The sequence below is a fragment of the Castanea sativa genome, chromosome 3, assembly GCF_040712315.1.
Source record: "Castanea sativa cultivar Marrone di Chiusa Pesio chromosome 3, ASM4071231v1".
NCBI classification, from domain to species: domain Eukaryota; kingdom Viridiplantae; phylum Streptophyta; class Magnoliopsida; order Fagales; family Fagaceae; genus Castanea; species Castanea sativa.
Genome location: NC_134015.1, coordinates 1,587,630 through 1,700,996, shown reverse-complemented (window position 1 = coordinate 1,700,996; position 113,367 = coordinate 1,587,630). Strand labels below are relative to the sequence as shown.

The following is a 113,367-nucleotide window of genomic DNA, read 5'->3' as shown; positions in this document are numbered from 1 at the left end:
ATTAAGAGTAGAAGTCTGATTTATTTGGGCCTATGGCTAACAATTAAAATGAAGATATTGCATAAACTGAAAATTTGCTTACTAGTTACATCAATTGTTTTATGTTATCCGCTCATATTCTCGTTCCTTTAATTTGTTTATTATTGCAGGTTTAACTCAAAACTTTGGTCCATGTGGTAAGCAGTAAGCACATCTTGCTTAAAAGGGAATTGTTATATTAATAACTGAAATTTTATTCTATGGCACCATTATTGGAAGAGCATGAGATGTTAGTGGTACCTTTGATACTGTCTGTAAGGTTGAAATTTATTAACCATTTTGTTGGCTTTATTTCGTGCCAATTTGCTTGTAATTCAGGACTTAGAAACCCTGTTTTTAGGTGAGATTCATGTAAGGGTAGTGTGTGAGAGAGTGTGAAGAAATGCTTAAAACTGTGCAGTGAAGCAGGAACTCGCGGCTGGATCTCGCGGGTGACTCGCGGCTTACAAGCTGCCAGTGATGCACACGTGTGAAGCATGCAGGGGGAGCTGAAGGGTCACACTAGCTGTTGTACTACAGGACAAAATCTCCAGCTGGCCAGACAGTTAGCTTGCGACTCAAACTCGCGACTCGTTCCAGTCACGAGCTTAAGTCGCTAGAATACCCTGTTTGGCAAAAACCGACTTTTCACATTCCAAACACACACCAGTATAAATACCCTTTATACCCACGATATGTAGAGAGCTTCTAGAGAGAATTTTAAGAGAGAAACCCTAGAGGAAAACAAGATTGATTCATCCACAATCTTCACATAGAAACTCTTCAAATTCCTCTACTCTCTTCCTCTCCATTGTTAAATTCTTGAGAGGCACATTACCAAAACCTTTTCTCACCGTACCCATATATATGAGAGAACTGTTTGGTACTTTGGGAAGTAATTAGGAAGAGACCAATTTCATATTGGTTAATGCTATGGGCTATAACGGGATCTGGTAAGCTAAAGAAGAAATAGGTTCGGTACAACCTCGTTGGAGTAGGAGCTTGGAGGGCTTAGGTACACTGGGTAGATTAGGCTTGGAGGGTCTTCTGTTGTCCATGTATCCCAATTACATTCTTTAGTGGATTATTGTCCGCTTGGAGGGCAGCGGAGGGGTTTTACGCCGAGGGCTTCGGTTCCTCTTTGATAACACATCGTTGTGTTGTTCTTGTGTTTGCATCTCTCTTCTCTTAATCTTTGCCATTTAATTTTTGCTGTGGATGTGATTTTATTTGGTTGAGATTGTTTATCAATTCTGTGTTAAGCTTATGTTCATATTCCGCACATTTGTTGTTTGATATTAAGCTTGAATTGGTAATTTGTAATTTGGGGGTCTAAACGTTCATAGTGTTTTATACGCTATTTGAACTTTCACTGTCTACAGCATTCAGGTTCCAGTAATCCACTAAAAAGACCTCCCTTGCCATTATTAACTTTAAGATTTAACTTTACATAGCTGCCTCTACCTTGGAAACTGCTCCAATATATCTGTTTGATTTAATCATTTTCACACAGTTCAAGAGTGGCTTTTGTGGTTTATGAGATATTGCAATTTGATTTACCATTTTTATTAGCTTTTTGTGTTATGGAGTTAAAATTGGAGTTTTTTTTAGTTCCCTAATTTTAAAAGGACTGGACTACGTAATATCAAGAAGTTGCTACAAAATTATAATTTATACATTTGAAATTTGTGTTAAAAAGAGTACTCTTCTCTGTAGGAAATTTGCAGTATACACAAAAGCTTTTGTGGCTGAACCTCCAAAAATCACTGACAATGTCATATCTAGCTCGTCTCCTAGTGTAATCTTCAATTTAATCTCAAAACAATCTTAATTTATTTATCACTTGTGATTCAGATCATAGACAAAGCCGTTTAGATTTAACATATACAGTACGGACAAATTATTTAGGTCAGAGGAGGAAGATCAATCCCAAAGAGAAAACCCCATCAGGAAGGTTGAGGATTTAGCTGCGGAACAAAATGAGCATGAGCTCTACGCGTTCACTCCCAAAGGAAAGTGAGGAAGATAAAGCCACTCAAAATATTATATATGGTATATTTTTCCCTTAACTTTTTTTTTTTGGTAAATATATTTTTCCCTTAACTTCTGTTTTGTTCGTTTGATTTCTAATTCCATAGTTATTGCTACTTCTCATTTATATAAAGTGTTTGGTAGCTCTGTTTTTAAAATGATATTTTCTGGGTTATTTTTATGCGCCAAATCTTGCTTAGGAATTAAATGTGTTGCAATGCGTAGTAGTAAAGTTTACTATATAATTGACACTCTACTGCAGGAAATAGTCTGTCCTACAATGTGAACCTAATTTTTAAAAATAATATTAAAAAAAAACCAAAAACTAAAGAGTCATTCTGATTACTTTTTAATTTCTCATGTGTTGCTCCTGATGCTCATCCCTTGTTTAATGCTTATACTTTGAAATTCCTCTTAACGTGTTATAGCTCCTCTCAATAGAGGTTAGACTACTATATATTTATTTTAGACCGTTAACATTGTTGTTCTTTGTGATTAAAAGTATTATAATTCTAATCATTTAAAAAAGTATGCTTTCTTTGCAAAGTTCTTGCTTCTAATGATGTTTGTTACCCTGAATAAGCCCTAAATCCCTGCCACTAGGAAAAAGTTAGTCACTTTACAAGAGACCTCGGAGGGCGGAGAAAATATTTTCAGCAAGCACTTGGGTATGCAAGCATGGATTTTCAACTGCCAAAGGAAGTAAGTTTTCCCTTTTTACTTAGTACTATTGCCAATGACCAATTCTCAGTTTTGTCCTTCAATTATTGCTCTATCTGGCATGCAAATCTTAGTTTCTTATATCTTTCTCTACATTAATTTGTGGGTATGGTTGTCATTCATGGTTCAGATCAAAGATGAAGCTCGTTAAGCTAGCAGCCAGCTAGTGTTTAGAGTTCTAAGCGTGGAGAATGGTGGTCTGCTACAGCCAATATTGTCCATTGTGGCCTCATTGTGGCTTATGTGGAAGGTTTGCATTTTTCCTTTCTGCCCCCACCCGCTCCCTCATATTGAAGGTGCTTTTCTGTAGCTTTTCTAAGAAGAAAGATTAGGGCACTGGTCATGTCCAGAACAAGGGTAAAAATAACAATTGGCGTAGTATTTGCACTTAAATTTTTTATTCTAAAACAGTTCAAAAGATTCATTATAATTTGCATAGAATTGATAATCAACATAGTGACATGATCATTTTTAAGTTGTTAGTTAATTTCTTGCTAGTGAAATGCTTGTTTGGAAGCTGCCGATGTGGTACCGTTTGTTTGACATTATTTTCTGATCCTGTGCAGTGCTGCATATTCAGGATGCTGTTTCTAGTTCCAACATGAATGTTGCTGGTTGAAAGGTGTTGGCCTCTTCGCAATCATTGCTGGTGTGAGTTTACTCAGTTGGTACAAGTAATCAATTTCAAGAAAAGCCAAGAAATCCCCCCCTTTTATTTTTGTGGAAATTAGGCTTTTTAATGTTCATTAGTGGGTAATCTGCACAACTTGTTGGTAATTGTACTAAAATACTCATGCCATCTCTCTCGAAGATGAGATAAATTACCCATGCTATCTCTCTCGAAGAGCTAGCAAGAATCCATAGTACGTCAAGTTTACAATGTTTGAGATTACTCATAATGCCCTGAAAGCAGCCAACCATAAATTCAATTAGTTCCAAAGAAAATTATAGCTGTGCAAGTGAATAAGCCCATGAAGAGTACGTACATCCCTGCTCTGTTGTAACATATGGTAGAACTGTTGAGCAGTTATTTATGCCCAAGAAGATCACGGCAACATACATTGAACAAATTCTGCTGGTTATTCCTAAAAGTTGAGTAACAAGAAGATCAATAAAGTTAATTACTCAAAGTAAACAGTATTACTAAAAGAAAATGAAAGTGGGTCTATGATTAATTTTATTGGGCACATGTACATGTACGTATGATTCAAGTCCATGTTGCAGATTGAAACGCAACGTTTTGGTTCAACTCAGCGCACCATTTTGTTAAAGGAACACGGTGTCTATTGGGCACATGTATGTACGTGTGTTAAAGAGCAAGCTTGTCACGTGTATCATTAAAATACTAGTTGTTAAATTGTAGTTGGTTAAGTTTGTTTGTTTGCTTGTTAGGGTAGTACCGGCTACTCTCTTTTTTTTTTTCTTTTTTTTTTTTGAACTGAGATAGTAACGGCTACTAAAAGTTAGTATGTTAGAAAAACAAATTGGTAGTTATAAAGAAAGGAGAATTTGAATCCTTGAAATACTCTTGACTGTTAGAGGATGGATTAAGTTATTTGCTTTTCTAGTCCTGTCAATGAAAGTTTCAGTTTTCTCTCTAATCGTTTCTCTAAGCATAGAATTTAATAGTTTAATTTGTAGATTAATTAATTGACACTTCTTTATGCACAAAATTTTTAGGGGTCTAAGGAGGAAAATGTTCAAGCGGACATTTTTTTTTTCTCATAACTCAATGTAAGTTAGCTTGATCCATCAGTACCTATACAGAGCAAAGTATTCTTTTAAAGATAGAATTTAGGCTCCTAAAAAAAAAAAAAAGAGAAGAAGAAGAAGAAGAAAAAATTTAGGTGCTATACCCTACTCCTATTAAATTTAAACACATGTCGGTTTTGATCAATGTGGTATGGATAATGTTATATTCTTTTAATAATAATAATAATAATTAAAAATTCAATGCAATTATGTGGTTGAATTTGATTGAGAGCCTAATATAAATGAATGAGAATAGGTTACTAGAGTGGGGCAATGTAGTGAGAGCTAGAGATGGTGCAAGCAGGCTTTGACTTGGATTTTCTTCTTGAGGCTAAGCTTGAAGCTTTGGAGGTTAGGATTGCTGACTTGAAGAAGCTGTTGGGGCTGCGTTTATGCATGAAGTGCTGGTCGTGTTTGTTATCATGTAAGGGGCCTTCAAAGCTTAAAAATGTTTTTTTTTTATTTATCAAATTTTTAAGTAAAGGGTTTGGTACTTGCTACTTATCAATTTATAAGGTAATATTGTATGTTTGTTTTTTGTCAGTCTTTGAAGTATTTCGTTACATGGAAATGTGTGAAGTACACATGGTGATCATCAGGCAAGAAGAAGAGAAAAACCCTTCTCAAAATGATGTTAACAAAGTATAGTTGATATAATATATTAGATTTTTTGTTTCTTAAAAATAATATATATATATATATATATATATATATATATATATAAATTAGACTTTTTAAATTAAACTATCTATATTTGTTATTTGAAAGTGTTTGAAATTTTGTAATTTTTTTTTAATAAACAGTGATTTTACATTCAATTATTATATAAAACGTAATATTTTGTAAATAACATAATGAGTAGTTGGAATTTGTTTCTAGTGCTTATTATAAATGGTTCATCATCTATACATCTTGAATGACCTAAAAAAAGGAGGTAAATATAAGCTAATCCATCACTTATATCAAAAAAACAAAATACATGACTTTAATAACATAAGAAAAATGTAATTTTATTAATAACCTATCAACATTACTCTAAGAATGTGACATAATTTTCAGTGAAACAAATCCTTTCTACACAAACCACTCTTCCTTAAGCATCATCGAAGTGGACCAAAATAGATTGAAGTGGACTTGAATGAACCGAAATGTTATGTTGATTTGTCTCAACATATTATATATATTTTCTCCATCCATAAAAAGCTCATGTTGAATAACAAATTCTCTTTTGGCCTCATTTAAACCAAACATCATATTTTCCAAAGTAAATTTTCTGATAAAGCTAATTGTCATTCATGGATACACATTTTAGAAAGCACCACAAAAGAAGCTCATTTATCAAATCATATGGCAACATTGAAGTAGTGTATCATGGCCATTTCCTGAGTAAGCCATAATCAGGAGGCTCTAGGAATAATTTTTAGGGAGTTCAGTTAAATTCATGTTGAAGAGGTTGACAATGGTCTCTTTGTAAATTATATTTTCTAATTTCATCTTGATTATTAGGATAATATAATAGCTAGGTGTTTTCTCATAAGTTGTAACCCATGATCTGAAGGAAAAATTTTCAAGTCAACACAAGTTCTTTTAGAAGATGAATCATAAATAGGAGATGAATCTTGTGGAAACATATGATTTCCTTATAAAAAATTTATTCATACTACTAGAAATAGAATAAAAGATAAACTTTAAGTTCATTGGACATATTGTTTCTTAGTATAATGAAATTAAATATTAATTATTGTTGCTAAGATTAAATCTTGAAAATCCTTACTATAATAAAGTACTAATACAGTTATTAGTTATTGTTGTTTAGTGAACTTTAATTATTTTTTCTTAGAATACTTTAATTTGTTATTTATTAGATTTTATCTTTACTTTTTTCAATTCTTTTATTTAACGATTCCATTCAACTACGAAAAATTATTATTGGTCTTTGTAATTCATAGAGAAGAATTTTTGTTTGTCTTTTACATTACTCTATTAAAAATTCAACACAACAATACAATCATTAAGGAAAAAAAAATTATTCACTCCCCAATCCCCATTGTCCCACACCACACCTCACTACCACAGCCACATACTTAATTAGCTTTTAGTGTTTACAAATTACTGCTCACTTAATTGTTTTTTTTTCTAAGAATTAAGATCAACAAATCACTAATTTTATTTTCCAAATTTTAGATCAAATTGTTTACACTTTTAGTGTGTGTGTTTGTTTCTCAAAAAAAAAAAAAAGAAGTCAAGATAAAGGTTGGTGTTGAATTGGTTTGCTATTGGGTTTCTCTTAGAGGGTTTAAATTTTTATTTTAGGGTCATCATAACTAAAATATTATAAAAGTATTATATATAATAATAAAATAAAAAAATTTGTCCCCAGTTAGGGTGTTCAATTGAACCCCTCAAACCAATGTGGCGCCGCCACAGAGCCATACTATATATATGGTGGCAGATGAAATGGGAGCTAAGTAGTTTAGTCTAGGTGTCTAGCTGAGATTTGTTAGAAGTTTTTTTTTTTTTTTTTTTTTTTTAAGAAGAAGAAGATGTATATCAAAATGTGATTATATTTTGATCAATGATGAATATCAAAATGTTTCTGTTCCAAGAACTGTTGTGATACATATCCTAAACTGCTGTACCTTCGCCATGTTTTTCATAAATTACTCTTTTTTGTTATTATTTACAATATTCCAACTTCTTCTTTATTTAATTATCGAATAATGTTATTGAGACATTACTTTATTTCATGATAGTGATCACTTGTCCGCATCTTTCATTGGCCTGATAATTTTTCTTTATTTACTTTATTTCAAAGAAATGAAATGGTGCAAAAGTTTATTTGGCATTTCATAAAAATTTTGTAACACATCTATTTCACAAAATAATTCAGGCCTAGTGATAAATTTTAACAAAGTCTAAGTTTTATTTCAATCCCAAAACCAAGTATTCTTCTAGAGCATAAGATTCCTTGTAAATGATTAAGCGAATTGGCAACCCTTGTAAGTAGTTGGACTAGGAAAAATATGTGGGCAAGTTACATGCATCTAAAATTCATAGAGACCGAGTCTTTGGTGAGTTTGAAAAAAAAAAAAAGCATTCAAGATTTTGTGCTAAAAGCTAACGAGAATGGGCACTCTTGGAACTATATATCTGATGAGTAGAGGAAATGGAATAATGGATTCAGTTTAATGGTGTATATAATCTTCGTTACAAGTTTTGAAAATCTATGATATGAGACAATAAGATAATAAATATAATTATATAATATGTATTTTGTAGGTATTATATTTAATTTATCTTTTTAAAAAAAAATTAATTAAGCTGTGGACTTTTTGTCCAAAAATTGAATTTGTTTGGGCTTTTAAATGAAGCCTGATTTTGCCTAAGTTAATCCATTCCTGGGTCAGGCCGTGGAATATAATCTAAGCTTTACATTTATCTGAATATATACTTGTCTTACAACAGACTTCAGAATATTGATAGTTAACAAATCCCAAAGTATAGTTTAGGCTAAAAGTGTGGGAGAATATTTTCATACTTGAATTTCGAATACCTCGTAATTGAGTAAGTGAGTAATACCTAGCTTGCTGATAAGGCTATGAAATGGATTCTTACCTAAAGGTTAAGTAAGGTTAGTGATTTGTTCAAAAAATCGAATATGAAAAAGAGAGATTTCAAATAGAAAAAGCAAAAGAATATGACAGAGAAACCAATCTGCAGTAAATGTTCTCTGGAATAAACTGGCTATCAAGCTAAATGTGTTTACCGTTTTGTCTTTTGTGTGTTCAAGAAGAACTAGAGTAGCCGACATCTTGCAAATTTCTTGGAAATTAAAACCCCATGTTTGACACTTTGTGCTCTGGATGCTGCCGCTAGGGTCTACACTATACCCCCTTCATCTTTGTCAATAGGGCACGTTAAAAAGATATCTAGGCCAAATCATTATTAATTAAAATTAACCAAGTCTAATCTTACATGGTGTGCTTGCAAAAGAATTGTGGTTCCACTTGTATTGTAAGCCCTGTATACACTTGTTTAATGTATGATTACTTTAGGATTTATCTCCTATCCATACCTATATTCATTGCAATACACTATTCATATTACAAACATGTAGCCATTATAAATTTTCTATTGTAACCGTACTTGTAGGCCATCAAGCCTAATATATGCATTGGAATACTTACAAGAAACAAAATACGTTTTTACTCACAAAAAAAAAAAAAAAAAACACGTTCGTTTCAAGAAAATAATCTCAAATTCATGAGGGTTTTCTTGAATTCACGAGATAATAGGATTTTGGAATCCACCATAGAGAAACAATAAATAGAAGTCTGAATTTTAGTTAACCTAATAATTGAATTGTCTAAGAGGCTACAATAAGCTCAAATAGTAAAAGAAAACCTATGGTGACTAGGAAAATGGCCACCAATACACTAATTAGTGTTAATTACGAAATTAGGTAGCAAAATAGTAAACTTTACCAAGAACAGAAATTTTGAGATAATTGCATAATTAAAAACTATTTTTTCTAAGAAAGGTCCCGAAACAAACGAAATGTTACTTTGACTTTTTAATTAAAAGTTATTAAATACTACTAAAAATAAAAAAAACGCAGATTTCACGCAATTCCATCTTTAAAAAAAAATTTAAATACTCTTAGCATTCTCTCACATCTTGTGTGGGTCCTACACATGTATCACATGTTGTGAGAGAAAGACCCATGAGATACCTACTCTCCTATCTATCGAGTTAGGAACAATATCAAGTTTTCCTTACCATTACCAACAAGGGTTGAACAATTTTCCATGGCCCTGTTTGGTTGGGAAGGTGAAAAAGTGAGAGAATAAAACTTGTTGAAAAAATAGAAAAAATGGAAGGATAAAAAATATATGTGTTTTCCATCATGTGTGTTTAGCAGAGAGGATCAAAAAGTGGAAGAATAGTGAATTAATTACCATTATGTTTTTATTATTAAAAGTAGAATTTAGAAGAAGCAGGGGCAATCTTGACATTTTGTCTTCCTCAAGTTTGGGCCCCAAGAGAAAACTTCCCATCACATGATTTTCTTCTACTCTATTTTCTCTCATCTTTTTCCTTCCCTATTTTCATTCTCACTAATCCAACCAAATACACTCTAAGTAAGCGTAAGTTGGGATAAAACTTCGTTTACTTAGAGTGTATTTGGTAATGTAGTGATTTGGGATTAAAGGCACATTAAGATAAAGGGCTACAAGTTGCAATTTTTCAATAGTAGGAAGACTCTACATTTCTCTTTCCTTTCCAACTATCATGATTGGAAAACTTTATCTCCACTATATTCAATCACTAATAAATTGGCTCATAACAAAATTAGATGAAAATCTTAAACAAAAAAGAAAGTAAATAAAAATAGTTTGTTATTTACAGAGAATACAAAATTTCACTAGTCACCAAAGAAAGCAATATGACCTCATTTATTTTAGTAAAAGATACAAAAAAATCCTTGCCCTTAGTTGGTTTTGCAAAGGGCAAGATAAGAAAGAGTTGTTTTTTTAATTAATAGTTTAATAAACCTAAAATTAAATATTCTAATGAGAAAAATACTTTGTTATATAATTTTGCGAATATTTCAATAAATATATTATTTATTTTTTCTCATTACAAAATAATTACACACATGACTAGTTATGTGAAACTTTGGTTATTTTCAATATGCCTTTTTCTTTTACTTTATAATTTATAGGTTAGGTAGGCCTCATTATTTTGAACAGCAAGTTCGGTTTTACTCGACCAAAAATAGAAAAGAAAAGAAAAGAAAGAACCCGCAGTCAAGTAAAGTATCACAGCCAATTAGGAGGAATAGGGAATATATTATAGCTTCATTGAGCTTTCAGTTTGGTACATTTGCTAGTTTGAGTTTCTCCAAATTTGAGAAATACTTTATTTCCTTCTATTTATTGTATTGTCAATCGCAATTTCACTCTCCAACTATGGCTGAGGGACTTGTTACCGATCTCATTAAGCAGTTCTTTTTAACCGTTGCTCAAGAGGCAGAACAAGAGATAAGGTTGGTCGTCGGCGTTGACGAAGAAGTTGAAAAGCTTAAAGGCTATCTACAAACAGTAACGGCAGTCCTCAATGATGCTGAGAAAAGACAAGTTACGGAAGAAGCTGTGAAGCTTTGGTTAGAAAAGCTCAACAACGCATGCTATGAGATGGAAGACGTGGTGGATGAGTGGAGCACTGCAATGATCAAATTAGCAATTCAGAAGCAAAAAGAAAATGCTGATAATACTCATATTGTTCCGAAGAAGAAGGTATGCTCCTTCATCCCCTCCTCTTCATGTTGTTTCCGTCAAGCAAATAAAGTTTTTTTGCGTCATGACATTGCTCACAAGATAAAAGAACTAAATGGAAGATTAGATGAGATTGTCAAATAGAAAGATAGGTACCAGTTTCATTTAACTAATGACCCTGTTGAGCGACCACAAACTACCTCATTTGTTGATGAGTCTGAAATATGTGGTCGTGATAGCATCAAGGATGATCTCGTGGGCATGCTATTGGGCAAGGGTAGTGAAGAAGAAAGAAGCCCCAATCTCATCTCATTAGTGGGCATGGGAGGTATTGGAAAAACGACCCTTGCTCAACTAGCCTACAATGATCCTAAGGTGCAAGCCCATTTTGAGATGAAAGTGTGGGTTTGTGTTTCCAATCCTTTTGATCAGTGCAAGGTGGCCAAAGAAATACTTGAATCTATGAAGGTTGAATCCTCTATGGCCAAAGGAATACTTAAATCTATTAATGTTCAATCCTCTGACTTGACTACATTGGATGGTCTATTGAAAATAATTTGAGATAGCATTAAGGAAAGGAAGTTCTTTCTTGTCTTAGATGATGTGTGGACGGAAGACTCTACAACATGGGAGCCATTCAGAATTGCACTCAAATGTGGTGCCCAAGGTAGCAAAATTCTAGTCACCACCCGTAAAAGTAGAGTTGTGGAGATCATGAGAAGTGCGAGCACAATTGATTTGAAGGCATTGTCTAAAGACGATTGTTGGTTGGTATTTAGTAAAATAGCATTTTTAATAGGGATCCTAGGGAATGTGAGCAACTAGAAGGCCTTGGTAGTCAAATAGTAGAAAAGTGCAAAGGCTTGCCACTTGCTGCAAAGACTCTAGGGAGTCCAATGCAGTTCAAGAGAAGCAAAGAAGAATGGAGGAGAATTTTGGATAGCAATTTGTGGGAATTAGAAGATAAGGAAATAAAAAGTCTTTATGCACCATTGTTACTGAGTTATTATGATTTATCCTCACCATTGAGACGATGTTTCTCATTTTGTGCTGTTTTCCCAAAAGACTATGTCTTTTCTAGGGATGAGTTGGTATTTATGTGGATGGCACAAGGATATATCAAGTCGAAGGCAAATATGGAGATAGAAATCACCGCTAGAGACTACTTTGAAAATTTAGTCATACACTCTTTCTTCCAAGATTTTGAGAAAGATGAAAATGATGACAAGATAATAAGGTGCAAAATGCATGACATAGTGCATGACTTTGCGCAGTTAATGTCAACAAATGAATGTTTCACAATCAATTCTAACATAGAATTGTCCCTAGATTATAAAACTGCCCGCCACTTGCATTTAAAAAATTCCCCAAAATGCCCAATTTCCTGAGTCCATTTATAGTGCAAATAATCTACGAACCTTCATTTATGTAGATCGATGTGATTATAACTTATCTACTTTATTCCAACAATTTAGATGTTTAAGGGCATTAACTTTGAATTGTAAATATGAATATGATTGTATGTTACGAGAACTTCCAGATGCAGTGGAAAATTTCATACATTTGAGGTATTTCAATTTAGTTGATTATTGTGGAGATGTATTGCCTGAAACCATTTGTAATCTATGCAATTTACAAATTTTGAGTATTAAATTTATTAGATTTACTCTTAGTATGGATCTCATAAAATTGCCACAAGCGATGGATAAACTAATTAGCCTAAGACATTTTAATTTGGATTTCGAACCTACTTGGATAAATGTAAAGTTTCCAAGACGGTTTGGGAGATTGACTTCTCTCAGAGAATTAAAGTATTTCATTGTAAATGGTAAGGATGATAGCGAAAGATGTAAATTGGGAGAATTAAGAAATTTGAACCACCTTCAAGGGACTCTTGAAATATTTGAGTTGGGGAGCGAGTTAGATGCATTTGAGGCCACAAATGCACAACTGAAGAAGAAGATAGGCGTTCGTACTTTGTCTCTATGGTTTGACAAATGTGAATGGGATGGCGATGAAATAATAAGGGAGATAGATGCATTAGTTCTAAATGCCTTAGAGCCACCTCCTAACTTGGAACATTTAAGTATTGGAAGTTACAAGGGACCGACAATGTTTCTAAATTGGATGATGTTCTTGACCAATTTGAAAAAACTTTATTTTTGCTAGTTATCTTTAGAGCATTTGCCTCCTCTAGGGAAACTTAGATTCCTCGAATCATTGGAAATACATACAATTAGAAGATTGAAAAAGTTAGGGGTTGAATTTATGGGAATAGAAGAATCCGAAAAGAAGGAGAAAGGAGATATAATAATAACACTATTCCCAAATTTGATATCTCTCACATTTGGGGGTTTCGATAACTGGGAAGAATGGAATGGGATTGGAGGAGGACAAGAAGAAGAAGTGTAACAGATTCACTATAATGCCACGTCTTCAACATTGGACAATTGAGTACTGCCCAAAGTTAAAGTCGTTGCCGAACTTCCTTCGTACAACTCCATTACAGAAATTGGAGATCAAGCAATGTGCAATTCTCTCAGAACGCTACAAAAGAGGGGCAGGAGAGGAGTGGCCCAAGATTTCCCAGATCCCTAACATCAAGATTTGAATTGATGAATTGGGTTTGAATTGAACTTCTTCTGATGCAGAGACAAAGGTAACTTCTTCTAACGTTTCTTCTTCTTTTCCTTGGGCTTCTTCTTTTATTTTACAATATATTAATATTAAATTAATAAACAATTTACTTGTCTGCCAAAATTTCCCACTGTAAAAAAAAAAAAAAAAAAGAAGCTAGTTGATGAATTTATCAGGTTCTCAATCATTTGCATTAGGGGATTTATATTATATATTGTTTAGATTGGGCTATTTTGTGATTTATCTAAAATTGCTTAATAAATATGCAAATGAATATCCTTAAAAAATCTCAATCATTTGCATATCATATTATATATAATAAAAGTTGGGCTTAAATGCCGTGGTTGCGCCAAGTGGTGACACTAGATGGCAGAAATTTTCTTAGATTTTTAGATTTTTAGAAAAAAATATATATAAGTTTTCTTCAACTATAATTTCTAAGTGGATAAAAATCTTAATTTGATTAAAATTGAATTACCTTTGCTGTATTTCTAAGTGGATAAAAATACAACAACATAGTGTTTAATTTGTTTTTTTTTTAGTTTATTTTGTCTAAGGTTGCAACGTGGTGTTTAGAATTTTTTTTTTTTATAAAATTCTATTCAATTAATTTTAGCTTTAGACCTTTTGTTCATATAAAACTCTTCAATGTAGATATATAATTATTTCTAAGTGGACAAAAATACAGCAACGTAGTGTTTAATTTGTTCTTTTCTTTAGTTTATTTTGTTTAAGGTTGCAACGTATTGTTTAGAATTTTAGTTTATAAAATTCTCTTCTTTTACGTACAACATCTATTATTCTCTTCTTCTACCTACAACCTTACAAGTACGTATTTGTTTACTCTACTTTTTTTTTCCATCAAATTGAATATATTTTGTGTATTTGTTTAAGTTGATTTCCTTAAATTTAATCCAATTTAGAGAATTGTCACGGATTGTCAATTGATTTTTTTTATAATGTTAGTTTGATTGTTTAGAAATTATATAAGATATGTAATTTCTAACCCGAATTATAGAGTCTTAGATATAAATCATATCTTTATTAGATTTTTCATAAAAATGTAAGAAAGATATGATTTATATAAAAAAAAATAGAAATCATATTTCACCTGCATATTACCTCAAATATTTATATGATTTATTTATTAATTTGTAAAAATTAACATATATTAATAAAAATTACAACGGATAATGAACTATCTTTTATTAACGTTAATTTTTATATAAATATATATTATGATTTATTTATTGTATATTAATTATATTAATAAGTACATTAATATATAATTATCATACATAATTTTTAGTAAATTAATATGCTTTATATTTTGATATGATTTATAAGTTGATAAATCTAATATTTCACGTGCATTGTACGTGAAATTTTTTATATAAATCACTTAGATTTTTAGGTTTAAATATATATATATATATATATATATATATAATTTTTCTTCTCCTATAATTTCTAAGTTGATAAAAATCTTAATTTAATTATAATCCAAATTCTTCATCTAATCCTTATTTTTTAATGCAGTGTGTTATAATCCAAATTCTTCATCAAATCTATCTAATCCTTTTTTATATATACGTATAGTGTATTATAAGAAAAAGTAGCAACTTTCTAATTTTTTTAGTTACTGCACTGCACGTAAAAAGAAAACATTTATATAAAATAAAAATAAAAAATGATTTTCATTGGGAGGATATACACATGAGGAGGAATTGCTAATAAATTTGTTTTTTTTTTTCAAATATATTTTGTTTTAATTTATTTTTTTGGATAAACATCAAATTTTTGGATTTAAAAAAAAAAGGCTAATAATAACAACATAATTTTCACGATAAAACAGAAAAAAAAAAATTTGTAATTAACGTTAACAACTTGATTTTTATGGTATTTGATTTTAAATAAATTTCTTTGTTTTTTGCTTATATCAACTTTATCACAACTTTCATTGGGAGGATATACACATGGGGAGTAATTGATAATAAATTTTTTATCTACTTTTTTCCAAATATATATTTTTTAATTTAATTTTTTGGATAAATATCAAATTTTTGGATATAAAAAGCTAATAACCTTAATTAACAACATGATTTTTATGGTATAACAGAAAATAAAAATTTGTAATTAATGTTAACAACTTGATTTTTAAGGTATTGGATTTTAATTTTGATTTTTTCTTTTTTTGCTTATATCAACTTTTTCACAACTTAAAATTATTATTTTAAATAGAAACAACTTCTTATCAACTTTTTTTTTTGGTTGAAGTTTGTGGTGGTTGAAATTTTGTTTGTTGGATAAATATAAGAATGATTATGGATAATAGTTTTATTATACCATGACTCTCATCTTTAGATTTTTAGGTAACTATAAATAATAAGGCCAGATTCATGATTTTTTTTTATTAATATTTTGAACGTCCAAGTATCTATCATTTTTAGGGTTATTTGATATTTGCTTAATTTTGTTTGTTTTTTCTATTATTCATGTTTTTTTTTTTTCAGGAAGTTTCATTGAGATTTCAAAGCACTCGATCAAACAATACTCTTGGTAATACTCTTGGTATTGAGTTTTCTCAAAAAAAAAATTCTTGAAGTTTATATTTACACATTTTGTTTTGATAGGGTAAAATTCGGTACCTCCTACCTCACTTTCAAAGACAAAAATTCAATTATTATGTTAGTTTATCTACTTTATTTTTTAATGTTTAGCAATTTGGATTGTTCATAATTCTTAACTATTACATTGAGATTACCACTTAAATATGCTTTAAATTATTATTTTTTAAATTATTGAATTCATGGTTTTTCATTTAAATGTGCACTTGAGCTTTAATTATGCAAACTCCCTTTATATTTTTTTAGGCATCTCCTTTTATATTAGTTGCATAGTTATCTACCATATTCCATTCAATTAATTTTGGACTTATATATGATTTTATTTATTTATAAAAACTTATTTTTTGAGGTGAATTTATTTATAAAAACTTAATCTTACATAATATGCATTCATTATATAACTTAAAGTAAAATGTTACTTTGTTTTAAAAAAAATAGAGTAAAAGATTACTTTATTTTTATTATCAATTTTATTTTATTTAAAATATTTGTTTTATTTTCATTAATTTACACATGATTCTTAATTAAGTTGTGTATCGCACAGACATAATACTAGTATATAGACATAAAACAGATCCAATGTCTACCTATATTTTTCTATTTCATTTACCGTTTCCTATTTATATGGGTTTTCCATTTTCTTGATTTTAGGCTATGGATATAACACTAATCTCAAATAACTCATATGGTTTTCTTTGGCTCATGTAGAAAGACGATGAACTAAAATGGTTCTTGTGATCTCTGTGTTTCTGGGTTCAGGAATTTTAGCTTCAACTAGAGATTTTTGGATGATGATGATGGTGAAAGATGATTTTTGTCTATACTGTGTGTGTTGGCAAAGTCCATTCTTGGCTTGGTTCAGTGTTTCAAGTCCAATCTATTCCTTGGGAATCTTCTTTTATTTTACTAAATATATCAATTAATATTCTAATTCACTGCCAAACAGCCCCATAGATTAAAAAATTAATAACAACTTTAATTAGATTCGTAGTAATTTGAATTAGGCGATTTGTATTTTGCCGTATTCACATAACTAGCAAAGCATGTGGTTGGTTAGATTCAGTTATCTTGTGATGTATCTAAAATTGTTTAGACTTTAGACTAATAAAAAATAATCACAGGGTTTTGGCCCTTTAGTGACCAGTCAAATGATGAAGACAAAGAAGAGGACACTGAAGAAGAGGACCTATGATTTCTGTGTTTCTAGGTTCATGATTTTAGCTTCGAGTAGAGATTTTTGGATGACGATGGTGAAAGATGATTTGTGTGTGTGGGTGAAGTTCCTTGGCATGATTCAGTAATGCAAGTTTGATCTAGTCATGGTAACTCTTCTTCTTCTTCTGCTTCATCTTCTTTTTTTATTAGAACTAAATATCAATTAATTTTCCTACTTGTCTATCAAAAGTTCCCCAAAAAACAAAGAAATACAATTGGTAATTAATTTTTATGAGATTTTGGCCAAAATCTCAGACACGGATGCCAACGGTTCAGTTCTTTTTTGTGCGTGCTTTTGATATATGTATTAAATAATAAGATCTGATCGCACTTCATAGTATAGATTTTAACATTTGCCTGTCGATTATAAGATCAATGACTGTTTATGTGGAAATAACTACAAATTTGTTAATGCTTTAATTGGATATCTTAATCTCCATAAATTTATTAAATGACTCTATAAACTGATTGAGGTTCTGTCCACATTGAACCTAATGTTTTGAAACATATACTTCTGTAATTGTTAATTCTTAGCTAATTTAAACTCTGACGCAGTACTGTCTTGGCCCACTGTCCGTGGATTTGAGTATAGAACAGTTCAAAATATTCACTATAGTTTGAATATAATTGATAATCAAGATATTGGAATGATCATTTTCATGATGTTTGTTAATTTCCTCTGCTTGTTAAATGCTCATTTGGAAGTGCTGATGTGGTACCATTTGTTTAACATTATTTACTGATCCTATACAATGCATTTTCAGGTTGCAGTTTTCTAGTTCCCCCATGTGTAACCGGTTGAAAGGTGCTGGTCTCTTCAAAATCATTGTTGTTGTAAGTAATCAATTGCAAGCAAAATATTATGATATAGATTTATAGATTTTTTTAAATATACTAGCCTCATCATACGCGCTTCGCGCGTGTGATGAGGCTTTTGTTTTTTTTAGTGGTAGTAGCAAAAAAAAAATATATATATATATATATATATATATATCATTTTTATTTTTGAGAATCTAATTTATAAGTAGATAAATAAATTTGAAAATCAATAGGAGAGTGACCCTATTTTTTAGACAATATTTTAGTGTTAGTTATGGTTGTATTTTTACCGAATTATCCTTTAGTTTTGTCTCTACTAAAACATAGGGACATAGGGGCATTTTAGAACAAAAAATCTGGTCCAAATAGGAGAAACCCTTTAAATAGTTGTATAGATATAATTTTTATTTTAAAAATCTAATTTATAAGTGAATAAATCGATTCAAAAATTAATAGGAGAGTGGTCCTATTTTTTAGGCAATATTTTAGTGGGAGTTAGAGTTGCATTTTTACCTGATTGCTCTTTAGTTTTGTCTCTACTTAAACATAGGAGTGTAAGGGCATTTTTGAACTAAAAAATGAGGAATCCAAACAAGGGAAACCCCTTAAATAGTAGAGTAGATATATAAGACAAGAAATTCCCCCTTTTCAGGGTTCATAAAGTTTGCTACAAGTTCGGATTTTTGGATGGTGATGGTGAAAATTATTTGCATTTGAGCGTGTGTTCGAAAGGTTCAGTGTTAGCTTGATTCGGCTTCACAACTCTGATTCAGTCATGGGCAATGCCTTCTTCTTCATCATCTTCCTTTATTTCACCAAAATTTCAATTAATTATCCTACTCATCCCTCAAAAACATAATAATTAGGACTTTGGTAGATTAATTTAAGATTTTGACCAAACTCACAAAGACACTGACACGAATGGTTCAATCTAGTGTGGAAGATCTCCATTTGTTAAAGGAAAAGAAAAAAGAAATAGTACCTAAGGAATGTTACTCAAATTTTAACTTGACATGTTGGCTTTCTTTTGTAGTCAATCTAAGTTGGTGACACATGAAAAGAAATTTATGTAACGTTAGTCTTAAGAAGAATGAGAGGGGTCATCAAGGCTTTAAAATGTTAATTATAAATTACCAAAGTTATAGTGTTAGGTAATTGCTATTTATCAAGTTATAAAGAAATATCATATGCTTGTTTCTTGTTTTTGAGTCTGAAGCATTTCGTTACATGAAAAAGTGTGAAGTACTAGAGGCCCATTACCACCAGGAAAGAAGAAGAAACTACACGTGCCTTGGCTTTGTTAGTTGGATCATTTACTCCTCCACTGTGAGGTATATCTCGATATTTTCTTCTTAATAATCTGTCTGTTTTTCCTTATCATTTTGTCCATCCTTGATTATCTCATGCTAAATATTTAATTCTTTTTGGCCTCATTTGAACCAAACATTTGATTCTAATATCTAGGAATGTACATTTTTTGATGAACCAAATTTTCCCACATGGATGCACATTTGAGAATGGACCACAGAAGCAGGTTCTCTATCATTTCATAATGGAAGCAACGAAGTGCATCATGGAACATATCATGTGTAATCCATATTATATGGTGACAAATGAATGGTGAGCTAGGTAATGGACCTGTTTTCGGCTTATGTAATTTCCAACGTTATGTTTTAGGTTTTGAATTTAGTTTGCTAATTTTCATGGTTTAGTGTTATACATTGAGGAGATTGATGAAAACAAAGGTGTGTGGATTTCTTGTCTTAGTGATTGAAGAGATTTGTGTCATGGAAGAGAGGGAAGAGTGTAATGGTAGCACCAGGAGTGGAGGGGAATGAGATGTGAAATGCTTGCTTTTCTTTCTATCATTGTTAGTCATCCAATTTGGAATGACATTCAAAACTGGAACCACCTGAAATAGTCACCAATATGTGCAAGGAAAGAAGAAGAAGACGAAGGAAATGAAGCCATTTTACTTTTGTTTGCTCTTGGCAGTTCAATTCTGATTCACCTATAGGTAGATTTATATTCCTCTTTTTTTCTTCCTCAGATGCCATTGCGTTTACCTTTTAATCCGTGTTCAATAACTTTTATTTTCAACACGTACGGGTCTAGGAATGTTTTGAATGCTTGAATCCTTTTTTCATTCAACAAGGTTAAGAAGAAATAGGGAAGACCCATGGCACAAACCAAGTAATCCTTTTTTTAATTCATCTAATCTTATTGTTATAGAGTTATGTACTTGCTTTGTATCAAATTCTCATGTCTATATTTTGTGCGCTTTCTGACTCCGAGGCAGAAGAGTTTCATGGCATGGAACAGTGCAAAGTAGGGGAAGCAATCACCACGAGATATGAAGATATTTAAAATACATTGGATCAAGTAACGATCACAGAACACCATTCTTGGTAGTGAATCAAATTTTTAATTGGTTTGTTGTGACTTCTTTTCTTTTTTATTTCCATCTGTCTCGCTCAAGGAGTTTCCTCCACAGTGTGGTTTATTTCCTTCAAGATGTAGGAAACCGCATCAAAAGTATGTCTGATTTTTTTAGGCCTACGGCTAAAAACTAAAATGAAGATATTGCATAAACCGAGAATATGCTTAGTTACATCAATGCAATGTATCTGACTTGAATATTATTAGTTGCTTAGCATTTGTCTAATTAGCCTTCAGAAGCACTTTTGCTTACCTTGGTATCTTCCTAACAATTGAAAAGAAAGTTCCTTAAAGGAGGGCTGTAATCTCATATTGATTATTTTCTAAGTAATTAATTATGGCTTAAAGCGTTGTATATTTTCTAAATAAAGAATAAAATTTAGTGAAAATAGAAATTGGCTTTCATTTTTTGTTATTACAGAATCTATTGAGGAAAATTGGGTAATGCGAAACAATCCATAGCCTATGAACACTGTTAGCTTTTTCTTTTTATTAATTTTTTTTTATGGAGGTAGTGATCCTAGAAGTTGCACTAGTGAATGTTTGGTGCTACAAAACAATCTTACCTGCAAATCTTTTCAAAATGGTTTTATGGTATCTGTTTGTACTCTCATTCCTTTAACCGGTTATATTGCAGGTTGAACTCAAAACCACGGTCCATAATTGGGAGAACAGTAGGTTTTAGTGGCATCTTTGAAACTGTCTACAGCATTAGTAACTTTAAGATTCAACTTTTCAATGCTGCCACGAACTTGCAAACTGCTCCAGTATATCTGTTTGATAATTTTTCATTTGAATCTCATCAGTTTTACTTCATGGGCGTAGACATAGCTCAAGAGCGGCTTTTGTGGTTTATGAGGTAATGTAAATTGATTTACCATTTTATTTGTTTTCTATTTTATGGAGCTAAAATTGGAGTTTTTTAAGTTCCCTGATTTTGAAAGGACTGGACCATGTGATATTAAGAAGTTGCTACAAAATTATAATCTATACATAAGAACTTGTGTTAAAGAGTACTCTTCTCAGTAGGAATTTGTGGATGAGGAATAAAAAAACCAGATTGATTTTGGGATTGGTTTGAGCTTAAAACTTAAATTGTTTGCTGATTAATGATTATTTTCAATTGATAGAATCATTTTGATGTCAAAATAAAAAATTTCCTTTGTATTTGCGGTAATAAATTTTGTTGAAATTTTTTATTTCCCACGCTTTGATACTGAAGCAACAACTTGTTTGTAAAACTTGTGCAGTCTAAACCTATTGGAGAAGTGTAGTTTATACTGGTCAAAGCTGTTAAGCAACAATGCACCTCAATATCCATGTCTTACATTCTGGTGGTCAAAGATAGCTAATTGAGAAAGCTCCATAGGCAGAGTGGCAAGTCTCTATATGGCAGAGCCCCAGAGCTCCCTTTCTCTTCTAGCTGAAGCTGTGTCCTTGTTTACAAAGCTCTATACTCAATTCATGCACACAAATGCTTCAAGATCAGGCTCTAATCAACAATGTAAATGTAACATGTCATGAATGTCAAGATGAAAAAATGTCGAGCAGTGACATATGAATAGGAAACCTGGCAACTGGCTTTACATATAACTGTAAATTTTTCTTTTCCTATCTTTTTGTTGTTTGAATATGAATGACTGGTTATCAAGTTTGGCATTTTAGGACGTGATTTCAAAAGTACTTAAATTTCTTGTGTTAAGAAGTAGAATTTATTTGTATACTCAGATGCTTCTTTTAAATTTCAATTTTTTGAACACTACTAAGAATATATATATATATATATATATATATATATATATATATATATATATATATATATGTATGTATGTATGTATGTATTATGTGTATTTCTGGGGAGAAGCCCAAGCAGTGGGATTCTGTTCTTGCTGTGGTTGACAGTGATTCCAAGATGTCTCACTTACAGATCCGTTTCCGGATTTAGGCCCTTGGAGCAAAATCTTCTTGTTTGCATATATTCTTACTCTTAAGGAAATTTGAGTGGCATTCATTTTTACAGCTGCAGATGAGAAAAACCAAGGAAAAAAAAATGTTTGTGGATATTTGCTTCTAGGAGGTAAGGTCTTACAATTTTGACTTCCCCTCTCTTTTGGTTCCTGCCAGGATTTTCTTCCCTTATTTAACACCGTTAATAAGTGCTTGTGTTTGTTCCACCATTCCCCCTCCTCTCTCTCTCTCTCATCCCCTTTTAGAATCTGCAGAAGAATTGCACCTGCTGCCAGAGTTACAGCCATGGAAACAGACTCAGAAGATCCCAAATTTCCTGATGCCGGAGCTGCAGAGACACCAGAATCTGCAAGTGTAGAGCACCTGGCTACAAGATCAACAGACCAAGGTGATTCATTTGCCTGATAGGCTTTGGAATGGTATCCTTATTTTTGTTTTTAAGTTTCAAATGCTAACGCCCTTGCTTCTCTTTTGCAGATAAGGGCAAGGCAGTACGCCTCACCAAGACTGTCTGGTTGTTGCTGCCGGAACCCAGGGCCTTGCTTCATCAGAGAGAGTTTTGAGCTTTGACTCCGACATGTTGACGCGAGTTGGTGATATGGCTGCATCTACCATGACAGAACTGGAAGCTTTCATGGAGAGGTTCGAACACAAGAAATACAGTGCCAGACTTGCCCCTCGGTTTTGGTCATTGGAGGGCCCCCAAGCTGACTTTCGTCAATTTAATGTTCAACAAGACTGTGTCATTCTGCTGGATCAATTAGTGGGACGTTATCGTGACTTTACTGCAGGCTTCAAGATTGGAGCAATCACTGACCATTTTATGATCAACCTGCTGTGTGAGGTCTTGATGGACATGCACCATTCAAGTTTGGACATCATCAATGAGACTAGGTTGCTAGAGTGGGGCAATGTAATGAGAGCTAGAGATGGTACAACCAGGCTTTGACTTGGATTTTCTTCTTGACCACTTACTGTTCAGTTAAGGACTAAACCAAAGTTGGCCCTTAGATTTAAAATAGTTGATTGTAGTAAATGAAAATGGGCTACCTTTGAAAATTTGTACTGGAATACAATTATGGTGTCTTTGCTTTCTCCAAGTTGATTGCGCTTTTTAGTCCAGTTAGAGATACTTCACAACAAATTTAAATTGTTATAGAAGCAACATAAAATAAGCTTCATTATTAATATCATTTTTATTATTTACTAATTACAACAAGCGACATTAATAGTTCAAAAAATATTGTAAGCCTAGACTAAGTTTTGGAAGATTAGGAGAGTTGGCACATCCACGTACACAAGGTACTTGGTGATAGGCCAAAAAAGTATTGACCTGTTGTAATGAATTAAGTTAATTAATTAGCTAAGTTATTTATTAATCAAGTTAACATGCAAAACGCGTGGCAGCACAAACAAATCACCAATTAAACTAAGTATGCAGCGGAAAATAAATGACACAGTGATTTGTTTACGAATGGGGAAAATCTACACGGCAAAAACTCCACCGGGTGATTTTAAGGTCACTACTCCCGAAGTTCCACTATTATTACAACAAGCGGTTACAAGTAAAGGAATCCCAAGTTATTAATTAATCAAGTTAACATGCAAAGCGCATGGTAGCACAAACAAATTACCAATTAAACTAAGTATGCAGCGGAAAGTAAATAACACGGTGATTTGTTTACGAATGGGAAAAATCTACACGGCAAAAACTCCACCAGGTGATTTTAAAGTCACCACTCCCGAAATTTCACTATTATTACAACAAGCGGTTACAAGTAAAGGAATCTCAAATACCTTACCAACCTACAGTTGAACCTTTGCCCCAATACCCAATTGGACTTGTTTTGTAGTGACAATTTCTCCTTTCAATGTACGGCTCCCAATACGTGACTAACTAATTTGATGCGCGAATCCCAGTACGCGGCTTACTCCTTTGCACGAATTCCAGTACGTGACTAACTCCACAACAATCCTTTGATTGTTGTAGTTGATTTGCAGCAGCTTCACATAGAAACACTAATAAAATCTTCAATGTTGGTGCAATAGACTTTGCTTAGTTACAAAACCCAAAGGCGTCCAAGAAACGCAGCAAGAACTCTTTCTTCTGTAGGAGGAGGCTAGGGTTTCAAAAAGAAAACCTTACCAACAAGCGGTTACAAGTAAAGGAATCACAACAAGCGGTTACAAGTAAAGGAATCCCAAGTACCTTACCAACCTATAGTTGAACCCTTACCTCAATATCCAATTGGACTTGTTCTGTAGTGACAATTTCTCCTTTCAATGCACGGCTCCCAATACGTGACTAACTAATTTGATGCGCGGATCCTAGTACGCAGCTTACTCTTTTGCACGAATCTCAATACGTGACTAACTTCACAGCAACCCTTTGATTGTTGTAGTTGATTTGCAGCAGTTTCACATAGAAACACCAATAAGATCTTCAATGTTGGTGCAAGAGACTTTGCTTGATTATAAAACTCAAAGGCGTATAAGAAATGCAGCAAGAACTCTTTTTTCTGCAGGAGGAGGCTAGGGTTTCAAAAAGAAAATCTTATGAAGCTCTCTAGGGTTAGGTTTTTCTTTTTCCACCTTTTTTAAATAGGAGCTTAATGGGCTCTCCTATTCCAAATAGGTTTACACAAATTTTGGGTTTTCCTAGTCCAATAAGAATTATATAAACCCATACATAAATAGCCTTTTTATAATAAAAACAATGTTGGCTATAATCTGAATTCCGTAAGCTCGATCGATACCTCGATAGATAGCAGGTATCGAGCCTCATTAAACCTCAATAGATAGCTATCTGTCGAGCAGCTGTCGAGCAGCTGTTCGCAGGTGTTAGGAGGTGTCCAACTTTAGTAAACACCTTTTCTTCACTTGTTTCTTGGTCCAATCTTCATGGCTTTAATACTAGACTTGAACAACATGTTCTTTAAAGTATTAAACACATCCTAGATCAATCCAAATACAAGTAAAATGCGTTTTGTCAAAAGATTAGCCAACTACATAAAATATGTCCTTAATACTTGGGAGTCTAAGGGGGAAACAATTTGACATACGGTGTTGTACTATATTGTATTTATCTAAAAAAAAGCGAATGATTAGGTTATTTATTTCTTTTACCAGCTTAATAAATAAATAAATTAATTAAAAACCCACTTTTTCTAGGTGCATTATTTTTTTGTTAACTTACAGTAAATAATCAAATAAAAGTTTCAGAAAAATTTTAAAAATGCATGTGAAACCTTTTAAACTTCTTCCAAGTGACAATTAATGCTCATTACATTGCAATATCAAGGAAGTTACTGTGTGAAACCTTGAAAGAAGAAGTCATTGAACTTTCTAAGAATCAAACCAGTCATTACGGTCAAACATTTCACGTTTGAGCTTTCCAAGCAAAATGGTCGACAATAAGTTTATAATCACAAAAATTTTCACAAAATATATTTTAAAAATGTTGAAATAACCAATTGTCAATATAAATAATAAAATAATATTAATAATAATCCGAAAAACAATAATAATGGAATAAATTTTAACCAAAACATCATTAAATGATATAAAATAAATAAGAAAAAAGTATAGAATAGTACAAAATAAAAAGGGTAAAATGCAAAACTGACCCTCTAAGTTTCTTTAAATTTCATTTCAGTCTTCTAACTTTACTTTTGTTCATTTCAGTCCTCTAACTTTACTTTTGTTCATTTCAGTCCTCTAACTTTACTTTTGTTCATTTCAGTCCTCCAACTTTTAAGTTTATTCAATTAAGGCTTTTCTACCAACTTTTGTTCTATGTTGTGGTTAATTTTTCAATTTTATAAATTTGTCTTCAAATTTTTTTAAGTTAAAAAAAATTCAATTAATGATTGAAACATATTTTCCAGATTTTTTTTTCTAAAATTTTAACGAAAGTTAACGAAAAGACTTTAATTGAATAAATCTGAAACTTATAGAACTAAAATGAAAGAAAGCAAAGGTAAAGGACTGAAATGAAATCTAAAGAAAGTTAGAGGATTAGTTTTGCATTTTAGCCTAATAAAAAAGATGAGGACTTTTTTAACCAAAAAAAAAAAAACCCCCCGAAAGCAAAGATATAATCTTAGAGCATCTCCAATAATCTTTTCAAATTTTTGTACTGTTTGAAGAATGAACAGTTACTTTTAGCTTTTGTCTACTTACTTTTTCAAATACACTTTCTATCAGACTCTCTATCCTTATTCTATCTTATTTAAATATTATTTTTCCATTCATTCTTTAATTCTCCTTTATTATTTTTTTAAGTTTCATTTATTCATTCCCAACACTATATTTTTGAAATCTCCCCGTGATAACATTTTTAAAAAAAATCAACATTTTTTTTTTACTAAAATCTAATTTTAATTTTCACACTTGCATTATTTATTTGTCAGTCTTTATCAAATCTATGTTAGTTTTGTACAAGTCATTCAAAAATTCCATATAATTTAAAATTGATTTAAAATTGATCAAATCTATGTAATTTAGAATGAATTTATTCATGAATTTTATCCTATAAAATTCATAATTGTTGTCTGGTTTTTATTTTTTAATTATTAATATTCATTAACTTTTCATTATCCTTTTTTAAACTATCTAATCTTAATCTAAGAGATGATTATTCTTAAATTATAATTAATTAAAAATATACATACTTATCAGTTTCCTTAATAAAAGTTTATCATTAAATTTTAATAAAAGAAAAACTTAATTTAAAGCCCAAACCACGTTTTAATAACTCTATAGTGTCAGTACTACTGCTTCCTCCACCGGTCATCAATGAGAGAGAAAGTATCTCCTTCCCTTAGGCCTTTCTTCTCCAGCTGATTCTTTTCTTCAACCATATACTCTTGTGTAAAAACTCTTCTATCTGTCAAAATCATTTAGAGCATCAAGGACCATTCGTCCAAAGTCTTTCAGATCGGTCTGGTAGTTTTGGAGCTCTGGTTTCATCGGGTTTTTCGGGTTCCAACGGTAGATAAAGAAGGTTTTCAAAGACATAGGTGCATGCTTTTGTTTCTTTCTGTTAAGACTCTGGCCGGATTGGGTTAAAATCGTTAGATGTTTCTGTCTCTATATATATTTTTTGTTCTAATTTTTGTTTGGGGTTGAAAGATTTGCCAGAAAGTTGCGTTGATTTTGATTTTGTGAAACAGAGTTGCTTCCCCTCTGTTTTCTAAAAAAAAAAAATTGAAGATGGAGAGGCGGTTGGAGGGGTTTTTTTGTGTGTTTGCTCTCCATATTTGACTTTAGAGAGCCTTTTGGAGATATATATTTTGGCTACGTCATTTTCTGACTAACTTTAATCTCCTCTTTGGTCACTTCTTTCTTCAACCAGTTGCCATTTGCTCTTTCAGTACTCTTGTCTAGTTTTGTTAACCAAACAAATTTCCATTTCCAACGTCTAACTATGGCTTGGGCTCTTGTTTCTGCTATCAAGGACCGGCTTAGTTCTTTCATTACTTCAGAGTTCACGTCGATTGCTAATGTCGAGGGAGAAGTCCAGAAGCTTGAAAGCAAATTCCACACCATCCAAGCAATGCTCAACGATGCAGAGAAACGGCAAGTGAAGGAGGAAGCTGTGAAGCTTTGGTTAGATAAGCTCAAAGACGTATCCTACCTGATGGACGACGTGTTGGATGAGTGGAACACTGCCATGATCAAAGCAGAGATTGAGAAACAACAAAAAGATGATGAAGAAAAAGCTGAAACTAGCAGTGCTGCTAAGAAGAGGAAGGTATGGCCCCTCATCTCAGTTCCTATTCTTTTGCAGCATCGTGATTTTGCTCATAAGATAAAAGAACTTAATGAAAAATTAGATGAGATTGACAAAGAGGGAGAGAAGTATGAGTTTGTATTGACTAGGGGCAATGAAGAAGTTGAGAGACCAAGAACAACTTCCTTTGTTGATGTGTCTGAAATTCTTGGTCGTGATAAAGTTAGGGATGATCTAGTGAGCATCCTATTGGGCAAGGGTAGTGAAGAAGTAAGAAACCCCCATGTCATCTCTTTAGTGGGCATGGGTGGTATTGGAAAAACTACTCTTGCCCAACTAGCCTATAATGATAATGAGGTGAATGCACATTTCGAGATAAAAGTGTGGGTTTGTGTTTCCGACCCTTTCGATCAGTGCAAGGTGGCCAAAGAAATCCTTGAATCTATTGAACATCAATCCCCCAATTTGACTGCATTGCAAAGTCTGTTGGATAGAATTTGCAATAAATTAGGGGAAAGAAGTTTCTTCTTGTCTTTGATGATGTGTGGACGGAAGATTCCACACTATTAGTCACCTTTTTATTACTAGTCTTTAGATTGCTTGTGTATAGCTCATGGTGCTCATCCCTTGCATAATGCATAAACTTTGAAATTCCTCTTAACGTGTTATAGCTCTTTCAATTTAAGGTTAAGCTACTTTATATTCACTTTAGATCATTGTCATTGATGTCCATTGTGATTAAAAGTATTATTATTCTAATTACTTCTAATGATGCCTGTTAACTTAAATAAGCCCTAAATCCCAGCCACTTGAAAACATTCCTTTCTTTACAATAGACCACTGAGGACAGAGAAAGGATATTCGGTGAGCACTTGGGGATGCGAGCATGGATTTTGAACTACCAAGGTAAGTAAGTTTTTCCTTTTTACATACTAATATTGCCAATGTTTAAATTTTCTTGAATTGGTGCTTCATTATTCCTCTGCTGGCTTTCTAGGTTCTCTATCTGACATGCTACTATCTAGTTTCATATATCTTTCTCCACATTAATCTGTTGGGTATGGTTGTCACTCATGATTCATATCACAAATGAAGCTCATTTTGTTTGTAGCCAAAGATCATTTGAAGTTACAAGCATGGAGATGGTGTTGTGTACTACAGTGTCGAGTTTTATAGCGATGAAGATTTGAGATTGACCTCAAATTTCATCAGTGGTGCCCTTAATGTCCTTTATACTCTCCTCATCATTAGGTTTAAATTGCAGGTCTGCGGTTTTATTTTCTTTTCTTTCTTTTTTTTTCCCTCATAATTAAGGTGCTTTTCTGTTAGCTTTAAATATATATATATATATATATATATATATATATATATATATATATATATATATATATATATATATATATTCTTTGTGTGATTAATCATCACTATGAATTTTTATATTATTCCAATAAAATTGCTCGACATCATTCCACCATGTAGTTATATAAGTTTTAAATATAGTCAATGAATTGCTAATTTATCTTGACCTTGCACAATTTGGAATTTTGGTAAATATTGTTGCTTTTCCTTTGGCTTCAGTTCAACATAATGCTACATTGCATTAATGGTCTTACATCCAGCACACAGAAAATTTTCTATGATATTCTGTATAGTGTATTCCTTTCTAAGAATTTTCTAGAATTTGTGGACGAGGAATCAAAAAACCAGATTGATCTTGGGATGAGTTTGAGCCTAAGACTTTTTATTGTTTGCTGATTAATGATTATTGATAGAATCATTTGATGTCAAAATAAAAAAATTTCCGTTTTATTTGCCAAAATAAATTTTGTTGAAATTTTTTTATTTCCCACGCTTTGATCATAAGTGTGTGTGTGTGTGTATATATATATATATTGGTATTTTGTCCCCTTCATCCTGAAGCAACAACTTGTTTGTAAAACTTGTGCAGTCAAAACCTATTGGAGAAGTGTAGTTTATACTGGTCAAAGCTGTTAAGCAACGATGCACCTCAATATCCATGTCTTACATTCTGGTGGTACAAGATAGCTAATTGAGAAAGCTCCATAGGTAGAATGGCAAGTCTCTATAACGCAGAGCGACAGAGCTCCCTCTCTCTTCTCACTAAAGCTCTGTCCTTGTTTACAAAGCTCTATACTCAATTCGTACACACAAATGCTTCAAGATCATGCTCTAATCAACAATGTAAATGTAACATGTCATGGATGTTAAGATGAAAAAATGTCGAGCAGTGACATATGAATAGGAAACCTAGCAACTGGCTTTATGTATAACTGTAAATTTTTCTTTTCCTATCTTTTTGTTGTTTGAATATGAATGACTGGTTATCAAGTTTGTCATTATAGGGATGTAATTTCGAAAGTACTTAAATTGCTTGTGTTAAGAAGTGGAATTTATTTGTATACTCGGTACTAATCTAAATATCAATTTTTTGAACACTACTAAGAATACACACACACACACATATTGGATGTATTTCTGGGGAGAAGCCCAAGCAGTGGGATTCTGTTTTTGCTGTGGTTGATAGTTATTCGAAGGTGTCTCACTTCATAGCCTATAGAAAGACCCCAGATGCCACTCTGGTAATGCTAGCTACAGATCCAATTCCGGATTTAGGCCCTTGGAGCAAAACCTTTTTGTTTGCATATAATGTTACTCTTAAGGAAACTTGAGTAGCAGTCATTTTTACAGCTGCAGATGAGAAAAACCAACAGAAAGACTGTTGGAATGGAGATTTGCTTCTAGGAGGTAAGATCTTACAATTATGACTTCCCCTCTCTTTTGGTTCTTGCCAGGATTTTCTTCTTCATGTGGTTAATGAGCATGCATCCCAGGGCCCTGCTTTATCAGAGAGAGTTTTGAGCTTTGACTCAGACATGTTGACGCGAGTTGGTAATATGGCTGCATCTACCACGACAGAATTGGAAGCTTTCATGGAGAGGATCAAACACAAGAAATACAGTGCTAGACTTGCCCCTCGGTTTTGGTCATTGGAAGGCCCTCAAGCTGACTTTTGTTGATTTAATGTTTGACAAGACTGTCATTCTGCTGGATCGATTAGTGGGACTGTTAGAAATACTGAATTGAATAGTATTGTATTTCTCAAGTAAAATAATATACATGAGTGCCTTTATATAGGAGGCATATGAGTGTTGTACAAGTAAATATGAGTGCAGTACAAGTAGTACAGTGTGCAGTACAAGTAAGTGATCTAAATGGGCCAAGCCCACATATGAGTGTACGTTAACAGCCCCCCTCAAACTCAAGGTGGATGTGAGACCAACTTGAGGTTGTCAACCAAATCACGAAGGCGTCCCTTAGGATGGGACTTGGTGAAGATATCTGCAAGTTGATCTTTGGAGGAGATAGAGAAGAGCTTGAGAGCACCATGAACAAGATGATAACGGATAAAGTGACAATCAATCTCAATATGTTTAGTCCGTTCATGGAAGACATCATTATGAGCAATGTGAATGGCACTCTGATTATCACAATAAAGAGGTGTAGCAGAGATATAGACACACCTAAGTCTGTAAGAAGCCATCGTAACCAAAGAAGCTCAGATGTGGTATCAGCAAGAGCACGATATTCTGCTTCAGTACTGGAGCGGGCCACAAAGGTTTGTTTCTTACTTCGCCAAGAAATCAAGGAAGAGCCAAGTAGAAAACAATAGCCAGTGGTGGACCTACGATCAGTGGGATCTCCTGCCCAATCAGCATCAGAGAATGCACGAAGTACAAGAGGAGATTGAGCTGAGTAGAAAAGGCCATGGAAGAGAGTGCCCTTCAGGTAACGAAGAATGCGCGAACAAGAAAGATAGTGAGTCGACCGTGGAGCGTACAAATACCGGGCCGACCCGATGAACAAGATAAGAAATGTCCGGACGAGTAACCGTGAGATAAACTAGGCTGCCAACTAATTGTCCGTAAAGAGAAGGATTAGACAATGGTTTCCCCCCGAGGAGTCGATGCGCATTAAGCTCAACCGGGTGTCAACGCTTTGCTGTCGTTGAGTCCAAGACGAGACAAAAGATCGAAGCATACTTGGCTTGAGTAATATAAAGACCATCTGAGGAACGAGTGATTTCAAGCCCCAAGAAATAGCTAAGATGTCCAAGATCTTTCATCTCAAACTGCTGACTAAGAAAATCCTTGAGTTCTTGTATGCCACTAAGGTCATCACCAGTTATGATCATATCATCCACATAGAGGAGAAGTAGAATGGTGCCTTTATCAGTACGACGAAGAAATAAGGCAGCATCATAAGGACTGGCATGTAACCCAAGCGAGAAATAGTAGAGCTAAATTTTGCAAACCAGGCTCGAGGAGCTTGTTTAAGACCATACAATGCTCGGCGAAGGCGACAAACCTTGTTGGAGTCAATGGAGAGACCTGGAGGAGGTTGCATGTAAACGTCTTCACTCAAGTCCCCATTAAGGAATGCATTTTTAACATCCATCTGAAAAAGATCCCATTTTCTAGCGGCAGCAACAGCTAGGAGGGCACGAACAGATGAGATGCGGGCAACTGGTGCAAAGGTCTCTTCATAATCAATCCCATACTCCTGTGTAAAACCTTTTGCAACAAGGCGAGCCTTATAGCGCTCAATGGACCCATCTGAGCGAGTCTTAATCTTGTAGATCCACTTACAACCAACCACTGACTGTCCAGGAGGGAGAGGAACTAAGTCCCAAGTATGGTTTTTGGTTAATGCATCAATTTTCTCTTTCATTGTAACCTGCCATAAAGGGTCAGTGGAGGCCTCACGATAGGTTTGAGGCTCGTGGAGTGTAGCAAGTGCAGTGTAACAATGGTAATCAAGTAAATGTGTAGGAATGGATCTTACCCGGGTTGAGTGACGAGGTGGAATGTCTTGTGGAGGTGGAAGGTCTTGTAGAGGATCTTCAGGCGGAGCAGGAGCGGGGGACCTAGGCTCGAGTTGGGATAGCTCGTCATCAATCTGCTCATCTTCGACCTGGCCAGAAGAGACATTAAAAGGATCGGGTGTTTGTATAGAAAAGTCTAAAGGAGGATCAATAGAAGTTGGAGAAGGAACATGAGACTCCTCTGGAAAGACTTCAAGTACAGATGAGGTAGTGAGGGAAGAACGAAAATGAGAGAGTTCAACAAACAAGCGGTGTTCCCAGAAGACAACATTACGAGAAACACGAAGGCGATGAGAGACAGGATCATAACAGCGATACCCTTTTTGTGTTTCGCCATAACCAAGGAAACAGCAAAGTCTAGATCGAGGCTCAAGTTTGTTGTGCTCATGAGACTGAAGAAAAACGAAACAAGCAGATCCAAAAGAGCGAAGGTGATGATAGTCAGGGGGTGACCCAAAGAGGCGCTCATACGGAGTTTGATTATGGATGACAGTGCTTGGAATGCGGTTAATGGTGTGAACAGCATGAAGAGCAGCTTCACCCCAGAATGGAGGAGGAACCTTGGCAGGAAGAAGAAGAGTACGAACAGTGTCAAGAATATGACGAAGTTTACGTTCAGCTCGACCATTTTGCTGAGAGGTACCTGGACAAGTTAGATGATGTACAGTGCCATAGGAGTGTAACAGAGCTTGAAAAGCATATTGAGTGTATTCAAGAGCATTATCAGAACGAAATATTTTAATTCTTTTGGAGAATTGGGTTTCAACCATTTTTGCAAAGTTACTGTATATTGGCAAAATTTCAGAACAAGATTTCATAGGAAATATCCAACTATAACGAGAATAATCATCAATGAAAACAACAAAATATCGAGATCCACCAATACTAGTAACAAGAGAAGGTCCCCAAACATCAGAATGAATTAACTCAAAGATACTATTAGAAATAGAATCACTATTATTAAAAGGTAAAGCTGGCTGTTTTCCTAACTGGCATGAAGTACAATCAAAATTGTCTTTGGACACGTAACCTAACAGACCCTTAGAAGCTAACTGGTGTACCCGAGAAGAGGGTGCATGACCAAGACGAGAGTGCCAAAGTGAGAGAGAAGGTAGGGAAGACACCGCAGCAGCAGCAGCAGCAACAGACACCGGAGCAACAGGTGGAAGATGAAGATTATCCACTGGAAACATACGCCCAACTCTAGGGCCGGTCCCAAGCTCTTGCCCCGTCCTCGGATCCTGCACAATACACCCAGAATAGTCAAAAATAAGGCGATAACCTAGTTCAACTAATTGTCCCACGTAACACAAATTATAGGATAGGTCGTGAACATGGTAGACCCCAGGAACAGAGAGGTTGGAGGTTGAAACAAAACCAAGACTATTCCCATGCATGGTGGAACCATCAGCTATGTGAATATTGAGGGGATGTGGAGCAGGATTAAGTTTGGAGAATAAGGACGAGTGAGGTGTCATGTGATTGCAACAGGCAGAGTCAAAAAGCCAAGTTTGAGACTTACCGGGTAAAACTGAGAGAGCAGTGGAAAGAGATGCATTACCAGCCATACGAACAGCTTGAGCTATGATCTCCTGTAGGTCAGTAGGTGAGAGGTTGATAGTGGATCCAGAAGACTGGGACTCACTCGAAATGGGAGGCATTGGCGGAGTAGACTCGGTGTTAGCAATCGGCAGAAGAGATTTGTTGCGACGGTAACAAGTCTCAATAGTGTGGCTGTGGCGCTTGCAATAGTTGCGTAACTTTTTGTTGGTCTCGTCCGCGACGATTGCTGGATCCAGAAGAATCACCTGAGTGCTGAGGTTGCTCTATGGAAGGAGTAAGGGCCAGAACATTAAACTTATCCTGGGCTCGAAGAGTTGCAAGGCGAGCTTCTTCTCTGACTAACTCATTCACAGCAGTATCAAGAGAGGGAGGAGGACAACGATTCAGAAGCTGACCTCGAATGGGCTCATAGTCCTTGTGGAGTGACATCAGGAACTCATAGAGACGAAATTCATCTCTAATAGCAGCATATTGTTGGGCATCTTTTGAGCATGCCCAAGTTGGATCAGAAAGGTCAATTTGGTCCCAAATGAAGCGAAGCTGATCATAGTAGTCATTGATGGACTGCCCCGGTTCTTGCCTGAGTTGATGCAATTCAACCACTAACTGATATTTCATGGATCCGTGAGTGGTAGAGTATCTTTTGGCCAACATATCCCATGCTGATTTCGCATCATCAAAGCTGCCCAGCAAATTGGAGATGGAGGGAATGGAAGTATTTCGAATCCATGTGAGGATCATGTGATTGTGACTATCCCATTCAATTATGCGATTGAGAAAAGCAGCATCTTCTTCACTTGCCCCCTTCATAGGAATAGTGATTGCACCAGTGCAATAATACCAGATCATGCGATCCTTAAGGAAACTGCGCATAGCTTGAGACCAAGATAAGTAATTCCTAGTCCCCTCCAATACAGTATTGATGGGACGAGGAAGAAAAACATCCTTTTTATCCATTTAGAGACACAATATGCAAAAACAGACTGTAAAAATGAAATCTACGTGAAAAACTGAGTAAGGAGAACCTAGCCCGAAAAAGTCAACTCCAAAAAAGTCAACGGTCAACGGTCCAAGTCAACGGTCAACGGTCAAAGGTGACGTCAGCAGCGCGCTGGAAGGTGACGTCAGCGATGACGTGGCAGGCTGACGTGGCAGGCTGACGTGGCAAGCTGACGTGGCAGGCTGACGTGGCAAGCTGACGTGGCAAGCTGACGTGGCAGGCTGACGTGGCAAGCTGACGTGGCAGGCTGACGTGGCAAGCTGACGTGGCAGCTGACGTGTCTAGGGCTGACGTCAGCAGGACGGACCTGGCGCGTGACGGCGCGTGGCGGCGCGTGGAAGCGCGTGGCGGCTCAGATCGGCGCGTGACGGCGCGTGGCGGCGCGTGGAAGCGCGTGGCGGCTCAGATCGGCGCGTGGAGGCGCGTGGGCGCGTGACCTTTAGGGCAGAACCTTTGGGCGGCGCGTGAGGGCGCGTGGAAGCTCCGATGACTGTAAGGTTTTCACGAGCAGGCAGATCGGAGCAAGACGATCTTTGTGGTACCTTCAGAAAATTTTTCGGAGCAATATTCACGGCGGTACGGAAAAGGCAGTGGTCTTTGCAGTGTTCGAACTCCCTAACAGCGGCTGCTACAGGTCCGGAACCTGAGGACGATGTCTTGAAGACTCGAAGGTTCAACGGCGAAGGACTGTGGCAGTTGTTGTGACAGCGGAAGCAATATGAAGAATGGAGTTACACCAATAAAGACAAGACTGCGAAGAAAAGGTCAGAGCAGTGGCTCTGATACCATGTTAGAAATACTGAATTGAATAGTATTGTATTTCTCAAGTAAAATAATATACATGAGTGCCTTTATATAGGAGGCATATGAGTGCTGTACAAGTAAATATGAGTGCAGTACAAGTAAATATGAGTGCAGTACAAGTAGTACAGTGTGCAGTACAAGTAAGTGATCTAAATGGGCCAAGCCCACATATGAGTGTACGTTAACAGGGACGTTATGGTGACTTTACTGCGGGCTTCAAGATTGGAGCAATCACTGACCATTTTATGATCAACCTGCTGTGTGAGGTCTTGATGGACGTGCACCATTCAAGTTTGGACACCACCAATGAGACTAGGTTGCTAGAGTGGGGCAATGTAGTGAGAGCTAGAGATGGTACAACCAGGCTCTGACTTGGATGTTCTTCTTGACCACTTGCTGTTCAGTGCAAGGGCAATGGCTAAGCTTGAGGCTTTGGAGGTAAGGATTGCTGACTTGAAGAAGCTGTTGCGCTGCGTTTATGTATGAAGTACTGGTTGGGTTTGTTATCATGTAAGGGCCTTCAAAGCTTAAAAATGTTTTTATTATATATCAAAATTTTAAGTTATTTGGGTTAGGTACTTGCTAGTTATCAATTTATAAAGTAATATTGTGTATGCTTGTTTCTTGTCCTACTTTGAAGTATTTTGTTACATGGAAGTGTCCGAAGTACACAGGGTGACCATCATGCTACGTTAGCTTAGTTAGTTCGAATATGTACTCTTCTACTATAAGACATATTTGATATTTGGATATTTCTGCTTTATCTTTTATCCTTTTTTACTAATAACTAGTAGCTAACTTGTGTTATACACGAAAAAATTTGACGATTTGTTTTTTTGTTAAGTGAAAATTGAAAATTGTAGATAAGATTTGTAAGTGTTAGTCTCAACCTCCTCTTAAAATGATATGATTATTTTTTAACAAATTATAGATGATATAATATAATAGATTTTTTTTTTATTTAAAAACTATCTATATTTGTTATTTGAAAATGTTTAAATTTTGTAATTTTTTTTAGGAAACATAATACATTTTACATTCAACTATTATATAAATCAAGATATTTTGTAAATAACATAATTTGTAGTTAGAATTTGTTTCTAGTACTCCTTATAAACGGTTCATCTTCTATATGTTTTGAATGACCTAAAGAGAAAGCAAATACAAATAAATTCATCACTAATATTAGAAAAAAAAAATACAAGACTATAATAACATAAAAAAATATAATTTGATAAAAAAACGTACTAACATGACACTAAAAATATGACATAATTGCCAATAAAGTAGCTTCTCTATCTATACAAACCTCTCCGCCCAAAGCATAACCAAAGTAGACTGAAGTGGACTATAGTAAACCAAAATGGACCTAAGTAGACCGAAGGATCAGAATGGACCAAATAGACAAAAGTAAGACCAAAATGAACCGAATGGACAAGAATGAACCGAATGGGACTTTGAAGTATTTTCTTATATGGAAGAGTGTGAAGAATAGTAGCCAGTAGGTGATCATCAAGCAAGAAGAAGAAACTGCAAATACCTTGGCTTTGTTAAATAGATTATACACTCTTCTACTGAATCATCTCTCTGCTTTTCCTTATCATTTTTTGCAGCCATATTCGCCTCATGCTAAAATATTTAACTTCTTTTGCCCTCTTTTGAACCAAAAATCCGATCATAATATTTGGGGAAGTACATTTTGTGATGAAGCAAATTATCACACATGGATACACATTTGAGAAGGGCTGTGGAAGAAATTCCTTTACCATTTCATATTGTCAGCAAGCGTGTCATGACACATTTCCCGAGTAATCCATAGAATATGGTGGCAGATAAAAGGTGAGATAGATGACCAATTTTCATCTTATGTAAATTCTAACCTAATGTTTTAGGCCTTGGAATTTAGTTTGCTAATTTTCATGGTTTAGATAGATTGTTTGTCTTAGTGATTGAACTGTAGATAGATTTAAGTGATTGACTAGTGACAACAAAGGCGTGTAGATACATAGTAGTAGAGTCTATTGTAGGAATTGACATTCTGGGGCTCGAGATAGTCCGTATAACTACTAGTCTATAGGAATTGAATTTTTTTTTTTTCTTCTTTGATTTTTGTCTGGCAAAAGTGCAAGTGACTGTGATATGCTTATTTCTCATTCCGTTGGGTGGGATGAAAGACAAATTTCATTTTCCAACCAGCTGCGACGTTATTTGCAAAGAAATTAAAAAAAAAAAAATAATTACAAGTTCAATTAGTTTGCTATCGTTTCAAAACATCAAATTGATGGTGACTGTGGACATAAAAGAGTTAAAAGACCTTTGTTGTTTAGTTATCACGACTTTCTTTTGCAGCCCAATTGCCAATCCTGTTTGCTGAGTTTAAGGATTTTGCACTCACTGGTCACTACTCATTCTTTAAATGAAAAATAAGTGTTTTTATACATTTTTTAACACATATATATATATATATATATATATAATAACTTAAAAAAGTTTTCATAGATTCTAGTTTTTTTTTTTTGTTAGAGATAATTACAACATGCTGCTAACCCTTTTCCTCTAAACCACCAAGCACTTTGTGCATGAGGAGGTGTTAATTTAGCTACAAGGCATTTGACTTCTAGTTATCATAATTGGTAGTCTCTTGTTGTACGTTATAGTTTGAAATTTTCTATTATTATCTATTCAAAAATAAAGCTTTTGTTCATAAAAATAAAGGGAGAGGGAGAATTTTGAAAAATTATGAGGGGCCATTAAGTAAAAATTGCTCTTAAATTCATTAATTTTGTTAATAATAAAAAAAAGGAAAGTGTGGATTTTTTTTTTTTTGGTTGCTCTCATTTTTCGAAGATTTAAACTTATATTTATGGAGTAACCATCATGTTAATGATGCGTGGTCATAAAAACTTAGATTTTGAATAATTAAGAGCATGGGTCTTGGTCTCCTCTACAATCCTTCCTTTAAATAAAAGTAAAAACACTATAAAAAAAACAAATTATTTTAAAAAGAATTGTTTATGCAAACTAAACTCCAGTCCTATTTTTGAGATTGCAATTATTCTTAAATGTTTGAGAAGATTAAGAGTTAAAAAAAAAAAAAAAAACTGATTTCGGTCCGGTACGTTCTAATCCAAAACTCACTGTTCTCTCTTTCTCTCTCTCAGGTCTCAGTTTTAACTCTCAAACCGTCAAACTAAATTCCAAACGGTGCACTCTCTCTCTCAGCCAAGTCAGCCCAGCCAATTTAGCGTCTCTTTTTTGTTTATTCATCACTCTCCTTTCACTTCTACTCTCTCTCTCTCTCTCTCTCTCTCTCTCTCTGTCTTCCCCCACAATCAGCAACTTTTTTCAAAGTACATGTACCATATAAACTCTGGGTTCTGCTACCTATTTATTCTTCTTCTTTTTCCTTTTCTGTTAGCTATTTCATATTATCTAACAAGTACAAAAATATATGTAATATTATCAATATGATTTTTTTATATTATTACCCATAAATAATTCTCAGATACAAATTGAAATATCAGTATGATGTCGTTTAGGTACTCCTTGACAATTATTTGGTTTTTTGCTATCTGTCAAGAACTCAAATGATGGGTATTGTTTATACTTTAAATCGAGTTTTGAATTTAGGGAGAAGAGAAAAACAAAGAACAATTAATTGATGACTAATTTCTGTATGATCACTTTACAAGACCAAAGGCCTATCTGTATTTGAACATGCATAATTCTGATCAGTGGCTAACTAACTAACTGATCCAGTAACTACTTATGCCAGCTGGCATAACTACTTCTAACAATCTACCAATTTGTCACGTGCATTAACAATTGAACACCAGAAGGGGACTTAATATGACCTTTGTGATATTACAATTGCCAAGCAGTTGTAGCATCAGTGTTCTTGGTAAGAGGATTGAAGTTAAAAGAAGGATATATTGAGAGTTACGTACTTTTTTCATCGACTTTTTTGTACTCTGAACATACAGCAGTAGCTTCAAATTGAAATAGCAACTCTCACTTGCTTCTCTGTTTTATTTGTATTCTTTTCCTTTGTTTTTGTCTGGCATGCGTGTTATTGACCGTGAATTTTTTTTTTTAATTTTTATTCCATTGGGATGAAAAATGTCTTTTGTTTGATTCTAATTTGAAAGATTTAACATTCATGCAGTCATCCCTTACTCAGCAACCAGTTGCAACGTTTAGTAATTGCAAAGAAATTTTAAAATTCAAATTGTTTGCTATTGTTCCAAAACATCAAAATTTATGATGACTATATGCCTGAAGAGTTAAAAGGCCATTGTTGTTTAGCTATCATGTCTTTCTTTTGCATCCCAGTTGCCTATACTATTTGCTAGAGTTTGTGGCTACAGTCTTCCTGCACATCAGCAACTTATTTGCAAAGAACACGAACCATATAGACTCTGGGTTCTGGTAGACTGGTTCTGCATATCTCATCCACTACAGGTACCTATTTCTTCTTGTTTTTCTCATATTAAGGTGCTTCCTGTTAGCTTTTTCATATTATCTAAAGAACGAGAGCAATATAATTATGTAATTGTCAATATGGTTTTTAGTTATTACCACAAGTATTGCTCAATGTTAATCTGTTGTATCCATGTGAGTTTAAAATCATTGCAAATAAATTGCGATTTGCAGGGAATTAAGAGGGCTAGTCCAAGATTTCTTTATATAATGTTCAGATTAAATTTTGTTTACATACAATGTTTAATTGAAAGAATGGTCTTATATCCAGCATACAGAAACACTTACAAGAATTGACAATATGCTGTACTTCTTATTGAGAGTTTGTTAGAATTGATGGATTGGGAATCAAACACCAGAATGATCTTTGGATGGTTGGAGGTTAGAAGAGCTTAAAAATTGCGAGTTAATTGTACTTTTATAGAAATTTGATTTTCAAAGTAAAAAGTTTCATTATATTTGCCATAATAAACCTGTAGTTGAAACTTTTAAATTCTCAAGCTTTACTCATAAGTTTTTCAATTTTCTCCTCTTCATCCTAAATTAATGACTTCGTTTGTTAAACTATTGGAGAAGTTCAGTCTATACTGGTGAAAATTGTTAAGCAAGGATGCACCTTCATGTCTTATGTTCTGGTGCAAGATAGCCAATTGAGAGAGCTTCATAGGCAGAATGGCAAAGCTCATTATTGTAGAACAACAAAGCTCTCTTCCTCTCCTCCGTGAAGCAAAAATACTTGTAGATGAAGCTCCGGTCATCATCATGAATGTAACATGCCATGGATGTCACGAAGAAATATCGTCAAGCTATACTTCTGTCAAATTTCATTTTTCTAACCATGAATAACCAAATATGAAACATTGCAGCTGAAAGATGCACTGGAGTCTTAAAAATCTTGAATCAGCCGGTTTGTTAAAGGTCAAATCAATAAGGTGGCTTTAGAAGCAGGTTGTTTATATATTTATGTTGTCACATATGTTGTGCTTTTGTGTGGACCTGTAAATGTAATCAAATGATCAAAAAGCCTAAATGGCTAGCTAGTGCAGCTAAAATGCAAGTGCCATTTGTTTGATTTGTAATTTTGATAATCCTTTTGACTTTTGAGGAGTTGGTACTGATGAGATTCTTTTTTTTTTTTGAGAAAGATGATGAGATTCAATTGCATTGTGGAGCATGTGAAGTATTGTATTGTAAATTTGTATACACCCATTAATTATTTTTAATTTCATTAGAAGTCGTCTTGAACATGATCAAAGCTCTTGAACCCAAATATCTCTCACCTTGGAAAAAAAAAAAAAAAAAAAAAGCTTGTCAAATTTTCCCATTCCATAAGAGTTGAAGAGCTTTCCATTAGCAGGGACAGACCCACATATGGGCCCATGGGGCCCAGTTCCCTCCAGACATTACCCAAAAAAAAAAAAATGAAATATAACATAATTTAATTTAGACCCAAGAAAAATTAGAGTTGGGCCCCCTTGCTTCAAAAAGCTTGCCCCCCTTCAAAACTAAAATCTTTAACCCAGCCCAAATAACAACATTAAACCCAAACAAGGTCATAATCCAGTCAAAACAACACTAATTATCAGTCCCAAAAAAAACCCAGCCCAAACAACAATCTTCAGCCATTTTTATAAATTACAACCCAGCCTAACAAACCACTATTTTAGCCCAAATTCACCACTTTGATTCAAGGGAAAAAAAAGGGGGCATCAAATTGATAGTGCTGGCAGAGGATAATAAATTGATAGTGGTGTTAGTGGCGCAACAATGTCTATAAGTCGAATATTTAATATGCTATTGATACTATTTTTGAGACAAAAAAATAAAATAAAAGAAAAATCACAAAAACAAAGATAAAGAGATAAACAAATACATCATAAAATAAAAATGTCGCAGATCATAATGCTTTGACTATTATTTTGAACTAAGATAAATTTATGAAACTAATATATCTATAAATTGAGAAGTTTAAATTTATAATTGATGCATCATGTATATCACCCACATTCTTTTATTTGCTTTTACTGAGTAATAACAATTACTCCTTTTGTAAGATAATAAACATAATTCTTGTTTTATTTTTATTTTTTAGTCTTTGATGTTATACATTGAAAGGGACAACAGTTTTGATATTTAGTTTAGATTCAATCATAAATATTTCAAAGATTTAAAAGAGCGTCAAGTTTCCTTTTCATATGTGATTGCATTGTCATGTATTAAGAAACAATGGTGTTTTTTTTATCTTTTCTATTTATTGGTAAATGATTAAATCTTAATGTACTAAGAAATAATAATTTTGTGTATTTGTTTTAGATAATATTTTATTAATACTATATGAATACTTATTTAGATTTTTTGTGTTTTTTTTTTTCTTATACTCCAGCCCCTTATCTTGAAATCTTGACTTTCTAATAAGTGGGGGAAACTCTTTTTTCTTGTCGGTAGGTTAATAGAAGAGATCATGTTGCAAAGAAAGAATAAAAAAAAAAAAACCAAAGCTTTTTCTACGTGTGAGTAGCTATGCACTAATTTAAGTGGGGTTTCCATTTTCATTTCAATGAAGATCCTTATTGGACTAAAAAAATAAAGGCACAATGGGTAAAACAAAGCATGATAAAGTTATAGATAATTCAAAAGTGTAAATGTCGACATTATATGATAATTCAACATTAAGCACTAGACTAGGTCCCATAGAGTGGAATAATATACACTAATAATGGCCTAGGTATTTACCAACCATATGATAGAATCTCGATGTAAATTAATGTATATGCAAGTGGATTGAAAAATAAAATAAAAGGCAATGTTGAAATTGATGGAAAAGTTAACAATTATATGTATTGAATTTTAGTTCATACTTTTTTTTAACAATGGGTCATGTTAACGAGTGTTCTTAGGATAATTTTTTTTTTTATAGAAAAAATCCTTAGGGTAATTGTTAATAAATAATTTTAGGAAAGTTTTTATACTACTTTTATAGAAAATTGAAAAACTAATCACCACCGCATACCCTTGGTGCAATGGTCACTCCACAGGTATAAATGCTTGTGGAGTGTGAGGGGCAAGAGTCAGGGTTCAAGTCTCCAGGAGGGAGCTTCATATACATTTACACTTAGATTAGGCTAGAGTAGAAATTTTATCTTTTATAAAAAAATAAAAATAAAAACTATCAAAACATTAATTACTTTTTATTCTTTTCCCATAATTTTTTTTTAAATAGTTCACTAAAAAATGTCTTTAATGCATTCGTTAACATTTTCCTTTTAACAATTACTGCTATTTCAGTTTCTCCTCATGAATCATTTTCTAACTCCAGTACCTGTTTCTTGTATTGTGAATTGTAATTTCACTCTCCAAGTGAAATTCCTCTTAATCACAATTTCTTGTATTGTCAGCAATGAGCACATGCATTTCGTTATTTTATCAAACAGATGGGGTTGTAAGACATTGTTTATGCTCTAAATCTGGTTCTGGTAGTAAACAATTCATACGGAACTAGTGAATAAATATTGGGCAGGCTGCTTGTAAATTTTAATATGTAGGAGTGGGAAATACGTATGTGTGAAACATGCTAGGATGAATTTTCTACCGCAATGCAGATCCAGGCGAACATGCTAACACTTTTTGTATTTTATTTTGTGATTATGTGGAAAATACTAAGTTGTAATTATGCTGAAATTGATAAATATAACTCTCTCACAAAGTCCAAAATGAAAAAAAAAAAAAAAAAAACGTTCTGCTATATATAACTTCAATTTACTGATGTATTATCTAAAAACTAATATTATCATATAATTAACTTTGCATAGATCAATATGAACATATTTAAACTATTACGCAATACAATTTTTAAGACTACTCTTCCAATAATAATTGGGGAGCAAGGTTAGAATAGTAGAAAACTGATGTAGTACAACATCTAATTTTTTTAAAGTATATTATTTTGAGAAAATTCGCAATCTAGCCAACAAGGGAGAAGCTTCTATCACAATTTAATTATCAGGAGCATCTTAACTTTGTCTAACAAAAACTCTAACTAAACTAATATGTAAAATTGTAAAATAAAATAAAAATTCCAAATTCAAAGGCGCTTAATCAATCAAATAAAATTGATATAATGCATAAGAAAATATGATAAGAAAGAGGATTGTGGACACCTTGCGAACAGTCGTGAGTAATTGGTCATCACCAATTATTGACACGATGGGCGTCGAGGTGTGAGGAAGAGAACATGCATAAAAACCATTAAAAACAAACAAATCAGGACAAATCCAAAACAATAAAATAACTCAAAATTAAAAAAAATGGGAGGCAAATTACTGACTATATACTAAATCAGTAAAATGCATTCTAATTCTTTAGACATAAACAATTTTAATGGGTAAAATGCAATTATGTAAAGAAAAATTGGAAACATGAATACAAAGAAATAGACTAACAATTGAAAATTGACACAAAAAAAAAAAAACCACAGTATCAACAACCCCACAAAAGAAAATCCAACACAGACCATAAAAATTGCAGCAATAAAGCAAAGAAATTCAAGGGAAGAAAAGAAAAAACTGACCTCAAAGGGACTTTCCAATTTTAGTTGTAACTAGTCACAACCTCGCATGATGCACGGAAATACATGATTATTTTGTAATAAAATACAATATATAATTATTTTCTAAAATATTCATAAAGTATTATATTAGGATTAATTAGTCATGTGTAACAAAGTGTTTTTATCATAAGAGAATTTCATTTTAAATGATCATTATCTCTATTTTGAAATATATAAAGTATGATCATTATCTCTCCTTTTGAATACATTGTTTATCTTAATGCATTAATAAATATATATTGAATCAAAACATACCTATATAAAGATACTTTGCAAACAAACAAAATGCCGTATCAATTGTCGCTTAACAATGATTACTTGGATCATTTAGGAAAAGAATTTTTTGTTGATAATCTATTAAGATAACTTTCTTTGCAAAAACTACAAATTCGTCCACTCAAAAGGATTATCAAATAAACAATATTAGCAAGATCTCATAATTAAGTTTCTATAATAATAATAATAATAATTGCAAAAGGTAAAATATATCATTTATCCAATTATTTTCGTTTGACTGACCTTTACTTTTGTTTGAATAAGCGGCACTATAAATTACTTCTTATACAACTATTAATAGTACTTTCTTTACAAAAACTACAAATTTGTCAACCCAAAAGGATTAAAAAATAAACAAAACTTAGTAAAGTCTAATAGTTTATCATCTAAAGGAATCACTAAAAAAATAAATTCTAACTTGCAAAGCAACTAATTATTAACCCAAATCATATCAAACCAATGGGTAAAGAAAAAGATCTTGTGATATGGAATTGGAATACCAAAATACCAAATATACATAAAAGTCTATACAAATTTTCAAAAAGGAGAAACAAATGTGATGTGACAATTAAATAAAAAATGACAAATGAACTATTACTGGAAAAATAAGTGGTTGAAACAATAAAAAAAATCACCAAAAGAGAAACAAAATTGGAGGGAGAGAGAGTATAAACATTTTTTGTCATGAACAACTTGGAAGGAATATGGGAGAGAGGTAGAAATGAAATAATATGAAATTTATATGAAATTTAAGGTGGAAGATGAAGGGTGAAAGTAGATAAAAGATTGAAAAAAGTGAAAAGGTAGAATTTAAGAATATATATAAAGGAGAAAATTTTGTATCTATAAAGAGAATCAAATGAAAATTATAAGAAGATAATAATTGGAGGAGATGAAAGATTGAAGTAAGAAGACAATGGTTGAAGAAGATGAAAGGTTGAACAAAGTAAAAAAATGCAAAAATAAAAAACAAAAAAATAAGAAAGGATGCTAGTGATGTGGCACAAATGTCTTTTTTTTTAGGGTCTCATTACGGAGGACAAAGAAAAAAGAAAAGGAAATATAATACAAAACAAATATATAAAAAAGTTCATGACTTTCTAATAAGTGGCATGATACTCTGTCACTACTCCATCTTTTTCTATTCTGGTGAACGGACAACCTTATGGCATGATACATCCATCTAGAGGAATACGTCAAGGAGATCCTTTATCACCTTATCTGTTTCTCTTATGTATAGAAGGCTTCACTGCTCTGTTGGCTAAAGCTGAAATAGAAGGGCGGATTAGAGGGGTATCAATATGTAGAGGAGTTCCCAGAGTTACTAACTTATTATTTGCAGATGATTCTTTGTTGTTTTGTGGAGCAATGCCAAAGGAGGGGGAAGTGGTAGCAAAAATTCTCCAAACCTATGAAAGAGCTTCAGGCCAAAGTATTAATTTGGAGAAGTTTTCAGCTTTTTTCAGTAGCAATACTTCAGATATTCAGAAACAGCAGATGCTGCAGATTTTGGGAGTCAAGGAGGTGGTGAAGTTTGAATCCTATTTAGGGCTACCAACTTTGATAGGAAGGGCTAAATATCATACTTTTGCTTATTTGAAAGATAGAGTATGGAAAAAACTATAAGGATGGAAAGGCATGCTTTTATCTAGAGCTGGTAAGAAAATTCTTATAAAGGCTGTAGCTCAATCTATACCAACATATACGATGAGTGTTTTTCTTCTTCCTTTGAAACTGTGTGATGAATTGAATAATTTGTGCACTAAGTTTTGGTGGGGACAAGTGGGCAATGAAAGAAAAATTCATTGGAAGAGTTGGGATAAGTTATCAACTTCTAAGATGGAGGGTGGTATGGGATTTCGGGATCTAAGAGCATTTAATTTAGCAATGTTGGCTAAACAAGGGTGGAGGTTGATTCAAGATAATGAGTCCTTATTATATAAGTGTTTCAAAGCGCAGTATTTTCCTCGCTCATCTTTCCTTGATGCTAAGGAATCCCTAGGGTGTTCTTATGTTTGGAGGAGTTTGGTGGCTGCCTTACCTATTCTTAAAGCTGGATATTGTTGGAGGGTCAGCAATGGGAGCTCAATTAGGGTGATTGGAGATAGGTGGATCCCTAATTATCCTACAAATAAGGTGTTACATCCTAATCATGACTTATTGAATGAGATGGTTGTGTCAGAGTTGATCAACCCGGAGATTCATGTGTGGAGGACTGAGCTGATTCATTTACTTTTCCATCCGGATGATGCTGAAGCAATATGTAGAATTTAGCTTAGCAGAAGAAATGTTGCTAACTCTGTTATTTGGAGCTACAATAAAAATTGATATTTTTCTGTTAAGTCTGCTTATAAGGTGACAAGGAAAATTCAAAGGGAGGATCGAGCTGAGTCATCGGATAGTAATGCAGGTAAGAAGGTATGGCAAACTTTGTGGAATCTCAAAATTCCTAACAAAGTTAAAGTATTTGGTTGGAGGGCCTGTTCTGACATTTTGCCAACAAAAGCTAACTTGGTGCGGAGAAGAGTTATACTTGATGATAAATGTCCAATATGCTTAAGGAAAGTGGAGACTACAATCCATGCAAGTTGGGAGTGTGTGGCGGTGCAAGATATATGGGCAGGAAGCTGTCGAAAATTGCAGAAGAGGAGCGTAATGCCTACCGATGTTGTGCAGCTTATGGAATGTTTAATTGACAGGTTGGCAAGAGAGGAATTGGAGCTGTTTTGGATTCAAGCTTGGATTATATGGAACCAGTGGAATCGGATAGTGTTTGGTGGAACTCTGATGGACCCGAGGAACCTGAACAAGAGAGCTGAAGAATTTCTGACAGAATATAAGGCAGCCCAAACGCAATTGACAGTAGCACAGATGGAGCAGCATGGAAGCACAACCTGGCAACCTCCACCATCAACAGCTTATAAATTGAATTTTGATGCGGCTATTTTTTCTGAGCTGGACAAAACCGGAGTGGGAACAATTATACGGAATGAGCAAGGTCAAGTTATGGCGGCAATGATGGCAAGTGGACCAAAGATGAGCTCTAGTGAGGAAGCAGAGTTGTTGGCATGTCGAAGATCAATTGAATTTGTAGTGGATGCTGGGTTCACCAAGCTGATCATAGAAGGAGATAATGTAAATGTTATGCAAGCCATTTCATCTTCATGGATTAATTGTTCACTATTAGGCTATGTGGTAAATGATATTTGCCACTTGGTTCATTGTTTAGAGTGGGCTAGAATTAGTTTTACTAGGAGGGGAGGGAATAAGGTTGCACATGCTTTGGCTCAACATGCTAGGAATTCCTTAGATAATGATGTGTATTGGATGGAGGACTCTCCTCCACCGGCTACGGAGGCCTTATTTCAGGATGTTATGTTATTATGATTTTATGAATGAATGATCCCTTTTCAAAAAAAAAAAAAAAAAAGAAAGTGGGGAAACTCTTTTTCCTTGTCGGTAGGTTAATAGAAGAGATCATGTAGCAAAGAAAGAAAAAATAAAATAAAATAAAAACCTAAGCATAATGGGTGATCTTATTGGAGAACGTTTTCTTTTTTATGCACTAATTTTAATTAAGTGGGGTTTCCTTTTTTATGTCGATGATCTTCTTGGAGAACGTTTTCTTTACCTGACTAAAAAAGTAAAGGCATAATGGGTGAAACAAAGCATGATAAAGATATAGATGCTCAACAGAGGTGAACAAAATTCAAAAGTGTAAATGTTGACATTTTAAGATAATTCAACATTAAGCACTAGACTAAGGTCCCATAGAGTGGATTAATATAAACTAATGGCCTACCAATTTACCAGCCATATGATAGAATCTCGATGTAAATTAATGTATATTATAGATGTAACAAAGTGTTTTTATCATAAGAGAAATTCATTTTAAATGATCATTATCTCTATTTTGAAGTATATAAAGAATGATCATTATCTCTTTTCTTAAATATATTGTTTATCTTAATACATTAATAAATATATATTGAATTAAAACATACCCATATAAAGATACTTTGCAAACAAACAAAATGCCGTATCAATTGTTGCTTAACAATGATTAGTTGGATCATTTAGGAAAAAAATTTGTTGTTGATAATCTATTAAGATAATTTTCTTTGCAAAAACTACAAATTTGTCCACTAAAAAAGATTATCAAATAAAATATTATTAGCAAAATCTCATAATTAAGTTTCTATATGCATCATTATAAAATAACAACAACAACAACAACAATAATAATATAATTGCAAAAGCTAAAATATATCACTTACCCAATTATTTTCATTTGATTGACCTTTACTTTTGTTTGAATAAGTGGCGCTATAAATTACTTTTAATACAATTATTAAAAGTACTTCCTTTACAAAAACTACAAATTTGTTAACCCAAAAGGATTAAAAAAATAAACAAAACTTAGTAAAGTTTCATAGTTTAACATCTAAATGAATCACTAAAAAAATAAATTCTAACGTGCAAAACAACTAATTACTAACCCAAATAAAATCAAACCAATGGGTAAAGAAAAAGATCTTGTGATATGGAATTGGAATACCAAAATACCCAAAGCATACATAAAAGTAGATAATTTTTCAAAAAGAGAAACAAATGTGATGTGACAATTAAATAAACAATAACAAAAAAAAACTATTAATGGAAAAATGTGGTTGAAACAATTAAGAAAAAAAAAATCACCAGAAGAGAAACAAATTTGGAGGGAGAGAGAGTATAAACATTTTTTGTCGTGAACAACTTGGAAGGACTATTGAAGAGAGGTGGAAATGAAGTAATAAGAAATTTATATGAAAATTAAGATGGAAGATGAAGGGTGAATGTAGATAAAAGATTGAAAAAAGTGAAATGGTATAATTAATTTAAGAATATATAAAGGAGAAAATTTTATATCTATAAAAAATCAAATGAAAATTTTAAGAAGACAATGATTGGAGGAGATGAAAGATTGAACTAAAAAGACAACGGTTGAAGAAGATGAAAGGTTGAATAAAATAAAAAATGCAAAAAATAAAAAAATAAGAAAGGATGCTAATGATGTGATGCAAAAAGAGTTTTGTAAACTTTATTGCAAAACTTCCAATGTTATATATATAGTATAGATAGATATGTATAGACATTTTTTTTTTGATTTTATTGTTTAGTTATAAATATCTAAATTAAAGTAAATTAATATGTAAAGGCAAAATTATATGTAAAATTAAAACCATCTCAGATGAATATGTAAAGTTGATCTATTTATATATTAAATATCATCAAAAAAAAATTCAAGAATAAAAAATAAATAAGAAAAAGAAAGATCATGTGGTCAATGACGTGACGAATTAGGTGGCGCAACAGAAACTTGACAATAATAAATTCTACGCTTCAAATATTAGATATATAGATATAGATTTGTACCCAAAAAATGCCTGTCAATTTTTTTACTTATTGACAATAGTTGAATAGTCCTCATTACTAATAGTAAGCATCAAATTAGGTTAAATGTCTTTTTCTTCGAGGTCTTATTAAGGAGGATATAGAAAAAGAAAAAGAAATATAAAATACAAAATAAATAAATAAATAACTCGTTTTCTTGTTGGTAGGTTAAAGAGGAGAGATCATGCATGCATTGCGTGGATTTCATTGACCTGACCAGATAGGAAGTAGCAAAGAAAGAGAAAGAAACTATTCTCTACTTTACCGTTACATTTCCTTCATTATTTTCTCTTTCTTATATTTTGACTCTTTTTCTCTCCATTTTATTTTTTATAAATTTGATATCATTTTTCCCATTTAATCCATATTTTTACCAAAGATTGTGTTTTGATATAAGCACAAATTAATTTATTTTGGTGGATTTTTGTTTTTTCTTATAACTCCAATAAAGGTTTATGGTTTTTTTTTTTTAAATATATGTTTTGGAATTCTGTTTTGTTTTGTTTTTTTTTTTAATTTCTCATTAGAAAGTCTTTCTTCTTTCCCCCCCCCCCCTTTTATAGCTTTGGTTGAATTTTGGTTTGGGTTAATACTTAGCTTTTTTTTTTGGAAATAGGAATTTGTGTTTATATAAATTTGTGTACATGACTCTGAATTTGAATATGCTTATCAATTGTTTGAGTAATAAATTATTATAAAGTTTAATTTTTATTCCTTTGGTTTTATTTTAATTTTGTTTAAAATAACATTGTAATTTTGTGATGAGTTTTGATTATGATAATTTCCTTATTCCTTAAGAGATGAGAAATTTGAATAATAAATTTGAAACTTATAAAGTTTAGTTGCATATTAGGCAAATGTAACGCACTACAACAAAAGTTAGAAGAATATGATTCACCTTAGAAAAATATTAATCAAATACACAAAAAATAATACTAGAATGATATGTATGTAGAGAAAAAAAGATAAAAAAATATATGAAGAAATCTTTTTTTTTTTAATTAGACAATACTTAAAGTAATTTTTAATTTTTATATATTACACTCCATTATATAATATTTATATTCCCACACGTGGCATGGGTTTGCGGCTAGTTACTTATAAGTTACAAGTAACTGATCCATTCTTTATTACAACCTGCATTCTTTATGTGTTATATATCTAATGCATGGATCTGAGCTAATCTCTATAAACTTTATAAAGAGTTGTTGACTTTTTCAAATGTGGATAATAGCAAATAGGTTTAAATTCAATCTCTATTAGTCATTTATATACAGGTTTAGGGCCTAAAAAAGAGAGTATTTCCTATTAATAATGGAGTAATGGGAGGAAATTTGTAAGATACTGTGAAAAAAAATTCCCAAATTTTCGTTAACGACTGGCTTTATTGGGTTCAAATGTTCCTCTTTTATGTTAGAATCTCATTTTATCTCCTTTGTGTTAGAATCTCATTTTATCTCTTAATCACAATTTCTTGTATTGTCATCAATGAGCACATTTCGTTATATTATCAAACAGATGGGGTTGTAAGACATTGCTTATTCTCTAAATCTGGTTCTGGTATTAAAAAAATTCATATAGAACTAGTGAATAAATATTGGGCAGGCTGCTTGTAAATTTTAATATGATTTTGTTTAGGAAATTTATAGTATTGCTTCTGTAGGAGTGGGAATGATCTTATGTGTGAAACACGCTACCACTAACACACGTACAATTAATACCAGGATGAAATCTAAAGTTGATCTGCGCAAAAAGAAGATATAATCTAAAGTTTATATTATATATGGTGCTCTTGCCTTTTCAATATACTTTTTTATTCATAGTTTTTTCTATGATTTGGCAAAATTTCTAATGCACATATGGATTTAAGGATATAACATATTTGCGTAGCATATTCTTTTGTGCTAAATTAACCATGTCATCTAAATCTGGCTTGTTTTAACCAATGTCCCCAAACCCACTATGGGTTCTAATGTCTTTTCGTCAGGGTCCCATGCATCATGGAGGAAAAAGAAAAAGAACTATAGTAAAAAAATGACCATTGGCTAGAGTAGGCCCTCAGGCTTTTCAGTGGGTTGAAGAAAAGCTAGGATCAGTGACTGTGAATTGTAAACTGATAATGCACCGCGTGGACTTCATTGGCCAGAGTAGGCCCTTAGGCTTTTGAGATAGTGGATTTCAATGGGCAATGGATGCTTTTGTCACTGCATAGGGCACTTTTGCTTTTTTCACTTATTGTTTATAGGTGGGGCTTCAATTATTTTGAGTTTTACCACACAAATTGTTAATAAGGAGGAATATATTCTATTTATAGGTTCATTGACGCTCTGAGTTTGTTATTTGGTTTTGATTTTCTCCTTTCTGAATCACACTTTCTAATCTAGCTATCTCCACTTCCTGTTTTTTGTATTGTCAATCGCAATTTCACCCTGCAACTATGGCTGAGGGACTTGTTACTGATCTCATTAAGCTGTTGGTTTCAGTTGTTGCTCGGGAGGTAGAACAAGAGATAAGATTGGTCGTTGGTGTCGACAAAGAAGTCGAAAAGCTTAAAGGCAATCTACGAACTGTACAGGCGGTGCTCAACGATGCTGAGAAAAAACAAGTTACGGATGAAACTGTGAAGGTTTGGTTAGAAAAGCTGAACAACGTATGCTACGAGATAGAAGATGTGGTGGACGAGTGGAACACGGAACTGATCAAATCAGCAATCCAGAAAGGATTAGAAGAAAATGCTGATAATGTTCCTGTTTTGAAGAAGCAGGTATGCTCCTTTATCCCATCCCCTTCATGTTGTTTTGGTCAAGTTGATAAACTTACTAGGCGTCATGACATCGCTCACAAGATAAAAGAGCTTAATGGAATATTAGATGATATTACGAAAGAGAGAGTGAGCTACGGGTTTGAGTTAACTAATTACCCTGCCTTTACAGTAGTTGATAACAGTAAACAAACTACTTCTCATGTTGATGTGTCTGATATTCTTGGCCGTGATAAGGTTAAGAATGATCTTGTGAGCATCCTATTAGGTAAGGGTACTGAAAAAGAAAAACACCCCCATGTCATCTCTTTAGTGGGCATGGGCGGTATTGGAAAAACTACTCTTGCCCAATTCGCCTACAATGATCAGGAGGTGCAAGCCCATTTTGAGATAAAAGTGTGGGTTTGTGTTTCAGATCCTTTCGATCAGTGCAAGGTTGCCAAAGAAATCCTTGAATCTATTGAAGGTCAATCCCCCTTGACTACATTGCAAAGTCTATTGGATAGAATTTGTGATAAAGTTAGGGGAAAGAAGTTTTTTCTTGTCTTTGATGACATGTGGACTGAAGACTTTGCAAAGTGGGAGCCATTTAGAGATGCACTCAAAAATTGTGGTTCCCAAAGTAGTAAAGTTCTAGTCACAACACGCAAAGACGAAGTTGCATGGATGATGGAAAGTGCGAATATGATCAAGTTGCAGGAATTGTTGGAGGAGGACTGTTGGTCGATGTTTAGTAAAATAGCATTTTTTGATAAGGATCCTCAGCAATGTGAGCAACTAGAAGACCTTGGCAGGCAAATATCAAAGAAGTGCAAAGGCTTGCCCCTTGCAGCAAAGACTCTAGGGAGTCTCATGCGCTTAAAGAAAAGTACAGACGATTGGAAGAATGTTTTGAATAGCAATTTGTGGGAATTAGAATATGTTGAAAGAGGTCTTTTTGCACCGTTGTTACTTAGTTATTATGATTTGTCAGCACCACTGAGACGGTGTTTCTCATTTTGTGCTGTCTTTCCTAAAGATTATGTCTTTCCTAGTGATGAGTTGGTATTTATGTGGATGGCACAAGGATATATCAAGTCAAAGAAAAATGTGGAGATAGAAATCATTGCTAGAGACTACTTCGAAAATTTAGCAGTACGTTCGTTCTTCCAAGATTTTGAGAGAGATGAGAATGATGGCAAGATAAAAAAGTGCAAAATGCATGACATAGTGCATGACTTTGCACAATTAATGTCAAAAGATGTGTGCTTCACAATCAATTCTAACATAGAGTTGGAAACTGATTATAAAACTGCCCGCCATTTGGAGTTAGAAATTCTCAAAGAAGCCCAATTTCCTGAGTCCATTTATAGTGCAAAAAATTTGCACACCCTCATTTTTGTAAATCGAAGTGATTATATGTTGTCTACTTTATTTTGGCATTTTAGATGTTTACGAATATTAACTTTGGATTTTAAATCCGGTGGTACAGTATGGAATCTTCCAGATGCCGTGGAAAATTTCATACATTTGAGGTATCTCAAATTAGTCAATTATTGTGGAGATGCATTGCCTGAAACTATTTGTAATCTTTGCAATTTACAAATTTTAAATATTAAAATTGATGGCAAGAAGTTCCAAAAATTGCCACAAGGAATGAGTAAACTAATTAACCTGAGACATTTTGATTTGGGTTTCAAAGATGGTTTTTTAAATGTAAAGTTTCCAAGAGGGTTTGGGAGATTGACTTCTCTTAGAACATTATGTTCTTTCAGTGTAAATGGTAAGGATGACAGCGAAAGATGTAAATTGGGAGAATTAATAAATTTGAACCACCTGAAGACTCTTGAAATATCCGGGTTGGGAAGCGTGGTAGATGAATGTGAGGCCATGAATGCACAACTGAAGAAGAAGATAAACCTTCATACTTTGACGCTAATATTTAAGGAATTGGATGGTGAGGAAATAATAAGGGAGCAAGATGCATTAGTTCTGAATGCCTTGGAGCCACCTTCTAACTTGGAATATTTACGTATTTTATATTACGAGGCACCAATAATGTTTCCTAATTGGATGATGTCCTTAACCAATTTAAAAGAACTTGGAATTTACTATTCATCTTTAGAGTGTTTGCCTCCTTTGGGGAAACTTCCATTCCTCAAATCATTAAAGATGCGAGCGATCAGAAGATTAAAAAAGTTAGGGGTTGAATTTATGGGAATAGAAGAATCCGAAAAGAAGGAGAAAGGCGATATAATAATACCACTATTCCCAAATTTGATATCTATCGAATTTTGGGGTTGTGATGAGTGGGAAGAATGGAATGGGATTGAAGAAGAAGAAGACTGTATCAGAAGATTCATTATTATGCCACGTCTTCAAGATTTGAAAATTTTCTCCTGCCACGAGTTAAAGTCGCTGCCGAACTTCCTTCGCACAACTCCATTACAGAAATTGCAGATCAGTTATTGTCGAATTCTGGAGGAACACTGCAAAAGAGGGACAGGAAAGGAGTGGCCCAAGATTTCCCACATTCCTAACATACTGATTAGAGGGATCTTTGTGCAAAGAGACGGTCGAGAGTATGAGTCTAAGCCAAAGGTAACTTCTTCTGACGCTTCTTCTTTTCCTTCGGCTTCTTCTTTTATTTTGCAATATATCAATATTATATTAATAAAAATTTTACTTGTTTGCCAAAATTTCCCACTGGAAAAAAAAAAAAAAAAAACGCTGGTTGATGAATTTTTTGGTTCTCAGTCATTTGAATTAGGCGATTTATTGTTTAGATTGGGTTATTTTGTGATTTATCTAAAATTGCTTAATAAATATCCAAATGAATATCCTTAAAAATCTCTTTCATTTGCATATTGATAGATAGAAAACAAATCCAATGTCTACCTATATCTTTCTATTGCATTTACGGTTTCCTATTTACTAATCTCAAATAACCCATATGGTTTTCTTTTGGTTCATGTAGAAAGACAATGAACTAAAATGGTTCATGTGATCTTTGTGTTTCTGGGTTCAGGAATTTTAGCTTCAAGTAGAGATTTTTAGATGATGGTGATGGTTAAAGATGATTTTTGTCTATACTGTGTGTGTTGGCAAAGTCCATTCTTGGCTTGATTCAGTGTTGCTTGTCAAATCTAGTACCTGGGACTTTTCTTTTATTTTGCTAAATTTATCAATTAATATTCTAATCGACTGCCAAACAGTTCCACAGATTAAAAATCTAATAACAACTTTAATTAGTTTGAGTACTTTGAATTATGCAATTTGTATTTTGCCATATTCACATAACTAGCAAAGCATGTGGTTGCTTAAATTCAGTTATCTTGTGATGTATCTAAAATTGTTTAGACTAATAAAAAATGTGATCACGGCAACAAATCTTACTCATTGACATATAGAGAGTACAACGCAAATGCCTACCTCTTTCTAATTCTTTAATAGTTTAATATTTACATGGGTCTTGCTAATTCTCTAATAGTTTAATATTTACATGGGTGTTGCTAATAGTTTAAATAACTCATATGGTTTTTTTTTTGGGCATCTTTGGGTTTTGGCCCTTTAGGGACAAGTCAGATGACGAAGACAAAGCAAAGGACACTGAAGAAGAGGACCTTTTATTTCTGTGTTTCTAATGATTTGTGTGTGTGTGGGCGAAGTTCATTCTTGGCATGATTTAGTAATGCAAGTCTGAACTAGTCATGGTAACTTCTTCTAACTTTTCTTCCTCTTCTTCTGCTTCATCTTCTTTTTTTAATTAGAACTAAATATCAATTAATTTTCCTACTTCTCTGTCAAAAATTCCCCAAAATCCAAAGAAATACAATTGGTAATTAATTTTTATGAGACTTTGGCCGAAATCTCAAACACTAACAACAACGGATTAGTCCTATGTTCTTTTTTGTGCGTGCTTTTGATATATGTATTAAATAATAAGATCTGATCACACTTCTTAGTATAAGATTTTAACATTTGCCTGTTGATCATAAGATCAATGACTTTTTATGTGGAAATGACTACAAATTTGTTAATGCTTTAATTGGATATCTTAATCTCCATAAATTTGTTGAGTGACTGTATAAACTGATTGAGGTTCTGTCCACATTGATCAAACTTCAACAAAGATGAACCTAATGTTTTGAAACATGTACTTCTGTAGTTGTTAATTCTTAGCTCGTGTAAATTTTGAAGCAGTATTGTCTTGTGTCCTACTGAATACCAATTTATGTTTTCCACTATCCATGGATTTGAGTATAGAATAGTTCAAAATATTCACTATAGTTTGAATAGAATTGATAATCAAGATATTGGAATGATCATTTTCATGATGTTTGTTAATTTCCTCTGCTTGTTAAATGCTCATTTGGAAGTGCTGATGCGGTACCATTTGTTTAACATTATTTACTGATCCTATGCAATGCATATTCAGGTTGCAGTTTTCTAGTTCCCCAATGTGTTACTGGTTGAAAGGTGCTGGTCTCTTCAAAATCATTGTTCTTGTGAGTTTATTCAATTTCCAAGTAATTAATCAATTGCAAGCAAAATATTATGATATAGATTTATAGATTTAAAAAAAAAAAAATATATATATATATATATATATATATATGTATAAGACAAGAAATTCCCCCTTTTCAGGGTTCATAAAGTCTGCTACATGTTCGGATTTTTGGATAGTGATGGTGAAAATTATTTGCATTTGAGTGTGTGTCCGAAAAGTTCAGCTTCAGCTTGATTCGGCATTGCAACTCTGATTCAGTCATGGGTAACGCCTTCTTCTTCATCATCTTTCTTTATTTCACCCAAATTGCAATTAATTATCCTACTCATCCCTCAAAACATAATAATTACAACTTCGGTTGATTAAGTTAAGATTCTGGCCAAACTCAAAAAGACACTGACACAAATGGTTCAATTTGGTGTAGAAGCCTCTATTTGAAAAGAAAAGAAAAAAAAAAAAAAAAAACCCTAATGAATGTTTCTCAAATTTTAACTTGACATGTTGGCTTTCTTTTTTAGTCAATCTAAGTTGGTGACATATGAAAAGAAATTTATGTAACGCTAGTCTTAAGGAAAAAGAGAGGGGTTGTCTAGGCTTTAAAATGTTTTTGTTAATTATCAAGTACAAAAGTTATAGGGTTAGGTAATTGCTATTTATCAATCTATGAAGAAATATCATATGCTTGTTTTTTGTTTTAGAGTTTGAAGTATCTCGTTGCTTAAAAAATGTGAAGTACAGGAGGCCCGTTACCAACAGGAAAGAAGAAGAAACTACATATACCATGGCTTTGTTAGTTGGATCATTTACTCCACTACTGTGAGGTATATCTCAATATTTTCTTCTTAATCATCTGTCTGTTTTTCGTTATCATTTTGCCCATCCTTGAAAATCTCATGCTAAATATTTAATTCTTTTGGCCTCATTTGAACCAAACATCTGATTCCAATATCTAGGGATGTACATTTTGTTATGAATCAATTTTTCACACATTGATGCACATTTGAGAAAGGGCCAGAGAAGCAGGTCCTCTATCATTTCATAACCGAAGCAAGGATGTGCATCGTGGAACGTATCATGTTTAATCCATATTATATGGTGGCAGATGAAAGGTGAGCTAGGTAATTGACCAGTTTTTAACTCATTTAATTTTTGGCCTTATGTTTTTGGCTTTAAATTTAATTGCTAATTTTCATGGTTTAGTTTTATACATTTTGGAGATTGATGAATACAAAGGCGTGCGGATTTCTTGTCTTAGTGATTGAAGAGTTTTGTGTCATGGAAGAGGGGAAAGAGTGTGATGTTACCACCAGGAGTGGAGGGGATGAGATGATAAATGCTTGCTTTTCTTTTACCATTGTTAGTCGCCCAATTTGGACTGACATTCAAAAAAGGAAATCCCTGAATTAGTCACCAATATGTTCAAGGAAAAAGCTAGAAGAAGACGGGAATGAAGCCATAAGTTCAATTCTGATTCACCTTTAGGTAACTTTATATTCTTCTTTTTCTTCTTCTGATGCCATTCCATTTGCTTTTTAATCCATGGTCAACTACTTTAATTTCCAATCCTTAAGGGTCTAGGAATGTTTTGGTTTCATTCAATCCGAACATCATGCAAAATGTTCTTTCCTCATTAGGTCTGATTCAATCTTAACATAAGGCAAAAGGCTTCATGTACAAAAGCCCTGTTATCACTTCAAAGATGCTGCAGCAAGCTTAACCTTTGATTTCGTTTTCTTTAGTAGTCCATTTGATTTGGTTACATATGAAGAGAAACAAGTTAAATTTTCAAATAAGACCTTTACTAAGCCTTCCATCCATAATTTTGAATGCTTGAATCCTTTTTTCATTCAACTAGTTTAAGAAGAAAGAGGGAAGCACCCATAGCTCAAACCCATCTCTCAATCCCTTTTTCATTCATCTAGTCTTAATGTTATGGGGTTATGAGGGATATGTACTTGCTATTTATAAAGTTCTTATGTCAATATTTTGTGCATTTTCTTTGTCTCATATTGCAAAGTGGGGGAAGCAACCAGCAGTAGATATGAAGATATCACAAATACTTTTGATCAAGTAACAATCACAGAACAACATTCTTGGTAGTAAATCAAATCTTTATTGGTTTGTTGCGACTTCTTTGCTTTCTTATTTCCATCTGTCTCACTGAACGAGTTTCCTCCATAGTTTGATTTATTTCCTTCAAGATGTAGGAAACTGTATCAAGAGTACAAGTCTGCTTTATTTGGGCCTTTGGCTAAAAACTAAAATGAAGATATTGCATAAACAGAAAATTTTCTTACCTACATTAATGCAAGGAATCTGACTTAATTATTATTAGTTGTTTAACATTGTTTAATTAGCCTTCAGAAGCACTTTGGCTTACCCTGATATCTTTTCTAACTATTGAAAGAAAGTTCCTTAATCTCATATTGATTCTTTTCTAAGCAATTAATCATGACTTGGAGCATTGTTTATTTTCTAACTATAGAAATTTTTTCATTGCAAACTGCTCCAGCATATCTGTTTGATAATTTTTCATTTGTATCTACATCAGTTTTACTTAATGGGAGTAGATATAGCTCAAGAGCAGCTTTTGTGGTTTATGAGAGGTAATCTAACTTGATTTACCATTTTATTGTTTTTTTTTTTGTTTTTTTTTGTTTTTTCCTCCTTTTTTATGGATTTAAAATTGGAGTTTTTAAAGTTCCCTAATTTTGAAAGGACTGGACTATGTGATATCAAGAAGAATTTGCTAAAAATTATAATTTATACATTTGAAACTTGTGTTAAACAGTACTCTTCTCTGTAGGAAATTTGGAGTACCCTCAAAAGATTTTGCAGCTAGACCTCCAAAAATCATTGACAATGTCATATCTAGCTCATCTCATAGTGTAATCTATGTTTAAATCTCAAAAAAATCTTCTTCTGTTTGTCATTCATGTTTGCAGCTGAAAGACTCGCCAGAGTCTTAATAATCTTGATTCAGCCAGTTTGCTAAAGATCAAGTAAAAAATTTGGTTTTACAAGCAGGTTGTTTATATAATTTAAATTGTTCGCGTGTGCACTTTTGTGCGGACCAGTCATCAAACAATCAAAAAGGCTAAATGGCTAGTGCAACTGATATATATTCAAGTGGCAGTTGGTACTGTTAGCTTGGTTCATGAAGGATTTATGCCTTGAAGTTGATTTGTAATTGTGATACAATCCTTTGACATCTGAGGCGTTCATATGGTGATTCAATTGCATTGTAGAGTTTGTGAAGTATTGTATTGAGAATTGTGTATACACCAGTTACCTTTTTTCTTGTTTCTTTTTTCATTAGCAGTACTAAACTCTTTTTTCATTTATGCCATCAGAGATTTGGGGAATGAGAACCAGATTGGTGTTGCTGCATTCCCTAGAGATGGTGCCTGTTAAGAAGATGATATTGATTTCATAAGGTTTCTAGGTAGGTGTATGCATATCCCGGGCATATGGAAGCATTAATATTGTTGGATTGCCTTTAGCCTGAATTCATTATAATGCTACAATGCAATAATGTTCTTACATCCAGCATACAGAAAAACTTACCATGATATTCAGTATGGTGTGCTCATTGGGATGTGTTTGAGCATACAACTACAATTGCCCTTTTCTAGAAAAGGGCAATAGAAGAGAAGTTTGCTGATTTTTTCAATTGATACAATCATTTTGGTGTCAAAGTAAAAAATTCCTGTTGGATTTGCTGTAGTAAACCTATTATTGAAATTTTTTATTTATCAAGCTTTGCTCTTAAAGGTTATTTTTTTTAATCCTTTCTTCCGGAAGTTACAACCTTGTTTGTTAAACTTATGCAGTCTAAACTTATTGGAGAAGCGTAGTTTATGCTGGTGATCGAAAATCATTAAGCAAGGATGCCCCACTGTGGTCATGTCTTATATTCTGGTGCAAGATAGCTAATTGAGAAAGCTATATAGGCAGAATGGCAAAGGTCTATAGGGCAAAGCAACAAAGCTCCCTTTCTGTCCTCGCTGAAGCTTTGTCCTTATTTACAGAGCTCTATACTTAATTCATAGACACAGGAAGAAGACTCCCTTGCCTGGAATTCTCCCAATAAGCTGATCAGACAAAGCCCTGGACTTCCCTTCACTACCAACCCCTACCCTTAAGATTCCTCACCGCCTGGGTATGAAGATCCCTCACTGCCTGGTTATGTTTTCAAAAGGCTTAAATTGCTAGTGCAGCTGAAATTCAAGTGTTGTTGGGCCTATAAGCATGGTTCATGAAGGATTTATGCCTTGAAGTTGATTTGTAATTGTATTATAATCCTTTTGACATCTTAGGAGTTCATATAGAGGAGATTCAATTGCATTGTACAGCTTGTGAAGTACTGTATTGAAATTTTGTACACACCAATTACCTATATATATTTTTTATTCATTAGTAGTAGTGTTGAACATGATCGAACCTCCTGATTTTCTCAAATCTCTTGAAACTATGTTGTTTTGTGTGTAGATTTTTAATTATTATTTTTTTAGAAGTTGCAATAATGTATGTTCAGCACTGTAAAACAATCTTACCTGTCATTTTTTATTAAATTGTTTTATGCTATCTGTTTATTTTCTCATTCCTTTAACTTGTTTATTGTTGCAGGTTGAACTCTAGTCTATATGGGTAAGCACAGCTTGCTTAAGAGGGAATTGTTATGCAAATGACTGAAAATTTATTTTATGGCACCATAATTGGGAGAACAGGAAATGTCAGTGGCACCTTTGAAACTGTCTACAACATTCAGGATCCGGTAATCTACTAAAAAGATCTCCCTGCCTTGGTAATTTAAGATTTAACTTTACATAGCTGCCTCTACCTTCGAAAATGCTCCAATATAACTGTTTGATAATTGACAATTTTCATTTGAATCTCATCAGTTTTGCTTAATGGGAGTAGACATAGCTCAAGAGTGGCTTTTGTAGTTTATGAGGTAATGCAATTTGATTTACCATTTTTATTGGTTTTTTGTATCATGGAGTTAAATTGGAGTTCTTTTTGTTCCCTAATTTTGAAAAGGACTGGGTTTTTATGTGATATCAAGAAGTTGCTACAAAATTATAATTTCTACATTTGAAACTTCTATTAAAGAGTACTCCTCTCTATAAGAATTTTGGAGAACCCTCAAAAACTTTTGTAACTGTGCCTCCTAAGATCATTGACAGTCATATCTAGCTTGTCTCCTACTGTAATCTATGATTAAATGTCAATGCAATCTTCATCTGCTTGTCACTCATTTATCAGATCATAGATGAAGTCTTTTAGTGTGATGCCTCAATTTGATTGATTGTGTGATGTGTGTGGTTGTGTGATGAGTCCTACATTGGGTATTTACTGGGTAGATCTGGACTTTATTAACAACTACAAGGAGCCTCAATTGTGACTAGTTTTTTGAGGTATAGCGCAAATGTAGGTAGCATTTTTCCTTAGATCGTTACATATGGTATCAGAGCCAGGTTTGGTAATCCCGTGTGGACTCAAAGACACCACCCCACAAAGTGGGCCCTAACGAGGAAGTTAGGGATTTGAGTGGGGGAGATTGTGATGCCCCAATTTGATTGATTGTGTAGGTGTGTGATGAGTCCCACATTGGGTATTTACTTGGTAGATCTGGACTTTATTAACAACTACAAGGAGTCTCAATTGTGACTAGTCCTTTTGAGGTATAACGTAGATGTGGCTAGTGCTTTTTCTTGGGTCGTTACATTTAGTTTTTACAATTTGCATTATACCAACTGATTAACATATATACTACGGTAGATAATAAATATATACTAATCATTGAATTAGCCAGTCTGCTAAAAGTCAAAGCAACAAGGTGGCTTTAGAAGTAGGTTGTTTATATATTTAAGTTGTCCATGTGTGCTGCACTTTTGTGTAGGCCTCTAATTAGATAATCAAAGCGTAACTTGTTGATAAGATGGAAATAGATTATTAATCAAAGGTTTAGTTAAATCTTAGAAATGGTGTCTTTAGAGATTAATGTTATCCTAGTGTTACTATTGTGGAGTCAGTTTGTTAGAAGTTCTTGGAATTGGTTAGAGGTTGTGGTCAAAAATTAGATACTCAAATTTTGTTTAATTGAGATCCATAGCAGATAATAAATATACACTAATCATTGGCATCTGAATTGACACTTTTCCTTGTACAAAGTGATTGGTGGTGTAAGAGAATGGATTCAAACTATGGATTAGTAGTATATTGTAATAATTTCTTAAAAAAAAATTGTGATCCATAGCGGATGATAAATATATACTAATCTTTTTTTCTTTTTTATAATTCAATAATTACAATTTACAACAATAAAAGAGGGAGATCTAACTAATAAAAAATACTGTAACAGACTATGCCACTTAACTATAAGTCTTTTTGCAATACTTACCATTTGGTATGAACAAAGTATTATTGATTCTTGTGGAAATAAACAACTCAGGTTAGAGAAGGTAGATCCAAAGGTTGAAAACGAGAGGTTGGAAACTCATTTTCAACCTTTGGATCTACCTTCTCTAACCCTGAGTTGTTTATATATATATATATATATATATATATATATATATATATATATATATATATATATACTATTAATAACATGAATTTCTGTTTGAGTTTCAACATTTTGCGTACTAAAATTCTCTCACACAAATTCTTAAATTCTCTAAAATATCTATCTTTTAGTTAAATAATTTTAAATTAAAAAAACACAAATTGCTTAAAAGAGTAATTTACGATTCCTAAGTTTTAGGCTTTTTTCTTTATCTTCTCTGTGGGGAGTAAAAAGACCCTGATGGGAACGTGGGCCTTTGGGCCATGCTAAGGAAGGCCGACTTGCTCTTAGGTTTAGAACTTGTTAGTACTACGGGTCGGCCCATACGCCGAGGATCCGAAGATCCAGCCGAGGATCCGAAGATCCAGCCGAGGATGAATTTCCCTTCGGACGGACACCGGAGAACCCGGGACTTCATGATAAAGGTTAGGGAATGACACGGTCAAGACCAATGGTTAAAGGGGGTGAACCCTTGAATGTCCTAGAAGCACCGATGTTAGAGAAATGCCAAAGATAAAGGCTGCCACCTCCACATTAAAGACCCTGCATCTAACACCCTGGCCGCATTAATGGGGAAGTGACACCTGAACAGTGGAGGGGAAACTTCTGGTTACTATTCAAAGGCACTGAGAAAAGAAATATCTAGGCTAAGGGGGAGTTGGGGCGACACGTGTACAAAGTATCGAAAAGAGGAGTATTTAAGGAGAGACCTAGAACAGGAATGGGGACTCTCTTTTTTGTAATCTAAAAGAAAAGAAAAAAAGAGAAAGAGATTATATAATAACCGTTCTCGGCTTACATCCGAGCAAGTTGATTTACAATTTTCCTTGTTGTTTTCAAGTGTTTGCAATCTTTGGCCTGTCATTTAATCCTCAAACACTTCTAACCTGGGTTTCAAGCCCACACTCTACAAATTCATATTATTTAAGGCTCATTGGGCCTGAGCTCGTAACTATTCTTGGGGTCAGGTGCAATTGTGCACTTACATTCTCCATTTGGCCTAAAACTTAGAATGATTTTTATCTCATTTTTAAATATTATTCCACGTTACCTTATCTTTTTTTTTCTTTTTATGAAGAAATCCTTACCTCTTTCTTTTAAAAAAAAAATACACATGATTATTTATATATTCTTTTAAACATTCTAACACTAAACCAAGAAAACAAATAAATAAAAAAGAGCATTATTGCACGCACAAAATACGTGTGATGAGTCTAGTATACTAAAAATTAGATTCCCTATTTGAGTTTCATGATTTTGCGTACTAAAATATCCTTACAAAAATTCTTAAACTTTGTAAAATACCCCCATCTTTTAGTTAAATAATTTTAAATTTAAAAATATAGATTGGTTAAAAGAGTAGTTTACTATTTTAAAAAAAGTTCCTAAGTTTTAGGCTTTCAAAATTTTATCAACTCTCATGTAGAGAAAGATCTTAAAAGTTATGGCATTATTTCTATCTTACTTTTAAATATTATTTCACTAAACCCAAAATTAAAAATTAAAAAAGAAAAAAACAATTTTAACCGGTAGCTTTAGGACAATTATTAATAAACCATTTTAGGAGAGTTTTTATACCACTTTTATGGAAATTTGAATAAGTTGTCAAAACATTAATTTCCTTTTTCTCTTTTCCCATAAAAACTTTCCTAAAACTATATACGATAACAAATGCCCTGAGGGCTCTTGTTAACATTTCCTTATTTATATTAACAAAAAGAAAGCTGGGATCCCAAGATTCATTTCTAATAAATAATGACTATTAGATACATCCTTGTTGGAATCGATGAACTGTATCTAGGGCAATCCGGAGTCAAATCATTTTTTTTAAACAAATGGTAAGAGTTTAGGAGAAAGCAAGAATATATTTTTATTCTTGTTGGAACCAATAATGTTACAAAAAACTTCTTCCTCTTCTTCTTCTTTTATTTTATTTTTATTTACCAAAAAAATTCTTATTTTATTTAATAATAAACTAGTTGCAGACCCACGTGATGCGTGAGAATATACAACTATTTTGTAACGTGGTATAATATATAATTTATTCTATAAAATGTACTTTAGATATTATTTTTTAAATTATTTTTCATCTCTCTATCTCTACAAATATATCATTCTATTATTTTGATTTTTTTTGAAAAACTTAGGTGCATTTGATTGATATTATTCCATTATTTCTTTTGAGATAAAAGATAGAAATTCTATTCGTTTTTCAAGTGATCTATATTATTCAAATTTTTGTATAGTGTGTTATGGATTTTTTTCCTACAACTAAAATTTTTAAGTTCCAAAATTAATTATTTGAATTTCTCATTCTCTTAAAAAGATTATCACGATAACCAAAACTCATCACAAATTTACAATTCATATTACTCAAATAATTTTTATAGACATTCAAATACATAATCATCTCACTTCTAAAATATCTAAAAATTAATTGAAACCAAAACTATAAGAGGGATAGAGAGTACATGTGATAAATAACCTTAAAAACACACCACCTAAGAGTATCATCCAAAAGTAGAGAGACAAAAAAAAAAAAAAAAAAAAAAAAAAAAAAACAAAAATCATCAATCTAAAATAGAGTTGCAAGAAAGAATTAATAAGAGAGAGAGAGAGAGAGAGAGAGAGAGAGAGAGAGAGAGAACAATCACCTTTTTTGGAAGAGAATGTGAGACCAAAAAAAAATTATATAAAAGAAGACGAATAGAAGAATATTCAAAAGAAATGTATAGTTGTAAGTTCCAGTTAGCTAAATTTGTAAAGTCTTTGATGGTTGTATAAGAGATCTAGGGTTCAATCCCCGCCTACACTAAAAACTGATTGGTATCTTGGTCTGATGATAAAGAGCTATCATTAGGAGTGAACGTCATAGGTTGAAACTCTCTAAAAAAAAAATGTATAATTGTAAATACCAAATTATCCAAGTCATGCTATGTAGTACAATAACATTAAATCATTTTGTAATTTCATAAGATAACATGTAACAAACAAAGAAAATAAAATTCTCTCTCAAAAATAAAAAAAAAACAAAGAAAATAAAATTAAAAATATAAAAAATTAAAATATAACCAAATCATATCAACCTAAGGTAGAGTTAAGTATAAAAATTCATCAATTTAAAGAATTAAACATCCACCAAAAGAAAGAATATGTGTGTGTATATATATATACATACATATAGAGAGAGAGAGAGAGAGAGAGAGAGAGAGGTATATATTATTATCTCATTAGAAATTCATTATATATATCACCAATAATCTTTCACATGTTAGGTATTTGTTTTAGTATGCATTCTCTTGATACCTTAAAAATAAGCAAACAAGAAAAGCATAATAGGACAGCGTAGCACATAGAAATTGGGTTTAAGTTATGACCGAGTTCGTAGCATGTGCTTTAACCATCAAACGTGCCATGTTCCCATGCAACTTACATACGACTTAAGAGCAGTTTTATATATATAAAATTACAGTTGGTGTCTTGGGCATGTGTTAAGATAAGAATCTACAATTCCCAATGTAAAGCTTTTTTTTATTTGGTTTCCCTCCCTTAAATCAAGTGTTTCCAATGTGAACGTGACATGTTCCCATGCTACCGGTCACTGCATCAATATCTTTTAATTATTTTGTGCCCCAGACTGAGTGCATTGTTTCTGGCCTTTCCAATCCATTATAAGAGGTGGAAAGTAAAAGAGCAGTACGTTTGATCTATCAACCAGTTATTATCTACTCTTTCAGTCTCTTGGATTATCCAAACAAATTTCCATTTTCAAGTATGGCTCGTGCTCTAGTTGCTGCAATCGCCGAGGAGCTTGGTTCCATCATTGCTTCAGAGCTCAGGTTGACTGTTAGTGTCAAGGAAGGAGTCCAAAAGCTTGAAAGCAAATTCCGCACCATCCAGGCAGTGCTTAACGATGCAGAGAAATGGAAACTGAAGGATGAAGCTGTGAAGCTTTGGTTAGATAAACTCAAAGACGTATCCTATGAGATGGATGACGTTTTAGATGAGTGGAACACCGCCATGATCAAAGCAGATATTGAGAAGCAAGAAAAAGAAGAAGAAGAAGAAGAAGAGAAAGCTGAAACTAGTACTGCTAAGAAGAGGAAGGTATGGCCCCTTATCAACTTTAATTTCTCACTATCTAGTCCTTTTCAGCATCGTGATATTGCTCATAAGATAAAAGAACTAAATGAAAAATTCGATGAGATTGACAAAGAGAGACATATGGGTTTGAATTGACTAGGGGCATTGAAGAAGTTGAACGACCAAAAGCTACTTCCTTTGTTGATGTTTCTGAAATTTTAGGTCGTGATAAGGTTAGGAAAGTCCTAGTGAGCATCCTACTGGGCAAGGGTAGTGTAGAAAGAAGCCCCCATGTCATCTCTTTAGTGGGAATGGGTGGTATTGGAAAAACGACTCTAGCCCAACTAGCCTACAATGATGATGATGTGAAATCCCATTTTGAGAAAAGAATGTGGGTTTGTGTCTCTGAACCTTTTGATCAGTGTAGGATTGCCAAAGAAATCCTTAAATCTATTGAAGGTCAATCCCCGGACATGACTTCATTGCAAAGTCTATTAGATAGAATTTGTGATCAAATTATGGGAAAAAAGTTCTTTCTTGTCTTGGATGATGTTTGGAATGAGAACCCTACATTGTGGGAGCCATTTCGACTTGCACTTAGAAATGGCACCCCAGGTAGTAGAATTGTAGCCACCACACGTAAAAACATAGTTGTTGAGATCATAGGAAGTGTGGACATGATCAATTTGGAGGTATTGTTTAGTAAATTAACATTTTTTGAGAAGAATCCTAAGGAACATAAGCAACTTGAAGACCTTGGTAGGAAAACAGCAATGAAGTGCAAAGGCTTGCCACTTGCTACAAAGACTCTAGGGAGCCTCATGCGCTTCAAGAGAAGTAGAGAACAATGGAAGAATATTTTAGATAGTAATTTGTGGGAATTAGAAGATATGGGAAGAAGTCTTTTTGCACTATTGTTATTGAGTTATTATGATTTGTCATCACCATTGAAACGATGTTTATCATATTGTGCTGTCTTTCCAAAAGATTATGTCTTTTTTATTGATGAGCTGCTATCTATGTGGATGACACATGGTTATATCGAGTCAAAGGCAAATATGGAGACAGAAATCATGGCAAAAGAGTACTTTGAAAATTTAGCCATACACTCTTTCTTCCAAGATTTTGTAAAAGATGCAGATGGCAAGATGATAGGTGCAAAATGCATGACATAGTCCATGACTTTGTACAATTAGTGACAAGAAATGAATGCTTCACAATCAATAGTGACAAAGATTTGGGCATAGATTATAAAAATGCTTGCCATTTGCATTAATTTAGAAATTCTAGAAGAAGTCCAATTTCCTGTGTCCATTTACAATGCAAAAAAATTGTGCACCCTTATTCATTTCAATCCTATCGATTATGAATTATTCAAAATATTCCAATATTTAAGATGTTTACAAGCATTAACTTTGAATGGTGGTAAATCAAAGGAATTTCCTGATGAAGTGGAAAATTTCATACATTTAAGATATCTCAATTTATTAAGTTACAATGCTGATTGGTTGCCTGAAACTTTATGTAAAATATGCAATTTACAAATTTTGAAGATTACTTTTGGTGGTGATAGGTGCAAGAAATTACCACAAGGGATGGGTAAATTAATTAATTTAAGACATTTGATTTTGGATAAACCATATTATATGAAACCTTTAAAGTGTCCAAGAGGGATTGGAAGATTGATTTCTCTTAGAAAATTACTCTATTTCATTGTGAGTGGTAAGAATGATAGCGAAGGATGTAAACTTAGAGAATTAAAAAATTTGAACCACCTTCAAGGGACTCTTATTGTAAAAGGTTTGGGAAACGTGGTCAATGTAAGGGAGGCTGAGAATGCACAGCTCAAGAAGAAGATACACCTTCATCATTTGCATCTATACTTTGATGGAGAATGTGAAGCAAATAGAAGAATGAAGAATGATGTATTAGTTCTGAATGTCTTAGAGTCACCTCCAAACTTGGAATGGTTAGAGATTACAAACTATCAAGGCACCACAATGTCTTCTAATTGGACAATGTCCTTCAACAAATTGAAAACACTTTCTCTTACAAGCTGCACAAAGTTAGAGTGTTTGCCTCCTTTAGGGAAGCTTCGATTCCATTGCTCAAATCATTAACAATAAAGTTCTTTTATGGTTTGAAAAAGGTAGGCGTTGAATTTCACGGAATAGAATCCAAAAACAAGAAAGATGACATACTATTCCCAAATTTGAAAACTCTCTTGTTTGTCAATTTGGGTGAGTGGGAAGAATGGATTGGGATTGGAGAAATGAAGGCGGCAAAGGAACACTGGTGTAGCACTATCATGCCATGTCTTCAAGTGTTGAGAATCTCCGACTGCCCGAAGTTAAAGTCACTACCGGACTTCCTTTGTACAACTCCGTTGCAGGATTTGGAAATTGATCGCAGTCCGATTCTCAGCCAAAGTTGCCAAAGAGGGATAGGAGAGGATTGACTTAAGATTTCCCACATCCCAAACATCCAGATTGATTGTGAGCGTGTGTAAGGATACGATTCATTGACAGGTAACTTATTCTACTTCTTTTTATTCTTAGGCTTCTTCTTTCTTTTGAAAAAAAAAAAAAAGAAAAGAAAAAGAATTAAATATTCTCATTTTCAACAAAAAAAATCCTCACTAGCAATATTCTAATCCTATTTTATTGATGTCTAGTGTATACACATAACTCAGATAGCATGTGATTGCTTAGATTTGGCTATCTAGTGATGTATCTCAAATTGATTGATGGGTTCATTAAATCCACTTTGATATCGGGTATTTTTACTGTTGCGTAATGGCTTGTGTAGTTCAAATTTCCAATAGAAAGATTTGCACACATATACACTTATAATAAGAATTTAAAAAAAAAATAAAAAGTAGGTTGGAGTTTAGTTTAAATTAGTCAAATGATCACAGCACCAAATCTCCCTCATTTGCATATACATACATACATACATACATATATATATATATATATAGAGAGAGAGAGAGAGAGAGAGAGAGAGAGAGAGAGAGAGAACTCCAACTCCAATTACTGATAAATATTTATAAGACAAATCTCAAATAACTCATATGGTTTTCTTTTGTGCATAACTAGCTCTCCTAGTAGCTCAATGACTTGGATACTTATTACAAGTATGGAAGCTTACGTTTGAGATCTGGTGTGAGAAAGAGAGCGAAGGTTTTCTTCTGGGCTTGTAGACGAAGGATGACAAAGAAGAGTATGGTGAAGAAGAGCATCACGAAGTAGAGGTTCCTGAATTTCAGCTAAAGGACACAGCTGAAATTGTGTGCGTGCGCACGTGTGTGAATGAACATCCTTCCTCAGCAAAGTTCATTCTCGGCTTGATTAAGTCAACAATGGTTCAATCTTATGTACTCTTTTGTGTGTAAGCTGTAGATATACGTATTTTTTAACTTCTGAACACGTAATTCATACTATGATTCTAGCATTTTCTCGTATCAATCATAAGCTCAATGAACTTTTATATGAAGTAACTAGAAAACAGGTCCTTTTTTAGGAACTGTCTAGATTGATTCAAACTTCACAAAGATAAATTTGTTGTTTTAAAATATTTACTTCTGTAACTGTTAATCCTCAGCTCATGTAAATATTGAAGCTGTACCGTCTTGTGGCCAAGTGAATGTCAATTTATGTTTTCCACTGTTACACTTCAAGAACAGTTCAAAAAATTGGTTACAATTTGCATAGAATTGATAATCAAGATAGTGGCATGATCATTTTTATGATGTTAGTTAATTTCTTCTGCTAGTATAATGCTTGCTTGGAAGCTGCTGATATGGTACCATTTGTTTAACATTATTTTCTGCTCCTGTCCAATGCATATTCAGATTGCAGTCGCTGGTTGAAAGGTGCCGGTCTCTTCATAATCATTGCTGGTGTGAATTTATTCAATTGGTGCAAGTAAGTAATCAATTTCAAGCAAAATATTGTGATATTGATTTGTCGATTTATTTTTTTATAAAAGATAAAAGGCATGAAATCTCCCCTTTTCAGGGTTCATATTTGTCATTGTTCTTCTTAGGAAATTAGGATTTTCAATGTTCATCGGAGGTTAATCTGCACAACTAGTTCATAATAGTACGAAAATCCTTGGATTTTCCATTTCCGACATGCCTAGGAGCCTTGGGACATTTAGGTATGGAATGTGTTTCTATAAGATGTTTTATCTTTAATATGTCTTGGTTGCATTTTACCATATTACTATGTACGCATTTCCTGTTAGCTGTATTGACTTTGTTACTTTTAGATGGCCCATGTCGAGAAATTGGCAATTACAAAGGAGCGAATGGGCTTTCACAGTTTCACTCCTAAGACCATCTTCATTCTTGTCTATGTATTCAGTGCCCCCCCCCCCCCCCCCCCCCGGGACCAAAAAATTTAAATAAAAAAAAATTGCCTCAATGGGATCCTCTGTTTCTAAGAGGACTTCACCTCGTGCTTCACACTTAGGCAGAGTTAAAGACTTGAGCAAATTCAAGGCACTGTACCTTTAGCATCTGAGCAATTGGGAATTTACATAGGCAGCTGCAAAACTGACATGCACCAATATATTAAACCTTCATGAACAGGTTCTTTCTTCACAAAACTTCATAAATATCAAATCTATCTTCCAAATCAAAAAAAAAAATCTATCTTCAAAATCCTTTACAACCGAAGAATAAGCAAATGCCTATACCCTCAGATATTGGTCTGTATAATCTCTTCTAGGGATTGATAGCCTCCTTGTCAACATTAGCTACAGGGTACTCTCGTGGGACCTTGAGTAATAGAACAGCCTAAAACCATCATGGTCAACTCTTGAGACAGATATCAACGTGTATCTGATGTTGCATATTCAACCCTTTGGATTCTTCCTTCTAGTTCAACTCAACTATCTCCCCTCATCTCTTTGGTCAATCTTGCACATTTTATTCATGCTATAATGACTCTCATGCCTAGTGATTAGAAATTTAGTTATAAGTTTCTCAAAAAATAATTATCAAGTGATGCTATAGGATGAGATAATTGACCAATTTTTTTTATTGTGCTTTTTTAATGTAAGCTAAATCCTATTCTTATTAACCTTCTATCACAACATGCTTTCCTTTTTCATACTGTTTTCTGTATATGTGAAACCCTCAGGTTTAAATTTTCTTTTGGTCAGATTTAAACTAGAACTCAAATTCTAGCATGTGGCGAAGCATATTTTGTACTCGAGCAAATTCTAACATATGGAATTATGGATGCACTTTTAAGAAAGACCTACGGAAGAAACTCCTTCACCATTTCATAGTGGCATTAGAGCTTGCATATCACATCACACGGTGAAACATGGAAGGTGAGGTAGGTACCTAACCAAGTTCCAGGTTTTGTGGTCGGATTTTATTTTTTCCTAGGGAATTAATATTCTTGTATTTTCCCAATTTGTTTTGTACTCAAAGTTGTAAGCATAAACGTAAGTGTTGTAATCTCTATTTTCCTTATAGTGGATTGGTCGGGTTTCTCCCGTGGTTTTTCCCTCTACATTAGAGGGGTTTCCACGTAAAATTTGGTGTGTGTGTGTGTGTGTGGGTGTATTTTTGAGATTGATTGCTTGCATGATAACTTGATCAATTACAACCGATCTTACTAAACACAACAAATTTTCTTAGTACATCAATCAATGAATACTTGTAAAAAAAGCTTTTAGGCTACCAGTCATGGAATTTGTCAAATAAAAATAAAAGGCAAAGAAGTTGAATATTGTATAAAAGGTGGTGCAAAAAATTGTGGTTACCTGAAGTTGTAATTGGTTAGTTTTTTTTATTTGACTCTCTCTCTCTCTCTCCCTCCAATTTATGGATTAATTGAATTCAAGAAAACCCAACAGAAGATGGAACCAATGTGCAACTAATAAAAGTTCTTATAGACAAGGAAACTAATAAAAGCTAGACGAAAACACTATTTGGGTCCTATGTTTTGGAGTTACAATCAATTTGGTCCCTACATTTTAATGGTAGTCAATTTCGTCCTTATTATTTTCTATTTACAATTAATTTGGTCTCTATTATTAATTCACTAACAAAAAATGCCAATGTGGCAAATAAAATGCATATTTGGCCTTAGTTGAAGGTGACCTAGCACAACCACATCAAATAAATATCCAAGTCAGATCCACTTTAGAAAAAAATTGACGGAATTAACTATTCTCTCCGTTACTCATTTGACCCCTTTTACCTTATCTCTCCAAAATCAATCACTACCTTTTCCCTCTCCTCACTTCTCACTTTCATCTCTTCCTTTACCTTCGCTACCCAGAAATTCTTCATCCCCTTCCCCACACCAAATGACATGATATTTCCCGCAACGAAACTTAATCTTTCTTTCTTTCTTTTTAGGTCTCAAGAGTGTCTCCAACGATGTTTGTGATGGTGGTGGTCGGTGGCAAAGATGTCAAGGACGACATGGATCTGGGTTTGGAGAGGAACAAAAGATGAAGAGCTACAAAAGAAGAAAATTAGCAAGGCTTTTATTGAGAAATCAAATCTTCACTACTCTTGCAAGAGCTACAAAAGAATCCTCTTACCAATTAGTTTTTTTTTTTTTCTTCTTTGATAAACTCTTACAAATTAGTTGTTAATTTGGTTTGGTCTGTGTAACAATATTTTGGGGCTATGGGTTTATTTAGCAAGATGATGTTGCCTTCAGTGGAATCAATTGCAAGTTATTCAAACAGAAGTTTCCACGAAATTTCATTGGAAACCATTACTTGTAGAGAGATACCCCTATTGATAAATTTGCACAGGGTTATATTAAGAATATTTTTTTCCAATCCAAATCCAAATCCAAATCCAAATCCAAATCCACTGAAAAATTTAAGAAATAAGATCACTTCTTTTTCAATTTGCCCAATTGGAGTACAAATACTAAAAAGCTACTTTGCCCATATGGTGTGATCAAGATTTAAAGGAGTCTAGGTTGTTAGAAAATACCACATCGTTTGGTGTGGGGAAGAGGAAGTTCTGGGCAGCGGAGGTGGAGGGAGAGATGAAAGTGAGAAATAAGAAGAGAGTAAAAGGCAGTGATTGATTTTGGAGAGAGAAGGTAAAAGGGGTCAAATGAGTAACAGTGAGAATAGTTAATTCCGTCAATTTTTTCTAAAGTGGATCTGACTTGGATTTTTAGTTGATGTGGCTGTGCTAGGTCACCTTCAACTATGCTAATTATGCAATCTGTTTGCCACGTATGTATTTTTCATTAGTACATTAACTGTAAGAACCGAATTGATTGTAAATTGAAAATAACAGGAACCAAATTGACTTCTACCAAAATATAGGAACCCAATGGTATTTTTGCCTAAAAGTTAACGGATGGAACCAATAGTGCTCATTGTTTAAACATCAAAGACTAATAGCAACTACTTAAAACGTTAGGGACTAAAAGTACTTAGTTGGCAAATTTTAAAAATCAACAATGTATTTTAGACCTTTAAAGAAAAGGAAAAATCCAACACTACATCTTTTTTGTTTTTTTTTTTTTTTTTTTTTTTTTGGAGTGGGGGAGGGGGAGGCAAATGGGGAGATGTGATCTGAATTATAAATATGAGATATTACAAAGAATACCATTAGCAGTGTACTAACATGAAACCCTCAATCCCAGTGAACGAAAAGATTAGGAAACAAAGAATTTGTTTGATAGTTTACCTTGTACGTACAAAATTAACTCTAACGCATGTGAGTTTATCCATAAACTGGAATAGTAGTGCCCTTAATTTGGAATAGATGCAACTTAGGGCTGTTACCAAACAAATTGCTTCTTTGAAAGACCACTACAAAATTTGGACCGCAATCCCACACGAGGCATTGTCCAATGCCACAGAGAGGAGGCAGCCGCCAAGAATGCTGCCTTTTAGTTTAAAAATTATATCAAATTATTTTATTAATTAAAAATTATATTATGTTCAATTCCTTTTAGTTTTCCCTCCTTCATTTCAGGGGGGAAAAAAATACAAACACTAGTTTAAGTACCAATGTCTCTTTTTTTCCTTTTCTTTTTTTCCCCTTATATTATTAGTTTTTTTTTGTGTCATATTTAACATTTTAAGTACATATTCATAAAAATATACAAAGTAAATCAATTTAGTAAAACATTTTTTTCTTTTCTAAAATCAAACCTTATTCAGTAAACGCTTTTTTGATCATGTATTTAGATATTTAGGGATATAGAAATACATGGTTTTTTTTTTTTTAATTAGATGAAAAGATGCTGTGATTTTATAGTTAAATCTTAAAATTTTAGGACATGTTCTACTCAAGTTGTCATTCCATAAATAAATAAATGAATAAATTTCATGTAGCATTTGTCATTACTCGTTATAATATTTCTCGTATTTTATATTGTATAAATTATGAAATTTTAAAGTGACATTTTGTATTATATACATTTTAGGTTTGGCTTGGCTCAAGGTGGTTCCATCAAGGAAGTCAATACTGTACCGGAGGTTGTACCAGTTTGCCCACCAGTATGATATATTTCGGATACCGGTCAATACCGGTTTACCGTTTCGGGTTTACCGCTATTTTATATATATATATATATACACACACACATACACACACACACACACCAAAATCTTTAGAACCATGTTTATAAACATATAATATTTCACTTATATTATAGTAAATATAAAAATTTATCATAAAACATTACCTCAATTCAGAACAAATTATTCATAATTTTAGACTTTAGTATCAATTAAAAGAAAAAAAAAACACAATATAAAAAATAGAAAGTTTAGTTGTTCATTACATACTAAAAAAACAAATAATACTAATAAGTTAATGTAAATAAGTTACCATTATGCCCTTACAAAAATTCAAAAATTACAAAACTAAAAAAAAAAAAAAAGATTTTTTCTGTACCGGCCGGTATTGCCCGAAATTGGCTGGTATGGCCAATACCCGGCCGGTATTACCAGTATTTTTTCCGGTACAATATAGAAGTGTACCGGTACCGGTGCACTGGCCGGTGCCGGTACGGTATCGACCACCTTGGGTTCCATACATTAAGGTTGTAGTCTGACAGCCTAAATACGGACAGGTAGTTATTTGAAAGGTATGTAATGGCATAATTGTTTTGTATAATTAAGCATTTTCTTTTGTTAAATTGTATTTGTTTTTTCTTCTAATCTTAAATAAGCTAAGATAATATTGCAGGTGAACGAAGTGGTAGTGTTAGTGTAAATAATCTCCTTACTGTTCATGAAGATAATATTGCATGCTTAATTGGGTTCATAGACCTTGGCGATTCTCCTTACGGTTCATGCTTAATTGGGTTCGAGAAGGGTCTTAGCTATCTGAGATTAAGGGATTAAGCTTGAGAAGGACCAATTACATGGCGTACGTAATAAAATGCCAAAAGGAGTAGTTTTTTTTTTTTTTTTTTCTCTGGGCTACATAGCAAACTATGCTTCTTATTTACTAACGAAGCATTTTCTGGTTGACATATGATCTTGCCTGATAAAGACAAATAATACATGGAATATAATGCCAAAACTCAATTAGTAGTCTACTTAGGTTAGGTAATATGCTGTGCTTTTTCTCAGTTTTCTGGATTAAGTGGTAAACCACACTCTTCTCCTTCTTCTTCTTCTTCTTCTTCTTCTTCTTCTTCTTCTTCTTCTTCTTCTTTTTTTTTTTTTTTTTGTGCTGAATGAAAAATGAGTAGGGGTGATCAACGTGGCAAACCATGGTCTTACACAAATGATCTTCTTGTTCACATATATGACCTTGATATAATTAGTCATCTATTGCCTACTGGTTAGGTAAGCTGTGCTTTTCTAGACTACGCTGCAAGGCACGGTCCTACCCAATTTATTCTTTAACAATTTATTCTAGCATTTGACATGTCTGCAGGTATTTATATAACATTTTTGTTAGAGATACCAACATTAATAACATATTCGAACCATGATAGAAATAATATCACCCTTACCTTATAAGGTTTACTATTAATATCACTTTTTGTTTTGGGTTTACTGTCTATTGTTTTCTTTTGCTTCTTAAAGTGGAGGGTTATAATTTTTTTTTAATTAACTTACTAATTTATTTGCATATATTCTTCCTTTTAAAGACTCACTTTTTCTAGGTTCATTGTATTTTTGATAACTTTCGATAAATAATCAAATAAGTTTTTCAATTATTGCTTCTTACATTGCAATATCAGGGAAGTTACTGAGTAAAACAGAAGTCTTTGAACTTTCTAAGAACCATACAGGTCGCTATTAGCGTCAGATTGGTTTCAAATGTCTTTTTGTTTCTAGGGTCCCATCATGAAGGAAAAAGAAAACGAATAATAACTATAGTCCAAAATAAATCAATATAATGACTTGGTCAAATTTATATTCATTTTGAAGCCTTTGAATATATACTTTATAATGGAATACATAGCACTCAAAATTTTTTAAAGGTAGTCCTACATACAGATGTTTCAGTGAGCAAAGCATCAATGGAATTCACCATCTAAGAAATTTGAGGGCCAACACTGGTCAATGAAGTCCACACTAGACTAGAGTAGAAAATATTCTACTAATTAATAAAGAACTTACTTTGTATGATTGAATATTCATTATTATATACTTGTGTTGTACCCATGATGTACATGGTTAGAAACATTGTTCTTTGCACTATATTGTTAATTTAGAATGTTTAGTATGTTTTAGGTGTTGGAGAGAGAGAGAGAGAGAGAGAGAGAGAGAGAGAGAGAGAGAGAGAGAGAGAGAGAGAGAGAGAGAGAGAGAGAGAGAGAGAGGATGATATGACTCAACAGGAGCGTAGTAACAATAAGTAGTATGCTTTAGCTTTTAGATATATATATATATATATATATATATATATATATATATATAGATTTTTTTCAAATTTATTTCTTTAAAATATGTTAATTGGAAATTAGATATAGCATCTAGCGATTTTTTATCCTCAATTCAATCCTATAGTCCGATTCACATGATTATCTCTTGTGATTTTGATTTTGATAATTGTGGTGTGAACCGATGGTGGATTAAATCAAAGTTGACCGTTAGGTTTAAAATAATTGATTACATTAAATAAAGGTGGGCCACCTTTGAAAATTTGTACTGGGCTATAATTATGGTGCCTTTGCTTTTTCCACCAATTAGTGTTGATTTAGCTTGTCGAGTCCGATCAGATACCACCTTTCATAACATATTTTTTTTTGTTTTTTTTATACAAGATAAAATTTCTAGTCTAGGCTAATCGAAATGTATATGTGTGTGAAACTCCATTTTGGAGACTTAAATCCCGGCCTTTGTCCTCTACACCTCAGAAGCATTTATACTTGTAAAGTGGTCACTGCACCAAGGAGGAGCAGTGTGGTACTTTTCATAACATATTTAAACCATCATAAAAGTAAACATCATATATTTTTTTAATGAAAATACACATCAATTATAAGCCATATAAATATGATGTTTACATCATATGATGTTTACAATGTTGTAAACATCATATTTATAAGGCTTATAATTGATTTACTAATTACAATAGGTGACATCAATAGTTGGAAAAAATACTCTGCACTTAGATTTTTTGTTTTGGTTTTTTTTACTATTGTTTTCTTTTGCTGCTTAAAGTGGAGGATTAGGTTTGTTCTCAAAAAAGGTTTTTTTGTTTTTGTTTTTTTTAATCACCTTTTTAATTTATTTTCATATTTACCTCCTCTTAAGGACCCACTTCTTATACATTGCAATATCAGAGAAGCTGTGTCAAACCCAAAAGAAGAAGTCTTTAAACTTTCTAAGAACTATATTGGAGATTGCGGTCAAACATTTCATATCGCAAAATCTTTAAAGATTTGCAGGAAACCAAAAATATCTAAAGACTGATGAGCTTTCCAAACAAAACTTCGTCTGTTAAACTGGGCCCTTATAAAAGATTCGGGCTTATTGTGAATTCGTGATTTTACTTTTAAATTAAGACTGAATTCATGTTGTGAGAACAAAAAAGAGTAAACAAAAAATTTAGAATCACAAAATATTTTAGAATCACAAATTTAGAATTCATGTCGTGGTTTAGGGCTTGTTGTGGAAGTTTGGGGTTGTGCTAGGCCTTGGTTTTGATGATGGCCAAGGGTGGTGTCAGTTATATGCACCTAGTCCTTGTTCAGTTTTTGATACATTCTGTTGCTAAGAAAATGTAGAAATGAAAATAAATACTAATTAACATGATTAAAAGTAGTAGTATCTACTTGTCAGCTGAGGAATGCATACAACAATTTTTCAATTGCATCTATTTGTATCATGACTGCACAGAATTGGGAGCTTCCTGAACTAGGTACAACCTTTTATGAGTTTTATCTATCTGTACCCTAAGGAATGAACTTTCAATAGATTGATGCTATAACCTTGATGCTGGTTTTCTTTAGTCCGTTTATTTTCCAAAAAAACCAAACAGTGGGGTAATTAGTTAACTGCTGGTTTATAAAGTTTATTTTCATTCTAAAATTATGGTTCAATTCAAATTACATTTTGACCCATTTTCTTTCCTTTCTAATTAAGTTTTCCTTTCTTTGAGATGGTCATGAATCTTTTCAATTAAAAATCATCTTTAATGACCTACCTTCATTCCTCCTTCTATTATTACAGAGGTCTCAAATGATGAAGATGACTCAATAGAGATGACTCCATTGGGGCCAATCTTTTCTATAGCTTCAGCAATTCAATTCCCAACAAATTCATCATTTCCAGAAGAAATTGTGGCCACAGCGGCAATGTGGCAAAATACAGTTTCAAGATTTTGTTTTTGACAAGTAATTATATATATTTTTTTAATTAAAAAAAGTGCAAAGAGGGGCACAAACCTAATTCACAAGACATGCTCTAAATATTTCTGACTCTGCTTTTTATTATCAAAATGCAAAGGAAAGAAATACCTTTTATATCATATCTTCCTTTTACTGGCACCCTTTTCTTCTTCTGATGCTATTGCATTTGCTTTTTAATTCATGCCCAACTACTTTTATTTCCATCCCTTTAGGGCCTAGGAATGTTTTGGTCCCATTCAATCAGAACATCATGCAAAATATTCTTTCCTCATTTGGTTTGATTTAATCTTAACATCAGGTGAAAGGCTTCATGTACAAAAGCCCCATTACTTATAAAAAAAGGGTTCAAAAGCCCCGTTATCACTTCAAAGATGCTGCAAACAAGCTTAACATTTGATCTTGTTTTCTTTAATAGTCCATTTGATCTAGTTACATATGAAAAGAAACAAGTTTAATTTTCAAATAACACCTTTACTCAGCCTTCCATCTACAATTTTGAATGCTTGAATCCTTTTTTCATTCAACAAGTTTAAGATAAAAGAGGGAAGCACCCATAGCTCAAACCCATCACTCAATCCCTTCTTCATTCATCTAGTCTTATTGTTTATGTACTTGCTATTTATCAAGTTCTTATGTCAATATTTTGAGCGTTTTCTTTGTCTCAGAGGTGAATGTGTTTCATGGCAAGGAAGAATTCAAAGTTGGGGAAGCAACCATCAGTAGATATGAAGATATTACAAATACGTTTGATCAAGTAACAATCACAGAACAACATTCTTGGTAGTAAATCAAATTCTTCATCGGTTTGTTGTAACTTCCTTGCCTTCTTATTTCCATCTGTCTCACTCAAGGAGTTTCCTCCACAGCTTGGTTTATATCCTTCAAGATGTAGGAAACCATATCAAGAGTACAAGTCTGATTTATTTGGCTTGTGGCTAAAATCTAAAATGAAGATATTGCTTAAACAGAAAAGTTTCTTCCTTACATCAATGCAAGGTATCTAATTTAATTATTATTGGTTTTTTAGCACTGTTTAATTAGCCTGCAAAAACACTTTAGCTTAGCCTGATATCTTTTCTATCTAATGAAAGAATGTTCCTTAAATCTGGGATGTAATTTCATATTGATTCGTTTGGAAGAAATTAATTATAACTTGGAGCATTGTATATTTACTAAGTGAAGACAATTTTTCATTGCAAATTGCTCCAGTATATCTGTTTAATAAATTTCATTTGCATCTACATCAGGTTTATTTAATGGCAGTAGACATGGCTCAAGAGCGGCTTTTGTGGTTTATGAGGTAATGTAACTTGTTTACCATTTTATTGGTTTTTTTTTTTTTGTTTTTTGTTTTTTTATGGATTTAAAATTGGAATTTTTAAGTTCCCTAATTTTGAAAGGGCTGGACTATTTGATATCAAGAAGAATTTGCTAGAAAATTATAATTTATACGTTTGAAACTTGTGTTAAACTGTATTCATCTCGGTAGGAAATTTGGAGTACCCTCAGAAGCCTTTGCGACTACAACTCCTAAAATCATTGACAATGTCATATCTAGCTCATCTCCTAGTATAATCTTTGCTTAAATCTCAAAACAATCTTCTGCTGTTTGTCATTCATGCTTTCAGATCTTAGACAAAGTCCTTTAGTTGTTACAAATAGCATTCAACCAACAGATTAACATATACCTTGTGGTCAGATTATTTCTGATGGACAAGGAAGATAAGATCAATCTCAAAGAAGAAACCCCATCAAGGACGTCAAGAATTCAGTTGAGGAAGGAAATGAACATGATCTTGACACCACCACTTGCAAAGGAAATCGAGGAAGATGATGCCTCCCAAATATATTATATGGTATATTTTTCATTTAACTTCCATTTTTCTTGTTTGATTGTCAAATTCATACTTATTGCTGCTTCTCATTTGAATAGTCTTTGATTGCTCTGTTTTGTTGTAGGAATTAGGTTTATATTTTCTGGATTATTTTTATGCTCCTCATATTGCTTATGAGTTAAATAAGTTGCAAGGCATAGTAGTAAAATTTACTGTAGGAATTAGCACTCTGCTTCTGGAGTCTGTCCTAATAGTCACCTTTTTTATTTAGAAAAAAAAAAAAAAAAAAAAATCATCTGACTACTACTTTGGTTGCTCATGATGCTCATCCCTTGTTTGTTGCATAGACTTTGAAATTCATCTTAACATGTCATAGCTCCTTGAAATTAAGTTTAGGCTACCATATGTATTCACTTTAAATCATTACATTGATGTCCATTGTGGCTAAAAGTAGTATAATTCTAGTCATTAAAAAAATTATGCCTTCTTTGCAAACTTCTTATTTCTGATGATGCTTGCTACCCTGAATAAGCCCTAAATCCCAGCCGCTAGAAAACATTCCTTGCTTTGCAATAGACCTCTGAGGATGGAAAAAGGATGTTCGGTGAGTGCTTGGGGATGCGAGCATGGATTTTGAACTGCCAATGGAAGTAAGTTTTTCCTTTTTACTTCCTAATAGTGCCAATGACCAAATTTTCTCGAATTTGTCCTACACTATTCCTCTGCTGGCTTTATAGGTTCTCTGTCTGGCATGCAATTATTTAGCTTCTTATGGCTTTCACTACATTAATCTCTTGGGTATGGTTGTCACTCATGATTCAGATCACAGAAGAAGCTGATTAATCTAGTAGCCAGCGAGTGTTTGAAGTTATAAGCATGGAGAATGGTCTAGTGCGCTACAGTGTTGAGTTTTAGAGCGATGAACATCTTTTGACCTCAGATTTCACATATGGAGGCCTTAATGTCATCTATTTTCTCCTTAACATCAGGGTTATTACATTGAAGGTTTGCATTTTTCTTTCCTTCGTCTTTTTTAACTTTTCATAATTAAGGTGCTTTTCTGTTAGCTTTTTAAAGTTATCTCGGAGGTATACTTGTGTGTGTAATCATCATTATGTAGTTCTATATGATTCCAATAATATAGCTCAACATCATTCCACCATGTGGTAATCTAAGTTTTAAATCGTAGTCAACAAATTGGAAGTTACTGGGGATTAAGAGGTTTAGTCAAAGCTTACATTTTCCATATTGTTGTTTTTCAATTGCTGATTTTATCTCAGTTGTGCACTGTTTGGAATTTTGCTAAACCTCTGGCTTCAATTAAATATAATGCTACAGTGCTACAATGGTTATGTTCAGCGCACACACAAATTTACTACGATATTCAGTATGGTGGTGTACTAACTGAGAATTTGCTAGAATTTGTGGGTGGGAAATCAAAACACCATATTGATCTTGGATGGGTTTGAGGTTTAGAGTATAATAAAGAAATAGAAGAGAAGTTTTCTGAATATTTTCAATTGATAGAATCATTTTCATGTCAGTAAAAAAATTTTGTTGGATTTTCCATAATAAACCTGTTGTTGAAATTTTTGATTTCTCAAGCTTTGTTTTTTCTATTTTCTGCTTTTTTCCCTGAAGTTGCGACCTTCTCTGTTGAACTTATGCAGTCTAAACTTATTGGAGAAGTATAGCTTATGCTGGTGAAAATCATTAAGCAGTGATGCACCTCATATAGCCATGTCTTATATTCTGGTGCAACATAGCTAATTGAAATGGCTCAATATGAAAGACGGAAAAGTTCTATACAACAAAGGTCTGTTTCTATCCTCCCCGAAGCATTGTCCTTGTTTACACAGTCATGGACACAAAAGGCTTATAGATGAGGCTCCAATCAACATCCTGAATCTAACATATCATTATTGTCAAGAAGAAACAATGTCAAGCAGTGACATATGGATAGGAATCAACTGGCTTTATCTATATCTGTAAATTCCTGTTTCAATGTTCTTTTGTTGTTTGAATGTGAATGACTGGTTATCAAGTTTGTCATTATAGGGACGTGATTTCAAAAGTATGTAGATTGCTTTTGTTAAGAGGAAAATTTTATTTGTATAACCAATATTTCTTTCAAATTTCAGCTTCATGATCATTAACAACCAAATATAAAATATTGCAGCTGAATGACAAGCTGGAATCTTAATATTCTTGAATCAACCAGTTTGCTAAAGGTCAAGTCAACAATTTGGCTTTAGAAGCAGGTTAGTATATTAAAATTGTTCGCGTGTGCACTTTGTGTGGACCAGTAATCAAATAATCAAATAATCAAAAAAGCCTAAATGGCTAGTGCAGCTAATGTATATTCAATTGCTGTTGGTCCTGTTCGCTTGGTTCATGAAGGATTTATGCCTTGAAGTTGATTTGTAATTGTTATATAATCCTTTTGACATCTGAGGAGTTCATACGAAGATTCCATTGCATCGTAGAGCTTGTGCAGTGTAGTGAGAATTTTGTATACATCAGTTACTTCTTTTTTTTTTTCTTTTTTTCTTTTTTTTTTCAATAGCAGTAGTAAACTCTTTTTTCATTTATGACTTTAGAGATTTGGAGAATGACAACCAGATTGGTTTAACAGCATTTCCCTAGAGATAGTGCCTGTTCAAAGAAAATGATTTTGATTTCATAAGGTTTCTAGTTAGGTGGTTGTATGTATGTCCCGGTCATATGGAAACAGTAATTTCAACACTACATTTCGTTAGTCCCTATCCAAAAGTTCCTTAATGGGTTGGGCCAATTCCAACCTAGTATCAGATCAACTAAATTTTGGTCCACCATAAAAACCCAAGTCTAAGTTCCACTTAAATCCATAGTTATTGCTGCTTCTCATTTAAATAAAACTAGTTGATATCCCGCGCGATGCGCAGACTTCTTTACAATTTCATTTAAAATTATTTTTATGTATATTAAAATCTACATATAATGCTTAATACTTATTTTGTTGTATAATATTTATGTTTGCTCACAATATTGTTAAATACTTGATTTTTTTTAATTCATAATTTATTTTTAAAAATTGTGTAACATTGTAAGATTATAATATATTATAATATTTACCGTTAAAAGTAGATTTTATTTGTCAAACTGATTAAATGATTTTGAAATTTACAAATAAAAATATAAAATATAAAATACTTTTATATCCTAAAATTACATAAATTTAAGCAACTTACCAAACACTTTCTCAATCACTCTTTTCTCACAACCAAATATGGAGACCTTGATTATAAACACCCAATTAATTATCTCAATGGAATTAAGAAAATTACTTGTAAGTATCAATATAAAGAGAACATGATTAAACAAAGAGAATTTGCTAAAAACAGATTCATTTATCAAAATTTAATTGGCTTTAGTTGGAGTTCTGTATCCTTTAAAAAAAAAGAGACAAATACTTTTAAGTCACCATCAATTTTTGTTTTTACCACTATGGCTACATACAAAGAAACCTACAAATTATGAATTCTAACAACAACAAAAAAAAAGCCAACTTCATAAATAAACAATTAGAATGTTCCTTTTTCTTTTTCATTAGTTCTAAAATAAAATACATTTATAACTTTCCCAAACCAAAATCTCAAACACCCAAAGACTCCAAGCGAATCATAATCTTCACAAAATCCATAATGTCTAACTTCAACATTAAAACCATAAGCCGTCACTACTGAATAAAGAACGCAAGCCCCCTTCCTTGGTCACAGCCTACTCATACGGTTTGCGATCAAATGATACTGTAACGTTGGAGTTATGTAGATGTCATTGAAAGGTTGAAGCTAAATGTCATCATTTTTGTCTAAGTGTATTTGAGATAAGATGATATGAAAGGTTATGGACATGTGTATATAAAGGAGTAAAAGTGAAATGGGTGAATGTTTTTTGTGTATGTGAGAGATGGAAGGTCTTGAAACATTGAAACAAATGAAATAAATAGTAATTTATGAATTCTAACCAAAAAAAAAAAAAGAAGCCAACTTCATAAATAAACAATTAGAATGTTCCTTTTTCTTTTTCATTAGTTCTAAAATAAAATACATTTATAACTTTCCCAAACCAAAATCTCAAACACCCAAAACCTCCAAGCGAATCATAACCTTCACAAAATCCACAATGTCTAACTTCAACATTAAAACCATAAGCCGTCACTACTGAATAAAGAACGCAAGCCCCCGTCCTTGGTCACAGCCTACTCATACGGTTTGCGATCAAATGATACTGTAACGTTGGAGTTATGTAGGTGTCATTGAAAGGTTGAAGCTAAATGACATCATTTTTGTCAAAGTGTATTTGAGATAAGATGATATGAAAGGTTATGGACATGTGTATATAAAGGAGTAAAAGTGAAATGAGTGAATGGAAATATAAAGAGTTTTTTGTGTATGTGAGAGATGGAAGGTCTTGAAACATTGAAATAAATGAAATAAATAGTAATTTTAAAACATTGAATATAAAATGTTAAAAAAAATTAGTCTTGAAATATTGAACCAAAGAAAATAAAAGGTCTCTACTTTTAAATTTGTTCTTATCTCTAGTATGGTTAAGTGTATCTCAATTCTTTTCATAGAGTGCGCCACATGGCAGAACCTCATGCCCTTTCGCATGAGGTCTCTGCTTTTATATATATATTGATGTTTTGTAGCTCTGTTTTATTTTAGGAACTAAAATTATATTTTCCATATTGTTTTCTCGAAGGCAATCCTCTGTTTTTGAGAGGAGTCATTCTTCAACCTTGTACTTCACACATGGGGACTTCATTGCATTGCACCACCTTTAGCGTCCGAGCAGTTTTGTGATTGGGAATTTACATCGGTAGTTGCGAATGGGACGTGCACCAATATATTAAACATTTCTGAACAAATTCTTTTTGCACAAACCTTTCATAAATATTGGCTTGTATAATCTGTTCCAGGGATTGATAGCCTTCCTGTCAACGTTGGCTACAAGGTACTCTCGTGGGTCCTTGAAGAACAGAATAACTTGAAATTATCATTGTCAACGAACTAGGCTAATTGTCATTTTGCAAAGTCACGTCTTCTCACAATGCTTTTACAATCTATCATATTCTATCTTATAAAGAGCAGTGTCTATTAAACACTATCTATTACCTACAATGTACACGCATTTTAGTTTCAAAAAATAAATTGTGTATGGTGTGGGCACTAACATATGTTAAGTGAACTAATAATTACTCATCTTATAATATAAATTGAGTCATTTATCAATTCGTATCTCATCTTTTGTTCTAACCAATGCCTTTGGTATGAAACATTACAAGACCGTTCATGTAGTCTGTCACCTATTTTCAAGAAGATAAATGGTATGACATGTCATTTAGTTCTAAAAGGCCGAGATGAAAACGATACCTAATATTCTGTTATTTTAAAAACTATTTGCAGTTTAGATTAAATGTTAAAAATGTGTAATTTAGTAGTTCCAATCGAATTGGATCCAACCCATTTGGAACGGCTCTTGGGTTGGATTGACATAGTCCACAATTTGGACAATACATAATTTCTCTCTATTCTATCCTATAGTGTGACTTCTTCCCTAATTGGACTGCCATCCACATTTGGGACCGACAACATTAATAATTTGCCAATTGCCACTACAAATCAACTAAATGTTGCTGGCTATCGCTTACTGTTGTTGGCAACCACTTGTCTTGAGGTCCATCAAAATATAGAAGCTTGAAATTACAAAAATGCTAATTATGGTTACAAACGTTGAGTTACACATTTTAGCTAAAATGTGCCCCGTATATACAGTATGTAACCATCACCACTATTACAAAAATATTGATAATGCCATTAATCACCTTAAGCAACTTAAGGTCATAATTGCATTAAATGGCCTAAATCAACCATTTGCAAAATACTTATTAGCACATTAACTTAGTTGAGATAATAGTATTATACATTTACTACTAATTCCATATTCATGTTCAACAAGTTAGACCAATTCGGAAAATTATTGAATATTCTAGGAGTATCATAAATGCGTACTCCCTCTTCTCATATGAGTTGTGGATCTCACAATAAATTTAATTAGTGGGACTCACAATTATGTGAGAGGGGGCATACAGATTTATATGAGTACCCAATAATTACCCCCACCAATTTTCTTCTTGAAAAAAAAAAAAAAAGTCATAAATTCCATTTATTACAATCGCTACAATTCGTCTAGTTATTGATGACAACAAAATAAGGAAACTTCTTAATGGTTGATATTGCCTTCTAAAAAGTCAATAACAAATGCATCCATGAAAATCAAATGATCCACTTTTAGCGGTCACTTGATCACACATATTTTTAAGTTCTCTTGCTCTTTGCCTAGTTTCTTTTCCCTCACAACTTTCAAGATCCATAAACCTTTGTATGTGTTGTAATATATCTTCTGTTGCCACCAAAATTTCACTTCCTATCTCTGCTCTCCTAACCCTCCACCCAATCTTCCAGTCTTCCTCAATTTTCCTACTGTTAGGAACTTGATCCAAAAAAAAAGGGAAAAGCAAGCATAGGAATGCCTGCATAAATAGTTTCTTGGACTGAATTCCATCCAGAATGGAACCAAAATCCACCTACTGAAGGATGGCACAACACTCTTAGTTGGTCACACCAAGGCACTACCAACCCTTTATCACCACCACAAGTTTCTTTCAGCCTAGAAGCCTCCCCACGAGTCACCCACAAGAACCGAACACCACTACTACAAAGCACGACTGCGAATTCATCCATTTGAGTACTTGAGAGCTCAAAGAAACTTCCAAATGAAACATACAAGACAGAGGCTGAAGGCTGGGAATCCAACCATTTTAGATATTCAATAGTCGATGTAGTTGTAAAGGAACTATGTTGATCAAGTTTTGGTTCCAAGTAACGGTTGGTAGGACCAATAGGGTACACAGGGAAAGGAAATGTTACTTTCAAAGAGTCAAATGTTTGAGCTTCAAGCTCATAGAAGGAATTAACAAGAAGATATTGTGCTTTGGACACCAATGAAAAGCAATTCAAGATTTGTTCCATTCCCTTTGGGTTGTTTTCATGAAATACGATTCGTAGGTCTTCTAAATCAGTTGAAGAAATCCCGGGTATGTTTTCCACATGATTGTCTTCGTCATCTATCACACCAAACAAGGACAAAATAATATCTTATGAAACCGACTAATATGCACTAATTGCAAATCAATCTTTTGCACTTGAAATAGGGGGGCTTATTTGAAAATAAAAAGTGAATAGTTAGCCAGGAAAATGATCCTCCACATTTGAAATGAACATATTTCATGGTTAGGATTAAATATTACAAATTTCAACTTTTATCGATTGCTTTACCATTTAAAACTCTGATGCGGCAAATATATTGTTTGATTTAAGAAATAAAATGTACACTGAAATGGATTCTCTCTTGTGATTTGAAACTAACATGCAAACCAATTAAATTTAATTTCTATGAGGTGTCCAACTAGTAAACATATACATATATTAAAATTATAGTAAGGAAGTGGAGATTTTTCAAGTAATACCAGGGACATGAATAAAAATCTTTTGTCCCATATTGAATAGTCCATTTTATATATGCTCTACTAATTATAATTTGTCACATGTTTATATAATAATAATAATAATAATCAAAGTTTAAAATGAAAAAAAGAAGGGACATATAGTAGGGTACAAAGTGGAACACTAAGAGTAAAACATATGATTTTATTCCTAAGGACATCATTTTTCTAAAATGTTGACATGACTTATTATGGTTAGAGTGACATCACTCTTACTTGGGTTCATCATTGACACTACTTTTATTATGTTATATACCAATTATCGTCAAAGCCAACCCAATAGAATTTGACACCTAAAGCAATGATTTTAAGTGAATTCCTATCTATATTTAGATATAAATTAAATAACATCTATTTAAATTTAGATATCATAATTTTTTTATGTAAAAATTATGGTATGTTTGGTCACTGTTTTTTCTCCTTATTTTCTATTTCCAAAAACAATTTTCTATTTTTGAAACTAAAAAACTTGTTTGGTAACCCAAAATGGATAGAAAACAAAAATTATTTTCAAAACTCAATTTGTGAAGGAAACTGAAAACATGCAAAAGATTATTTTTAGTTTCTAATTTTTAAAAGTCAAGGAAAACATGCATTTAATTTAATGAATCTATCTCATTTAATAAGTTAGCAATAGAGTTCAAATTTTAGTAACAACATATTTTAGTATTTTCTATTTTTTTCTTCAAAAAACTATTTTTTAATTTCAATTAACCAAACATGTTTTTTTATTTCAAAAATACAAGAATTTTTTTTTCTTTAAATTCCCAAAAACAAGTTTTTGAAAATAAAAAACAAAAATTGTTACCAAACATAACCTCTTGATTTTGAAATACAAAATTATTAATTAAATTTTTGTATCTCTCTTTTAATTTGATAACAACTAATACACTCTTCTTACTTTTTGGCATAAAAATTATTGATCATCTTTATGGTCAATAATAATTTGTCATACTTTACTTACTACAGTTTTTTTAAGAAAATATTTTAGGTTTTTAATTGGAGTGACATTTTATTGATTCAATATTCGGGGTCTTATATATATATATATATATATATATATATATATATATATATATATATATATATATATATATATATATATTTCTCGTTAGTTATGAAATGAGAAATTTGAACATTTGAACATCTTTGATAGAAACAACTTTATAAAAACAATTATTACACTACTCCAATTAGGTTTTTTTGTTAATTTTTAATTTATTTTAATAATGGAACCTATCACAACAAATTATGTCAGTAGCTGTGAAAAAAGAATTACAAAAATATTGTGGCCCAAGGAAAGAGTATATCATGTTTTTGAAGAATTATCATTTTTAGAGAAAGTTTACAGACCCTACTTTTAACTTTTAAAAATTCAATAATTACAATGAGAGAAGGTCATTTGAATCGTGAAGGTTTTTGTTGAAAATATCAGATTGTGCTAACCAATTTAACCATAACATTCTTGGTTAGGACACAATTTTTGTACCATAATTTCTAGTGCAATTATGATATATGCAATTGTAAGTGAAAGAGTAAAAATGGTGGGTCAATCAATATGATAGTAATGGTTCTTAAATCACAGTGCACGTGTGTTATGAAATTGGGGCAAAAAATGTGAAAGATGAGATCTGTTATTTTTATTTCACTCAAACATGCATTATTACTAAAGGAAGTACCTATAAAGTGAAGCGGCAAATGATGATGCTGTGTGAAAACATAATAACGATAAAGCATGGAGAAAAAAAAAAAAAGCTGATATGCTCCAAAGCGAGGCGATTGGAATTTCCTTTCGAATCGCTAAGTCGAGTGGCCACTGCAGCTCAAAGTCAGCTATGATTCTATCCACCGGAGGGTCGAGTCGATCCAGGAGTTCTTCAACGGGAGCTTCCATTTTCGCCTTAACCACTTCGTTGAAGGGCCCAAAGTCACCCATTTTTTCACGCTCGACCACGTTAGGGATGGTAGCGAAGCGAATGGTGTTGTTACTGTTATCATTTGGCTTGCTGGGGTCGGAGCCACAGATGCAGCTGAGCCACTCTTCAGTGACAACGATGGTGATGAGAATTCCATGGCCTTGTTTTGAAGATAATGACTTGCAGACACCCATCATGGCGTTGATGTGGCCTTGGCATGGGAAAGGTATAGCCGCCACGTGCCGGACGGTGATTGATTCCATATATATATATATATATATATATATATATATATATATATATGTATATATAGACACACTTAAACACACAAGGTATAGAGGGATGACTGAACTGATACAAAAAGAAAGAAGATGAACAGTGCAGTTATATTGATAGGGCTGTATTATCTTTCTAGTTTTGCTTCTCTGCCCTCAACATACCAAGCTTTTTATAGGCGATGGACTTCAAACTATTATACAATCTAGCAATTATTAACTGTACACTCATGAATTATTTTATAGATATGCTTAATTTGTAAAATATAAACTATGTTTCTTTAATCCCATTTGTGTCTTTATAGATACCAGTATTCGTGGTTGTCGGTTGGCACCACTTGGATTATAGATAGTTGAGAAGTATTTTTCAAAGTTATCTTAGGAGACACATATGCAAGGAACGGACAAGGAAAGGTTATTGTTATCAAAAAAAAAAAAAAAAAAAAAGACAAGGAAAGGTTATGCTAAGAGTTAAGAAGAAGCTAGTCGCTAACCTATGTGACATGCATGCAAGTTTTTTTTTTTTTTTTTTTGAAGTTAATATATATAACACATTTTAATTAAAACATTTTTTATTAAGAAGATTAAGAGTAAAATATAGGTTTCAGTTAGCTTAATTAGTAAAATATTTTGTCAACGAATAAGAGAGATTAGAGTCAAATCCCGCCTATACCAAAAAATCAATTAGTATCTTAGCTCTTTTTTTTTTTTTTTTATGGGTATTAGTGTCTTAGCTTGATGATAAAGAAAAAGTTATCAAGGAATAAACGCTATAGATTGAAATACTATCATAACTATAAATTAATAAATAATTTAAATATGTAAAACAAAACAAACTTTCTCAAGAACTCAAAAGGTAAGTAGAGAAAATATTCATTTCTAAACAATATTTTCTTACAAAATTTTGTACATTGATAAGGGTAATTCTAAAAAGATGTTAAACTTGTCACGTAAGATGAAGCCGACGGTCCCAATGAACTCATCATCCTTACTTGTGCATTCAGAGACATAGACGACTCCACCTCAAGGCCGACGACTCCACCTTAAGATCAATGACACTTGTATGAGACGACCAGGACGCCTAGAAGGGATAAGAAGCTAACAGAAGAAAGTTGACGGGGATAAAGAAACCTTTGACGGGTATGACAAGGCCTTGCTTGGCCTCCACATATGAGTATATAAGGAAACATCTTGTGTCCCACGATTAATCCTAATCAAAAGGATCCCTACAAGGAAAGGATCCCGCAAGATACACATGTTATTGAGGATCTTCCTTACAAAGAAAGACCCTCTCTACCAAGAAACGGATGTCAACTCTACACTATTATAAAAACCCTAAAACCCTCACAAACCAAGGTACGTATAATTTATCCCAACTCTAGCACTCTAGAGTTATGAAAGTTCTCTAACTTGACCTTCGGAGGGTATTTGGCTAGTACCACACCAATACTCTTTACAAGATCTTCTTTATTTCTATTTCGCAGGTGTTGTTTAGAGCACGTGAAAATTGTGCGACTTACTGACGATTTTTGGCATCATCAAAGTTTGCTAGATATTGGCAATTAATATTGCTTAAAAAAAATCATAAAATCCAAATTTCACACCCTATATCCAAAAAAATATGTTATCTATCTAAAAATTTATAAATCAAGAATTGTTTTTTGAACATACACTTTTAGGATCAAAACCCTGATATAAACACAAATTGAAACAAAAAATAAAGTGAAAATAACATCAAAATTCAAACTTTCTCTCCCAAATGTCCAAAATAAAGAAAAAGTATCTCAAACCCAAATTAAAATTAAATTAATGTCATAAGATATAGTATATGTAATAATCAATTATTCAAATAATTGATAAACACATTCAAATACATAGCCAAGTCAAACATGTTATAATATAAACTTAAATTTTCACTTTCAAAACAAGTATATACCCAAATTTTATATATATATATATATATATATATATATATATATATATATATATATATATATATATATATATATATATATATTCAAACAAAATTCAAACCAAATTCATAAAAAAAAAAGGGGGGGGGGCTTGTGATGGGTAATCAAAACACGAAAACGTATCAACTTAAGGTAAAGTTACAAGAAAGAATAAAAACTGTGCTACAAAAAAGGCAAATAAAATAATAAATACGTAGAAAAAAGAAGAGAGAGAGAGAGAGAGAGAGAGTAATATATATATATATATATATATATATATATATATATATATATATATATATTTTTAGGAAGAATGTGGAATGAATTAGAGAGAAGTAATATGAAATTTATAAAAACAAAGATGGGAATAAGGAGATTTAGAAAAGAGAGATGAAGAGTTTGAAAAAAAGTAACAGTATGGTGAAGAACTATGGGAGAAGAAGAAGAGTTAAGAAAGGGAGAAAAGGGTTTGGAAGAATGATAGAGAGAAAGAAAAGTCAATAAACCAAAATTAATTACTAAACCTCCCTTCTGTATATTGTATATTTGTATGGATATTAATATTTCTTTATATTTTATATTAAAAAAATTAATTGAAATTGAAACTAAATTTAAGGATGGCATCTATAATTATTGAATATATTGACAAAGGGACACATATAATCATTTGGAGAAAAAAGAGAATTTTTTCATGGATAATTGAAAAAGGCAATAGAAGGCAAAACAACTTATGTATATATGTATTTCAGTAAATTATGTGTTTTATACTTCTAATAATGACAAATTTTAAAGTTTAATTTAAAATGTGGGTTTTAGTTAATTCAACTGATAAACTCTCTGATGGTTGAATAAGAGATTAGAGATTCAATCCCCTCCTACACTAAAAATCGATTAATGTCTTAGTTTAATGATAAAGAGCTACTATCAGTAGCGGACGTCATAGGTTAAAACTATCTATAATAGAAAATAAATAAAATGAAATAGTACACATCAAAATGTCTATTTATTTGGGTGTATTGAAGAAGCTCAAATGTGTATGACGTGTATAAAAGGTTGTTTGCTATGTGATGTCATAGGGTTAACATCACTCTAAAAGATAACATATATAATTGATGTATTAAATAATACAATTAATATAAGATTGGGCATTGGAATCAAAGAGATAGAGTCATGTGGAAGCATGCACATAAGGCATTTCTATATAAACAGCCTGGTTGTTCTTTATGGTTTATGTTATATTTATTTAATTTTTTTAATTTTTTTATTATAAAAACAAGGTTCGTGATATCTTAAAAATGTAATATTATCACCGCGCAACCTTAACATGATGATCATTCTACAAATACAAGTTCTTGTGAGGTGAGGGTAAATGTGAAATTCAAATCTCTAGGTGAGATTATTCTAGAATAGAATTTCTATCTTAAAAAAAAAATAAATAAAATCTTAAAATTCTTTGGATTCCTTAAATGGTACTAAAAAATTACGACTTTGCTAAGGGATTTACGCCATGAGCTTCAAAGGGCATGGCATTATTTCATCATTGTTGCTATATATAATAAGTACTTTAATAGGGATGGCATTATGTCATCATTGTTGTTTGGTGATGCATGTTGGATGTTACTCTTCTGAAATAGGGACAGGCACTATTCCAATTTGTGGACAGTACTATTCCAAGTTCTTGAACAAGTTCCATGGCTGTTTGGTTACAAGAGAACTATAACCCAAAACCAGTTTTAGATATTCTAATTCTGATCTGCATCTACCCCATACACCAAAACACCCAATTGATGTTTTTGGTCTGATGATCAAGAGCAATTATCAAAAGCAAACATATAAAGGGAGAGAAAAAAAAAAAAAAAAAAAGAGAATAATGACTAAATAATTGAGAAGAAGAAAAGGCAGAAGAATAATCCAAACAACCGAGAAAGAAGCCCAAGTTCAAAGTGCCAAAAAAAAAAAAAAACTGATTTTAATAAAGCAATTAACATGCTTTTCATGAGCGGTACATATAAAAATCATACTTTTTAGAACCTTGGCATAGGGGAAATGCAAATGAGAAGAAATAGCCCTTATATATAACTATAAACAATTGACCATATATGATAATAATGTAACAATATCCAATTAGTATGAACCAGTTCACCTGTGCCTAATAAGCATACCTCATACTGAGAAGTTAGCTAGCATCTCTCTACCTAATTAACCTCCTAAACATACCAAACAAAGATGTTTTTTTATATCCACAATCCTTTTTCCACTTTGCAATACTTATTAGGAAGGACATGACCTCTATTGGGTCACGCAAAGAGTATAGGGCTTCTGTCTCCTTTGGAGTAGAAGAAACAACTATAGGAAATCCTCTTCCAATGTTCTTAATCATCTGCAAACATTGATATACAAATTACATTAGTGTGGCTCTAAAGAGAAGCCTGATTATTCATCAAAATTAACAAAAGAGTTAAATGCATGATTTCAATGGTTTTGGCAACATCCACCAAGCCTATGGAAGAAGAGGGGGTTTGATCAATATTTAATGGGTTTATCTTGCTAGGCTTTAAGAAGAATCACCACATTTTAAAATTGGTAACAATAATAAAGTACCATCAAGTAGATAGTCTATACCTTAAAAGCATCCTCATCAGTTTTATCGTCTCCTATATATATAGGAAGGACCTCGGTAGAATTTTCAAAACCAAGAGTATCAAGTAAATATTGCAAAGCAAGACCTTTATCCCAATTTATATTAGGTCGGATTTCCATGACCTATAACAAAAATAACTACATTAACAAAAACAACTAAGTCTTAATTAAAAAATTTTGGAGTCAATTATAAATTTTTTACAAAATAATTAGGATTGGACACATGCATATACTATGATCTATCTTCCAAAAAAAAAAATCAAAAGAGATGGATTATATGATTGTATGATTGATCTATTCCAAACTTTACTACTACTTAATGGGAAATTATATTTTTAAGGAGGGAGAAATCTTTAAATTATTATAAAGATAACAAAAAAAATTTATACCTCTTTTCCTTCGGATATACGAAAGTCTTCATAGGATTTCATTGCTGATTCCACCTTCTCCTTAAGTACGACAACATTCTGCATTGATTTTAACATGCAATCTTATTATCTACAAATTTAAGAACTACTATATTTTACCATGTTTTTTATGTGTTAACAATATCATTGCTATCATATTGCATTTATTTTTATTTGATCAGATCAAATAATCATTATTGCATTATAATATTTACATCTTCATTCACACATCGAAAGTGTACGGAGAGGCAAAATTTATTGTCTTCAACCATGGCACCTTTTATGCCTCTTGTTATTTCTTGCAGCATAACCTTTATCTGCAAGAGAACAAAGCATTATTGAAATTTAAAAAGAAAAAAAGAAAAAGAGAATTTATTTGCATTCTAATACTACTAAGTCCTAGCTAGGAACAAAAGGAGGAGTTTTTGATACTATAATTATGCATTTTCGTATCAGTTTGCCATTTTATCTTTGACAAAGAGGATACAAAGTTTGTAAACAGTACATAATTTCTTACTGTTTGAATTCTAGGCAAGAATTCCTGTGCTGGGCAGAAGTTAACCATGTCATTACCCTACAAGATCAAGAAAATTAATGGAAAACGTTAGGTATATTTTCGTTGCAATTTAAAATTTGATTTAGAGGTTTTGAGCACAACATAAAACATGCAATTTCCATGACAAGCACCAAGTATAGAAAATTAACCACAAACAATTGAGAAATATACCTTTTCATCAATAGTCCTAGTTTGATGCTTATAATTACCATAATAGAAAGAAACTGATGGGGTTGATATATCCATCCCGTGACTTCCGGCGTAATAGATATTATTTAATCTCACAAATTGGAACACCTATAGTAGAGAAGAAAAAAAACGCTTTGTTAATATCACAAGTGTGCTACTTAATTTGAAAAAAAAAAAAATTTGTATTTATAAAGTCTAGCTCATTGTTGCATTAATTGTGTAAGAGCAATTTACCTTATCCCTAGACCTTCCAGAGATAATTGCAGTTGGGAAATGTTTACCAACTTTTCTTACCGCCGAACGCATCTGTGAATCAATAGGCACACGATTATAGTGTTATAAGACAACATTTTTTTGGAGGAATAAATTTTTTTCATTAACAAAACTTGCACATACCATATTAAAATGATGCTGTTAGTTTGCATCGTTCTTATAATGTTGTACTTCCAAACATGTCGCACAATTCAATGGTTGTGTTATATCATATATGGGGGATTGTTGGAGTAAGAAAAGTAGTGATTAAAAAAATAGTACATTAATAGTTTTGATACAAGTAACTTTTTTTTTTAAATTATCAGAAGCAGATGCCATAAGTTAAAACTCTCTCTAAAAAACACATATTCATTTTTATATGGTATAGGCATGTACTTCTATAACACGATGCTTAACCAACAAAGTAAAAAAAAAAAATTCAAATCATAGTAACAGGCATAAATTCCTAATGTTTTGATTTCAGCCAAATGAATTCCAAACAGTGCCGGCTCTATATGTGAAGCAACTGATGCGGCCACCTAAGGCCCCAAGTATAAAAAAAAAGCCCCCAAATTTTAATCAATAGGGTTTTAAAAAATATATATTATAATAGTATTAATTAAGTCAAAATAATAACCAATAAATAAAATAATATTTTTTTATCAAATGAAAAACAAGAAAAAAAATGTTACGTCCACTTCATTTTTAACAACACTTTCAAAATAAATCTTAAGAGATAGGCTGTTACAAGGTATTATTGATGATAAAAAAAGTAATTCCAGTGATGAGTTTAAATAAAAACTAGTAACAAATTAACACCTAGGATTTATTATGAATGTAGCACTTCTAAAAAAAAAAGCAATAAAAAAAATCACAACATTTGAGTTGACAAATTTTTATTAGTTTTTATCTAAGTCTACCATTAACATCACTTTTTTACTTACCATTATCAAATTATCAATTTGCCACATTAACATGTGTTAAAAGTTTTGTCAAATTTTTTTGTTTATAGACTTTCAAAAAAAAAAAATCTACATGGTTCATGTTAATTAATAGTAATTTTGCATCTAAAATAAGATAATAGAATTTAAGTAATATTTAAATATATAAAAGACCTCAATTTCAGTTTTCATCTTAGGCCCCAAAATACATTAAGCCGCTCCTGATTCCAAATGATACATGAACTAGTTAAAAAAATTAGACAATTTAGTTCTTCCTCCATAAAGTTTGTGGGAATTTTTTAGTACAAAAATATAATCTTTAATAATGTATGTTGTTGGGTTTTGTAGAACTTAGTTGTGTTTGATCTGGTTGATGACCCGACCCGACCCGAATAATGTTGCGTGGTTTTTAAAGGGAGATTTTCTGAGACTTAGTCCATGGAGCGGAGGCTTGGGTCGACAGGCCCAAGAAATTTTTTTGGACCTGTTTTGTAGCCTATTGTGAATCCTATGCGCACTATGTAGAAAACGTTGTTTTTGTGATTAGGGTTTGTTGTTGTCATTTTTGAGAGAAAAAATAAAAAATAAAAAAATTGTAGCCGCACTTTGTATTTTTCCCTGATAATAATGAAATCCCTGTAACTCCGTGGACGTAGTCAAATTACCGAACCACATAAATATTGTCTTGTGCGTGTGATTATATTTTCTTTGGCGTGTGTTTTTCTCTATATTTTGTTTCTCACGGGTTGGGAATTTCATGGTATTTCCCTACATATGTATGGTCACAATTAATGCATGTTCTAACTTTTTTTAGATAAAGTACTTACCGCATTAGACATGAAAGCTCGATCAGGGTCGTTTACAATTGGTGAGAGGGTTCCATCGTAATCCAAAAATACAACCATTTGTTTCTCACGAGCCACTCTCTTTATTTCATCAAAGGAGCTCAAAGCAGAAGGATGATTTTTCTATAGCAGCCAAACAAAAAACTTGCTAGTAATTTACTACAACAAGAAAGCTTTAATATGCTTTTGGGTTGGATTTGGTGTGTGTTGTGATTTGTTTATTTGTTGAAAGAAGATAAGAATATAGTTGAACCTAAAAAAATAGAGCTTTTAAGAAATGGTACATAATGCAATATATGTTTTTTTTTTTCTTAAAAAAAAAATATTAATGAACACAATAATGTACCCAATCAAAAGAGAAAGATACGTAAAGTAAAAAATTATGTATAAAATATAGTTTGTAATGAGTTGAAAACTTGAAAACTCTTTTAATCAAAGATCCATAGCAAAATGGTGTAACATAAGGCATGACATGATAAACTATCGCCAACGCTAGTGGTTGGATCGTTAAATATAGTGTGTGCTTACCAGCCATACATCATAAGAACCATTAATTGTATCTCCATTGTCGTCAAATCTTTCTTTTGGGTTGAATTCCATGTTTAAGGGACCTGAAGGCGGTTGTCGATATACCATAGTTAAATAAAATTGAGTTAGTTAATTTTTCAACACTAATTAAACAAAAATGAAAAAAGAAAGGAAATAAATCAAGCTCAAAGCAAGAAACTAAGACTAGACTCATAGTTGATACAAGAATAATTGGTAGAATGGTACAAGAAAATGTGTTCATTCATATATATTTGGTTGAGACAATATCAACCATGCATAATTCACTCTTTTAACATAGTTTTTTCTTTTGAAAATGGATGACTTTAATTGACTAAAAAAGTTGGGTTAAAAACGTAAGGGATAAAAGTGGATCAACTAATTCAACTAACCACCCAAAGATGTTCTTTAAAATGAACCACCCAAAGATGTTAAGAAAAAGGAAAAATAAAACAACGTGTATTTCATATTTTCACTTAATATTGCTTTGTGTGGCCTTTTTTTAAAAAAATTTTTTTATAGCTAAAATTGGAAGAAAAAATATTTAATGGAGTCCTGCAAAAAAAAAAAAAAAAAGGTGAAGCTTTGCACCATTAATAGACAATCTTTAAGACCCCTATAGCAATAATTCTTACCAAAAGAATTGGTAAACTTACCAAAATAATAATAAAGGATACTAGAATATTTTCTTTAAAAAAAAAATAGAACTATGTATTTTGGATAATTTAATAATATATCTAAGTATTTTTTTTTTTTATATATAATTCAATAGTTGGGAGATATGGAATTTAAATCATAGATTTTCCTATTAGAACTATCAAAAGATACTAAATAGTTGAATTACAAAATTCTTGGCAAATCATATTTAATTACTTGTTAGAGATTATAGTACCATATTTTTTTGTCATCCAAAAGCTTTTCTCTTATAATATAAAGCTAAAGTTATCAAGACAAATACCTTAGATTTTTTTTTTTTTTTCTATAAGTTTCAATAAAAATAAAAAAAAAAATAAAAAAGAAAAGATAGAACGGGCTAGGGAGACCGGAGACCTTGTCATCCGCCAATTACTATGCATAAATTTAGAAGGGTATCATGATCCTTTTTCTCCAATTGAGTGGGTTCCAATTAAAATTCTGAAGTGTTTTTTTTTTTTTTTTTTTAAGAATCAAAATTCTAAAGTTTTTTGATGAATATCGATGCAAGATTTCTGTTTGTTTAATACGATGACTATCTCACCCCTATCTTACTTGTTTGTCTAGTCATTGTCACCCTAGATTCAAGTCAAAAGCAAGGCTATGATGGTCTTTATAATCAACCTTTCACTCCGCTATATTAAAATCCAAGAGCTTCAATAAAATTTAAAAGGGTAATTACATTCCATCAATATACCCTAAGTTTTGGGGGCTAAAGCCAATCAAGTTTAAGAATTTTCAAAACTAATCAATTTGGCCCCTAAAGGCAACTTAATTTCTGAGATGGTTGAGAAAAATGATTAACAAGTTTAACAGTATTTAGGAATTAAGTTGGTTTTAGGGAATAAAGCTAGTTTTAATTGGGTCTAATTGGCATTAACCCAAATCTCAGGGTATGTTAATGAAATTTATCCAATTTAAAAAAAAAAAAAATTTTAAAACCTTGATTACTTGAATATTATCCATTTTTTACTATAGGATGCTATAAAGTACAAACTCTCAATGGCACATGTTATTATCTATTGTTGTCACATGGTGTGAGGTCGATGAGTCCATACCTAGGAGTCTAGGACCCACTTTTTTTATTATTAAAAAAAACTCTAAATGACACACAACTAGATTCCTTCTTTCTTCTAAAAAAAATAATTAAAAAAAAAAAACTAGATTCCTTCTTAATATAGGAGACCAAACCAACACACATCAACAAAACCCAAGTACAAACATAAAACATACATTCAAATTCAAACACAGTTTACAGAAAACAAAAGCATATTGAAATTAGGCTATTCATTGTAATATTGAATAGACCCCACGTACCAAATTGAATTATTATTTCAATTGTAAGTTGGAGGACAAATTTTTCTTTGTAATTATATATAGAACCAAACCTTAATCTATTTTCCTTTCAAAATCAAAACTTTGTAACATAGTACATAGCATTGGCAGCTATAAATAAACAATGATGTAAAAAGAATTAGAAGGGAGAGTGAAGAGAAGAGAGTAAGTACCTAATTAGCTTGGGTTGATTTGAGAAAACCTTTGTAGAGAGAAAAAATTCGTAGAAACTAAACTTTGTAAGAAAGAGAATTTAGTGAGAAAGAGAGGAACTAGAAGGGAGGGGTGGTATGGTATTTATATATTTAGGAGGAGAGAATCAAGATTACAATCTCGTCGGATTCTCACCTTTTAAAACTTTTCTTTCAACATTTGTGAACTGTAAATCTGTAAATGTATGAAACTTGAAAAAAAAAAAAAAAACACACACACACACACACAATTTAAAACTTACCTAATTTGCTTAATGTCCAAGTAGGATTCGGAATATGGTAAAAGCACAGGTATGGTATTAAAATGATGGTAATGATTCCAATTTTACGTGTGCTGTAGTGCATTAATTACTCTCACTCCAATCGGACAATATTATTATTATTTTTTTTTTTTTGGAGAAAACTCATTGGTTAAGTAAAATAATAAGGAATATGGTAAAATTCACTTTTATTTATATAATAAAGTAAGTCTGAAATTATGAAATTTTCATGAGAAACAAACACACAAACTTAGGAGAGAGAGAGAGAGAGAGAGAGAGATTAATTTTAATACAAATATGCTCAATTTTTTTTTTTTTTTGAAAACAAAGAATTCGTTCATTCATTACTATGTAAATAATTTTGGTACAAAGCATCCATAGCAGGTGGTGGAGAATCTTCTAACCAATACATTTCATCAATGATATTCCTAACATGTCGAGCTAAAGAATGTGCTACCATATCCCCTCCCCCTCCTTTTTAATGAAGCTGATTGAAGCAAATTGCTGCCCTAAGATATGGCTATGAATATCCTCAAAGTTGTGCCCCAGCAAAGAGTTGTTATCTGCAAAGCAAGAGATTTCCTTCATCACATTTGTATTGTCTCCTTCGATCACCAACTTTGAGAAGCCAGCTCAATTTAAAAGCCATGGTGAAATTATAAAATTAGTAATGAGATTTTTTTAAAAAAAAGAAAAGAAAAATGTAATGGGAATTAAAATACGTATGGCAAAACCTCTATCACTTAGTTTTCAACTTTTTAGAAATATATTGGTTGACCACCGCACACTCTTAATGTGGTGGTCACTCCACAAGTATAAGTGTTTGTGAGGTATGAGGTGTGGGGTGTAAGGGGGGCAAGGGCTAGGGTTCAAGTCTCCATGAGAAAACTTCACACACTTATATTCTTAAATTAGGTTAGAGTAGAATTTTTATCTTGTATCAAAAAGAGAAATATATTAGTTGATGAGTAAATAGTTGCATTCTAGCTTGTTTCTTTAGTAGTACAAGGGTTTCTTTAGTACTTTCTGTGGTTATTATACACTTATACCTATCATTTTACTTGGATCATTAACAAGCGGAAATATGGGCCTCTCATAAAATCATTGTTTTCAAGTTCAATAAATTTTTTAAGTTTTTGTTGATATGAATTTGTCCATTAAATTAATAAGTACTTAATGAAGCTCGAGAACAAATAAAAAATCAACCATTAAAGGTATAAAAAATTATTAAGTACTTTTAAAGTATAGTAATACGATATTCATTCCTCTCATGTGAATAGTAGATTCCATTGTGAATTTTATTAGTAAAACTAGCAATTCATGTGAGAGAAATGAATATCATGTAACAACATTGTTGAACTTCGAAAATACTAAAGAGTTAAAGGTTTCCATAATACATTGAATTGTTGTAATAATAATAATTATTAAAAAAAAAAAAAAAAAAAAAAAAAAAAAAACCTATACTGAATAATATCAGTGTCACCTTTTAAAACCCTCTCCCCTTGCTAAAACAAGTAACATATATAAGTTTATAGATTTGGCTTACCTTCAGTACTTTTTTAATTGGATATGTCCTTTTGTTTTAAATATACAATAGCAAATGGTAGTAGGTTTTAATCCCCACATTTATTTAGTGAGTGAGTGATGTGTTAGTCTCTTATTAAAACAAAATGGGATTCATTTTTAATAAGTGTTAGAGGTAAGTCAATCCCTAAGTTTATAACAATGTTTCATTGCTTGAAACATGAACACATAAATCAAGATTAATTTTGTTAATCCAGTGGGATCCGATTATACTAAACATATATCTTACTAACAATAGAAGATGATTTTCTCACGAATTCTTAATTTATTTAACATTGAAAGATAAATTCTACTAAATTTAATACAGAGTTGATCGACCATAGATAATCTTTAAAATTTAAGGCAAGTAAACAATGTCTAGTTCCATTTTGCGTGAATTTGTTTATTATTGTTTATGTTTGACTGCCCTGAGCCCTCCTTCCTCGTTCTGTCTGATAATATGCCTTCAGTTCCACGAATAGGACAAAATCTCACAAGAAGTTAAAATGTAAGTCAAAATAAGATAAAAATTAAAATAAGATTCACTTGGACCCATCACAATTCAAAACAAATTTGTTATAAAAATGCCTTCAGATTTTGTTGTGCCCATAAATTTTTTGTTTCTTAAATGGTAAATTGAGGTGGGTACAACTGTGATTTGTTAGGCAAATCAAGTAGTGTTGTAAATTTTTGTTTTTTCCATTCCTGGATGTTTTGTATTCAATTACATATTACCATGAGAATCTAATTTCGTGTACCCCTAGTATTCTCTCATAGAGTTACCTTTCAATAATGGTATGGAGTAATTAATAATTAGTGCTTCAAGAGTAAAATGATGTGATATATTACTATAACAGTGTGATATATCTTCTTCTTACATAATAGTAAGTCCTACTAATTAAATTTAGGGTGAGATTTATTATTCATGTTAGGGGAGAGAATAACATCCCGTTATGCTATGAGAATTTCTAATAATTTTCAATTGGTATGAAGGTTATAAGAAAATTTGAGCAAAATGGGTAAATGCCCTTAATTTTAAATCTATATAACAAAATACCCCTCTTTCCAAAGTATTTAACAAAATGCCCCTGTTTTTAAAATTCTATTTTAACAAAATTAAGTTATACATAAAACCCAATATTAACAATGTCAAATTCTATGCATATTTTGCTACCTAAAATTTTTTGAAAATTTAAGTGGAACTCGACATTGGGAATGTCGAGTTCTACTTAAAAATATACATCGAACTTGATTTTGAGGATACTAAGTTTTACACAGAACTCGATTTTGTTAAAATTGAATTCCAAAACAGGGGTATTTTGCTAAATACTTTGGAAAGAGGGGTATTTCGATACATAGTTTTAAATTAAGGGTATTTACTCATTTTGCCAAGAAAATTCAACTTTCTTTTAAGTTTGACATTGTTCTGCCCAATAGTTTTATAGTTCAACTAACATATTTTGGTATTTTCAATGAAGATGTCGAGGATTTAAAACCCGCACTCAAACTATCAAGTTATTAAGAAAAAAGAGAGAAGGTTTTACTCTGTTCTACAGGACCATATTATGATGCCGCATTCGCTTTTTTCCTTATATTTGACATTTTAAAAAAAAAGATAATTAGATTGTATCTATCAAAAAGAGAAAATTGTTATCTCCATAAATGTTAAAAAAATGCCATCTCATTTATAGACCTTTTATATGCTAGACGTAGGATTCGGCTTATTCTCACAAATTATATAATCTTAAAATCAAAAAAAAAAAAAAAAAATCCAACTTACACAATCCAAGTTCGCCTAAAAAGTAATTTTATTTAGACTACCAGTACAAGACAAAACGTAGGTACAATACTTAGTTGTTATTTCACAAGTTTCTCTCTTTAAATTCAGTCATGTAATTTTTTTTTTTATGGGATGAAACTTGAAAGTGTATTTTAGTTTAGTACTGTCACATGACTAAATTTTAAAAAGAGAATTTAAGGAACGACACCTAAATATTGTACTTAAGTTTTGCCCTTAGCACAATATATTAAAACTATAGACGATACAAGTATGCATATCAATGGACTTGATTTTGACAATCCTGCTACTCAAGAAAGTTGATTTAAGGGTTTTCCTTTACTTAACAGAAAAGAAAAAAAAAAAAAAAAAAAAAAAAAAAAAAAAAAACCATATATAATGGGTTTTGATTCGAAGGAAGAATTTAATTCTTAAGTGGTTCATACAAACACAACATTTGTTCAACTTCAAAAGGCCTCATCTTAGCATGGTGGTTCATATACCGTACATGTTGTAATTTCTTGTTTTAACAATTTAACTTCTAATATATAAATATTGAACAAAGAAAACATTTGTTCTTAACTTGATCAATTACAACAGATATCTTAATAAACACAAAATCTTTGCATATCATCATTGATTACTACACTAATCAACACATTACATGCATGCGTAAATGCTTGCTGGAAACATGCACCGTCTCCATCCTCTTAGGGAAGAGCAAGTACAAGAGTTAAGTGTTTATGGTGAAACCCGAAGTAATCTTTTAAGAAGGCAACAATTGTTTTGGTTTCTCCAAATACCAAAATCTCCTTGTTTATATCTCAACAAACCATTTAGCAACAAGAATTAGATAATACAACCATATCCACCACTTCGGAATTTGCTGCAAGAGTAGTACTACATGATCAATTAAACTATATATTCATAAATTTTTTCGTAGTTCACACATGCTCAGTGGCCAAAATAGAGTCAAGTATATCGGGTGAGTACAATTATTTAAGGATTGACTATAACATGTTATTCGGCATTTCGCCTTATCATAATTTCTTTATGATAAAATTTAGGGCTAATTATAACTTACTTATCTGTAGTTTGGCCGAAATTTAAGTAGTCTTTTTTATATCTCTCTCAATCATGCTGGATGTTCTTTTGGATTATTAATATTATTAGATGGTTTAAATATTACTAATGGTAATAATAATTGCTAGACATAATCACTGAATATTCAACAAACATTTATATATTAATAATACTCAATATATGTCAAGCTTTGGAACTTAATATAGTGGCTCTAATGTTTGAATGTCATTTAATAGTATTTTAGAATTTTAACAATAAGTAATGTTAAGTTGTCTTTTTTAAGCAAAATAAAATAAATAAATAGATAGATAGATTGCAAAGGTGGTTGGATTCATTAAATATATGTGGAACAATTTGAGATTAAATTGGTAAAATCTTATAGAAATTGGAACGAGATTGAGATCTATATTTTTTAATAAATTCGGATTTAAGTAAGTGCACCACCATTGGCAAGTGTGGAGCAGTGGTAGGAAGCCCTCAAAACCCATTACTTTAAACCAAGTGCCAAGAAGTCTTCAAGTACTACTACTGACTCATACTTAATATGCAGAAATTATAGTAGTGAGGTTGAGCAGTGTCACACCCTGCTTTGTACTGGTGGTACCCACAGGCTTATCAAAAAATCCAAGTGACAGTGTATCATGGAATGTGGGGCAATGATTACAAACATGAGTATCCCTTCTCTTTTCTCCAACAAAAAAAAAAAATTAAGTGCATCGAAATGGACCGAAAAGGACCAAAGTAGACCGAATAGGATCAAAGTAGATCGAATAAGACTAAACGGACCGGAATGGACTAAATTAGATCTGAAAAAAACCTAAATGGACTAAATTAGACAAAAGAGGACCAAATGGGCCGAAGTGAACCAAATTGAACTGAATAGACCGAAGTAGACCGAAGAGAATCGAATTAGACATAAGAGGACCGAAATGGACCAAATTTGATAGAAGCAGACCAAAGAGAACCAAAAAAGATAAAAGAGGACCGAAGTGGACCACAATGGACCGAAGTACACCAAATGGACCAAAGTGCACCAAATGGACCAAAGAGTGCTACTTAGCTAGCTCGACCCCTATCAACTACGACATTCTTATAAAAGGGAGGAAAACCATATTGCAGATGTCTTGACTAATGACGGTTGTGGTTTAGATTTCCCTTTTACTGTTTAATATTCCACCTAATTTTGTTGTTGATGTGAGGGGTGCTACCTACCCCCAGACTATTTGTACATGATGTTTGACACACTCTCTATCGTCTAATACAAAGTATCCATGGGAAAAGGATATTATTTTATTTCTCTCCAACATTCTACTCTCTTTTTATCAGTGACATGAAGAAATATGCATGGAGAATGGAGGTACCTAACCTTATTGAATAGCACAAGCCTTAACACAACTGTCAATCTTCAATATTCTACCTTCTTGATTAAGTTAAATCGTATGTTTTCTATACATGTGTGTATGTACAGGGTGTAGGTATGTATACATACAAATAGTTTTTTCTACTAGAGGATCATCAAATGAGGACACTCATGCAGCTTTGTTACTTTATGCCAATATGCCTGCTAACTTTGGTAGCATTTACTACCCTATTGCCCATCAACCAGCTGGAAGATGGTTTCCCATTAAAATGTGGTATGTATTCGATATACAACTCTATTGACATTTATTATGATGTTTCATCTAGATCAAATTGTTTTATGTAGAATGGAAAGAAAAAAAAATCATTAGAGGGATCATTTGGGCTTGTTCTTGTTTTAAGCATCTCATTTCTTGTTTTTATTTGTAAAGTTTCTAATAATGTTTGCAGTTAGTTTTAGTGATTCCTAAATAATTATGATTGGAATAACCTAGATTTTGAACTTAAATCCATTTGGAAAGTGATAGGTCTCTAAACTGTTTTGAATAAAACCTATCATATTAAATGAAATCCAACTTAATGGCTTCAAAATCCATTGCAACCTTTCTCTCTAAGCATTGTCTTTATTTAAATCCAATTATCATATTTTCACTCACTCTTTTACCTCGGCCAAAGTCTACTTGGAATCAGGACCAGATTAGTGTGAACCAATCCCTAGATATGGTGCCCTTTTAGAAAACAATAGAATTATAGATACAACTAAAATTCTTACAATTCCACACAAATTAACCTACCACCTCACATATTGGCCAACACAATTTGTAATTTTACTAGCTCATATGTAATGTGATAGACGAATTTGAAAATGTTTTTGAATTTTGTTGTGTCCTAGAAAGACTATTAAGAAAATGATTTTGATATCCTATAGTACTGGGGAGGATATCCAATTCCAATTCCAAGCCACATTTCCAAGGTTTCTGTCCTAAAGTTTCTTAATGTACTGGGCCCAATCCAACCTACAATAAGACCAAGTAAACTTAAATTAGGGGCCAAATCGGCCCAATACCACCATTTCTAAAAAAATGTAGGCAGAAAACACTGTTTCGGAACTAATTGGGGATATACCACTTTTTCTAGTACTCGAGCTTGGTGAACTCGAGCACTAGATTTTACACTTCCACCGTGGCATGCCAGCATGGAATATCTATTTTAAAAAAATTCACCAAGTACTCGAGTTTGGAGAACTTGAGTACTGGAAAATCTAGTACCCGAGTCCACTAAACTCGGTTACCAATCTGGATTGTACACCACCATGCGATGGGATAATCCAGACTGATACTCGAGCCTCGCACACTCGAGTACCATGAAAAGTACCCGAGTTCTTAAAACTCGAGTACTAATCTGTATATACAATTTTGAACCAGTCTGGATTGTGCGGGAACAAGGGATGGGAATCCAGATTTATACTCGAGTTTCGTATACTCGAGTACTTTGAATGGTACCCGAGTTTTTCAAACGCGAGTACTAATCTGGATTCCCATCCCTTCTTGCCGGACAATCCAGACTGGTACAAAATTGCATATCCAGATTGGTACTCGAGTTTTAAGAACTCGGGTACTTTTCATGGTACTCGAGTCTGTGAGGCTCGAGTATAAATCTGGATTGCAATTTTGTGTATATGCCCATTATACTCGAGTTTCATGGGCTCGGGTATTATTGAAAGTACTCGATTATATCCTACTCGAGTATGGCGCACTAAAACCGGTCATTTGCACTCTCTCATCTCTCATTTCTCACTCAGTTACACACTCTCACTCTCCAAACCGAAAACCCATTTCATCGCCGGTAAAACTCGGACTCCCAAACCCATTTCATCACCGGCGCCGCCGTAGAAACCCCAAACCCCTTTCATCGCCGGCAACGTCGGACTCCCAAACCCGTTTCTTTGCCGGCGCCGGCGTTCAAACCCCAAACCCATTTCTTCGCCGGCGACCTCGCACTCTCAAACCCATTTTATCGCAGGCGACCTCGCACTCAAAGGTTAGCAATGTTTGGGGTTTTTTTTGTTCTTTCCATGAGTTTTTAACTAATTGTGGTAATTTTGATTATTAATTGTGTTATTTTTTATAATTGTGTTGGATCTAAAATGTTGTTCATTGTTGTGTAAAATGCAGAGAAAACAATGAAAATTGTTGTGAAATTTTGACAAGAAATGAAATATTGTTGGCTGGTTTTTTGTTTTGTTTATTTGTTTTTTGAAAACATTGTGAAACGAAATTGAGAGTAGAGGAGGGTGCATGTTGCATTGTTGTAATTAAAAGGAGTCAAGAAATTGAAGTGAAGCTAATTCTATTAAACTATGATAAGTGTGTCTTAACATAAATAAATAAAGGATGTTTGGAGTTTTCAATTATTTGATCTTTTTTGATTTGGGTGTGTCTCTTTGTTCCTTGTTATGAAGTTTTAGAGGGGAATTACTGTGTTGTTTATGTTACATGGTTCTTTTTATTTTAGTTTTATTCTGAAACTATTTGATTCATTCTGTTGTTGATATGTAGGAATTTTTTTTATTGCAATGAGCTGTGTTGTGTTACGTTTATTCGGAAATTACTGTGTTGTTTTTTTTATTGCTTGATAGTCTAGAATAATCCAAAATGCAATTTGTTTTGGATCAATGTTGCTAATAGGAAGTGATGATATATATATATATATAGGAGGATGCGAGTTTGTATTTGTTGGGTCATGAACGGATTTGATATTCTTTTCCTCTTTTTGATTTGGTAGTTGTGGAAATATTCCCTATAGAATTATATTAGTTTGTGATTGTGCTATGTTGAATCTTGGATATTGTGAATTTAAAAAACATGAATTGAAAGAACTCAGTTATTAGAAAGAACTTATTAGTTTTAAAAATAGAAAGAACACATGAATTGAAAGGCTTATATTAGAGCCCTTTAAAGAAAATCAATCAAGTGCTTAGGAGAGTTTTTGAGGGAAAAAAAAAAAAAAAAAAAGGGAACTTCCCCTTTTAAAGTTCTATAGTTTTTTGTTTTTTTTGTTTTTTTTTTCGGGGTGGTCAAAAAATCTCTCCA

The 113,367-nt window shown here is 32.6% G+C and overlaps 2 protein-coding genes, 3 long non-coding RNA genes and 3 pseudogenes across 6 annotated transcripts; 6 read left to right on the top strand and 2 right to left on the bottom strand.

The window, feature by feature from the left end:
* The first annotated feature begins 1,787 nt into the window (after positions 1-1,787).
* Positions 1,788-2,730, top strand: LOC142627770 (uncharacterized). Its single transcript, XR_012842937.1, has 3 exons — positions 1,788-1,816; positions 1,927-2,070; positions 2,633-2,730. It is a non-coding gene; the product is annotated as an uncharacterized LOC142627770 (long non-coding RNA).
* A 7,763-nt stretch (positions 2,731-10,493) lies between these two features.
* On the top strand, positions 10,494-13,410 carry LOC142627873 (putative disease resistance protein RGA3; annotated as a pseudogene).
* Positions 13,411-22,537: 9,127 nt separating this feature from the next.
* Positions 22,538-23,038, top strand: LOC142627156 (uncharacterized). The gene is made up of 3 exons (XR_012842772.1): positions 22,538-22,613; positions 22,759-22,892; positions 22,982-23,038. It is a non-coding gene; the product is annotated as an uncharacterized LOC142627156 (long non-coding RNA).
* A 4,824-nt stretch (positions 23,039-27,862) lies between these two features.
* LOC142627871 (putative disease resistance protein RGA3) lies at positions 27,863-61,966 on the top strand. Its single transcript, XM_075801757.1, has 5 exons — positions 27,863-28,595; positions 54,436-56,643; positions 61,104-61,158; positions 61,359-61,440; positions 61,906-61,966. The coding sequence occupies exons 1-5, from the start codon at positions 27,933-27,935 to the stop codon at positions 61,964-61,966; spliced, it is 3,069 nt and encodes a 1,022-aa protein (XP_075657872.1). The 5' UTR covers positions 27,863-27,932.
* LOC142627895 (uncharacterized) lies at positions 28,840-31,317 on the top strand. Of its 2 annotated transcripts, none has more exons than XR_012842954.1 (4): positions 28,840-29,144; positions 29,350-29,502; positions 30,187-31,004; positions 31,091-31,317. It is a non-coding gene; the product is annotated as an uncharacterized LOC142627895 (long non-coding RNA). The 2 variants fall into 2 exon arrangements; XR_012842955.1 differs by having other exon boundaries at positions 28,841-29,144; positions 29,350-29,489.
* Positions 61,967-68,894: 6,928 nt separating the features above from the next.
* LOC142627303 (putative disease resistance protein RGA3) lies at positions 68,895-71,696 on the top strand (annotated as a pseudogene).
* Positions 71,697-90,132: 18,436 nt separating this feature from the next.
* Positions 90,133-93,662, bottom strand: LOC142627033 (UDP-glycosyltransferase 87A1-like; annotated as a pseudogene).
* A 3,620-nt stretch (positions 93,663-97,282) lies between these two features.
* Positions 97,283-102,083, bottom strand: LOC142627870 (putative trehalose-phosphate phosphatase C). The gene is made up of 10 exons (XM_075801756.1): positions 101,976-102,083; positions 101,430-101,570; positions 99,644-99,715; positions 99,392-99,517; positions 99,182-99,238; positions 98,880-98,981; positions 98,647-98,724; positions 98,240-98,380; positions 97,822-97,997; positions 97,283-97,415 (listed from the first exon to the last, which is right to left on the bottom strand). The coding sequence occupies exons 1-10, from the start codon at positions 102,081-102,083 to the stop codon at positions 97,283-97,285; spliced, it is 1,134 nt and encodes a 377-aa protein (XP_075657871.1).
* Positions 102,084-113,367: the final 11,284 nt, after the last annotated feature.

Excerpts from the sequence above, each read along its gene's own strand:
- LOC142627871 (XM_075801757.1), top strand. The coding sequence starts at position 27,933 with ATGGCTTGGGCTCTTGTTTCTGCTATCAAGGACCGGCTTAGTTCTTTC. Across the intron at positions 28,596-54,435 it reads TAGCCTATAATGATAATGAG|GTGCAAGCCCATTTTGAGAT; the intron begins GTGAATGCACAT and ends AATGATCAGGAG. Across the intron at positions 56,644-61,103 it reads AGTATGAGTCTAAGCCAAAG|TTTTACTTAATGGGAGTAGA; the intron begins GTAACTTCTTCT and ends TATCTACATCAG.
- LOC142627870 (XM_075801756.1), bottom strand. The coding sequence starts at position 102,083 with ATGGTATATCGACAACCGCCTTCAGGTCCCTTAAACATGGAATTCAAC. Across the intron at positions 101,571-101,975 it reads GTTCTTATGATGTATGGCTG|AAAAATCATCCTTCTGCTTT; the intron begins GTAAGCACACAC and ends TGGCTGCTATAG. Across the intron at positions 97,416-97,821 it reads TTGTTTGGTATGTTTAGGAG|ACCAAAAACATCAATTGGGT; the intron begins GTTAATTAGGTA and ends CTTGATCATCAG.